The sequence below is a fragment of the Arachis ipaensis genome, chromosome B5 (genome assembly GCF_059453495.1).
Source record: "Arachis ipaensis isolate K30076 ecotype BB chromosome B5, ASM5945349v1, whole genome shotgun sequence".
In the NCBI taxonomy this organism is placed as follows: domain Eukaryota; kingdom Viridiplantae; phylum Streptophyta; class Magnoliopsida; order Fabales; family Fabaceae; genus Arachis; species Arachis ipaensis.
This window is the reverse complement of record NC_142440.1, coordinates 10,015,687-10,148,176: the sequence shown is the minus strand read 5'-3', so window position 1 is coordinate 10,148,176 and position 132,490 is coordinate 10,015,687. Positions and strand designations below refer to the sequence as shown.

At 35.2% G+C, this 132,490-nt stretch overlaps 12 protein-coding genes across 14 annotated transcripts; 4 read left to right on the top strand and 8 right to left on the bottom strand.

Annotated features, from left to right (window-relative positions):
- Positions 1 to 4,079: 4,079 nt before the first annotated feature.
- On the bottom strand, positions 4,080 to 4,682 carry LOC107640100 (uncharacterized). The gene has a single exon (XM_021123590.2). It carries the CDS (start codon positions 4,680 to 4,682, stop codon positions 4,080 to 4,082), a length of 603 nt encoding a protein of 200 aa, XP_020979249.2.
- A 21,502-nt stretch (positions 4,683 to 26,184) lies between these two features.
- LOC107642840 (putative galacturonosyltransferase-like 1) lies at positions 26,185 to 27,740 on the top strand. The gene has a single exon (XM_088488676.1). The coding sequence runs from the start codon at positions 26,532 to 26,534 to the stop codon at positions 27,573 to 27,575; it is 1,044 nt and encodes a 347-aa protein (XP_088344802.1). The 5' UTR covers positions 26,185 to 26,531; the 3' UTR covers positions 27,576 to 27,740.
- Positions 27,741 to 31,191: 3,451 nt separating this feature from the next.
- Positions 31,192 to 33,780, bottom strand: LOC107640099 (vacuolar lysine transporter YPQ1-like). The gene is made up of 10 exons (XM_021103459.2): positions 33,551 to 33,780; positions 33,363 to 33,405; positions 33,214 to 33,240; positions 32,566 to 32,667; positions 32,366 to 32,484; positions 31,839 to 32,148; positions 31,718 to 31,738; positions 31,563 to 31,621; positions 31,391 to 31,481; positions 31,192 to 31,299 (listed from the first exon to the last, which is right to left on the bottom strand). Exons 1-10 carry the CDS (start codon positions 33,778 to 33,780, stop codon positions 31,192 to 31,194), a joined length of 1,110 nt encoding a protein of 369 aa, XP_020959118.1.
- A 32,692-nt stretch (positions 33,781 to 66,472) lies between these two features.
- Positions 66,473 to 67,418, top strand: LOC107641683 (putative calcium-binding protein CML41). The gene has a single exon (XM_016345156.3). It carries the CDS (start codon positions 66,554 to 66,556, stop codon positions 67,124 to 67,126), a length of 573 nt encoding a protein of 190 aa, XP_016200642.1. The 5' UTR covers positions 66,473 to 66,553; the 3' UTR covers positions 67,127 to 67,418.
- Positions 67,419 to 68,576: 1,158 nt separating this feature from the next.
- LOC107641682 (putative pectate lyase 4) lies at positions 68,577 to 70,070 on the top strand. Its single transcript, XM_016345155.3, has 4 exons — positions 68,577 to 69,026; positions 69,111 to 69,466; positions 69,557 to 69,692; positions 69,770 to 70,070. The coding sequence occupies exons 1-4, from the start codon at positions 68,592 to 68,594 to the stop codon at positions 69,995 to 69,997; spliced, it is 1,155 nt and encodes a 384-aa protein (XP_016200641.2). The 5' UTR covers positions 68,577 to 68,591; the 3' UTR covers positions 69,998 to 70,070.
- Positions 70,071 to 75,054: 4,984 nt separating this feature from the next.
- On the top strand, positions 75,055 to 77,463 carry LOC107642839 (lysM domain receptor-like kinase 4). Its single transcript, XM_016346327.3, has 2 exons — positions 75,055 to 76,406; positions 76,510 to 77,463. Exons 1-2 carry the CDS (start codon positions 75,193 to 75,195, stop codon positions 77,207 to 77,209), a joined length of 1,914 nt encoding a protein of 637 aa, XP_016201813.1. The 5' UTR covers positions 75,055 to 75,192; the 3' UTR covers positions 77,210 to 77,463.
- Positions 77,464 to 77,704: 241 nt separating this feature from the next.
- LOC107641681 (serine/threonine receptor-like kinase NFP) lies at positions 77,705 to 79,642 on the bottom strand. The gene has a single exon (XM_016345154.3). It carries the CDS (start codon positions 79,605 to 79,607, stop codon positions 77,823 to 77,825), a length of 1,785 nt encoding a protein of 594 aa, XP_016200640.1. The 5' UTR covers positions 79,608 to 79,642; the 3' UTR covers positions 77,705 to 77,822.
- A 668-nt stretch (positions 79,643 to 80,310) lies between these two features.
- LOC107642838 (Tetratricopeptide repeat (TPR)-like superfamily protein) lies at positions 80,311 to 82,834 on the bottom strand. Its single transcript, XM_016346326.3, has one exon. It carries the CDS (start codon positions 82,703 to 82,705, stop codon positions 80,726 to 80,728), a length of 1,980 nt encoding a protein of 659 aa, XP_016201812.1. The 5' UTR covers positions 82,706 to 82,834; the 3' UTR covers positions 80,311 to 80,725.
- Positions 82,835 to 83,239: 405 nt separating this feature from the next.
- LOC107641680 (cytochrome P450 71D8-like) lies at positions 83,240 to 85,114 on the bottom strand. The gene is made up of 2 exons (XM_088489117.1): positions 84,056 to 85,114; positions 83,240 to 83,913 (listed from the first exon to the last, which is right to left on the bottom strand). The coding sequence occupies exons 1-2, from the start codon at positions 84,968 to 84,970 to the stop codon at positions 83,302 to 83,304; spliced, it is 1,527 nt and encodes a 508-aa protein (XP_088345243.1). The 5' UTR covers positions 84,971 to 85,114; the 3' UTR covers positions 83,240 to 83,301.
- Positions 85,115 to 87,587: 2,473 nt separating this feature from the next.
- Positions 87,588 to 92,959, bottom strand: LOC107642837 (retrovirus-related Pol polyprotein from transposon RE1). 3 transcript variants are annotated; one of them, XM_088486050.1, is made up of 3 exons: positions 91,677 to 92,959; positions 89,999 to 91,329; positions 87,588 to 89,775 (listed from the first exon to the last, which is right to left on the bottom strand). In XM_088486050.1, the coding sequence occupies exon 3, from the start codon at positions 89,610 to 89,612 to the stop codon at positions 88,422 to 88,424; it is 1,191 nt and encodes a 396-aa protein (XP_088342176.1). In that variant the 5' UTR covers positions 89,613 to 89,775; positions 89,999 to 91,329; positions 91,677 to 92,959; the 3' UTR covers positions 87,588 to 88,421. The 3 variants fall into 3 exon arrangements, with proteins under 3 accessions (XP_088342176.1, XP_088342175.1, XP_020979247.1); XM_088486049.1 differs by having other exon boundaries at positions 87,588 to 91,329; positions 91,677 to 92,948; XM_021123588.2 differs by lacking the exon at positions 89,999 to 91,329 and having other exon boundaries at positions 91,677 to 92,948.
- Positions 92,960 to 93,677: 718 nt separating this feature from the next.
- Positions 93,678 to 98,082, bottom strand: LOC107642836 (cytochrome P450 71D8-like). Its single transcript, XM_016346322.3, has 2 exons — positions 96,962 to 98,082; positions 93,678 to 94,491 (listed from the first exon to the last, which is right to left on the bottom strand). The coding sequence occupies exons 1-2, from the start codon at positions 97,850 to 97,852 to the stop codon at positions 93,880 to 93,882; spliced, it is 1,503 nt and encodes a 500-aa protein (XP_016201808.1). The 5' UTR covers positions 97,853 to 98,082; the 3' UTR covers positions 93,678 to 93,879.
- A 3,987-nt stretch (positions 98,083 to 102,069) lies between these two features.
- On the bottom strand, positions 102,070 to 102,771 carry LOC148563346 (uncharacterized). The gene is made up of 2 exons (XM_088486754.1): positions 102,709 to 102,771; positions 102,070 to 102,618 (listed from the first exon to the last, which is right to left on the bottom strand). The coding sequence occupies exons 1-2, from the start codon at positions 102,769 to 102,771 to the stop codon at positions 102,070 to 102,072; spliced, it is 612 nt and encodes a 203-aa protein (XP_088342880.1).
- Between the last annotated feature and the right edge of the window lie 29,719 nt (positions 102,772 to 132,490).

Sequence of the window (132,490 nt, the reverse complement as noted above, 5' to 3'; positions counted from 1 at the left end):
CCAAAGAAAAATTGAAGGAAAGAACCTCACAAAACTTAATGCAGAGGAGAGTGTGTGCAAATGTCACAACTCCATCACCCTTGCATTCAAATTTTGATTGCAAAAAATTATTTATAATATTACATTTTTTAGCTATATATAATAGCTCTTAAATCAAGTTGCACAATTATTTATCTGGTCAATATTCTAACAAATTAATTTACTAATTACTTACTAACAAATTTTATCTACATTAGCACTTTCTAATTAATTAGCTTACTACTATTATACATGATTGATTGGCTTAGATAACACCCCTTTTTAAACTAAAATCGGTGACATTCATTATTCTGATTTTGCTATAACATTTTTGAAACATAGTGGGAGCCAATGCCTTAGTTAGCACATCAGTTGTTTGGTTAATCGTGGTGATTGGTAGTAACTTGATCATTTATTCTTGTCATTTATCCTTCACTACATGACAATTCATATCTATGTGCTTAGTTCTCTCATGAAATATTGGATTGACCACAATGTGTAGTGTCGATTGGCTGCCACAATACACTACAATCGGTTTGTCCAACTTCACTTGCAAATCTTCAAGAATATAGTAATTCATTGTGCTTTCCTAGTAGCCATAGCAAGGGCCTTATATTCTGCTTCACATGATGACACTGTCACTGTATTTTGCTTTTTTACTTTTTCACGATATAATAGATGTTCTTATAAAAAAACAATAGCCCGATATAGATCTTTCAATGTCTGAGCATGTACCCCAGCTGCTATCCAAAAAATCAGTAGGCTCTAAATCTGTTTGAGATGAGAACATCAATCCCAATGCTGGCTCATTCTTGAGATACCTGGATACCTTTATGGCTGTTTCAAAGTGCTTGTCAATAGCACAATATAAAAATTAGCTTAGTCTTCCAACTGTATACCCTATATCTGGTTTCGTTTGGTTAGATACAATCTTTCAACTAGTCTTCTATATTCTAACACTGAGTTTAGAGGAGTTCCAGTACTCTTTGTCAGTTTGATGGTATAATCCATTGGAGTTGACACTGGCACACTGCGTTGGCTTCCATTAACCCGTAGGTTTTGAGGAGGTCGATGCAATACTTCCTTTGACAAAATGCAATTTCCCTCTTGCTTTGAACTACCTCAAACCTCAAAAAGAATTGTAACCATCCAATGTCCTTGATCTTGAAGAGGTTATACAGGTGCTATTTGATGAAGGTAATTTCACTCAAATCATCTTCAGCCAATATTAAATCATCTGTATAGACTAAAATAGTAGTGAATCTGCCATTAGATGACTTAGTGAAAAGACTACAATCATACTTTGATTGAGAATATCTAACACTGAGCAGAGTGGTACACAACTTGGTGTTCCATTGTCTGTTGGCTTGCTTCAAGTCATAAAGAGAACAATCTAATTTACAAACCAAATCTGGTGAGGTCAGAGCGAGTCCTTGTAGTGGGCGCATATACACTTCCTCAGCTAAGTCACCATGCAAAAAAGTTGTGTTGATGTCTAATTGATGGGCGAACCAGCCCCTTACTGCAGCAATAAACATGAGAATTCAAAAGGTGTTCATATTTATTATAGGAATATATGTCTTGAAATAATCCACCCCAGCAGTTTGGGTGAATCCCTGAGCAACCATCCTGGCCTTGTGGCGATCAACCGAACCATCGGACTTCAGTTTTATCCTAAAGACCCATTTGCACCCCCACAACTTTCTTCTAATTAGGCAGTTTGGTAAGAATTCAAGTTCTATTTTCTCTTAGGGCAGTCAGTTCAGAATTGATAACATCCTGCCAACTAGGATCACAGATGGCCTTAACATAGCATTTTGACTCTTTGTGTGTTAGGTTGAAAAGTGTGCGTGGTAGATAAAATTGTAGAAGCATCCATAGGAACAAGGGAGAAAGGTGACTCTGACTCAGAAAACATAATTGTGGATTGATAAAAAAAAATTTCTATTTGCTCATGTAGCATGTTTTCAAAATTGTCAAAAAAAAAAAAACTGATGAGAATCATGTGAATTAATATCTAAATTTGAGAAATAATTGGTGTATGAACCACTGACATAGTGGGCATGCAATGATAATCCTCTAAATATGTAGGACGCTTTCTATCTCTTGTAGATTTCTTAATAACCTGAAGTGACTCAGATGCAGTACTATTGAATGGTGAATTACTTGACCTTACGAATGCAGGTATGCATTCAGATATTACATGCTCATGATGATGCATTGGAACTAATTAATTAAGTGATAGTGATGCATGAGAATTAATGCTATTATGAGATTCAGGGAATGGATCATCAAATGCAAAATTGTATAATGTGGATAGCACAGAACTCATGATAGTGTCATTTGTTTTTAAACTTTCCAATGAAAATGGGAATACATTTTCATAAAAGAATACATCTCTTGAGATTAATATATTTCTACTTATTATGTCGTATAGAACATATCTCTTAACACCTTTTTTAACACCCAAGTGTACACATTTGACAACTCTTTGTTCTAATTTTGATTTATGTGCTAATTTTGTTGAAGCAAATCTTAGACATCTAAACATCTTAAAGTAAGATATGCCAGGTTGTTTTTCTTTTAAAATCTCATAGGGAGAATGATTTTGCAATAAGACGCTAGGAATTCTATTGATAACATGAGCCGAATGTCTTACTGCAAAATTTCAAAATTTTTTTAGCATGTTAGAATGAAACATCAAGGCTCTAACAACTTCTAAAATATGTTGATGTTTCTTTTTTACAATACCATTTTGTTTTGGAGTTTTTACACAAATGATTTGGTGTATGATATCTTTTGATGCATAGAAATTATTTAACTTAAATTCATGTCTATTATCAGTTCAAAATTTTTTAATTGTCATTCTAAATTGAATTTCAACTATTTTGACAAAATTCTTGACTAATTTACTAGCTTCACTTTTCAATTTTATAAAGTATAACCAAGTGAATCGACTCTTGTCATCCACAATAGTAAAAAATTATTTAAAACTCAAAATAGAAATGGTATTGATAGGATCCAAATATCAATGTATACAATATCAAAGATGTTTATGCTCTTAGAGATTCTTGATATAAAAGACAACTGCTTTTGTTTTGCATAATGGCAAGAATCACAAGGCTTATTACAAATTGAAAATTCCAAGTTTTTGTATTCCCTTTTCATAATAGCAATTATATCATTTGGTAGATATCTTAATCAAAAATGCCATAGTGTAGAATACTCTATTTGTGTGTGTTGTGCAGACAATATAGATGCTAAAGGTGTGGATGTAGCTTGTGATGTAGTTTAAATAGGTATTAGGTCCTCAAAAGCATAGGATCCTCTCCTTTGTTCAACTACACCAATTATTGTCTTGGTAGTATTGTCCTAGATTTCACGCTCATTTTTATTAAAGATTAGTTTACATTTTAAATCTGATGTTAGTTTTGATACTGATATCAAATTGAATTTAAAGCTTGGAATATAGAAGACATTCAGCAAATAAAATTGATCAGAGAACATAACCGTGCCTGCAATATTGACCAGTGTGTTTGTGCCATCAAGCATGCTAACTAACACAAGTTGAATCGGATGTAGTTTTTGAAATGAATTCTTAACATATGAAATAGGATTAGTTGCTCCTAAATCAATGACCCAAGATTTGGGATTGAAAATAGAAATTGACATTATGTAAGAGATACCTTGGTTTGATGGAAGAGTTGTGGTAACAATTTAGTTTATGCTATGCATTGGGTGTGTATCTTGTTGGTTCAAGAGAGCTAGCAATGTCTCTCTTTGCTCTAAGGTGAAATATGACTCAGATTTGCCAAATTCTTTCCTTTGAGATTGGTTACTTACTTCATCATTGTTCTCTTCAGCAACCATATTATTGACCATGGCTCCATTGTTCTTGAAATGAGGGGAAAAGCCATGCTTTTATAGCATGTGTCTGCCAAGTGGCTATTCTTGCAACAGTATATACATTGTTTGGATCCTCGTCCAGCTTTTGCATTATTTCATAACCTCCTCTTCTCCCTCTGCCTCTACCTCTTTCCCTTGTGCTTGCATTACCAACATCATTTTTTGGATTCGACTAGCAGCGCCTTTTCCTCCATTCCTTCGTTCATGTTCAGCTGTCTCTCTTGTTGTAAAAGAGACACAAAAGCTACATCCACCTTGGGTAATGGCTTCGATAACATAATCTGAGACCTTACAGTTGAAAAATGATCATTAAGACCTCTTAGGAACCTCACTATTTCTGATTCTTCTTTGTAACCTCTCATTATGCTTAGTTCACAATTGCACTTCTCAAGATACCTTGAGCAGCTCGAAATTGGCCGTAAATTCTCCAATTCCTCCCAAATTGACTTGAGTATAGTGTAGTATGTAGTCACTGACACATCTCCTTGCTTAGTTGCAAACAATTCTTCTTCTAATTCTGCTATCCTATACACATCACCATTATTGTATCTGTACCTTAATTCTTCCCACAATTCCTCAGCTGAGTTTATCCACATTACGCTTTGAGCAATTTCAAGGTTTAAAGAATGATTAATCCAAGAAACAATTTGTGTATTGCAACGGTCCCACGCTTCAAAAAACATATCATCCTTTGGTGGTCTTTGGATTGAGCCGTCAACAAATGTTATCTTGTTCTTGGATTTCAACGCTCTCCACATGTCTCTTTCCCATTTTTAAAAATTATTTCCTACCAAAGTAACTGTAACTATGACTGATCCTAGATTTTTTTCAGGATGTAAAGAATAAGGACTCACTGGGTCTAAAGATGGATTTGTTTGAGCTTTGTTTGCATTTGAATAATTCATCATATTGATTTGATTCACTAATGCAGCTAATGCCTATATATCCACTAAAGAGAATGACGAATTTGTTCGAGGTTCCATCACTTCTTGATCACAAAACCTAATTTGAGATTTGAACCAATAAATCTTGTTGATGTAGATTCAAAAAAATTTCTTCTTTTGATCTTGCTGATCGAAAATGTTTGTCTATGCTGAATCGGTGTAAGACAACACAAATCTCATTAGTCCCTATCGATGGAATTCGAAAGATGAGTTCAAGAATTAGATGAGAAGAATGAAGAAAAACGAATTCACAAGAAGAATGAAAAGAAAGAATCGAAGAATCTTGAAAAGAAAATGAAGCTACAAGAAGAAGAAGAGAATTGAAGAGTTTGTGCTATGAGCTTCTTTCGAAGTTCCTCAACCATTCACTGTAATTCTTCTTTCACGTTCTCCGCACCATGTTAAAATTGATGAGTTCAAGAAAAAATTGAAGGAAAAAACCTCACGAAACTCAATGGAGAAGAGAGTGTGTGCAACTATCACAACTCCATCACTCTTGCATTCACATTCTGATTGCAAAAAATTACCTACAATATTACATTTCTCAACTATATATAATAGCTCCTAAACCCAGTTGCACAATTAATTATCTAGTCAGTATACTAACAAATTAATTTACTAATCATTTACTAATAGAATTTGTCCACATAAGCACTTCCTAACTAATTAGTTTACTACTATTATACATATGACTAATTGGCTCACGTAACAGATGCCTCTTGAAATGTCTAAGCTTTCTTGAATTGGGTGGTGCAAATCGAACTCCTATATAACTATGATCGAAAAATATGTTTAGTTGAAAGAAAAAAAAATACCTAGATGAAATCAAGTCATAAAAGATTATATTAGATAGCTATGAATATGATCATGGTCCTAAATTCTTTGCGGTGGATATTTTCGTTAAGACTTTTTATATAAAGATGATATTATAAATCATTAAAATATTTAATATATATTTTACTAAATTATTTAACAATTTAAAATATGATCTTTGAATGATAACATCTTCAAAAGAGCATCTATCCAGGGGCGAAGCTACACATATGAAAAGGGAGGCAATGGCCCCAAATTTTAATTTTTGTTTAAAAAAAAGAAATAATAGACATAGTTCCTCTTTTTTTATTTCTCAGCCCCTTTCTTTTTTTTTTTGGGTACACTTTTTCAGTCCTTCTTTCATTCATAAAAAAAATCAGTCTATTTTTATATAACATTAACAAAGTATAATAATTTTAGCCTTAGTCTAATAGTTTACTTTATTTAAAAAATAAAATATAAATTTTTTTTCTCTCAATATCTTCATTCACTCAAATTTTTCATTTTTACTTTGCAGCAGGTAATAATTTTAGTAAATTATTAAACACCACCACCCCCTAAATAGTTAGTCTGACTCCGCCTTGCATCTACCATTATTTATATATGTTTTGAGTGATATTTCGTAATAATAGAATAGGAGAACTTTTTTTTTTTGGTATAAGAGATAATCCTTTTTTATAGATCAAGATTCATCATTGGGTGTATTGGGCTGCACCCAAATTATCCACATGATTTATCTTACTTCCTTGGGCCGAGTTACCAGGATAGTCTAGTATAGTAGTTCATTTTTTTTTTTAGCTTTTTGATATTACTCCTCAGTCAAAAATTCTTTTATTTATTATTTTTATCAATAATTACTCAGTAATAAAGGTGTTCAAGATGGCCCAAATATAAAGCATATTTTAACGGATTTAACTTTATTATTTTTGTTCCATGTTATTTTTGGGTCGAAATCATGTTATATTTTAGGGTGGTCTTAGTCAATCCAATTTTTCTAATAATAAAAATATATATTTTAGAATGAAATTAATAATATTATATTATATTTTTATATTTTACTTAATATTTTTTATATTATACGGTATTATTTTTATTTTAAAATAATTTATTTTGATATAAACATGATATAATATTTATTAAATTTAATTTTAAAGGTAAAGTTTTATTATTTTATTCGATAAGATTATAAATTTGTATATATTAATTTTATATTGAGTCAATTTTTTGGTTTAACCCGATCATTTTAGACCGAATTAAAATAGGTCCATTAGACTTTTTAAATCTGGGTTTAATTAAATTCAATCTGGCCCATAAATAGTTTAGACAATAATACTTAAAAGTACGGATTAAAAATATATTATTAAATTATTAAACTAAAAAATTAGATTAATAATTAAAAACACTGATAAAAAATAATAAATTTTTCTCACTGTTAAACTTTTTTTTTTTTTTTTTGGTTAATGCCTTCTCTCTTCTTTTTATTACAAGTAAAAGTTGATCTATTGATACGAACCAAAAACCAAAGTCCATTGATATGTTGACCAGAATGAAAATGAAATCCGTTGTTCTAAATTCTCGTGTGTTAAAATCCCTAATCCAATGAAAAATGCACTGTGAAAATTAAAAAATAATTAAATGGTTAAATTTGTTTTTGAAATATCATTAATTTTTTAAATTTATTTTTAAAAATTTTTTGTAATTAAATTTATTCTTCAAAAATTTTAAGTTAATCGCATTAATCCTTTTATCATTTTTGTTACTAGCGGCATTAAAATTTATTAATGTGACATATTAAATAACACTACACTGATACATACTCAATAGTCCTAATAAGTGATTAATACAATAAATTTATATAATTATATCAAATTAACCTCAATTTGAGAAAGACTTTAAGGTATTAAATTTTTTTAACTTGAAATTGTTTAATATAATTTCATAAACTTATTATATTAACAGCTAATTAAAATTATTAAATGTATACTGTAATATTATTTAATATGTTATATCAACAAATTTAAATATAATGAGTAACAAAAATAATAAAAAGACTTAAGTGATTAACTTAAAATTTTTAAAAACAAATATGATTAACAAAAAAATTCTAAAGATCAATTTAAAAAATAAATAATCTTTAAAAAAATAAATTTGTATTTGTTCAAAAATAATTACCTGAATTTTTTTAACTTAGATGGTAAGCAAAAGTGGTACTGCTTGGCATGGTTGAACTTGACCAATAGTCCAATAATACTAACGTTAACGTTACCCTATCCTCAGCATTTCTCAGTAAATACATGAAGCTAAGTTTTAATGCTTTATTTATTTATTTACTATTCCACTTGTTATTCTTCTTTCTTATGTCTAGTATTCATATATTTATTTTATTAAAATATTATATATACATTAAAAAATAATTATTAAATTAATTATTATGTATTTACGTATAAATATATATTATTTAATTTATTTTAATAATATTTTATATTTTAATATATATGTTATACAAAAAATTAATAATTAATTTAATAGTTAATTTTTGTATTACGCGTATTTTCTATTGTGAACTGAGAAGTGAGAAGGGTACTAAAATATCCAGAGTTAGGATAGAGAGAGAATTTGGTCTTGTAAATTTGTCCAAGATTTTTTAGTGCCAAGTCATTGACCTGATTCAGTTGGAAATCTTATACTCTGTATTATAATGCGGACCCCGTATGACTACTCTACGCGGCTTTTGTTGTAACTTTCATAAGGAAACTTAAAAGGAGAAAGAATCCAAGGTCTGGTAGGGATCAACCTAAATGTTAATGCACAATAAGTCAATTAATTATTTATTCGAACCAACTTGGTCCAATATTTGCTACTACTACTACTACTACGTAATACCAAACAATCGTATATGCATCTTCCCGATAGTCAAATTAATTGTTAATTGTTAATTTCCAGGCTTTTGCAGTGTGAATTCGTTGAATAAACCAAAATAAAATGTGATTAGGCCCGGCCCCTGTTTATTGTTTTACCCCCTAATTAGTCTTTGAATGAAGTCAAATTAGACAGTAGGAGATAGATCTGAATAGCATGCAAATAATTCGGTAAATCGAATAAAGTTAGACGCAATGCAGATAGGGGCGTATTGAAGTGCTTCAATAATTTTTTTTTGTTTGCACCAGGGTATCCATCAGGTCGGAAGCCCAATGATTAATCCCTCGAGTACTGCAGAGGCACACAAAGTGAGCGATTCTCCCAAGCAAGCAAGTTCTATTCTCATCCTCCAGTGAGTATCGAATCCGAAAGAGATGGTTAAGGAACACAGACCCTCATCCATCTGTGCCAACTTGCGTTAGTAAATGCTTCAATAATTTAATTAGCATGAAATGTGATCATTCGTATACCTATATGAATGAAAAATGAAAAATGAAAAATGAAAAAATGAAAGGGTAATACATGGAACAAAAAGGACCACTTTATAATAATAATAATAATAATAATAATAATAATAATAATAATAAGAAGAAGAAGAAGAAGAAGAAGAAGAAGTTATCAAAACACGTTACATTATATTAGAATTTGCTCCAAATGCCATACCCTAATTTGGCGCTTATTAGGGGGATACAGTGAGCTTGGACTCTTTAGAGAAGAGAGATGACTTTTAAGGCCGTCTTGGGCAGGCGGACCCACCGCTATATATGTATGCCATTTGTGTCGGTGACAATTATTTTTTTATTTTTCTATCTTAATGCACATGTAATCATGTATGCAATTATGCATTAAATAGTTTGGGTTTATCATTCTACGAAAAATTCAACATCTCCTTTTGATTTTTGAAAACTTCAAACATTAGTTAAAAAGAAAATGATAAATAGGTCCTTAACTTTTTGATCTGTAGACATTTAAGTCTTCGAAGATTTGAAAATATATTTAAATTCTTAACTTTTTTAAAATTTGGATATATCGATCTTTCATATTCACTTGGTCTGTCAGATTTATTAGAAAAATCGAACGTGACTCATGTTGTACTGACCTAATTGATACGGATGCATACGTGAGAGAGATTTTAAAATTGGACAAAATGTATTTTTAAATCTTCAGAGACTTAAATATCCGCGAACAAAAAAATTAGGGATCGATTTATCTTTTTCTCTTAGTTAAATTATTGATTTAAGTCTTAATATGCGATAGAGTAAATAATTATTTTTAACTATTAAAAATTGGACTACTGGTATGTAAAACTAATCTTAAAGAATTTAAGGTAATATTTGGAAATAGAAATGAAATTAGGAAATTAAGATTTAATATTGTATTTAATAATGAACAAAATTAGAATTAAAATTTTAATTTTGAGACACGAAATTTTAGTCTCTTCGGTCTTTTTAAAAAAATATGAATACATAGAACTAAAATTTTTAAGAATGGAGACTGAAATTTTTATAATATTTTTTTAAATATTTTCATTTAACTTTTCAAATTTTAAATTTATCTCTCAATCTATATATTTATCTTAAACCGCATATGATATTGAGACATAATTCAGTCCAGTATATTTTACACTAAATACAATACAGAGATTTAATTTAATCTCTATCTATATCTCTCAGTTTCTGTCTTTTAGTCTCAACCTCCCTTCCAAACGTAGCCTAAATGCATTTGATCACTATCAAAATTTATCTTGATCCGACAAAACTAACAAAACGTTAACTCCATTAATATAATTTCCTAAATACCTTTCTATTTTTTTCTTTCTTCTTCATATTTGCTCTATAACATTTCTATTTTTATCACCATCATCATATCCAGTCGTGCTATTCAAAAATTCTTAAAATTGAATCAAAATAAGAAATTAAAAAATAAACAAATAAGCTTCAACTTCATCATCTTGATGTAGACTTACGAAACAATATGGTGAGAAAAACCTTGCCATTCTTAATGCCATCAACATCAATCAATGGCGCACTTCACCTTCTTGTAACTCAACTTTCTTCCAAAGAATGGCGCATAAACCTTTTTAAGATCTATCATTTGCTGAAGAATCTGTCAAGCCACAAGTATTGTCTACCTTCCATAATCCTATCCATATCAAACAATAAGAACTCTGTTCTTGCCTGGTTGAGCTGAGGTATTACTTGTTTTCCAGCGGGGGTTAGTCGACCTTCTAGCTGAATCACGATGTACTCCGGCCACCAGGTAAAACGAGAGGAAAAGCACCTGCAAAGAGCACTCCGACGCTCAAGTTAGTCAATGAGAATAGTGAGAGAGGTTCTTATCTTGGAGAGGATAACATACCTTCTTAACTTTCCTTGGCCTTTTTTATACCTGAGTAGAGGTGGTCGACCGTTTCCCTGGATTTGTAACGCCTAGGGAGAGGATTAATTGCTTAACCGACGTTATAGAATAAAGAACAGTTATGACCATCGTTAATACGTCGGTTATAACTAGCAATTTTATGTTTTCGAGCTATAACTCGTAACCGATGTTTACTGGTTATATCACAGTCTCCAAGCTTGGCCTGACCTTATGGAGACAGGTTGAGCTTATTAGCAATTATTTATGAGTTATAGCTCGGCATATGGAGCCCCCAGGTCAACGTGGCTCATTTGAAATGACATTTGGTATCTGAAAAGACTTGTTGATGGAAGGCTGAGATGAGTTAATGCAACTCATGGTTTATTGTGTCCATCATTTATTTCTTTTTAAGTCCGGTGCAAGTTCCAAGGTGGTTTTACAACCGTTGGAAGTGTGTCTCTTTTGACGGTGGAGATTTTTTGTGGAACTCAAAAGTTTATTAAATGAATGGTTAGGGTGAAAACTCTTTGTTTTTGGCTACGCTGGTTGTGTGAACTTGTTAGCATTTTCAGAAGGGTTTAAAGAGAATGAGTAAAAGAGGTTAGTAAAACGTTTCCTTCTTTCTCTTATCCTTCTTATCAGTTTTTCGTGTGCTTTCTGAAAAAATGAGTGAAAAACCTAAGAAAACATTGCCCAATGTCGAAGACGACGAGTCTTATGACTGGGTTGATGGCGACGTCAAGATACGAGCTTCTTTGTTCATTGACAGAGAGAGTGTGAATGGGATTAACTTAACCAGGGTGATGAGGCCTGGTTTTCATGTGGAATTGTTACCATGCAACTGCTCGGATCATGTTTTTCATAGGAAAAAGGATTTTGAAAGCTTTTTTATGTACAGTTGTGTAATGGAAGAGTTGCGTGTGAAACTGCTATTTACGAAGTTTGAATGTGATGTTTTAAAACAAATGAACTGTGCACATTCTCAGGTTCACCCTAATGGCTGGGCGTTTATAAAATGTTTCTAGGTTTTGATGCAATTCTTTGAGATTGAACCGAACCTGAAACTTTTCTTTTCATTATTCCAAGCCAAAGGGGTGTAGAAGGGCCTGTGGGTGAACCTGAATAGTACCCCAGATTTTTCTGTGTTTAAGTTGTATAAATCTTCTTTCAAAAATTTCAAAGAAATATTCTTGAAAGAGAAATCAGTGGATGAGGAGTTTCCCTTTTACTTAAATGAACATTTGGGGGAGAAATTCCCAATGTATTGGTGTTGCCAGCCACAACATATATTTGGTCCTTATAAAAACTCGAAACGAATGTATAATATCATTTCTGATTGAAATGGTTGATAAAGGTGGTTCCATAGGAAGAGGATAAGTTGTCTGTAATAAATTATTTTGGTGAGAAAACCAGGATCTACTTGTATTCGTTTATGTTTGGAATATTTATTTGCTGATGTTTATGCTTTCTTGTTTCAGGTGGGAAATTTCCAGGGGTGTCTGCGTCGAGTTTAAGGGCCCATTTTAAAGTAAAGAATTTTGAGGGCTCTTCCTCAAACCCGGAGAAAATGGACGGTGGAGCCAAGGTTAACCAGCCCCCACCAAAGAAAAAGGGAATTGTGTTTAAAAAGAGAAAGTCGGACATGGTCATCCTCGACGCTGAAGAGGGTAATGATAGAGTTGTGCAGCTCGAAGATTTGTCAATTTTATTATGAAACAGGAAAAACTGCATACTTTTGAAAATGAAGGAGACAGATCATCGGTTTGGGATCGAAAGTTTCTTTTTAATGTCGTTGCGGACGAGATTGTTCCGTCCATGCTGGATATATCAAGGGTGGATGAGGTTGGGGATATAGGGGTTGATCAGTTTCTACAGGTGAGGCTAAAACAAAACTCTTCTTTGGTCTTTTAAAAATTTATATTTTTCTGAATGTTTGCTTGTGATTGTAGGTATTAGGGTTTCATTTGGCCAGTATCAGACGTAGCCAAGAGAAGAAGCATAGGAGGGTTGTGCTTCATACTACAGAGAGTGCTGCTTTAAAGGAACAGTTAGATTTGAAAGAGATAGCTTTGAGTGAGGTTAAAAAGAAATTGTCTGATGTTACTGAAGAGTTGAATGTTGAAAAGAAAGGGCGGGAGAAGGATGCTGAGATGATAGCACAGAAAGAAAATGACCTTGAGAGTATGAACAACTGAGTTATGGAGGTTACTTTAAAAATGAAAGAAATAGAGAGTTGCAAAGAGGGGGATATCCTGGATGCATTTGCGGAAGGATTTGAACGGGTTGTTACTCAGGCCAAATATCTTGTGCCTGATGGGGATTTTTCCTTGATGGATCCGAGCAAGGTAATACGAGATGGTCAGTTTGTGGATGATGAAGAGGCTGCTGAAGAAGCTGATGAGAATATGGCTGAATGATGATAGGTTTCGTGGTTTAGAGTCTAATGTTTCCGCTGGCTTTTTGTACAACATTCTATGCTTTGTTTTGAATTTAGCATATAAACGCTCTGTAGTAATTATGAATATGAAATGTTTTTGAATTTGGCGGTTCTGCCATATCTGATAAGGATTTTGGTTTTTCCTAATTGTTTGTCTGAGACCCCTTAAAAGGGTATGATTACTGTATGTTGCTTAACGTATTTATGCGCATCCGTTTTGAAAATATGCGACTTAGTCTGATTGATATTCCCTTGAAGGGAGAGAACAGATTTAATATGGTAACTAGATAAAGACAAGTTATGTTTGTCAAAGAATGCATCAAAATGATAAGTAAATTTTATTCAAAGCAGTACCTGTACAATTGGTCTCAGGTAAGCTAGCCTCATTAAAACCTCCTTAAGCAAAACCCTTTTGGGAAAAAATCTCAAGGTAGAAAAAAGAGTACTAGTATGCTGCTGTTGCTAACTGTAATATGCTTTTAAAGAATTGACATTCCATGTGTTGGGTAGTTTTGTGCCGTCTAATCTTTCCAGTTGATAAGCTCCTCTACCGAGAACTCTGTATACTCTATAAGGTCCCTCCCATTTTGCGGCGAGCTTTCCATGAGAGGGTGGTTTTCGGGCTTCTTTAGTCTTTCGCAGTACCAGGTCGCCCACATTGAAAGATCTTGGTTGAACTCTCTTGTCATGTCGTCGACTTAGGCATTGTTGTAGTGCTTGGTGACGAACTGCCGCCATGCTTCGCACTTCTTCAATTAGATCAAGCTCGGCCCACCGAGCTTGTTCATGATTGGCAGCCTCTGTTCGAAAGGAACCATGTGAGACTTTAATTGGTATCATTGCCTCTGAGCCATATACCAAACGAAAGGGTATTTCCTTAGTTGTTGAATGCATTGTAGTGTTATATCCCCACAATATTTCAGGGATAAGCTCGGCCCATAAGCCTTTGGCGTCGTCCACTTTTTTCCTTAAGGCTTGCAATAGGACCTTATTTGCCGCTTCCACTAATCCATTCGATTGTGGATGTTCTACTAATGAAAAGTGTTGCTTTATCTGTAAATTCTGCAAAAAAGCTTTGAAATTATGGTCGGTAAACTGGTGACCATTGTCAGTGATGATATGACGGGGTAAACCGAATCGACAAATTATGTTTTTCCAAACGAAGGATATCATTTGGCTTGAAGTAATTTCTGCTAAAGGTTCAGCCTCAATCCATTTAGAAAAATAATCAATTGCAACAACTAAATATTTCACCTGTCTTGGAGTAGTGGGGAACGGTCCAAGGATGTCAATTCTCCACTAATTAAATGGCCAGCTTACCACTGAGTAATGCAGGTTTTCAGCGGGTATGTTGATGATCCGAGCATGTTTCTGACAGCTATCACAAGTTCTGACTTTTTTTTGGCTATCCTCCCATATTGTCCGCTAGTAAAAGCCAGCTCAAAGAATCTTTTGAACTAGGCTTCTGGCCCCGGAGTGTATTCCACAAATGCATTCGTGAGCTTTGTCTATAACTAGATCGGCTTCTGATCTGTCTAAACACTTCAAAAGAGGTCAAGAATAACCTCGCCTGTACAAAGCATTATTCAATAATGTAAAGAAAGATGCTTTTCCTTTAAATTTTTTCTGATCTTTGATTCCATCTGGAATATCCCCATTCCTAAGGAAAGATATATAAGGCTGTTGCCAACTACTTTCATCGACGATATTAAAAACGCCGATCATATGTATACTCGGCTTTTCCAGGGTACACTGCAAAAGTGTGGCAGTGTGTGATTAGGTAGTAGCTACTTTGGATAGGACGTCTGCTCTGTGATTTTGATCCCTAGCTATGTGATTAATTTCAACTTTTGAAAAACTGCTCACAAGGTGATTGACAATATCTAGGTATTTTAACAAAATAGGATCCTTGGTTCGAAAACATTGATTTACTTGTTGAACAACTAACAAGGAGTCACAATAAACTTTTAAATGAGTAACGTGCAATTCAATTGCTAACCTGAGCCTAGCAATTAGGGGTTCGTATTCGGCCTGATTGTTGCTGGCCTTAAAGGAAAACCGAAGAGAATGCTCGACGACAACTCCTTCAGGGTTTTCCAAGAGTATTCTTACTCCTGATCCTTGAGGATTTGATGCTCCGTCAATGAATAGTATCTACTGTGTACTTCCTCCATCAGGGTTTGGTCTGGTGAATTCGGCCACAAAGTCAGCCAAGTACTGGAATTTGACAGATCCTCTGGGTTGATACTGAATATCAAATTCTGAGAGTTCGATGGACCATTTGATTAGCCGTTCTGCTAGCTCGGGCTTGGCGAGTATTTGGCGTAGCGATTATTCAATTCTAACATTGATTGTGTGGCTCTGAAAGTAAGGACGGAGCCGCCTTGTAGAAAAAAATAAGGCATAGGCGAGCTTTTCTAACCTCGGGTAGCGAAGCTCGGCGTTTTACAGCAACTTGCTGACAAAATAAATTGGCTGTTGTATTTTCTCGTTTTCTGCAACAAGGACAGAGCTAATTGCCGTATCAGTACTCGACAAGTACAAATATAATGGTTCGTCGACTTTAGGTTTTTGTAAAATAGGTGGTTTAGAAAGAAACTGTTTTAAACTTGTAAATGCAGCTTCACAGTTTTCATCCCATTGAAAAGTTGTATGTTTTCGTAAACACTGCAAAAAGCTAAAGGATTTAGATGCTAAGCATGATAGAAATCTCGACAATGCCGCTAATCTCCCTATTAATCGCTGAACTTCTTTGATTGTTGTGGGACTATTCATGTCGATGATAGCTTGACATTTTTCTGGGTTTGCCTCAATTCCTCGGCTGGTAAGTATAATACCGATGAATTTTCCTACACGCACGCCAAGGGCGCACTTTTCAGGATTAAGCCTCATGTTATAAGCTCGGATTCGACCGAAGATTTCAGCAAGGTCGTCAATGTGGGAGTGGCCGGCTTTTGTCTTGGCGACCATGTCATCGACCTATACCTCAATATTCCGACCTATTTGTTGGTCGAAGATCTTGTTCATTAGTCGTTAGTATGTCATGCCTGTATTTTTTAAACCAAAAGGCATTACATTATAACAATAATTACCATACTCAGTTATAAAGGCTGCTTTCTCTTGGTCTAATGGATGCATAAGAATCTGGTTATAAGCAGAGTATGCATCCATGAAACTCAAGGTACCATATCTACAGGAGTTATCCACTAAAGTATCAATGCAGGGTAAATGATAGGCGTCCTTAGGGAAAGCTTTGTTTAGATTAGTAAAGTCGATGCACATGCGCCATTTATCATTACTTTTATTTACTATGACAACATTGGCTAACCATGTTGTGAACCTGATTTCTCGGATGAAGTTTGCATCAATGAGCTTTTTGGCTTCGGCCATGGATGCAAGTCTTTTCTCGGTTCTGAGGTTCCGTTTTTTCTAAGATATTGGTCGAGCTGCCGGGCTTATCGCTAGCTTATGTGTGATCACAGATGGGTCTATGTCAGGCATGTCTGTAGAGTTCCAGGCAAATAGATCGGCGTTTTGTCGTAAAAAGTGGACGAGCTTTTCCTTTTCCTCATCTTTGGTGGATGTTCCCACAAAAGTAAACTTCATTGGGTCGTCGGTTAATGTGACCTTTGTTAGTTCTTCATTTGGCAGAGGGCGATCTTGCAAGTCGGCTCTGGGATCTAACTCTGCTAGTGGTGTCTGTTCAGCATGTATAGAATTGATCCGCCGCTCGCTGGTCCTTTTGATAGGCTTTAGGCTTGTGTTATAACAGTGCCGAGCTTCTTGAAGGTCACCGTGAACCGTGGCTACTATATTGTCTTGCACAGAAAACTTGACACAAAGATGAATTGTGGAGACAATTGCAGTAAATCTATTTAAAAGAGGTCTTCCTAAAATGAGATTATAAGGACTAAAATAGTCGACTACAAGATACTGGATATCTTGTGTCTTATATAGTGGCTGCTCACCGAGTGTGGTTTGCAACCACACTGAACCCATCACTGAGACTCGTTCTCCTGAAAATCCGACCAAGTCCCCAACCGATGGCTGCAAAATGTTAGTACTTAGTTTCATCTTTTCAAACGTAGCAAAAAATAACACGTCAGCGCTGCTTCCTGGGTCTAGCAGAACTTTCCGAACTATTAGGTCTCCCAACTGGAGAGAGATGACCACAGGATCATCCAAGTTGGTGTCGTTGCAATTAAAGTTGGTGGGACAGAAAGTCATCTCTGGCATGTCCTAACCTGGTTGAGGATTGTTGATTGTGTCCCCAAGTGCTAACATGGCCCTGTAAGTACGTTTTCTAGCTGAGCTTGTATATTCGCCTCCGGCATAACCCCCGGAGATGCAATTGATTATGCCCCTGGTTGAGCAGGGGCCTTCTCCTTGTCTCTTGATGACGGACCTACCGCAGATGGGTTAGAGGTCGGAACTGTTCGCTTCTGGATATGACCTACAATAAATTTGTCGAGATGTCCTTGTCTTGCTAAGCGTTCCAGGAGATCTTTTGCAATCACACATTCGTATGTTGTATGGCCGTACTTCTGATGAAATGTGCAGTATTTGTATTTGTCAGCATTCTTTAGTTCAGGGTAATTACCGGCCTTATGAGGGGGCTTAATCAGCTTGGAATTCAATATTTCCTTAATAATGACATCCCTCTTTGTATTGAACTAGGTATATGACTCGTAACGAGGCATAGGTCTGAAGTTCTTCTTGTTGTCTCGAGGTTTATCGTCGTCTTTTGTGGTTGCCGACTTTTCAGCCCTTCGTGCCTGGTGGAGCTCTTCAATGTCTATCTGTCCCTTGGCCTTCTCCTAAAACTCGGCTAGAGTCTTTGGTTTGGCCACTGCAATGGCTTCCTGGAATTTTCCTGGGCGAAGGTCACTTTTGATGGCATGCAGGTGGACTTCAGGGTGAAGATCAGGGATTCTCATAGCTATCTTCGTAAAACAGGTAATGTAGTCCTTCAGACTTTCTTGCGGACCTTGATTAATGGTTGTCAAATAATCGGAATCATGCAAATACATCACCGATGCCACAAAGTGATCTTCGAATTGCTTCTCCAGTTCTTGGAAACGTGAGATAGAATCTGCAGGCAAAGAGCAAAACCAGTCAAGTGCAGGACCATCTAAAAAGGACGGAAAACAACGACATAAAATAGGATCAGATGCACCGTTGATGATCATAATAGATTGGAATTTCTTGATGTGCTACTTATGATCTCCTAGTCCATCATACGGAGTGAGAGTGGTCGACAAGGTGAATTGTCTGGGAAGCTGAAAATTCATGATGTCAGCTGTGAACGGCCTTGCAGAATTATCGGGCTCATCGTCCTCACCCTCAGGTGAATTTTCTTCATTATGAGGACCTTCATCATCATTCCGAGGCATCTCCGAGACATGAGTTGGCTCGGATTGATGCTCGTCATTTGTCTGCCGCTCGTGGCGATCATTGTTGTGTTTAAGACGAACATTGGCTAATTGCTGAATTTGCTGCTGCATCCTTTGATTCTCCTCCACCATACGTTGATTTGCCTCAGCCATGCGCTGGTTTGCTTGTTGGAGCTCGGTTACCATCCGAAGGAGCTCGGACGGAGTGGGAGGAGGTGCATCAGCCATTGACGGGTGTTAGAGTGTTTGGGGCCTATAAAGGGAGATGTTCTAGATTTTCGGCCCCACGGTGGGCGCCAAATGTTCTTGCCTGGTTGAGCTGAGGTATTACTCATTTTCTAGCGGGGTTAGCCAACCTTCTGGCTGAATCACGATGTACTCCGGCCACCAGGTGAAACGAGAGGGGAGGCACCTGCAAAGAGCACTCCGACGCTCAAGTTAGTCAATGGGAATAATGAGAGAGGTTCTTATCTTGGAGAGGATAACATACCTTCTTAACTTTCCTCGACCTTTTTTATACCTGAGTAGAGGTGGTCGACCATTTCCCTGGATTTGTAACGCCTAGGGAAAGGATTAATTGCTTAACCGACGTTATAGAATAAAGAACAGTTATGACCATCGTTAATACGTCGGTTATGACTAGCAATTTTACGTTTCCGAGCTATAACTCGTAACCGATGTTTACTGGTCATATCAAACTCCATTATCAAAAGATATGATTAGGTTTAATTTTAATTTTGAATTTAAATAAAATAAATAAATAAATAAAAAAGATATGATTAGGTTTAATTTTAATTTGAGTTTGAATAATTTAGGATTTGATATAAAAGAGGAGAGATTTGCCCTCTGGGCATCATTCTTCTTCCGGCTCTCTTCTCTTCCCTTCCGTCTTTCATTCTTTTTAGTTTTAGGTTTTACACATTAGATTAGGATTTCAATTTCTTTGCACTATGGGCTACTAAACCTAAATTGTTAAAGTTAGAACCTCTATTTATTTTGATGGATTAATATAATTGTTCTTCTATTTTGATTAATATACTGACTGTTATTCAAGAATTGAATTTTGTTCTTCATCTTAAGGATTATAGTGTATTGAAAAATAACTCTTCTCTGAATTGAATTCCTCTGAATCTTGAAAAAGTTAAAATCATTGGAATTAGGTTAGAAACTCTTTCTTATAATTCTTCAATTACCTATATTTAATTTGATACGTGACATATAATCCAATTTTTTTTGGGTTCTTAAGAATTGTGTGGCCTTTGAACCAAAATTTGGATTAACCTCATAACATAATTAATTGATCAAGAAATTAACGGTTGATTAGGTTAGGAGAAATTGAATTGCCAAGCAATTGGAGTTCAATTACTTAGAGTTTGGCACGAACTATATCTTTGCATGATCAAAATAGATAAATATGATTATTAATCTGGAAATTTAAATATCTCTGATACCTTAACTATCTTTATCGTATTATTTTCTTAACCAATTTTAGTTTGTTCTTGTTTAATTTTCTACTTTCATGTTATTTACTATTGAAAATCCTCATTTTTACTTGTCTGATTAGAATAATCAATTGACTATTGCTTGCTTAATCCGTTAATTCTCGTCGGAACGATAACCTACTACTCCTATAGTATTACTTGATACGATTCGGTGCACTTGTCGGTAGTTTGTGGGTTAAAAAATTTGCATCATTACACTCATCGTCGTCGTAACAATCGTCATGTTGCAAAACTTTATCGTCACGGCAAATCATCCCATGCTGTTATCGATGTTTAAGTCCAGCCAAATCACTGGCTTGGCGGACTTCACAATCTAAAAGAGCTATGAGATCAGGAGATCGAGGTCGATCTTGTAGAACGTAAATTTGTATAACGCAGAGAAAGGATTGAATCAGAAGTTAGAGTTTTGGAAATGGAGTAATTAAAGGATTTGTAAGTGCAATAATCTCAAATTACAAAAGAATAAGAGAGTGAATAAGGGAAGGGTCTTTAGCAAGAAGGGATGAGAATTTGTGCAGCGAGGTTAAAAAAAAATAGTGATGGCTAAAAAGAACGACAGCCACAAAAGATAGAGATTCAGGTGAGACGATAAACTTTACAATAGAGATGGGGTTAGTTGCGTGGATGAAATGTTGGAGATAATAGTGATGATAATAATGATAAAAAAAAAATAGAACAAATTAATGGAAGAAAAATAAAGAATAAAAAAAAGAAATATTTACAAAATAATTTTAATAGTTAATATTTTATTAATTTTGTCAAATAAAAAAAATTTGATGGTTATCAAATATATTTAAATTTATTATTGTCAATTTTATCAGTATCTAAATCTTTTATTATAAAAAATAGTTCTTTACTCATATGTAATCCTTAACAAATTTTAATTTTTATTGGTAGCTCACATTTGTATTTTTTTAGGCTCTAAATTAACTTGCAACATAAATTTTTGGAGATTATAAAATTCAAGAAATGTATATCATCCTATCATAACTATTTTGCATTACATAAAAATTCAAGAAATGTATATCATCCCATCATAACTATTTTGCATTACATAAATAATGTACACACACCATTGGAAACAAAAGACTAGGAACAAATCAAAACGAAAATTAAACAAGATTTTAGAAAGAGGAAAATTTATTACGACAGCAACTTAATTTAGTATATATTATATATAAAATTATAAAGTAGGAGACAGCACGTTCATGATTGTTGCGAAGAGGCTTAGGATTATAGGAGCATTAACGGTCCACATGCATAAGGTTTGCCTTCATTTTCAAATTTAAATGTTGTGAAGGAAAAAAGAATTTCCATTATAAAAAAGAGAAAAGAATATTAATAAATGTAGTTAAAATAAAAGATAAATAATATTACATGACTAACAAAATTTATTAATTTTACTAATATTTGAAGTTCTAATTACTAAATTCTAAATCATAAATTTTAAATTCTAATCTTAATAATATAAAAATAAAATATTAACTAAAAAATATTTATCCTCTAACATTTTTTATAAATGATATTTAATTCTTTTATATTTTTTGTATGTGTCCTTTAATCCTTTTCTTAAACAAATGCGCCAAAAAATATATAAAACATTTTTTCATCTCGCATAATTATATGAAAAAAAAAAGTTATAAAGCAAATATATATAATCCTCAAACTCGAATGCAATAATTGAGGAAATTAAAGCTTTGTCATGTGTAGCACATGCTGGGATCATGTCCAAAGATGCAGTCTTCGAAACAAGAAAAGCCCAGATAAATGATAATGGAGCTAGCTGTTGTGTCATCGCGCAATTTTTGTTCTTAGAAGCAAACAATTTGATGAAACATGTGAGGCCATACATGCTACTCAATTTATTTAATCTCACTCACTCAAAATCTCGAAATCCATTGAAGATAACTTACTACTACTATACATATCATCATATAGCAGGTTGGAACTATAAATATATATATATGCATGGAAAGCTATCTTTTATTTCTTAATTTGTGAGAAGATACTCATGATTTTATTGCCTTTAGAGTAATCTTATTATCAGATCAAGTACTATGATAACATAGTAATCAAAAGTGAACATTTCAAAGGTGTAGAGAGTGAGAGTTAGTTATGATCTTATAGGTAGGGTTTGTTTTGAGGTACTGGGATAGAGATTGAGAGATTGAGACTCAATATCATGTTTGTTGGCTCAGAGACTGATATTAAAATTTGTCTCCGTCTCCAAAATTTTAGTATTTTAGTACTTTCAAAAAGTGGGGACACAGGAGACTGAAATTTTTAAAGACAAAGATGGAACTTTAATAACATTTTATACCTAAAATACCCTCATTTCAATTAATTAATTTTAATTTTATCCTTTATACAAATTAAATTAGAGCTTCATTTTTATTTCAATTTCTATCTCCCACTTTGTACCAAACAGAATAGATTTATTTCTGTCTCTGTCTCTTAATCTCTATCTCTCAGAGCTTGTTGGGAAATTTAACATGAGAAAAGAATTCTATTTACTTTAAGAAAAGAATTCATTTCTATTTGAAATTTAATTTCATGATTTGGAATAACTATAATATATTAATGGAATAGAATTCAAGTTTAAAGAGTGTGAGAGCTGATTTGGAAATCAGACCCTTTTTGGTCTGATTTACAAATGAAGGAAAAATAAGAATTAAAATTCTCAAAGGAATTCAAATAATTTATTTTTAGTTGTTCCAAAACAAGAATCAAAATTCAACTCTTAAATGAATTTTAATTCCTAGCATTCCAAACAAATTTTCAATCTTTGTCTTTCGATTTCTGTCTATCCGTCAAACACTACCATAAAGAGGTGGTTATTATTAGGTTCGTTAACTAAGTCGGACACTAAGTCGGACAGCAGAACGGATAATAACATATAAGCCTAGGTTAAAGGACCTCCGATCTACTTGGGCTATATGAAAAAATACGATACTGTTTAAAGTTCTAATCTATTTTACTATTATTTTCTAAATATGAAGTTCTAATCTTAATTATTTCAATCTCAAGCATGTTGTAATGCCGACCACTGAACAACCGGTTGGCTTAAAACCTAATAATATAATTAAATAACACATTCTGTTGTCTCTTCTCTTTCATTCCTTAAACATCGTCATTGGGCGAAGCTTCTTTTAATTTAATTTAATTAACAAGGGTTAATAAGCTATCAATAAGTACTTGACATATTTGGATTTCAAAAATGTTTGATAATAAAAAAAATTAATAAAAAATAGTTAAAGTTTATCTTATTTAATATTATTAATTATGATTAAAATTAAAAAATATTAAATAAAATAAATTTATTTTTTTTTGTCTTTCTAATACTACTGTTTTATTTTAGTAGATAGTATGGTCATAAATCCACCTAAATTTTTGCTTAATTAAAAAGAAGAAGAAGAAGAAATTAGTCATGTTAGGTCAAGTTAGACTTTTGCAATAACTAAGTAGTGTGCCTTGTTTCCTAAATGATGGTCTTTATTGATTAATTTATTTATCAAAGCCTGTCTCTTTTTAATTAAGGTACTTTCCTTGCCCCTGGCTTAAAAGTTCATTTAATTATAGGCTTACTTAGGAATAAAAATTTAAATTAAATAAATAAAAAGATGAATTATTATATATAGGTCCACTAATCACCTTTATTGAATGACGCAAATGACTTGGGTATTTTAATTAAAAAAGCTAAATCATCCGAAAACGTAACATCAGCAAATAGATATAAATTGATAATACAAGTCATTAACTAAATTAAAGAAAATTGAATGAATATTATTATATTAGACTAACTAAAATGATAAAGCTAAGAAAGGCCAACTTAACGATTTGTAGCAATTAATTTGTTAATTGCATAAAATAAATAAAATTGAAGATAAATGCATGAGCAAAAATATCTGAAAAGTGAAAATTACGTGAAGTCACGATAGAGTGGTGATAGGAGCAGAAGAATGAGAAAGGATGAACAGATAACATGTCACTGTAGAGTAGTGAATCCCCTGCCATGTCCATGTCTCTATGTAGCTTCGACGTCCCTTTCGACCAAAGTGCCACAACACCCCATTTTTCATTTTCACCCCTTCTAGCTTTTTTCAGTTTTGCATGATACTTCACCTTTGCCATTACAAGGACCGTCCTTAACGCAACGTGGCTAGTAGTTTCTTGCACCATCAATTAAATATAAAGTTAGTTACGTTGTTTCCGTTTGTCTTCACACATATATTTTCTGCTCAATGAATTACCAAGTGTCCCACCATGCCCTCTCTGTCTCTCTTTCACCAATCAAATGGATTATTTTCTCTATCAATTCCAACATTTATTATTATAATTATATACGTATATTCAGTATATATAGTAGTGCTACAAAAAGTCTTTAGTCCTTTATTTGCGATTTCTTAAAGAGGCACATGCAAGCAGAGAGCAACTCCACCATCTATTGGTTTATTAAATTTTTACAGAATAATATAGTTATGATGAATGGATTTTTTATTTCATTGCTATTATGAGATTTTCGTTTATTTTATTATTTAATTTCACATATACGCTATATAGTATGCATGTAGGTCTATTTAAATGAAACACATCAGTTTATTTCCCCTCTCCTAAATCTTACCAAAACTATTGTTGGTTTGAGATCTAAGATATTATTCGTAAACGCTTTGCTGAAGATTTGCACCGATGTGATTGCTCAACTAATAAGCAGAAAATAGAAAGGGACAAGAGGAAATGAAATGATAATCCTATTAGTAGCGTTATAAACAAAAAGTAATAAATCCTCTTAATAAACTAGTATACTATATGTTTAAAATTTGATTGATATCGTTCCACATTATATTTTATGTATATCGTAAAATTCATAGCTGTGACTATAGGGGAGAGAAAAAACAAGACATTTCTTATTTCGCGCTAATCGTGGATATTATGTATGCACTTTTTTACTTTTCTGTGCATACATGCGAAAGAAAATTATAAGGAGTTAAATAAAATAATATGGTTAAAAATAATGTAATTAAAAATAATAAAAATTATAAGGAGTTAAATAAAATAATATGGTTAAAAATAATATGGTTAACCAGATTTATTATTTATTATATAATGTAATTAAAAATAATAAAATCAGGTTAAATATGGTAATTGCATAAGCAAATATAATAATTTAGATTGCATGTCTCAACTAATGCGTAATATTAATTTGTACAATCACGATACATGTATATTAAAATTAATTATAATTAAAATATAAAATATATATTAAAAATAAATTAAATAATATATACATATATATAATTAATTTAGTAGTTAATTTTAGTATATAAATAATATTACATAATCAGTAAATATTATTTTTTATCAATATTTAGTCAAGTATTTTGTACTTATATTTATAATATTTTACACACAAAAAATATATAATTTATTTTATATTTACTAAAATTTTGTATATATAAATTAATACAGTTTAGAATCATATTTTTTTAAATTTACACACATAAATTAATAAAATTTATTTGTTAAAAATAATTAATTATTTATATTGGATAGAAATTCAAGTACAGTCAACTTCACGTAAAATTAGTAATTAAAAATTATTAAATAAAAATTTAGTCAACTCAATCAAATTATTTAATAATTTTTCACTATCAACTTTATTTTTATATTGATTAAACAATAACAAAAAAAATATTAAAAATGACTGGTAAGAGTTGTTATTTTTTAACTTTTAACGGTACAAGTTGGATAATATGTCTCATCTCATTATATTGTACATAAATCCAAGGTTCCTCGAAAAAGAAGATCTTAATTAATTAGTTTTGAAAATATATATTCTATTGAATAGTAAGTTTATTTTATTCAAAAAGTCAAACAAGTACTGCAGCAGTATAATCAGATCTAGAAGCAAAGCAATTAGTTAACAGCTTATAAGAAGAAGAATAAAGAAACCAAAAAACACAATGTTTTTGTGAGGTAGAGAGAGAAGCATAGTGAGTAAGAGAGTGGGCGTGGATAATATGGTGAATAATATTTGAGATCATTGACTTGGCAGCTATATTTGAAGCAATTTAGGCAGAAGAAAATAAAGAGAAGAGAAGAGGGAGCGGAAGCAGCAGCCGCTGATTCCAAATTCCGATCCCATGACATAGATGGTTTTAGATCATACATACATTGGATCAAGTATTTAAGAACCATTCATTGAACATTGAACTTCACATCACACATATATAGCAGCAGCAGCATGGCCTCCATGGCCGCCATTACTACTACAGTCCTCCTCTTCTTTATTATGATCCTCTACTCATCAACAATAAATGCAACAACCACCACCACTCAACAGCGCTTCAAAGAAGCTCCCAAATTCTACAACTCCCCAAACTGTCCCGCCATTCAGCAATCAGACAAGTGCTCCGATGACGCAGTGCACGTCGCAATGACACTCGACGCCACCTACCTCCGGGGTTCCATGGCCGCCATCCTCTCCGTCCTCCAGCACTCATCCTGCCCTGAGAATATCCTCTTCCACTTCGTCACCGCCGCCTCCTCCTCCACGTCGTTCCTTAACACCACCCTCTCCTCTTCCTTCCCCTACCTCAAGTTCCAAATCTACCCTTTCCATGACGCCGCCGTCGCTGGCCTCATTTCCACCTCCATCCGCTCCGCCCTCGACTGTCCTCTCAACTACGCCCGCAACTACCTCGCCAACCTCCTCCCCTCCTGCGTCCGCCGTATCGTCTACCTTGACTCCGACCTCGTCCTGGTCGACGACATCTCCAAGCTCGCCGCCACGCCACTCCCGAACGACGCCGTCCTCGCCGCACCGGAGTACTGTAACGCAAACTTCAGCGCATACTTCACTCCATCGTTCTGGTCCAACCCTTCCCTGTCGCTCACATTCGCCTCCCGAAGGCCCTGCTACTTCAACACTGGCGTCATGGTCATCGATCTCGAGCGGTGGCGTGCCGGCGACTACACCACCAAGATCGAGGAGTGGATGGAGCTTCAGAAGAGGATGCGGATCTACGAGCTCGGGTCTTTGCCGCCGTTTCTTTTGGTTTTCGCCGGGAACATAGGCCCGGTGGATCATAGGTGGAACCAGCACGGTCTTGGCGGGGACAACTTTCGCGGGCTTTGCAGGGACTTGCATCCGGGCCCGGTAAGCCTACTGCATTGGAGCGGGAAAGGGAAGCCCTGGGCCAGGCTCGACGCCAATCGCCCTTGCCCGTTGGACGCCTTATGGACTCCCTATGACCTCCTCCAGACACCTTTCGCGCTCGAGGCCTAAGCCCAACCCCAAGCCCAAGCCCGCCACATTAATTATGGGTCTTACCTTTATTTTTATTTTAATATTTCCTCTGTTTCCATAAATAAACTGTCTTTTTTCCCCCTTTATTTCTTTCTTCTTTTTTTTTCCCTTAAAAAAATGGTGGAAGTAGTAATTTTTGAATTATCAGTAAGGGTGTAAAATGGCTTGTATTAGGGAGTTGGCGCTGTAGTCGCTCCTGGCTAGCTAGCTATGCTCTTTTACTTTTGTACAGCCAGGTACATATACGTTCCCTACTTGTCTCTTACTATAGTAATTAATTAATTAACATACAGTGCATTCAATCCAATATCAAAGCTTTTATATATTCTATCTTAAATGATTTGCATGGAGGGAGGAAGGGGTTGCTGTGTTCTATTGTCGGTGAGGTAATTGGGTTTGTGTCTGAAAGGGATTTTTTTATTTAGTTACTAGTCGTCGTCTTCGCATAAGTTCTTTATCCATCATGACTCTCTTTGTCTGGCCAAAGCCAAACATGTCACTTTATTAGATTTTGACTCCATTCATCATCATTCATACAGTACCTTCTTAATTTTGAGTTTGAATTCAATCAAAACCCATTCCAATACTTGTACTCCTTTCAAAAGGAGTCTATTTTTAGAAACAAGTCTATCACATGGAAATTAAATGAATCCACTGTACTAGGTTTAGCTTATTTTTAATTAAGAGCACTAAGACTAAAATAAATAAAAAGATTAAACTAATCTACACTTTAATTAACCACCAACAAGCAACAAACACTACAAAAATAAAAAGCTAAAAGAAGGAAAAGAACCACACACTATGCTTATTAAGTTATTATCTTAAATTATATTGTTGTTACATATTTGGTTGAGTGTGTATGTATACCTTAGAGCTTTCTGGTCCCATCTCATTTTTGCATTTTCTTGTCCTTGTAATATCTTCCTTTACAATATATCAACGTATTTTACTTTTATTTTTTTTAAATAGTTAACATGAATAATAAACGTGTATGTGCAATTAATTGGTCCTCTTTTTTTTTTTCCTACCAAACCTTCATGCATTGTTAATCATGCATCTTACTTTCAGTCGTATTAATGTTCATAGGCCTATTGCTAAATCGTACATAGGTGAATAAATGTGAAAAATATGGAAACCACCAGAGTCAAGATATGCTGCTAGTCCAACTACACTATTATATATATATATAAACAACCATGTTAGGTGTATATAAAAAATTAGTTACTAAATTAATTATTAGTATAAAATATATATTAAAATATAAAAATATATTAAAAATAAATTAAATAATATATATAACTATATATAAATACATAATATTTAATTTGATGATTAATTTTTTATATATACGTGTTATATTTTACAATAATACTAGAAAGGCAAAAAAAAAATAATAATAATACTTATATGTAAATGAAAATCAAAATTTACAGGTTGAATTAATGCGGATTTCTGGGAGTTCATTGTCAGATTGTACGTAAATTTTAATTCGTCATTAATAAGATATCCAACACTCCAACGCTCCAAGTCCAACCTATACACTCCTCAAGTATTTATTTTACTGCAAAGCCACTTAAAATGTGGAAGCACATGGAAAAGTAACCTTACAATATGTGTATATTCTCCAATTTAACACATGTGTAGTGCCACGTTGATGAATAACATGACTCAGTTATTTAAAGGCACCTACTTGCTCCTATTAACACTGTCTGGCACCAAAAAGTCTAACTTAAAATTAACCTCCCGGCAGTAATTATTTATATGCATTCCTTTTGTTACTCACGCACTTGCAGAAATGAACTTGCATTCTAAGTTATCTTAAAAACTCGATCTACACAAAAATTTCACATGAGAAGACATAATCCGAAGCAGGAGCGGAGCTAGATGAAAGATTAGAGGGGATAAAAAATATTTATATAATAAAATAAGACTAAAATAAAATTTTAAGAGAAGACTAAATTAAAATTTACATATAATTTACATGTAAAAAATTAAAATTAGGAGGTCATCGCCCCTTTGCTACAATGTAGCTCCGCCTCTGGCCCGAAGCTCCATAATTCATTGGATTATTAGTGTTACTATTCTAACTTACTTTGTTATTAAATATTTAACGACATGTGTTGCCGTGGATTGTTTTAGAGGAGGGCTATTTAATTAATTTGATACTAGTATCAGAAAATATTATAATAACAAACATTTCTCAAGTCAATCAATATATATATATATATATACCGAATTTGAAGGGAATTCCGAGGAACCCATATGGAATAGAATAGAAGTTAGGTATTTTCTTCGGGCGAGATCCTAGATGTGCATGGCCATGAGTAGCATGCCAATTTCAGCAACCCGACATTATAAAATCGTATTAAATTAAAATACCAGATGTCCAAACACTTGAAAGTAGGGACATTAAATCAATTAGCACAAGTATTAGGCGTATCGTAGTCAAATAATGAATTAAAATTATTTCTGCGCGATGATACGCAGGCTTGTAGAACGTGGGGTAACGCGGTTTACAATGGTTTTGTGAAATTAATTATATAAAATAATTGCACTATTTTATCAAATTAAAAAAATGTTACATGGTCATCAAATTAGACATTTGGCTAATTGGCTCCATAAATATGTATTGAATAGAAGAGTAAGAAACTAATTACGAACTAAGAATTTACCATTGTTTCTTTTCAGAAGGTATAGAAAAATAGATAAAACAATAATAATACATGAAGGTGAAGGGGGTAGCAATTAGCATTGAATCAGTACTCAGTAATATATAGCGTAGATAACAAATAACATGGGAGGAGGGAACAAAGAAAACAAAAGCGAAAGCGTTGTATCCATGGAGATGAACAAACTCCCCTAAAATTCCGCTTCGAACTTAATTAATGCACCCTATAACGTTTGGACAAATATTATTCGAAATTCTTTGCATCACATGAAGATTAATTCAAGAGAAAAATAATAAAAGAAAGAAGAATACAATACAAATATTTTTTTTCTTTTTCTATTATTATTATTATCATTTTAAATTCGACTTTGTCTATTGATTTGTGTGATGGGTTGGAAGCTAATAATAGTATTTTCTTGTTTTTTAACCTTTTATTTTGGTTGTAGTTGTTTCTTTGTGCTGGATTTTTTTTTAGTTTTAAACGACTTCAATATGGGAGTTGAAGTTCCACTCAAAGATAGATGAAAAACACATAAACATTACCAAACAGCAAAGGTCTAATATAATTGCGTTGATTATTGCCGGCATCATTTTGGATTGTTGCCTACCTTCCTTTTTCACTGGGGATTGTTCTTTTCTTTTTCCCTTTTTTTTTTACTTGTTTTCGCTCCTGAGAGGAAACATGTTGTCCATGGGCTAGCCCAATATTCATAAAGGGCCTCTATTTTAATAAGAAAATAGAAAGAGCCCAAGCATGATGTCCTTTGGTAGTCCAAAGAAATTTCCACCTTAGCAAATCCCAAAAATAATTCTACTATTTTTATTTCATTTATTTTAGCTAACAGTGCACACTACAAAAAAAAAAAAAACATCCACATCAGAGTGGAGTAGAAGACCTTAATTTTGGTTCAATTTGGGGAAAGGTAATCAAGAGGCTGCGGCAACTTTTCTGGCTTCTTGGTAGAATCCATAATCAGCTTCATGATCAATTGTTGGCCTCCGGAAGTATCTATAGTAGGTGTACTGCAATATTATCTTTGAAACATACTAGTTAAGGGTTATACATAATTAGATATATCGATAGGCATAGGTTAAATTAAAAATGTGCGAGCGTATAGGAGGATACAAATAGGTCCAAGGCCACGCAGACTATGGCGTCCAACAACCATGGCATATTTGCTTTGATGCTTTCCCATTCGCTGCTTCGTACAACAATACTGCATTCACAACAATAGAATCAAGGAACATATTTATTTGGCTCTCTAGTTGAATTCATCCATACAAGATTGGAATGCAACCTTCCCACGTAAGTGGCATTAGCGATGAGTGCAAAGATGAACATGAGAGGATTTAGTCCCTACATATACATACAAACAATAAATTATTGTAAGTGGAAAGACAATTAGCTATATTGAAATTAATTAAAGGCAATATTTTAAATAATTAAGGTTACCTCTACACTGCCTCTTTTAATCTGGCCACGTACACCAAAACTTTATGAGTAACTACTAATACAATAAGCTAAGGGTTATAAAGAATATTAATTAGGATGATTAGAGAAAAGAAAAGCGTACGTTCAAGAAAATCTGAGGGAGACGACCACCCATATATATTGCAGCCATGAGCCAGCCTAGGCATTGACCCACCACTGCACTCTCTCGTATCTGATTCTCATTTTCATGATGAAATCTGAAAGCATTACCCCGGTGGAGGAAGGGCAAGTTAAGCGATGCTGTTACAGGGAGGGACATCGATGTCCATGTAGCAGGGAAGCGTCTTCTGCTGGTTGCTGCTGCCTCATCCTCATCAGAACAACAATCATCGCCGCTCAGGTACCCTCCTCTAAATGGAGGAGTAAAACTTCCAGCCATTGATCGAGCTGACCTAATTATTATTAATATTAACTCATTAACATGCCAATTCTTATATACAATACTACTCATTACTAGTGTAATGCTAGAAGGAAAAAAAAGAAAGTTAGAATTTACCTTATTTAGTATCATTAATTATTGTTAGAACTAATGAAGGTTAAATTTCTGATTTTTTTTTTGTTACCAAATATTTTCGATTACTAAATTTGGCAACAAGTTGATGAACCTACGTATAATACAGTTGTTCTGGTTGCGTTCTTCTCGGTGTTGCCTTCATGGTCATGTCTGTGCCGTTTGGTTTTATTGAAATCCCACAGTCGTGCCCTGCTTTCTTCTCTTCTTCATCCACCTACTTGTTATTGCATATCAATAATCAAATTTGCTTTCAACTATGAGAATACATTTATGTATGTAAATGTAAATCTAGTACCTTGTCGTTGTTCATCTTCTGACGATGACGCATTCGCCATCTATAGATATAGTCATAGTACAAGCTTTGCACAACTAATACGATTGTTGTCACTGTGTAAAGCTGTGTACAAAATTACAAATAAAAAACCAACTTACTTTACTACCTTTTCCTTCTTAAACACTAACATTTGTTTATTTCTAGCTCTATGGTTACTTTCGTTTGATACTGACATTTACTTTATTATCCTTGATTCATAGAGTGACCCTTATTCTAACCTGTAAACTAGTTTGTAGCATATTGGACCAGCTCTCTATTTACATCTCAATAATCGTGAAATATTCAGATTTTATTGAGGATCCAGGTTTCAAAATGTTTCATTCATTCACTTATTACCAAATATTCAGATATCTAAAGTGTTAAATAACAAATCAGAACAGTAATGTGTGTATTGATGGATATAGAAATATTTGGTAACAAAAAAAAAAAAGTTAAAAACAGTTAAAATTTGTCTTATTTAATATTTATTAATTATTTCTAGAATTAATAATTAAATATTAAATATAATAAGTTTAGACTTTTTTTTGTCCTTCTAACATTATCGGAATAATACAATGGACACTAAGAAAAATTAAAATTGATACTTTCATATTAATTATTAATTATTACCAGAGCTGTGTAGTATTGTGTGGGCAACTGTGTTGGTTTCCACGAGCCATTCAAATTACAAGAAGAGAGTGCAACAAAATATCAAAACGAGCTAAATTAGAGCTATAACCACAAGAAATTAAAGCATTATGGTTGGTAGCATAGCATACCGTAGCTGGCTCCAGGAGACAACCCACGAGGTTGAATATATCACTGCAAAGTCATATACGTATATTAATATCTAAATTGTTTAATTAACAGACCAACAATCATGATGGAATCAAATTAAACTAGTAATTACAATTTATAAAGTAGTATAAAAGAAAAAATATAAGAGGAGAGAATGCAAGCAAATTACCCTGCAACCCAAGTGAGGAGAAAGGCTAGGGAGACTCCATGGCTTGACTTAGTGTGAAAATTGGTTATTATCTGAGGAATGTCTGCTACACCCCAACATATTAGACTCATGAAACCAAACCCGAATGATATCTCATCTTTAATATTACAAAGACAATCGTTGAAGTATTTCTCAACCCAACCCACGCATGCGTATGATTTCCCCTCCGTCATGCAGTAAGACTGCGACATTTTCTCTGATATATAATGAGCAAGTCATTTTTATTTGATGGAAAGTAGGTTGATATATATACAAGGAACGAAGCTAAGCGAGACTACTTTGGGAAAATTAAAAAAAGAGAATGCTAATAAAGTGAATCAATTAGTGATGAGCCTGTTGGATTGTATTGTCCTTTTGAACTGTACAAGTGTACATACAAATAATGCAATGAATGAATATTATTGAGCAGAACATGCGACCATGTGTGGGGCATAATATTCTTCTCTTCTGTGACTCACTGACGACTCTATGCATATTATAAAATATTTTTTTGGAAATTAAAGTGCATAATCAAAATTGTGAGCCAGACAAAACCATCAATGTTACTATGTTAAGTAGGTTTGCTGAGAAGGTAATAAAAGCATGTTAATTTGTCAATTAATTCCATTACACTGACCAAGCCTTCTTCAAGTAGTTAAATCTGTTAAGATTTGATTCGTTTCTTTGTAATTGATTCTGTTTTGATCCTTATTAATTCTTTCCTTTATTACTGAACACATTTTACATGCAGTCAACCAATAAAAAGGAAAATGTTTGGAAAAAAAAATTTCAGCCTAAAAGTACCAAAAATTTCTTTATTTGTTGTAAAATAAATAAAAAAGATATAATAAATATTAAATAAAAAAGGAGTAAGTCTAGGGGTAGCAACTTTATTAAATTTTGGTCAGTATTTAACTAACAAAATAAAAGTGAGTAATCTCATACCATTGGATGAAATCTCACACCATTAAAAACATTATTGATGGCTACTTGATGGCTACAAATCACAAAAGTTGCTAGCCCCCTAACACTCCTCGTAAAAAAGTGTAAATAAAAAATTATAGTATTGATATTTACCAATATAATTATTTCACTATAATAATAGAAGTAATTAATATATTTACTAGTATTATATATATATATATATATGTAGTAACGTATACTCAAAAGAGAGAAGAAAGAGAGTTTGTACGAGAGAGAAGAGTATTTTTGTTTCTATTGCTTGTGTCATATGTCTCAGATCTTACTACTATTTATACACGTACAAAGAATTCCTTTTCAAGACTTCATAAAGTTTAGTCTTTCTTGAAGAACTTAACTTTTCTATTGGAAAAGCTAGCCGCCCAACATTGTGAAGAAAGTCATAATGTATTAAATGGGCATCCATTAATGTATATCATAACACTCCCCCTTAGATGACCATTTAGGATTATGCCTCGTTAAAACTTTACTAAAGAAAAATCCAAGGGAAAAAAAAATTAGTGAAGGAAAAAGAGTATAATATCCTTTGTGATAGGGACTGCCTCATTAAAAACCTTGTCAAGAAAAACCCAATGGAAAAAAAACCTAATTAAGGAAAAAAGAGTACAGTCTCCCCCACTTGTCGACATTATTTAATATCTCGGAATCGGCGCATTCCAATCTGATGTACCAATCTTTCAAAGAAGGATTTTGGGAGTGACTTTGTAAACAAATCTGCCAGATTATTGCTTGAGCGGATTTGTTGGACATCAATTGTTCATTGATTTTGAAGATCATGAGTGAAGAAGAACTTGGGAGAAATATACTTTGTTCTATCACCTTTAATGTATCCACCCTTAAGTTGAGCAATACATGCTGTATTATCTTCAAACAGGATAGTTGGAGCTATCTTATGATCAATCAGTCCACATGATGACAGAATATATTGGATCAAACTCCTGAGCCAAAAACACTCGCGACTAGCTTCATGAATCGCTAGTATTTCAGTGTGATTAGAGGATGTTGCTGCAATCGACTGTTTTGTGGGCCTCCATGATATAGCTGTACCACCATATGTGAACAGGTATCCTGTTTGAGATCTCCCTTTATGTGGATCAGACAAGTATCCAGCATCAGCATAGCCAACTAATTGTGACTTAGATCCATATGGGTAAAACAATCCCATATCAACCATTCCATGAAGATATCGAAAGATTTGTTTGATTCCATTCCAATGTCTTCTGGTTGGAGAGGAACTATACCTTGCTAGTAAATTCACAGCAAATGATATATCGGGTCGTGTATTATTAGCAAGATACATTAGCGCTCCAATGGCACTAAGATATGGTACTTCAGGACTAAGGATATCTTCATTTTCTTCTTTAGGACAGAGTTGATCCTTTTCCACATCCAAAGATCTTACGATCACTTAATAGATGTAACTTATCCATATAAAATCTCTTTAAGATCTTTTCTGTGTATGTTGTTTGATGAATAAAGATCCCATTTTTTGTATGCTCGATCTGGAGGTCGAGACAAAATTTAGTCTTTCCAAGATCTTTCATCTCAAACTCTTCTTTTAGAGTTTTCATAATTGTTAGAATCTCTTCAGGAGTTCCAGTGATATTTAAATTGTCAACGTACACAGCAATTATAATGAATCCAAATGCAGATTTCTTTATGAAAACACATGGGTAGATATCATCATTCTTAAATCTGTTTTTGGCCAGATACTCAGTAAAATTATTATACCACATTCGTCTAGATTGCTTTAGACTATATAAAGATCTTTGCAATTTGACTGAGTATAACCCTTGTGAATATTCATTGGATGGTTTAGATATCTTTAGTCCTTCAGAGATTTTCATATAGATATCACGATCTAATGAGCCGTATAAGTAGGCTGTTACCACATCCATTAAATGCATATGTAGTTTATGATATGCGGATAAACTGATCAAATAACGCAATGTTATTGCATCCACTATAGGGGAATATGTTTCTTCATAATCTATACCGAGCCTTTGTGAAAAATCTTGTGCCACAATCCGAGTTTTATAGCGTACAACTTCATTTTTCTCATTTCGTTTTCTCACAAATACCCATCGGTATACAACAGGTCTTACATCTTCTGGTGTACGGACTACAAGTCCAAAGACTTCAAGTTTTGCGAGCGAGTCAAACTCAGCCTTCATGGCTTCTTCCCATTTTGGCCAATCATTTCTTTGTTGACATTCTTCGACTTATCTTGGCTCAAGATCCTTACTTTCATGCATGATATTTAATGCCACATTATAAGCAAATATTTTATCGACAATTGTCTTATTTCGGTCTCATTTTTCTCTTGTAAAGACATAATTTATCGAGATCTCATCATTTTCAGAATTTTCAGGTACCTGAACGTCTTCTGGCATTAAAATTATATTAGAATTTTGGACAATTGTAGGTGTCTCTACTATATCTTTTCCAACAGAAATAATATTTATCTCTTTTCTTTTCCGAGGATTTTTGTCTTTGGAATTGACAGGTCTACCACGCTTCTGACGTGGATTTGTTTCAGTGACCACTTGTCTGACTAGGACATCAATTCGAATTGGAACATTTTCAGCTGGTATATAAGGTTTGGTTATCCTTTTTGTATCAGAAAATGTATCAGGCAATTCATTTTCTATTCTTTATAAATGTATAATCTTTTGAACTTCTAGTTCACATTACCCTGATCGAGAATCCAAACGCATCAAAGATGATGCATTCCAATTAAGTTCCTTTTCAGGAAGCTTATTCTCTTCCCCCTAATGTTGAAAATTTTGATTCATCAAAATGACAATCTGCAAATCTGGCTTTAAATACATCTCCAATTTGTATCTCAAGATACCTCACTATAGAGGAAGAATCATATCCAACATATATCCTCAATTTTCTCTGGGGTCCCATTTTGGTGCGAAAGGTGGTGCAATGAGAACATATATCGCACACCCGAATATTCTTAAATAGGAAACATTTGGCTGCTGGCCAAAAGCTAATTACATAGGAGAGAACTGATGATAACTTGTTGGCCTCAAATGAATAAGTGTTGCGGCATATAAAATAGCATGCCCCCAAGCCGAAGTTGGGAGATTTGTTCTCATAAGTAAGGGTCTAGCAATTAACTAGAGGAGTTTAATAAGTGATTCTGCTAACCTATTTTGTCTAAACATGAGCTACTGGATGTTCAACACTTATTCCATTAGCCATACAATAAGCATCAAAGGTTTGGAAAGTAAATTCACCAGTATTATCAAGACGAATTGCTTTGATTGGATTTTCTGGAAACTGTATTTTTAATCGAATAATTTGAGCAAGTAATCTCGCAAACGCCAGGTTGCGAGAAGACAATAAGCACACATGTGACCATCTCGAAGATGCGTCTATTAGGACCATAAAATATCTAAAAAATCCACATGGTGGATGAATAGGTCCACATATATCGCCTTGAATCCTTTCTAGGAATTCAGGGGACTCAAATCCAATCTTTACTGGTGATGGTCTTAAAATTAGCTTTCCTTGATAACATGCAGCACAACAAAATTCACTATATTTAAGAATCTTTTGGTTCTTTAGTGAATGTCCATGGGAGTTTTTAATAAATATTCGCATCATGGTTATTCCCGGATGACCCAATCTATCATGCCAAGTTATAAATTTATTTGAGCTAGTAAACTTCTGGTTTACAATGGCATGTGATTCAATTGCACTAATCTTGGTATAATATAACCCAGATGAAAGTGAGGGTAACTTTTCCAATATAACCTTTTTATTTGAATCATGGGTTGTGATACATAAGTACTCATGATTTTCCTCATTCATTGTTTCAATATGATATCTATTTCGGCAAATATCTTTGAAACTCAATAAGTTCCTTAGAGACTTAGTAGACAATAGTGCATTATTTATTATGAATTTTGTTCCTCCAAGAAATAAAATTATAGCTCTTCCGGAGCCTTCTATCACATTAATTGAGTCAATAATAGTATTAACATATTCTTCTTTTGGCACAAGATTGGTAAAGTATATATTACTTTTGAGAATGGTGTGCGAACTTGCACTATCCGTTAGGTAGGGGTGTTCAAAATAGATCCAATCCGAACAAAACCGATCAACCGAACCAAAAAAACTGATAACTGAACAAATCGAAAACCGAATAAATTGAAAATTTTGAATTTTTGCAGTTTTTTGTGGTTCGGTTTGATTTTCGGTTTTGATAGAGAAAATCCTGACCGAACCGAACCGAACCGGTTTTATAAAAAAACCTAATATAAAAGCAGCCTCTCTTCACAATTCCCCTAAACAAGCCTCAGCCACCCCTACCAGGAATCCTAACTCCCTCAAGCCCTCTCTGAGCCTCTCTAGCGCCAAATCTCAGCACCGAACCTCCTCCTTCATCTCCGCCATCCACGACGCCGAGCAACACCATCACTGCGGCGCCGCCCTTTCCTCTCCCTCTCCCTTCCTTGTAGGCTCGCAACGCTTCTCTCTCTCCCTTATCCTCAACGGCTCCACACACCATGTCTCCAGCAGCCATCTCCTCCACAAACCAGCAGACGTCGTCGTCCTCGACAAACCGCAACAGCACGCACCAGACGCAGCTGAAGCCCCCGCCGTTCGTCGCCCGTCTCTCGTTCGTCGTTGAAGCCATGTCGTCTGTCCAGTCTCTTCTTCTCCGTCATTGAAGTAGTGTTGTCCTTTCATTTCTGGTTTTTGGTTCATCGCCGCCGTCGTCTCACCATCCTGCACCTCTGTTATCCTTTGTAATGGAGCCTAAGTCTCAGGTTGATTTTTTTTGTTCTGGTTTAATCTTCTAATTGATTCTAATTTATAATGAACAAGGCTTGTTCTTGATTCTATGGTTGAGTTGTTGATTCTGATTTTGTTTTTTAATTCTGAACCTTTTGTTCTGTTTAATTTAAGGTAATTCTGGTTTAGGGTTGATTCTGAACTTTTTGTTTATTCAATGTTAATGCAGGAAAGGAAAAGGTGAAAGAGAAAGAATCTATGAAATTGGTGCACAACATAAAAAATTTTGGAATTAATTTGGTTGTATTACTGATTCTGTATGGTTTTATTTCTTTACTCAGTTTGGAATTGGTGCACCATTTTTGCAAAATTTTTGAAATTAATTTGGTTGTATTTCTTGATTCCTCTTGATTCAGTTCAGGTTGATTATTGTTCTATCTGTTCCTGCTGTTTTTGCTACAAAATTGTTAATAATTTTAATTTGTTGTACTTTTGTTTAATCTATTTTATTTGATTATTGTTCAATATATATGATTATTATTTAATCTGCAATGTTATGACTGTGAAATAGTTATTGGCTTATTGATTATTGAATATATTTGTTGAATGGATTTGTTGAATATTGTAGGATTACCATATGTTCATAACACGCAGCGGAAGAAAAGAAAGCAATCCTAAAGATTTATTTTTATGCTTAAATTTTATTCCAATAATGTAATTTATAGTAGATCAGATCTAAATACTTGAGTACGCTAGTAAAAATATTTTTCTCCTTCGATGGTACGAAGGCGCTATGCGTATCCACACCGAGACCAACCTTTGTTGTCAACTCTTTGACCAATGGATATCTGATCTAAATTGAGAAACCTCTTACAACTCTTTGGACGCCATAAAATTCTTCTCCAAGAATCAGGCTCACATACGTTTATGTGTGTAGAGGTCACGGAATAAAACTCTTGTTATTCTCGTCTGTGATTTCTCTACTCTTGGCAAACATATATATAGTATGAGATTTGTTACTGATTTTAAATTTGATTCTCAATTCAAATTTAAATCATATCTTTGAAATTCTAAATCTGAATCATTTAAATTTTATGAATCATATCACAACAATTTAAAACATAATCGATTTGGATCTCATCCAAATTTATAATTCAAATTCAGAAATAGAATAACTAATTATTCTCAAATCTCATTTAATATTCTCAATTATCATATTATTATTATATTCTTGGTGCTATCAAAGAATATAATAATATTCCATTTGAATTAATATAATTATTTATTTGATCAAATCAAAATAATAATTAAATAATTCTATAGCAAAGATTAGAACACTCGTTAGTGTGTGACCCCATAGGTTCAATACTAAGCGGGTAGTAAATTAGTCATACTAAATTTACTAATTAAGGTTGGTGTCTAGCAACATTCCTCAACAACCCGATAGTATGAAGTAATATATTTTTACTAAAAACCTCAGAAGAACAAAGTATAATTCCTTCCATCTTTCCAGCTCTTGGTTAACCCTTAGAGTATAGTTTAATTGTCAAACTCCAACTTGTTACCATTATTATAATGAACTCTGAATGACTTAAGAAACTCATTTCTTCATTCATTCAATCCACTTGACTAAGGTTTTATTCATCTCAGTCATTATAATCATAGAGCTCAAACTCTTTACCGAGAGTTGACGGATTCCTTATTAACTAATCATTAATTCTACAAGTATTTAAATCATACCCAATATCCATTCAATTAGCACCCTAGGGTATTAGGTGTCCGGAATCAAAGTATAATAAATACATTGTTAATTACTATGATAGTCGCAGGTCAAAGGAAACTCTATTACTATGTTCATCTTGAGAATATCCTATTTGACAAATATACGGTAATTATAACCATTAGAAATTCTCAAAGTGAGTCAGTTCAATGGTCATATCTCTATATGCACCATCTATATATATAATTTAATAAATGAGATCTATTAATCTTCATCCAATGAAGACCATTATATATATATTGATCTTTTCGGATTATTAATGTCCTTTTTAATAATCTTATGACCAAGAACAATTTAGATTAAATTATAAAAGATTTATCTCTCAATATTATGATCACTATCATAATGATAAATCTCTAAATTTAATCAAAGACCTTATTATATTAACATTTTAATATAATAATAATAATAAATTATTTGACACATGATTGATTGGATTGTGGTCATACTCCTTATTCCCAACAAATATATTTGTTGAATGTATTTTCCCTCCTAAAATGTATTTTGCTCTTATAATTTAGATGATGAAAAATACTGTAACTTGAAAGACTATGAGATATATGAATAGTAACTACTCATAAATCATAAGTGCTACATTCAGAAATATTATATTTTTATGTGTTGTGTTCATTGTGAACAGAATTATATTCCAATTCCATTCAATACATGAAGTTAGGAATGTGTTGAACGGAAGTGTACAGAGTCATGACTCTAACTGTTCATGCAATTTTTAGACTCTTTTTTTTTTTCTGAAATTAATTGAAAAATTGAAAAAATCAAATTAAACTAAACCGATATTAATTGATTTGGTTTGGTTTGGATGATTTTAATAAAAAAATCGAATCAAATCAAACCGCATAATTAAGATAACATTGGATCGGATAATTTTTTATCAAAAAATTGAACTACTGTAAACCGAACACCCCTATCGTAAGGCATACATCTTCATTATATATCCTTGTTATTTTCTTCAAAGACAAGTAATAATAATAAAATGAGTAATAGTACATGCACAGTTAAATTGAATTCTTGATTGAAATTATTTTTCTTAAAAACACTGTACATAAAAATAATATCATAGACTAAAATTTTATTGTTATCACTATTTTTATTATTATTTTTTAAAACTTGGCACATTTAATGATTTCTAGAATTCTTAAACATAAACATTAATATTTCATTATTTATATACATAATATTTGAAACTTAAATGTATAGAAAATAAAACTTAACAATAAATTTCTTACATTATTTATTTACATGAAAACTTAACAATTTCACATATTAAACTATTCTATCATTGATCAAATGACCAATATTTCCTTCAGGATCCTCAAAGAAATATGACACATCATAATGAGTGGTGAAATTTTCAGCATCATTTGAAACAAAATTCGTTTCCTTTCCTTTGTCGTCCTTTTTCAAAGATATTTGATAAAGATCGACTAGGTGCCTTGGGGGTACGACAGGTACGTGACCAATGTCCCTTTCTACCACAACGGAAACATTTATCCTCTGTTGATTTATTTTGCCCAATATTTCTTTCTTTATCTCACTTCTGATGAGATCCTTTCTTGTGAAGATAATTCTTTTTTTTTTTCCATAATTTTTCTTGTGACTAAAACCTTTCCATTTACCTCTTCTGGGATAATGATTTGCCGCATTTGCTTCAGGAAATGGGGCAGCGCCAGCTGGGCGCATTTCATGATTTTTTAAGAGCAACTCATTGTTGCGTTCAGCAACAAGAAGGCAAGAAATTAACTCAGAATATTTTTTAAACACTTTTTCTCGATACTGCTGCTGCATGAGCACATTCGAGGCATGGAAGGTCGAGAAAGTTTTCTCTAACATGTCATTATCAGTTATCTTTTTCCCACATAATTTCATTCGTGAGGTGATTCGAAACATTGCTGAATTATATTCATTTATGGATTTAAAATCCTGTAGACGCAAGTGCGTCCATTCATATTGGGCTTGAGGAAGTATCACCGTTTTTTTATGATTATACCTTTCTTCAAGATCTTTCCACAGATCTGCAGCATCTTTTAATGTGAGATATTCATTTTTCAATCCTTCGTCAAGATGACGACGAAGAAAAATCATGGCTTTGGCTTTATCCTTTTGGGATGTATTATTTTCAGCCTTAATGGTATCTTCAAGATCCATTGAATCAAGATGGATTTCAGTATCTAGTATCTATGATAAATAGTTGTTTCCAGATATATCAAGAGCATTAAATTCAAGATGAGAAAGCTTTGACATAATAAAAATTTATTACCTGAGTCTTCCTAAAATTTGATCTGAGTCTCGTACTGATAACGTGTTGTAAAATAAATAAGGAAAATATAATAAATATAAAATAAAAAAGTGTAAATAGAAAACTCTAGTATTGATATTTACCAATATAATTATCTCACTATAATAATATAAGTAATTAATATATTTACTAGTATTATATATGTAGTAACGTATACTCAAAAGAGAGAAGAAAGAGTGTTCGTTTGTACGAGAGAGAAGAGTATTTTTGTTTCTATTGCTTGTGTCATATGTCTCAGATCTTACTATTATTTATACATATACAAAAAATTCCTTTTCAAGATTTCATAAAGTTTAGTCTTTCTTAAAGAACTGATGAACTTCTATATTAAAAAAGCTAGCCGCTCAATATTGTAAAAAAAAAATCACGATACATTAAATGGCATCCATTTGTATATATCACAACATTATTTAGCTTCATTTAAATTACTTCCATACATTTTTTCTTTTAATACTCATGCCCTATCACACATTGGGTTGTCATTAATTATTTGATTTTTAATACACTAATTGTAATAAAAACTAATAAGATAATATTTTTAATTCGCATTAATACTAATTTATTTTTGTTAAGGACTCAATGAAACCTTCATAAACGTACAACAATAAATCTCTTTGCATGCATTGGTATGTAATGATATTATTATGATTTTTTATTCACACATTAATGGTAATATCAGTTATATGTTTAGTGTTATTTTAGGAAAATAATTTGTTTGTTTGAATGAGAAATTTAATTAGTAATAATTATATGTATTGAGTGTTCTTTTTAGAAAAAAAAAATTCAATTTTAATGGCATCTTTGTACTTGGCATTTTTTTATGGAGAAAATTACTCATTTATTTCTTCAATAAAAATTTTTAACAATTCTTGAACTTATATAATGAAAAAATTGTCCATAATTCAATTGAATTATATATAACATTCATAATTTTATGTATATAACATCTATAATATATATATATATATATATATATATATATATATATATATATATAATTGTACATGTATTTAAATATATATAACATTTATAACATTTATAATTTTATATATATAGTATTTATAATTTTATATAATATCTATTTAAATAATCAAATAATATAATATTATATATAAATTAAACAAAAACAAAGCGTTTTTATAATTGAATTTATAAGCGTTATAGGTGGGAAAAGATACAAAAACATGAAACAAAGTGTAATTCAAAATTAAATCCAAATAAAAACAATGAATAATTGTATGTTATTAATTTTATGCACGTAGAAATTTAAATTAATAATGGAAACGGAAAAAAATAAAAATATAATGAAATTGAAAGAACAAATTCTAAAAAAAAAAAAAGAAAAAAATGATAAATTGATTTTTATTTTTTGTTCTGTGGACATTTAAATTTTTGACAATTTAAAAATATATTTAAATATCTGACCTTCTTAAAATTTGGACACACCAAACCCTGTGTTTAATTTGTCCAATTTAAAAAATTCTCCCGTGTGTGCATCCGTATTGAGATTAGTACAACGGGAGCTAAGTTTGACTTTTTTGTTGGGTTTGACAGATCCAAGTGAACAAGAGAAATTAATGTGTCCAGATTTTGGGAAGATCAATGACTTAAATGTATATTTTGAGTAAAGTATCGTTTTTGTCCCTAATGTTTGGGGTAAGTTCTATTTGTATCCCTAACGTTTAAATCGTCCTATTTGTATCCTTAACATTTATAAAAGTGATTCAATGTTATCCTACTATCAATTATACTAACAAATCAGATTATATTTTTCAATTATTCTCACTTGGATGTATTCATTCTCAATTAGGTCTCACTTGGATGTGTTATATTTTAATATTATACCCACTATTTGTGTTTAGATTCAATTATATCCATAGAAAAGTGAATTATGTAAATATTGTAGGAATTAGTTTCAACATTTGATGAGCTATTTTTCGGAATAGATCATTGATTCTATTCCTGTATTCTAACTTCAAGAGAGATTTTTTAAACTCAAACTAAAGCGCTCATGATGTATAATTGACGACAGGATAACATTGAATTACTTTTACAAACGTTAGAGATACAAATAGGACGATTTAAACGTTAGGAACACAAATAGAATTTACCCCAAACGTTGGAGATAAAAACGATACTTTATTGGTATGTTTTTAAATTTTCGAAAACTTAAATGTCTGCTGGCCAAAAGGTTAAGGACCTATTTGTCATTTTCTTAAAAAAAAAATATTCTTTTCTTCTCTTTTGTTCACCATCAACCCCTCATCATCATCATTCATGTCTTCTTATTCTAAATCAATATGCTTTATTTGATCGGTTCTAATGTCTAACCTTAATTGTCTGATCTGTTTTATGTTACATCTAGTTCATTCAGCTTCTTTGTTCCGTGTTACAGTTTTTTCCACCTACATTCATCCATATTGATGATGTCGCATGTCTTAGATACGTGATTAATCTCATTTTTCACTTGACGTAGATGAATTTTTACTATGAGTGAATGCTCTCAAGATTTGTAAAATTTAATTTTGAGATTTTGTTATTTTTTGTGTAGGTTGTGGTTTGAAAATTGTGATATCTATTTGAAAAAATTAAATAGTTATGGACATAATAAAAAAGAATGTAAATGGAAATTTTTTAGATGTAATAGTACAAAATCTGAAATTTGATGTGGTATAATTTAATTGAATCAGTCATTATAATAAAAGAGAAAATGCATCAAGTTATTTTCGAATCATGGAATGTGATAGTACGCTTTTTTATGTGAGTATTTTTTAGGAGTTTAATTTTGATGCAAACAATGTAAAATATTTTATATAGTCATGTAATCATATTTATTTTTTTAAATGATCATTTATACAGTTAATATAAAAAATAATTATTTTTATTGATGTAACGTTATGTAATTAGATACACGTGTAAAATTATTTTAATTTACACTCATAATACATCAAAATTAAATTCATCATTTAAAATATTTTCTTTTATTGTTGATGAGTTATTATTTCCGTAGCACTACTGTAAAAAAAACACACATTGTTACATGCAACATTTTTCAAGTAGTACTCATAACTCACCTAACTTTGTTACTTTTTTCTGATTCCTTTATCTCTCTTGTCAACTAATAAAAGAGTTACATTTAATTATTTTTTAAAACCAATTATTAACTGAGCAAAGAAATTTGCTCCTCAATTAGATTGTTATTACTGCTACTGTCAGATTTTCCATGACCAAGAAGAGATCATAATGATCATGCAAAGGAAAGAGATATGGAAATGAATGATCCCCAATTCTCCATTATCATTGCATGTTGATATTTTACCAAACATCAAAGAATTCAATTGCATCAACTTCATTTTTAAAACACAATTTTGTTTGTCCCTTTCTATCTTTTGAATTTTTTACTTTTTGTTGGGAGATGGGAAAATATGAAAATGGGTACGGGATATGACAAGAAAGTGTCGATATTATAGTATTATTTTTACCGCATTGTTTTCGTCTATGTAATGTACGAGCCTAAACGAAGATTTAGTGGCAATTCAATTTGGCATGATGATTTTTGTTTGAAGTTTGAACAACAAATTATCCGTAGAGGCGCATTTTTCTTTCTTAGACACTGAAATTGATTTGATCATTGATATATAGAAGTAGGGGAGTACCAATTAAATTCATAATATTTTTAAGTATTTAATTTGCAACAATATAAAAAGATTTTATATAAATATTCAATTATTGTATATCAGGTTATATTAACAAAATAATTAATTTTTAAATTTACTAATTAAAGTATATCTAAATATATGAATATAATTAGATGATAGTATAAATATTAATGTATTAACATTTAAGTATTTAACTTCGAGAAAATTCTGCTCTCTTCTTTTAAGAGTTGCTAAAATGACATTCTCCTTCCCTTTATTTGTAAAATGTACATTTCTCTTTTTTATAATTTTTAAAAAACCTCTTCTTTAATCTATTTTAAATTTTTTGTGTTAATTAATGTTAACTTTATATATTTTAAAAAAAATATTTTTTAAAAAAATATCTTTTAACAAAAATTTATTTTTTTGTAATTAATTTTTGTTTATTAAAATATTTTTAATAAATTATTTTTTTATTAATTAAATTATATTTTTACTAAAATATTTTTAAAAAATTAATAATTAAATTATTTTCTTCTAAAATACATGTCAATAATTTTTTAATTATTAAATTATAATTTTACCAAAATTTTTATTAACAATTATTTTTATATTTTACTATTAATTTTTCGATATCAATATATATTATCTTAACACTAAATAAAAAATCTTACCACTATTAATATGTATAACAATTAATATATACTGATATTGAAAAATAATTTTACCAAGATTTTTTTATTTAATATTAAAATAATATATATTGATATTAGAAAATTAATAGTAAAATATAAAATAATTGTTAAAATTTTTTTTAATAAAATCACAATTTAATAATTAAAAATTATTGAATTATCTTAGAAAAAATAATTTAATTATTAGTTTTTTTAAAAAAAATATTTTGGTAAAATACAATTTAATTCATAAAAAATTAATTTATTAAAAAATATTTGAGTAAGCAAAATTTAATGAAAAAAAATAAATTTTTTACTAAAAAGTATTTTTATAAAAAATAATTTATTTTTCTTGAAAAATGAATAAAATTAACATTAGTTAACACAAAAAATTTAAAATAAATTAACAAAAAAATTCTTTAAAAGTTATAAGGAAAGAAAAAATATATTTTACAAATAAAGAATAAAAAAATATCATTTTAACATCTTTAAAAGAAGAATAGTAAAATTTTCTCCTTACCTTATTTAGCACCATTTTGATCAAAACTTAGTTTTTCTATTATTTTATTTCACATTATTGATAAACAGTGTGGCAATTCACATGCAGCAGCAACTCTCAATTTTCAAAAGTTTTTTGAGAATAGAATAAGATAAGACATTGAAAATAAGAGATAAAGAATAGAGACATAAAATTTTATATTTTTGTATCTTGTTTAGTGATAAACTAGAATAAATTATAAAAATTTAATTTATTTTTTTTTTCATTCAAAAAATTTGAGACGAAAAATATAATAATAAAAAATATAATTATAAAAAATTAACAAGAATAATGAAAGAAAATGAAAAATAAGTTGTGTCCCTTGTTAGTGTCTCCATGTTCTTCCTATCAAGATAGATACAAAATACACTAATTCAATATTTCTGAATACATTATCTTTATCCATATCTCTTCTGTCAAATACGATTTTGTGTCTTTATATTTTTGTGCATTGTACTCAATACAAAATTCTGCAAAATTTAAGAGTCTTGTTCGGTAGGTCGGGTACCGAGCGGTTCGGGTTGGGACCCGGGGTCAATGCTGGGTATGGTGGAGAGGCTCGTCTGGTCGTGCTTCCCTGGTTCCGGGCATACGAGGTCCCGAGCACTTCGCGTGTAGAGGAGGGGGACCACCTGCAAAGACACTCCGACGCCCTTGTCAGAATGTGCGCAAGTGGGGGGGAATAGTGTAAGAATGCGACGTACCTTGGGGGGAGAGCCAGTCTCCCCCTTATATACATGTCAGTAGTGGGCCCTTTCGGTGGTCAGGCCCATTCCCTCGAAGACGCTGTCTCATGGCCGCGTGCAAGCCGTACGGGACGCGTGTCCGGGTCAGATGAAGGGCGTACTATTGGGCCGGCAGGAACTCGGGTCGGGTTAACCCGCGTGAGTTTGGGCCAGGCCGTAACAGTGCCCCCGACGCGTCAGCGATGGTCGTGAAGGCCATGGGTGGCGCGTGATCTCTACGCTCGCACGTTGTCGCCGGGTCGGCTGATCGTGGGAGGGACGCGTCTCCTGCGCGCGTGTCTCTTGATCTGCTGTGGCATCTGTTTGCCGTTTCGTTCTCCGTGCTGGGTATTTAATGCTCATAATGATTTGAAAAAACCCGTGCGCAAAGACCATTTTGCCCTTGCTTCCTTTCGCGCTTTTGGGGGTGGTTTTTAAACAGTTTTCTCCCTATCCACCTCCCACTCTTATCATTTCCAACTTCTTCTCTCCCTAACATCCAAAGCTTCCTGCGCGAACTTCTTCTTGCTTCAACTTCCAGCCCAGATTTTCTTCATCGTTCCAGGTAATCTTCTGGTTTCTTTCTTCTGGTATCTGTGTTATGTTTCGCTGTTGTGTGATTACTGTTTGCATTTGTTGCATGGCTGGTTTATTTTTGTTGAGAGGTTTTTTCAGTGCTGGGATAGGTGAGTTAGGGAAGGGGTACCATTCCAGGATAGGCTTTTTTGGGTGGTTTGTGAGGTAGGCGTGGTTTTTAGCCGTATCTGGTCATGATTGAGTTGAAAAGGTGTAGTTTCTGAGTTTTTTTCGGGCTCCCGACCTCATAGACTAACGGAGTGGTACCCCGCTGTAGGTATGCCTCGCGTTGTCTCCCGGTCTTCCGGATCTGCTGCGGCTTACGACCCGTATGCTTGGGTGACTGACGATATAAGGAGTTCACCCAACTAGATGGACTTGGGGGAATTGACAGAGTTCCGGCAAGCCGGCTACTTGTGTGGGGGTACTGACGAGGAGGCCAACTACGAGGCCATTGTCCCTGCTCCTCATGAGCGTATTTACGAGCTCAATTTCCATTCCCCCCGCGTCCCCGATTGGATCTGGTTTTATAAGTCCATGTTCACGCAAGTTGGTGTTCGGATACCGTTCTCCGAGTTCCAAATGGCGCTGCTGAACCGGATATCCGTCCCTCCGTCTCAACTTCATCCGAACAGCTGGGCTTCGATCCGCTGCTTCGAGATGGTCTGCGAGTACTTGGAGCTACCGGCGTCGGTGGACGTTTTTCTCTTTTATTTCAACCTTACCAACCCTTCCAAACAGGGGAAGGCGAGAAAAGGGTTTCTTTCTTTTCGTGCTGCCCAGGGTAGGAAGATTTTTAGCCTTTTTGAGGATTCCTACCATGGTTTTAAGGATAAGTATTTCAAGGTTCGTCCCGTCAAGGGCCGCCACCCCTTCTAGTTGTCGTTAGAGGGGGAGCGCCTTATCCAGACTTACTGGAGCTTTGGCGCGGGGTCGAATCCTTTTGTGAAAGTGTCGTACAAAAGGTTGTCGGCTGTAGATAAGCAGATAGCGAACGTTCTTCTTGCTATCTTTGAAAAGAATCCCGTGAACCCCCACCTTCTTATGGGTGAACGGGAGGCCGCCAGGAGCTATATTCGTGAGTTGTTTTCTTGTTTGTCTATGTTTCTTTGTCGTTGTTCTTCTTACTTCTGGTTTGACGACTAACGTTCTTGTTGTTTGTCGCAGTGGAAATGTCTGCCACCGTGACCGGTCTTGAGAATCTGATGAAGACCTTTTTTGAGATAAGTGATGATGAGAATGCCGAAGAGAAGGATGTCGGCAAGTCGGAGGGTCCTTCAGGAGAGAAAGAGGGTCAGGCTTCTCCTGTCCGGGAAACCGAAACGCCGGGAAAACAGGCTGCAGGGGGTCAGGCTTCTCCTGTCCATGAGGAAGGGGGCGCTGACGGGCGCGTGACTCTCACCCCTCATCCGGATAGCGACGTGGAGCTTATCCACACTCCCAAGAAGCGAAAGATGTCTTCCATCCCGGAAGGGGCCCTTACCATAATGGAGAGGAATTTTGATGCTACCAAGTTCATTGACTCCCAACTGTTACCCGGGACAGAAGAGCATTTTCATGAAACCGAACTGTCCGGGCAGGCGAGGTGGATGTATCGCACCTTGCTTCGTGGGGCCGTGATAGCTCGGAAGGCCGAGTTTGAGTTATCCGGTATGGAGGCGCTTCGGAGGAAGCTTGAGTCTTCTGTTAAGGCGAACAATGACTTTAAGGCTCAAGTTGAACTCCTCCAGGGTCAGCTGTCCGAGATGGGGGGAAAGCTTAATGCTGCTGAGGAGAAGTCGTCATTTGTTGCAGAAAGGTTGAAGGCGTCCGACGAGACTGTGGCCCGGCTTCTTGAGCGTGAGATGACATTGGAGGGTCAACTGAACGCTGCTCAGGGTCGGGTTGTCGCCTTGGAAAAGGAAAGAGAGCAGGCCGTCTCGGAGGCGAAGGCCGCTAAAGCAGAGGCCGCTGAGCTTAAGAAGAAGCTTAAAGTGGCCAAGGAGCAAGGGAAGAATGCCATCTTGATGACCGAAGATGCCCTGAAGGCTCAGCTGAGGATTGCTGCTCCTGATTTCGAGACGTCGTCAATAGGTGTTTTCAAGACTATCCAGGACGGGAAAATTGTTGATATGCCGAGGAAGTGAAGTCTTGTAACTTAGGATATTTTGTAATGCATTTGCTGAACAACCTGTTGATATTTGTCGTTTTGTTTGACCTGAACAATTTTCTTGTCCGTTCCGTATTTTGACGCTTTATAAGTTATCGTCGTTTGATTGCTATGATTTCTGCTTGTTTCGTTATTTTGTCGTGTTGCCGTTATCGTGTTACCGTTTATTCTGGGCGGGCTTATTTCTTGTGCCCATCTCGCCGTTTTCGTATTTGGTAGCAGTTCGGACCGATTTGGTCGCGTAGTCGTCGAATTGGTTGAGGCCTATGAGCCGTCTGGCTCCCGGGGTGATCAATCCCGGGGTGCCGTTTTAGGTTTTTGTCATGAGAAACAGATATGAAGTAAGAAAGTTTTAACAAGTAAAAAATTTGAACAAGTGAAAATTACTCGTCAGTTGGGCAAGTATTTGACAAAGTAAGTAAACAAGATGAATTAATCATGTGGACAGGGCAAGTATTAACTATCTGGCTAGGCTCCCTGGTCGGTGAGCCGGTGGGTCAGGAGTAGAACCTCTTTAGATTACCTGCGTTCCATGTTCTGGGTATTTCCTTGCCGTCAAGTTTTTCGAGTTTGTAAGCACCCTTGCCGAGTACCTCCCTTACCCTGTAGGGACCTTCCCAATTTACCGCCAGCTTGCCTTCCCCTGGGGTCGGGACGCCGATGTCGTTGCGTCGCAGGACGAGGTCCCTTTCTTCGAAGTCTCGTTTGAGGACTTTTGCGTTGTAACGCAGGGCTATTCTTTGTTTCAACGCCGTTTCTGTTAGGTGAGCCATCTCCCTTGTTTCCTCGATCAGGTCTTTCTCGACCGCTTCGCTCATGCCCGCGAGTAGTAGTCGGGGGCTTGGTTCGCCGATTTCGACTGGTATCACCGCGTCGACCCCGTATGTTAGGCGAAAGGGGGTTTCCCCCGTGGCGCTTTGTTCGGTTGTCCGGTAGGACCATAAGACGGAGGGGAGTTCGTCAGCCCAGTTTCCCTTCTTACTGTCTAGGCGCTTCTTTAGACCAAGAAGGATGACTTTGTTTGCGGCCTCTACCTGCCCGTTTGTTTGGGGGTGTTCTATTGAGGAGAACTTTTGCTTTATCCCCAGGCCAGAGAGGAATTCCATGAACTTCTTGTCGGTGAACTGGGTCCCATTGTCCGAGATAACGACCTCCGGGATGCCGAAACGGGCTATCACCTGCCTCCACATGAACTTCCGGCAGTTGGAGGACGATATTGTGGCTAGCGGTTCAGCCTCTATCCATTTGGTATAGTAGTCAATGGCTACAATGAGGTATTTGACTTGTCCTGGGCCGACCGGGAAGGGTCCCAAGAGGTCGACTCCCCATTGTGCAAAAGGACGTGTAGTCGTTGATGAGATATTTTGATGAGAAACGAATTTCTACCAAAACACCCAAAACTAACCGGCAAGTGTACCGGGTCGTATCAAGTAATAAAAACTCACGGAAGTGAGGTCGATCCCACAGGGATTGAAGGATTGAGCAATTTTAGTTTAGTGGTTGATTTAGTCAAGCGAATCAAGTGTTGGTTGGGTGATTTGTGATTTGCAGAATGTAAATTGCATGAAATTAAAGAGAGCGGGAAAGTAAATTGCTGAAACTTAAAGGACAAGAAATTAAATGACAGAAACTTAAAGTGCAAGAAATGTAAATTGCAGAATCTTAAAGTGCAAGAAATGTAAATTGCTTGAAAAGTAAAGGGGATTGGGATGAGGATTTGCAGAATTTAAACAAGGGAAAACTAAATTGCATCAAACAGAAGAGGAAAAGGGAGTTGGGATTGAACCGGATCTTATAACAGCAAAGTAAATGAACAATGAAAGCATTAAACAGAGAATTGAAATGAGAATTTAGATCTCAGGACCCAGAGACTAGAAAACCAAGTCTAGATCTCAATGCCTTCCTAGATCCCACAAGAACAATAGCAAGGAAATTGTAAATTGCAAAGAAAAGAGATGAAGATCAAGTAACAGAAACAGAAATGCTAATTCAATTAACAGTAAAGGAAACAGAGAGATCCAAGATTGAGATTGAAACAGAATTTCTTCAATTCTCCAATCCAAGATCCAAGACAAAAGTCAAATGAAATTGAAAGCAATGAAAGCAAGAAATTAAAGTTCACTCAAGTTCAAAAGCTCTTCAAAAACTATTATGAAAATTCCAAAAGGAAAGCTCTCTTAATAACTTGAATTCTATCCTATTTATACACTTTCCAAAATGATCTTCAAGCCTTGAGTTGGGCCTTTGTTCTTGGTGGAATTGGGTTGAAAGAGGCCTTGGTTGATTGCTCTTGAAGATTGAAGAAGAACCGAAGTGAACCAATTGAACCGGTTTTTGAAGTTGGCCAAAGTTAGTCTCAACGTTAGGGTCAAAGTTAGGGGTCTAATTTTGCCCCTAACTTTTCATAGCAGCAAGCTTGATTTCCTGGTTTGGACGTTGGTGCCAACGTTAGGGGTCTAACTTTGACCCTAACGTTGGCAATGCTTATTGCTAGTGGCGCCAACGTTAGCCTCCAAGTTAGGGGGCTAACGTTGGCGCAAACGTTGGCCTTCCTCCTTTGTGATTCAAGTGCCAACGTTAGTGCCCAGGGGAGAAACTCTCAAGTTCCAACGTTAGCCTCCAAGTTAGGGGGCTAACGTTGGCTCAAACGTTGGCCACCTCTTTGCAATGTCATGTGCCAACGTTAGCCTCCAAGTTAGGGGGCTAACGTTGGCTCAAACGTGGGAGCCCAGGGAGTGATTTTCATGCCCAACGTTAGCCTCCAAGTTAGGGGGCTAACGTTGGGGCTAACTTCATGCAACCCGGTTCAATTTTCACTTATTCCCTTGTCCTCTCTTCACTCCTAGCCATTCCTCTTTACTTCAACCTTTCTCCAAGCCTTCTTCACCTATCATTGATCAACCAAACTAATCAAAGCTTTGCTCAAAATCATGAGGTATTCAATCTTCCACAATATGCAACAAATATAGCACAAAACCTCATGAAATGGCATGAATTCACATATGGTTGGTTCAATCAAGGGAAACATGAAAATCTACTCAATTAGCTTGCTTGTAGCTCAAGAAAGTGCATAATTCTAGTGAAAACTAAAGAAAAAGACTAGCTAAAATGGGCTAAGATGACTTGTCATCACAACACCAAACTTAAAGCTTGCTTGTCCCCAAGCAAGAAATAGATTTATGCTCCAAGGTTCTTTCAATTAAGATGGATTGAGGAACACTTGTAAAGTGCAGTGAGTGAAGTGATCAAGTATCAGTGGGGTGAACTCTAAATCATATGCTCATGCAAGGGTTTCAGTGCTCACTAGTCCTTACATATTGGGAGTCGTAGGTCTTAGGATTTTCATCCAAATGGTACCATGGAGATCTCTTTATGTGTAATCACCTTGAAGCAGCTTATAGTTTCTGTGCCTTGGTCTCGACTCTAAGTATCATGTCTCAAAGCGGCTCTTTAGATAAGCTTTCAATCAATACTCCTAAACCAGTTGGTTTTAAGGTATTAGGTGTTAAAGCACCCCTAAGGATTTACTTGCTCAAGCCTCTTTCCTTGACACACTTCAACCACAAGCATTTTACTAGGCTAACAACTCTTTGAGTCATTGTTTCTTCTTTCTTTTCTGCCTAGTAATTGATGCTCAGAGCCTTGGACCATGTTCTTTTTGTTTTTGTATTTTCTTTTCTTTCTTTTGTTTTGTTTGCTGCTTCTTGGATCAATAGATTTTTGAGAATCTCCACAATACTTCTTTGAACTTCATGTCCCGCCTATGAGCTCCCATGCAAGTTTTCACAAGCATGCAACCTCAGTACAAAATCGTATAACCAGAACCACCACTTCTCCTAATCTTTTGCTTGCCTCAAAATTGTTTAATTCCTCAATCCTTCTTTTCAAAGAACTTTCATGTGATGCATTTCTTGGAAATTGAGTGCAAACAAGTTTTGAAGATAAGAATGTTGTGAATGATCAAACATCTTGCTTATTGAATTATAAAGAAAGAAATTATACTATGTATGCAGGCAGGGGTAAATAGAAAAGAAACTATACTATGCAGACAGGCAGGGTAGATCAGGATACAATCCAACTCTCAATCACAGCAATATTTAATGCAAAACAATGACTTAACAATACAACCTGTTGAAGTTTACTTTCTTTCCTTCTTCTCATCATCATCATTGCTGGCCTTCATGTTCATCTTTTGTTTCTTTGGTTGATGATGCTTAATCCTTCCAACAGTTTGTATGGACCTCTGCAATGATATTGAAAGTTGCTTGTTCCCCAAGCACTTGAAAAATGGTTAGCTTGCATGATTTATTTGTGGCTTTTGTACTTACTTTGGTGTGGGCACACCAAACTTAGTACCTTGCCAATGCATTAGATTAACCATGTGTAAAACTCTTTTTCTTTTTCAAAAATGACAAAACTGAAAACTAGGAAACAGCAGAATAGTTAACTAGTTTATACAACATGCTTGAAGCCAGCATTATGCAGAAATTGAGAATGTGTTTTATGATGGGATTTTGGTGAAACACCAAACTTAGAATCTTTCATTCTCCCTTAGATTGTTTTGGTGTGCAACACCAAACTTAGCTTCTTGCAATATAGATAAAACTAATTAACCTTTTTATTAAAATAGCTATGAAAAGAAAACTACCTCAGGTTGGGTTGCCTCCCAACAAAGCGCTTCTTTATTGTCACTAGCTTGACATCCTTCATTCTTTGATCATGGAGGCTGAAAATCATAGTGCCTCAGCTTTTCTCCTCTCACTATGGACTTCCTTACTGTCTCCTCCATTTCTTGGTGCCCTTCTTCAGAAATTCCAGAGATGGAGAACTCTCTCTTAGTTCATGTCATACAACCAAAACAGCAAAGATGCACAGAGCATTCTGTAGCTTGAGTGCAGTGGGGGTTAGTAGAGACAAAGTCTCAAACAGTTAGTGTGCAAGTCAAAAATTAAAGAAACAGAAAAGAAAAAATGCTTGATCTAGATCACCACCTCACTTAATCATTGTCAATCTATTCAATCCCCGGCAACGGCGCCAAAAACTTGATGAGATATTTTGATGAGAAACGAATTTCTACCAAAACACCCAAAACTAACCGGCAAGTGTACCGGGTCGTATCAAGTAATAAAAACTCACGGAAGTGAGGTCGATCCCACAGGGATTGAAGGATTGAGCAATTTTAGTTTAGTGGTTGATTTAGTCAAGCGAATCAAGTGTTGGTTGGGTGATTTGTGATTTGCAGAATGTAAATTGCATGAAATTAAAGAGAGCGGGAAAGTAAATTGCTGAAACTTAAAGGACAAGAAATTAAATGACAGAAACTTAAAGTGCAAGAAATGTAAATTGCAGAATCTTAAAGTGCAAGAAATGTAAATTGCTTGAAAAGTAAAGGGGATTGGGATGAGGATTTGCAGAATTTAAACAAGGGAAAACTAAATTGCATCAAACAGAAGAGGAAAAGGGAGTTGGGATTGAACCGGATCTTATAACAGCAAAGTAAATGAACAATGAAAGCATTAAACAGAGAATTGAAATGAGAATTTAGATCTCAGGACCCAGAGACTAGAAAACCAAGTCTAGATCTCAATGCCTTCCTAGATCCCACAAGAACAATAGCAAGGAAATTGTAAATTGCAAAGAAAAGAGATGAAGATCAAGTAACAGAAACAGAAATGCTAATTCAATTAACAGTAAAGGAAACAGAGAGATCCAAGATTGAGATTGAAACAGAATTTCTTCAATTCTCCAATCCAAGATCCAAGACAAAAGTCAAATGAAATTGAAAGCAATGAAAGCAAGAAATTAAAGTTCACTCAAGTTCAAAAGCTCTTCGAAAACTATTATGAAAATTCTAAAAAGAAAGCTCTAAAAGAAAACTCTCCCGAAAAAGCTCTCTAAACAAATTGAATTCTATCCTATTTATACACTTTCCAAAATGATCTTCAAGCCTTGAGTTGGGCCTTTGTTCTTGGTGGAATTGGGTTGAAAGAGGCCTTGGTTGATTGCTCTTGAAGATTGAAGAAGAACCGAAGTGAACCAATTGAACCGGAAATGGAGTTAGCCAACGTTGGTCTTCAACGTTAGGGTCAAAGTTAGGGGTCTAACTTTGACCCTAACTTTTCATATCAGCAAACCACATTCTTCTGGTTTAGACGTTGGCGCCAACGTTAGGGGTCTAACTTTGACCCTAACGTTGGCCTTGCTTGGTGTGATTGGTGCCAACGTTAGCCTCCACGTTAGGGGGCTAACGTTGGCGCAAACGTTGCCTACTCCCCCATTGTGATTTAAGTGCCAACGTTAGCCTCCAAGTTAGGGGGCTAACGTTGGCGCAAACGTTGGTAGCCCAGGGAGAAACTCTCAAGTTCCAACGTTAGCCTCCAAGTTAGGGGGCTAACGTTGGAGCTAACGTTGGCTACTTCCAAAGAGTGATTCATATGCCCAACGTTAGCCTCCAAGTTAGGGGGCTAACGTTGGGGCTAACTTCATGCAACCCGGTTCAATTTTCACTTATTCCATTGTCCTCTCTTCACTCCTAGCCATTCCTCTTTGCTTCAACCTTTCTCCAAGCCTTCTTCACCTATCATTGATCAACCAAACTAATCAAAGTTTTGCTCAAAATCATGAGGTATTCAATCTTCCACAATATGCAACAAATATAGTTCAAAACCTCATGAAATGGCATGAATTCACATATGGTTGGTTCAATCAAGGGAAACATGAAAATCTACTCAATTAGCTTGCTTGTAGCTCAAGAAAGTGCATAATTCTAATGAAAACAAAAGAAAAAGACTAGCTAAAATGGGCTAAGATGACTTGTCATCAGTCGTTAGCGAGCTTAGCTCGGAGGCTGGTGCCTTGTGGAAGTTGGCGTTTTGTTGACACTTCGTGCATTTTCTGACAAATTCCTTTGAATCCTTCATCATTGTTGGCCAGTAGTATCCTGCTCGGATGAGCTTCCTTGCTAGGGCTTTGCCCCCGATGTGGTGTCCGCAACACCCTTCGTGGACTTCTCTAAGCACGTAGTCCGTTTGGTCGGGATGCAAACACTTCAACAGGGGCTGGCTGAGTCCCTTTTTGAATAGTTGTCCCTGTATGATTGCGTATCTGGCCGCCTCCCTTCTTAAAGCTTTGGCTGCTTTCTCATCTTCAGGCAACTTGCCGAGTTCCAGGAAGTTGGTAATGGGGTCCAGCCATGAGGGGCTCGACTCCGTCAGGTGGAGGGCGACCGTTGGTTCCTTCACCATACCCTGGATGAGCGACCGGTTACCCGATCCCGGCTTTGTGCTCGCAAGCTTCGACAAAAGGTCTGCTCGTGTGTTCTTTTCTCTTGGAACGTGCTGGATGATGACCTCCTGGAACTGGCTTGTCATTTGCTTAACCTTTTCCAAGTACTTTTGGAGGAGGGGGTCCCGGGCTTGGTAGCTTCCGTTTATCTGCGAGGTGACGACTTGGGAGTCGCTGCATACTTCGACCCTCGTCGCCCCGACTTCCCGAGCCAGCATTAGTCCGCCTAGGAGAGCCTCATATTCTGCTTGGTTGTTCGACACTGGGAACTCGAACTTGGTCGATTGCTCATAGATGACCCCTGCTGGGCTTTCCAAGATGACCCATGCTCCTCCGGACGTTTGGTTGGAGGCTCCGTCCACATGAAGCCTCCACCGTGTGCCCGTTTCCTCGGGAGGGTCGCCCGTTACCTCCACCAAGAAGTCTGCCATCGCCTGGGCTTTGATTGCGTGTCGAGGCTCATACTGTAGGTCATATTGTGAGAGCTCGATGGCCCAGGTCATCATCCTACCAGCCAAATCAGGTTTTTGCAGTATTTGCCGAATCGCCTGATCTGTCCTCACAACTATACGGTGACTCTGGAAGTATTGTCTTAACCTTCGGGAGGACACTAGGAGCGCCAGCGCCAGTCTTTCCAGTTTGCTATACCTCAGCTCTGGTCCCTGGAGTGCCCTGCTCACGAAGTAGACGGGTTGTTGTGTCTTTGCTTCTTCTGTAACGAGGACCGCGGCGAGCGCTTCCTCGGTTACTGATAGGTAGAGGTAGAGCGGTTCTCCGGCTCTGGGTTTCCCGAGGACTGGTGGTGCCGCCAAGATTTGCTTGAAGTGGTTGAATGCCTCTTCGCATGCTGGGGTCCATTCGAATGTCATTCCCTTTCTCATTAAATTGAAGAAAGGTAGGGCCCTTGCCGCCGATGCGCCGAGGAAGCGGGACAAAGCTGTCAATCTCCCGGCAAGTCTCTGGACGTCTTTGAGGCAACCCGGACTCTTCATTTGAAGGACCGCTTGGCATTTTTCCGGATTGGCTTCCACTCCTCTCTGAGTGATCATGAAGCCAAGGAACTTTCCGGCCTCCATGGCGAACGCGCATTTAAGCAGGTTAAGCCTCATGCCGTGTTGTCGTAGGGACGAGAAGACGCCGTTAAGGTCGTCCAGGAGATCGTCCGGTCGTGCGGTCTTTGCTAGTATGTCATCCACATAGACTTCTACTGTTTTGCCCATGAGTTTGCTGAATATCTTGTTCATCAACCTTTGGTATGTGGCTCCGGCATTTTTTAGACCGAACGGCATTACCTTATAACAATAGATGCCCCCTGGCGTTATGAACGCCGTTTTTTCCTCGTCGGGTCGGTGCATCGGTATCTGATTGTACCCTGAGTAGGCATCCATGAAGCTCAGGTATCTGTACCCTGCCGCCGCGTCGACAAGCGCATCAATATTAGGTAGGGGGTAGCAGTCCTTGGGACAAGCCTTGTTGAGGTCAGAGTAGTCCACACACATTCTCCACCTCCCGTTGTGTTTTTTAACCAGAACCACATTCGACAACCAAGTCGAGTAGTCCAGTTCCCGAATGAATCCCGCTTCTAAGAGGCTGGCCGTTTGCTTGGCTACCTCGTCCGCCCTTTCCTGCGACATTTTCCTCCTTCTCTGGGCCACTGGTTTGGCTCCTGCCTTTACGGCCAGGTGATGCGACATGAGCTGGGGGTCTATCCCTGGCATGTCGGCGGGTGTCCAGGCAAAGAGGTCGGCATTAGCCCTGATCATCTCCATCAAAGGCTCCTTTATTTCGTGCGGGAGGTTTCTGTTTATGAATGTGAATTTATTGTCCTCCTCGCCGACTCTGAACTTTTCCAAGTCTCCTTCTGGCTCTGGTCTGGGTTTGTCGTCTACCCTGGCGTCCAGGTCGGCCAGGAAAACCCCAGACGCTTCCTTGGATTTTTTCCTGAGAGAGAGGCTGGCGTGGTCGCAAGCGACCGCCGTTTCCAAGTCGCCCCGGAGGGATCCCACAGATCCATCATCAGTGATGAACTTCATCACCAGTAGTTTCGTACTGATAGCTGCCCCCAGGTCGTTAATGGTCTTTCTCCCCAGGATGATGTTATAAGCCGTCGAATCTCGTAATATTACAAAGTCTGCCATGATTGTCCTCCGTCTCTGCCCTTGTCCCACAGAGGTCGGGAGTGTGATGATTCCGTCCGGCTTGATGAAGTGGTCTCCTAAACCCTACCACGTGGGCGGACTTTCCGGCACCTCGTCAAACCATTGGTCCTCCGGGCCGAAAGAGATAGGTGGGAGACCCTTAAGACTTCTAACAGGTGAGGTGGAGACCGCTAGGACCTTGGCATCTTTCTTCTGCGCCGATTTCGACCTCGGGGCGGTATTCCTGGCCGTCACCACGTTTACCACCGTGAGACCGTGGTCGTCACCCTCTGGTTCTTGCCGTCGTCTTGTTGGTCGGGATCTGTCTTCGTTGTCGTTGTCCCGGTTGCGTCTCCTTGGTTCTCTTATAAGGTGGGAGAAGTCGGCGAGTTTGCCATCCCTGATAGCTTGCTCGAGGGCATCCTTTAGGTCAAAGCAGTCTTGGGTCTTGTGCCCGTAACCCTTGTGATACTCGCAGTAGAGGTTCTTGTTTCCTCCCGTCCTGTCCTTCAGTGGTTGGGGCTTCGACAGTATCCCCTTTCCTGCTATCTGTTGGTAAACTTCAGTGATCGATGCCGTGAGGGGGGTGTAGTTGGTGAACTTCCCAACTCGGGGGAACGGTTTGGGTGGTTTACTCGGACCGCCGTCCCTGGCGTGTTCCTTTGGTCTTTCTTTGGCTTCGAAGTGCCGGGATTGGTTGTAGGCGGGCTGCCGTTTATTGGCAGCCACAACCCGGCTGACTTCCTCGTCGTTAATGTATTCTTTGGCCACGCACTGGATCTCTTGCATTGTCCAGACGGGCTTTGTGGTGAGGTGTTTCCTGAAGTCCTCATTCGAGAGTCCGTTCGTTAAACACAAACTTGCCACCGAGTCCGTCAGACCGTCAATTTCCAAGCACTCGTCATTAAAACGGTCCAGGTACTTCCTGGTCGGCTCTCCGGGTCTCTGTGTTACCCCCAGCAAATTAATTGGGTGTTTGGCTTTGACAATCCTGGTTGTGAACTGAGCCAAGAAGGCGTGGCTGATGTCGGAAAATTGGGTCACCGAGCCTTGCGGGAGGTTGTTAAACCACCGTATTGCTGGGCCCGCTAAGGTGACTGGGAAGGCGCGGCATCTGACCTCATCTCCCACCCCTTCTAGGTTCATCCTGGCCTCAAAGGCCGTCAAGTGTTCCAGGGGGTCTTGCGTTCCGTCATATTTCATGTCTGTCGGTTTGTCGAAGTGTTTTGGTAGTCGGACCTCGAGTACAGAGCGGTGGAAAGGGGTCACTCCTATTATGACGGGTCCTCGGGCAGTTCTTCTCGACTCATTGTTCTCGCGGTGGGCTTCCTCGTCGCCCCTGTTTGACGCGCGCCGCCTTTCGTGTCGGGCGTAGATGATGGGGTCGCGACTTCTCCTTCTGGGGCGTACTCGCCCCCCAGTGCTCTCTGACTCTTACTGGGGGCTCGGCGTGCGCCTCGAGCGGCTCCTCGAACGAAAACGGGTGGGGCTCCGTTCTGGGGAGCGTTGGTCGCGCTCTCTTTCTGCTAGCCGGCGCTCTAAATCCTGCATTCTATGGCGTAGTTCTTGCATTATCCTGGCGTGGTTGTCACCCGTCCCCCCGAAGGGGCGTCTCTCGTGAGTCTGTGTCGCATCCCTCGGGGGTGACCGTTGCTGTTGCCGGGATTCCGTCGCGACGGCGCCTCCCCCGAGTATGGGAGGCGCTACCTCGGAACCTGTCCCAGTCTGGACCAGCACGAAATCCATGAGCGTTCCCCACAGACGGCGCCAATGTTCGGTAGGTCGGGTACCGAGCGGTTCGGGTTGGGACCCGGGGTCAATGCTGGGTATGGTGGAGAGGCTCGTCTGGTCGTGCTTCCCTAGTTCCGGGCATACGAGGTCCCGAGCACTTCGCGTGTAGAGGAGGGGGACCACCTGCAAAGACACTCCGACGCCCTTGTCAGAATGTGCGCAAGTGGGGGGGGGGGAATAGTGTAAGAATGTGACGTACCTTGGGGGGAGAGCCAGTCTCCCCCTTATATACATGTCAGTAGTGGGCCCTTTCGGTGGTCAGGCCCATTCCCTCGAAGACGCTGTCTCATGGCCGCGTGCAAGCCGTACGGGACGCGTGTCCGGGTCGGATGAAGGGCGTACTATTGGGCCGGCAGGAACTCGGGTCGGGTTAACCCGCGTGAGTTTGGGCCAGGCCGTAACAAGTCTAATAAATTTTTATAGTATAAAATAAAGGTTCTCCACATGTTATTAATTAATATATATTCAATATTAGTTTCGGATTACAAACTGAAGATCAATTAAATTGTGACTCCCATAGACTGACTTGTATTTATTTTTGATAATTCATGACATAGATTCTCTTATTTTATTTCTCCAATTCAATTAGATGCCAAATTTAGAAAGAGTGGTTGTGAAAGATATTTTCTTGTTGTTATCCCCCTTTTTTTTTTGAAGAAAGAGTTGAATTGATTAGTTATCCAATAAAATAACGAATAAAAAAAATAAAAATAAAAAAAATAACAGTAATAAATACTTTCTATTTAATAACATAACTATCCTATCTCAATAAACAAACACCGCCAAAATGTCACCGTCCCAGGCCCATTGAGAACTGCTTCGAAACTTCAGCCTGAAATTTTTGGTTCTGACAGAAATAAAAACCGTGGGCCAAATATACAGGAAATATATTCAAACAGATTTTTTAAGGAAAGTTTAACGTTTTCGTGTTAAATTTTTTTATTACATTGAGATTTTTAATTTTTATAAAAATAAAATATATAAATTTTTATCATAAAATTTATATATTTTATTTTTATAAAATTAAAAAATTTTAATATAATAAAAAAAATTTGAGACAAAAACATCTAATATAAAATTTTTTTAAAGATCTATTTGTACGTATACTCTATTTTTAGTATTGGAATTCACAGTAAAATTATTGTTCATCGGAATGACTCTTCCTAAAAAGAGACTATCTTTTTAACCCTTAAATAAAAATCTTGATTCAAAGTAAATTAATTTTTAATTTAATCTTGTCATATTAGATGATACGTGCTACAAATGTTCGTGATATGAAGAGTTCAAGAGTTATTTAGAAGATATTTTAGTTTACATTTTTAGAATATTTTATTTAATGTATTTTGATTTTGTTTATTTAATTACTAGATTGGGCCTTATGTTTATGGGCTTTAGGGTTTTCTTTGTTTTAACCTAATAAGAGGTTATAAATACCTCTTTAGCTATTGTAGTCGTAGAATAGAATTTTTAGAGGTTTGAAAACCCCTTTTTGGTTTCGTGATGAAACCATGGTGTGGACAATTGAGGTTGAGGAGTCCCTCTCTTGTTACATCGGGGAATTGAATAGAAGGTTGAGGAGTCCCTTCGATTCAATTTCCAAACTATGGCGTTGACAAGTTAGGTTGAGGAGTCCCTTTCTTGTTGCGTCAAGAAATTGGATAGAAAGTAGAGTGATTCTCTTTGTACTCAATTTCAACTTATCTTTTTTGTTCTTATTTTAATTTCAATATATCTTTTTATTCCGTTTGAATCCTTATTTTCTTATTTATCTTTTATTTCCGTATCATTTGGTATCAGAGCTCAGGTATTAGATTAATTCTTATTAATCTATATTTGTTCTTCTTTTATCATAAAAAAAAGAGTCCAGTGTATGTTGCGTCTTTCTTTAAGTTCTTGTTTTCGTTTGCATTTCATTATTGTTTAAAAAAAAAAAAGCATAAAGTGAAAAAAAACAAAAAAAAAAAAGAATATCTTCCTTGTAATTATTGTCCTTTTCATATATTATTTTTTTCCACCTACAAGATTCGAGGACGAATCTTTTTTGAAGAGGAGGAGAATGATACGTGCTACAAATGTTCGTGATATGAAGAGTTCAAGAGTTATTTAGAAGATATTTTAGTTTACATTTTTAGAATATTTTATTTAATGTATTTTGATTTTGTTTATTTAATTACTTGATTGGGCCTTATGTTTATGGGCTTTAGGGTTTTCTTTGTTTTAACCTAATAAGAGGTTATAAATACCTCTTTAGCTATTGTAGTCGTAGAATAGAATTTTTAGAGGTTTGAAAACCCCTTTTTGGTTTCGTGATGAAACCATGGTGTGGACAATTGAGGTTGAGGAGTCCCTCTCTTGTTACATCGGGGAATTGAATAGAAGGTTGAGGAGTCCCTTCGATTCAATTTCCAAACTATGGCGTTGACAAGTTAGGTTGAGGAGTCCCTTTCTTGTTGCGTCAAGAAATTGGATAGAAAGTAGAGTGATTCTCTTTGTACTCAATTTCAACTTATCTTTTTTGTTCTTATTTTAATTTCAATATATCTTTTTATTCCGTTTGAATCCTTATTTTCTTATTTATCTTTTATTTCCGTATCATTAGAAGATATTATGGAAAAAAAATTCCATGGGCAAACAATTTGAAATTAAAGAAAAAGTTTTTAACAATGGATGATATCATGAAACTATTTCAGTAAATTAAAATATTATCTTCCTTATTTTTTCGAAATGTGTTCCATCTCAACTCTTGTTTTATCTTGTTCTATTGTGTCTGGTAGAAACAAAAACAAAAATGTTGGCTTAAAAACTATCAGCATGCAGCGGTAATTGGGTTAGACCAAATACGAAGACTAGTGTAGTGTAGTTGACGAAGGGTAATCCTTATCCACATTAAATCTTTTATATATACAGTAAAATTAATTATTAAAATTAATTATTAATATATAATACATATTAAAATATAAAATATATATTAAAAATAAATTTAATTATATATTTTATATATAAATATATAATAATTATTTTTTAAAATACAAATAACATTTTTAATAATAATTTTTAGTATAATTATGATACAATAATTATAATATTTTAAAAATACAACTAAAATTAAAATAATATATTTTTATTATTAAATAGTATTTTTTTAAAATATTACTTAAAAAAATTATTAAATTATAAAAAAATAACTTTAATTTTAGATAATTACCATAACATATAACATAATCATACTAAATTTCAGAAAATATCCATATATATAATATAAGAAAAACAAAAAATAATTAGTTCAAATAATTTAAATTTATTTTATTTAATATTTATTTATTATAAAATACATTAAATAAAATAAAAAATAATAAATTTTGACAATTTTTTATTGATATTTAATTTTGTTACCTAACATTTTTGTATCCATATATATCCACCACTTATTATTAATTATTAGTGGGACCTCCGCAGGAAGGAACCATGCAGTTTCCTTCGATCCCACTATGTAGCAAAGTTGCGTAATCTTTGTCGAGACATCTATTTTATCTATATATCTATATATATAGGGACGATTGCTTTTCTGGTCAGGAATGCAATTTGTAGCTAATAGTCTCCTCAAAGTAAAGCTCTAGTTTAGTTTCTTTAATTCCAAGTTATATGGCAACAGCCGAGAGTAGTAGAAGAATTCTGAAACCATCCAAGTGGTTCTCCAAGAAAAGTAGTAGTAGCCTCCACCGAACATCATTAACGGCGCTAAACCTAAGCACAACTCCAACTACTACTAGAGACACAGAAAATGAAGCCATGAGGGAGGTTTTCCGTCACTTTGATGCTAACGGAGATGGAAAAATCTCTGCCTTTGAGCTCAGGTCCTATTTCGGATCCATTGGAGACTACTTGTCCCCCGACGAAGCTCAAGGGCTCATCCAAGACCTGGACTCCGATGGCGACCATTTGTTGGACTTTGAGGATTTCATGAAGCTCATGAGCATGAACAACGATGATGATCTGAGGAAAGCTTTTGAGATGTTCGCGTGGGAGAAGGAAAACACGGAGGTTTCATCGTCATCGTCAGGTAGTATCACCCCGAAGGGTTTGCAACGGATGCTGCAGCGACTTGGTCTTGAAAGCTCATATGATGATTGCGTCGCCATGATTGCTGCCTTCGACACTGATCATAACGGTGTCCTTGATTTCAACGAGTTTCACCACATGATGATGATATCCTAATTAATTACTTTTTCGTCTTACATCATCACTCTTCTGTTCTCATCGCCCTTTTATCGTTATATGTGTGTAAATACTAAATATGGAGGCCAGTGAATAATAATAGCTCAAAATATATATATACCCCATATGATTTCAATTATATATATATGCGTGTATATATGTCTCTATGTATTTATGTAAAAATTAAATAAACACCTATATATGTCCTTTATTTTGTACAATATAATCATAAATGGAGGCTAGTGGCGTGGCTAATAATAGTTCAATATATATACACCATATGATTCCAATATAGTCAATATTACTGCAATCAAACTATATGTATATGTACAGTAAAAATTAATCACAAAAATTAATTATTAGTATAAAATATATATTAAAATATAAATATATTTTAAAAATAAATTAAATTATATATATTTATATATAAATATATTGATGATTAATTTTAATAAATAATTTTAATTTAATATATAAATAATATTTTTGATATTACTAATAATATATGTAAAAAATTCAACAAATAACTATATATATCTTTTTGTATAATTATGATTTTTTGTTTATATATTGCGAGACCAAATGCAAGTGTGGTAGTTATTTGAATAATTAAACGTCATATTTTTAGTTTAATATTTAAACGGTCAAAATTTGTATATATATAAAATTGATAGTTAAAAATTATAAAATAATTTAATATATTTAACTAAATTATTATTTAATAATTTTTAATTATTAATTTTATATTAAAATAACTGTATGTAAATTTTTATTTATTTAAAAATGTTGTATATATCATAAATATAACTATACTACATTTATAATAAAATTAATCACTAATATAAAATATATATTAAAAATAAGTTAAATAATACGTTTATATATAAATACATTGTGACTGATTTTTACATGCAAATAACATTTTTATCATAAATTTTATACCTTACTTTTACCTACCAAAATAAACTAGGACAAATTAGAAATTAATGATTAAATATTTATTTATTTTTCTGAATTAAAACGAAATGTTTCATAGAGTCTATATTTTCCATTCATATATAACGACAAAAATGTGAAAGTACTATACTACAACTTTCTTCTAGTTAGATAGAAGACCTTGGTCCTTTAATTCCATTAACATAGTTCGTTATTGCTCAAATTTAGCTAACAGTGGTAATTGAAGTTAAGCGTAGCTAATTTACACTATAATACCTAGTTAGGCGAGCCTGACCTTCCCCAATTACTATTCATGGCTCTGTCTCTCACATCCGACATTCCTTTGGCCGTTGCTTCGCACAACAGCTTCAACAAACTTGGAGCAATTCCTCACCACCCTAACTTATATATATAATCAATTCCTTATGCTACTATATGTACTACTCCAAATAAAACTAGCAAACATTTTAAGATATTCCCTACTTCTCCTTCTCCTAAACATATTCATTATATCCAACACACAATCAACATGGCTACTATCCTTTTGGCCATTGTGATTGCCACCCTTTTCACTGCAAACCCTATTTCTTGCGCCAAGCAATCCAAAATAACTGGCATGAAAATGAATGTGATTGATCAATGTTGGAGATTGAATCCCCAATGGAGGAGCCATCGATCGCAACTCGCCAACTGCTCCATTGGCTATGCGGGCAAGATGATGAACAACATTGGCAATGACCTCGTCTATTATGAAGTTACTGACCCTAGTGATGACCCCATAAACCCTAAGCCTGGTACCTTGCGATATGGAGCTTCTATGATTCAACAAAAAGTTTGGATTACATTTAAAAGCGACATGAAAATCACATTGGCCAAACCCCTTCTCATTAGTAGCTTTACCGCCATTGATGGTCGTGGCACCAATGTCCACGTTGCTAATAATGCATGCTTCATGATCTTTAAGGTAATTAACCAACCAAAGCCAGCCATTAATTTAATTGACATGCATTCATCAAGGCTTAATTAATTATTTTGTGTTTTTTCGAAGGCAACGAATGTAATAATCCACAGCATTCGAATCCATCATTGTAAATCACAAGCTCCTGGGTTGGTGGTGGGTCCAAATGGAAAGGTAATTTCATTGGGTCAAGTTGATGGCGATGCAATCAGACTAGTCACTGCCTCAAAGATTTGGATTGATCATAATACACTTCATGATTGCGAAGATGGTCTTCTTGATGTTACACGAGGTTCCACTGATGTCACTATCTCTAACAACTGGTTCCGAAACCAAGATAAGGTTATGCTTCTTGGCCATGACGATGGATATATTAGAGACCGGAACATGAAAGTTACCGTTGTCTACAATCATTTTGGACCGAATTGCAACCAACGCATGCCAAGGTAATTAAGTACATAATTAATAAGATGAATAATATATATATATATAAAATATATAAGATCATATCGATTAATTAATTTGTAATAAAATAGGATCCGTCATGGATATGCACATGTAGCGAACAATCTTTACCAGGGATGGATGCAATATGCTATTGGTGGAAGCAAAGAACCCAGTCTCAAAAGCCAATCTAACCTCTTCATAGCACCCAAATCCGGGAACAAGGAGGTAAATAATTAGTTCTAGTAAGTTCAATTCAATTTACAAGATAAGCAATAATAAATTACTGTGTGTTGTAAGTGCAGGTGACATGGAGAAAAGGCAGTAACGAAAATGGGGACAGATGGGAATTCCATTCAGTAGGGGATGTTTTTGAAAATGGAGCGTCTTTCACGGCAACAGAAGGAGGACGTGTGCCAAAACCCAATTATAGTGAGGAACAACGTTTTAAGGTTCTTGATGCTAAGTCTGTTAGATTTTTGACAAAATCCTCTGGCGTACTACGATGCACCAACAAAAAATCTATTTGCTAAATTACTCTCTGTAATTTACCTCACATTACCAACAACAAATCTATTTGCTGAATTCCTCTCTGAAATGTATTCAATGAGCCTTGTGAGTTATGATGAATTGAGGACTAATTTATAAGTACCTTATAATTTACATATATTACGGAAGAGAAATGTACTCAATTACTTAATGCTATAAAGTGATTAGACCCACTTTTTTAACTGATTATATTAAAGGAAAAGTATAGGTAACAATGAAAATACTAAATAATATGAATAATAGATATATCAAATGTTCATTTCATAAAGTGTACGAATGGTTATTCTAATATTAAGATTTAGATGGATAATTTAAAAGTGTAGTGTGTTTTTATTTAATTAGTAATTATTTATATTAATCAAAAAAATTATTGGTTACCTAGCATAATTTTTATATTAAATATATTAAGGATCAATGACAATGCCTCATTGTTTTGGGATCTGAATTGTGATTTCCTTTTCTTTTAAATAGTTGCCCAACTGCTATAAGGGAGCAAACCATGGACTGCCTGACAGGTAATTTAGCAATGGCAATTTTTTTTTTTGGACTTGGAGCAATGGCAAATTAAAGTGTTCTTGTGGCCTAACCGAAATAGTTTGCCAAGTTGGGCCATATATAATAAGTCTTAGCTAGCTCCGGAAAGGCTTTAGAAATATTTTTCTTGTTTATAATATTGCTTTAGGTATTTCATCCTAATATAGGCGTTGTAATTTGGCCATCACAACCTATAATTCGAAGATGCCAGTGAGTAATAGTTCAAATAGTATAGTCTCTCCATACTCAATTAAAAGGTTGTGGATTCGAGTCTCATATCTTTAGTAAAAAAAAAAAAAAATCTATAATTCGAAGATTAAGTTGAAAAAAAGTATTAGAATTTTTATGATTTATAAATAACTACCACTAATATTATTACGCATAATTTGATCGTTATATTTATAATTCGTCGGTTATATTTTATAATTTATGGAAATAGTCAAAATAAACTTTAAAACTTCTAGCATAATATCACTGATCTTTACACATGTATTTACTAATATCTCAAAGAATCAATCAAAGATCAATTGAAAAAATCAACATTATATTTAGTAGTTGTTATTGAAATTGTTACATATAATTTAAAAACTGAATTACACCACATAATGATTATACCATTAGATGATAGTCTATATATAAGGTAAATAAAATAGAAAATAAAAGATATTTAAAAATCTAATACTCATTTAAGTCACTCTCATTTTTTTTTAAATTATTGTTAACTTAGCATCGAAGCACTTTTTACAAATATTTATCCCGTCTAATATTTATTGGAGTCTGGTGTATACTTTTTTTATGAAATAGACAGGACGACATCTCTCTCCTTAATGTAACGAGATATACTTTAAATGTACTACAAAAACATCCATTTTGTAGAAGATAGGAGTGAAAGTGTGTCGGGCTATTCGACAAAGGTTCGTGACTCGGCTTATTTTATTATATAAGTCAAGTTTGAGTTTTTTGTAAAATTTATTAGTTAAAAAATTAAATTGTAGTTTAAAAAAAATTCTACAAAGTTGGTTGGACCGACTCGTCAAAATATTTTTTTATAAAAATAAATTATTCTTATCTTAAACTTTCAACTATTAACTTAAACACAAAATAAAATTAAAAAAATTAATAGTTAAGACTAATTAAGATTGTAATTTTTTTATTTAAAAAATTTCATAAATTGTAAATATATTTATGATATGTGACTAATAATTGATATATAAATAAATTATATTTTATAAATTATATTATAAATTTTTGAATATATTTAATATTAATTTAAAAATTTTGAATTTATTGTTTTAATTTCTAATTTACAAAACATGTTTTTAAATAGACTCGTCAAATTATTTAACTTTAAACAAGTTGGATTTAAATTCGAAAAGAAAAACACATAAAAAATAATATAGTTAGACTTAAATTACCTATTTATAATATAGATTAAATTTGTTAAAGCTAAAGTTTAGTTCAGCTCAATATATTTTTACTTTTAGGAGAAGGCAATAAAAATAGTATTGCTCGACTCAATTATGAGAACCAAATGCATAGATGTATCTTGTTCTTTGTGTTTTATTTGTAGTGTTTTATTTTGTCTTATTTTAAAAACTAAATGCATCATAAATATGTGCGAATTGCATGCTATGCGAAACAGCGAAAGTGGATGGAACGCGGAAAGCCATACTTGCAAGCTCCCAAGGTATATTATTGCGGTGTATTTATACATACGCGTCTCTTTGACAAATTGGATGGAATGGTTGTCGCATTCTCTTACGTTTTTTAAGTACTGTTATTGATTTTGACTATGAAGCCAAGAACCTAAGTGTAGTATACGTACCGCTGTGAACTTTACTACATATCAATCATTCAAGTGTGAACTGAGGTAGCGTGAGAACGAGAGATTAGAATTTAGACATAATTTGGCAAAGTTTTTGTTTTTTAAAGAAGTGTAGTATTTATATTTGATAAATTAAATTTAAAAAAATTTAATAAATATAAGTAATACAATTATGATTGATAAAATAATTTTTAAAATTTAAAAATATTATAAAAGACATAAATTTAAGCGTTAAATTTAAAAATTAGTTAATATATAAAATTATATTAGACTTTTAAATTTTAAAAATTACAAATTAATTTTGAAAAATTTTACCTTAGATACTTTCAAAAGTATTTCGATCTTTTAAAAGCTATAAATATAAAAATATGGTCCTTTTTATTTACTAAACACAAAATGAAGAGTTTGTATTTTTAAAAGTTAAAGTACAAGTATCTCTTCAAAAAATTTTATCAAACTAAGTCTTAGTATTGTGTTTGATAAAATTTTAATAGATTTTGTTAGGTAGACAATGGTTTTTGTGAACAATGTGAATAATGGATTCTAAAATTGGCCCAATAAAGTAAAAACACACTACACTCTAAATTACTCACCTAAATCTTAATATTAAGATAACCATCCGCATACCTAGTGAATTAAACATCCGATACATCTATTATTCATATTGTTTACTATTTTCATTGTCTACTTATACTTTTCCAATTTTAATACTGGAATATAAAATTTTAATTATTTTAATATTTTAAAAAATAAAAATATAAAAATTAAAATTTTTTAAAATAAAAACTAAAATTTTAATAATATTTTTTTAAATATTTTATTTAAATTTTTAAATTTTAATTTTGCTTCTTAATTTTTATATTTATTTTAAATTAAATATAATATAATATATAAATTAATTCAGTATCTTTTATATTAAATATAATATAAAAATTTAATTTAGTTTGTTTGTAAGTCTTAATTTCAGTTTTTTTTACACGACTTAATTAACGACTTTGCAATGAAGTTGACCAGTTGACCGGTTGACAAATAGATAATGTTGTAGTGTTGCCCTTCCTCACTCACGATTTTTTCACTTAAAAACATATATAAAATCATGCTCACAGGGAATTTGCTTCGAAGTGGCACAAATATTAATAAATAGCTAGGATGATTCATTAACATATTAGATTAGTTTGAATTTTAATATGGAATAAATAGTGTTGGAGAACTATTATATGTTCTTTACAAGATATCTCCAATAAAATAACATATAAACCATATAGTGATGAGAAATTCTTTTCGGTAGTGTTTGTTTTTACAAATCCAAATTCAAACTAAAATATTGAGATTTAGTATTATATTTGATGATTAAAAATTAAAATTAAAATTTTAATTTAAAATATAAAATTTTAATTTTTTTAGTATTTATAAAAAAAATATAATAAATTGAAAATTTTAAAAACAAAAATTAAAATTTTAAATAATATTTTTTAATAATTAAAATATTTTAATAAATATTTTTATTTTATTCTCATATTTAATTTAAATTAAATAAAATATTAAAATATAACCCAATTTTATATATTTTATAATAAATATAATATAAAAATTTAATTTAATCTAAATTTCTTAATATTTATCTCTCAATTCTTGTCTCTTTTTTAAATGGAAGCTACATATTTGTTTCTTTTTTTACATGGATAAACTAAAAACACTCCTCTAAATTCCGATGTAGCGTGTTGACTTGGATTCCTTTTAGTATCGTTTTCTAGAGTAGTTATGAAATGAAGTGATTATATTATTTTATTTGTTGGATGAAAAGTATGTAACTGAAATGTGACCTCCGATTTGGTTAATGAAATAAAATTTCGATATGGACGTCTCAATAACAAAATTCGTTTGAAGTATGATGAGGTACACTCGTTTGAGTTGTGCAGTAATTAATAATTAATGTCCACTACTATAGTTATTTATTGAACTATAGTTACTAATCAAGCTCCAGCACTTAGTTGTTTACTGCACCGCCAATCAATTACACATTTTTTCATATGATATATACAATGTTGCATCATTGTAAATATGATTAAGATTAAATTATTTGAACCTCGACCTATATCACAAAAGACATAAGTTTTCGTGTATAACAGAGTGTTTATTTAGTTTGAATAGAATAATAATCCTTAATCCTACAAAGTGATAAGGCATAGAGTCAAGTAAACGAGAAGACTTGCAATGCAAGCATGCATTGAGAATTTGAGATACATATGTATCCGAATGATGATATCTGGTCATAAACAATGCCTAAATTCAACCAGATGCAGAATATTTTAACCTCTTATTCAACCTCAAGAAGCTATCACTAGACTAAATGTATCTTCTCCGAAGTTGTGTTCCTTTTAAACTATGACCATTATTGAATCAAATAATTAAAATAATAATTTTTTGTTAAAAATATAATTATTTATATTATCTCTTCTTGTTTATTTAAGTTTTTAGAATGAGTAATTTCATAATATAGTATCAGAATTCTATGTCTGAAAGGTCTAGAATTTAATTATTGGTGAATTCTAAAGTAAAAAAATAATATAAGATAAATAAAAAAATTATACAAAAATAAAACAAATTCAAAAAAATCCTTAATTAAAGAAGAATATTAAAAATATAACTATATATTGTCTTTTTTCATCTGCATAAATTTTTGAGACAGAGTGATTTCATTGTATTTGAACAAGAAAAACACTAACCAAACACTACTCAATTAATCCTCTCCTCTCCAGTCTCTGCAACTATCTATCTCCTCAATTTGTGTCCTTCCTTCAATTCAAGTCCTCTGCAATAATGCGTCTCTTTTTTCTCTTCATCATCATCATCACCATCACCAACTTGTCTCTGATAAAGGGACAGCAACCTTACATTGGTTTAGGGACAGTAGCATGTCCTCGAAGGGGTAACGCAAAATCAATCCGAGGCTACACTTGCAACGGTTTAAACCACAGTTGCCAAGCTTACCTCACATTCAGATCCCAACCACTCTACAGTTCTGTCTCTACAATCTCTTCTCTGTTAAACTCTGACCCTTCACAACTCGCTCTCATCAACTCCGTTTCTTTAAACGACACCTTCGAACCAAACACGCTTGTCATTGTTCCCGTTAACTGCTCCTGTGCCTCCGAGTATTACCAATCAAACACATCCTATGTTTACCACAATGCTGAAACCTACTTCTTAATTGCCAACAACACCTTCCAAGGACTCACCACGTGTCAAGCTATGATGCACCAGAATGCTAACCTTTCTAACCTATACCCTGGAAGACAACTTGCTGTTCCTCTTAGATGTGCTTGTCCCACAAAGAATCAAACTCTCAAAGGTGTTAGGTACCTCTTGAGTTACCTTGTTGATTGGGGTGATTCTGTTTCTTTCATTAGTCAAATGTTCAACGTCACTACTCAGATCACTCTTGATGCTAATTCCCTTACTATGAGTTCTGTCATCTATCCCTTTACCACTATGCTAGTCCCTCTTCATGATAAGCCCCTCAAACTTCAAGCTTCTTCGCCATCATCTCAACCACCTTCTTCTTCTGATTCTAGTTCAACAGATAAAAGCTCAAAGAAAACATGGGTTTATGTTGTTGTTGGAGTTGTTGGTGGCTTTGCCTTAATATTTGTTACTTGTGCTGTCATTTTCTTCACACACACTCGCAAAACTAAAAGGAATCAAGAGGTTGTTGCAGTTTCTAAGAGTTTTGAGGCAATTGAGAAACCAGAAGGGAAGATAATGGAGCAAGAATCTGGAAAATTGTCAGAGATCATAGCTAGCATGGCTCAATCTTTCAAAGTGTATGATTTTGAGGAACTGCAGCGTGCAACGGACAACTTTAGCACAAGTTGCTTGATCAAAGGATCGGTTTATCGCGGAGTTATCAATGGTGATCTTGCTGCAATCAAGAAGGTAGAAGGAGATATCTCAAAGGAGATTCAAGTTCTGAATAAAGTCAACCATTCCAATGTTATACGCCTCTCCGGTGTCAGCTTCTACCAAGGCCAATGGTAACTTGTCTCTTAAGTATACTACTTTTTATGGATAAAATTGTTGCAATTATATATCGTATCATAATCTAATGCTCATGCCTGTTCCGGTGCGACAACACAGGTATCTTGTTTATGAGTATGCTGCTAATGGAGCCTTGAGTGATTGGATCTACATGGACAACGTTGATGGCGAGTTTCTAAGTTGGAGGCAGAGGATTCAGATTGCTTTGGATGTGGCTACAGGACTTGACTATCTTCACAGCTTCACTTCTCCTTCATATATTCACAAGGATCTCAAGTGTAGCAACATTCTTTTGGACAGTGAGTTAAGGGCAAAGGTTGCAAACTTTAGCCTTGCAAGGTCTGTGGAAGGAGAAAATGGTCAATTTCCAATGACAAGGCATATTGTAGGGACAAGGGGTTACATGGCTCCTGAGTATTTGGAGAATGGTGTTGTATCCACAAAGATTGATGTGTATGCATTTGGAGTTCTGGTGCTAGAAATCCTCACTGGAAAAGAGGTTGCTGAAATCTTGAATGAAGATGACAATAACAATAAGGGGTTTTCAAATGTTTTGAGTGTTATTCTTAGTGAGGAAAGTGGCAAGGAGAGGGTGAAGGAGTTTATGTATGCTTCTCTTCATGGGAATTATCCATCAGAACTTGCTACGGTTGTGATTGGAATGATTCATAATTGTGTAGAGAAAGAGCCAGAAAATAGACCACAGATGCAGGAGATTGTTGCATCTCTGTCCAGAATATTGAACTCTTCATTGAATTGGGAAACCTCAGTGAGCATCTCAGCATCCCAAAGCTTTTGATGTGTTAATAATGGCCTCTATGTCATTTATCAATGTGCTATATAGACTTTTTAGTTCGTCAGTGCGTGTGTTAAGCAAGGTTTCTTTAGATATAAGCATGTATGTTATATAGATGGATGAAATGCTTGAATAAGAATTTATTTCATATATCTGTCTTCAAGGAAATGTAAGACATGTCTTAAACATGTTCAATGTTGAGCATGTGGCAGTGTATTACCATGACTTGAAATGGATTCTTGAGATTCAGTAACAAATTTACATCGTTGTAACTTTCTAATAGTGTTTAATTATGTGAACCAAACAATGTAATCAAAGCTAAACATTACTAGTTCAAAAAACACAGATAGTTGTTATTAATGTGGCTAGCCGCTAGTTATTGATTACGAGAAAGGAAACTCAAAATATTCTTTTTGTTATATATATCATATATGTCAACTTGAGAGAAATAAGCAGTCATTCCTCGACTACAAACAGATAAAGAATATAAGGGATGAAACAAAGAAACTTTAAAGCGACAATAAACTTGGACACTTATTAACAAAGCTTATAGGCAGTAGTCATGTGAAGAAAACACTCTCTTGAACCTGAGAAACTGAATTACTTTCGTCACCAATTAACGTGCTGCTATGGGAGTAGCCACATGAGTAACCTCTGCTTCCAACGCAGAAGAAGTCAATGATCTCTCTAGTGCAGCTTGAGATGGTTGAGTGAGAAGGGAGAGGCCAAGAACAACTTCTGCCATGGTTGGTCTAGACAATGATACATCGGCCGTGCAATTCGCGGCCAACGTGGCCAAGCTGAGAGCATAATCCACAGGGTAAAGGCACTCTAGCTTAGGATCCATCCATCTTCTCAGACATTCCTCCTTTTCCTTTTCATCTTCCACTTCAAACATCTTCCTAATATCCTTCCACAGCATTACTACCTCACCATCTGCCTTTGTTGTCATGGCTTTCCTGCCTGTAAGCAACTCAATCAGAACAACCCCGAAAGCAAAGACATCGATCTTGGAAATCATGGGATTTGTAGTAGTTCTGACCATGGAGAAGTTCCCTATCTTGGCCTTGAAGTTGGAGTCAAGAAGGATGTTACTTGTTGTGATGTCCCTATGGACTATTCTTGGATAAGTGTGCTCATGCAAGTATTGCAGACCCATGGCAACATCCAATGCTATGTTAATCCTCTGATACCATGTAAGCGAGGCCTTCAAAGACAACTTGGAGAAGAGCCACCCATCAAGGGACCCGTTATCAGCATACTCATAAACCAGGAAATGGTTTCCATCACTGTCTGAAGATACACCCATCAGTTTCACCAGGTTTCCATGATTCACCTTCTGCAGAATATTCAGCTCCTCAGAAACTACTTGATTCACTTTTTTCACTGCCAAGACCTGCCCTTCTATTTTGGCCTTGTAAACTGTGCCCCCAAGCTTGCACTGTTCGCTGAGATTCATGGTGGCTTTGATAACCTCATTGGCTTCATACACGGTTGGCTTACTCACGTAGCCTGAGACTCCAGAGAGTAGCTTATCTGCTGTCCCAGCAGATGAGTCTCTCCTATTCAAAGTCCTCTTTCTCTGATAAAGATAAGCATAAACCATTGATATTACTATAACAGCAACAACAAGGGTGAACCCCAGGCTAATACTGATTATAACAGGGATTTGAATGCTTCTCTTTCTTCCATGTGAAGGCTCGGGTTGAGTAAGAACCGGCAACTTCGTCACAGGAATCAAAACCGGAAGATAGGTTGCAGCTGTGAAGTTTCCACCATAGTTGTTTTCGGACAATATGTCCACTGCCGATGCACCAAACTTGGCTGCTACAGAGGAAACATTGTCATTGTTCTGCCACACATAGGTGATCATATATTCTATCCCTTTTTGTAACTGCTTCTTAGAAGGGCACCTGCAGAATAAAGGGAACAATACTTTCACACCTACTGGCAGCAGAACTGGATTCAAATCTGGGTTTGAATCGTTGACAGCACGCCAATTTGTGAGATTCTCATATGTTGTTTTTGAGACAAAGTCGTACATATCACCCTGCCTTAGCTCATAGGTGATATTGGCGAAAGATTGGTTTTGAGTGCAACCACAAGTGACAGGTATCAGTAAGACTTGGCCTGGAACCAGCTTGTCACCCTCATTCTTTATGTTACTTGCTCTTGCAATGGATAAAGGGCTGGTGTCAAATATGTCAGATATGTTAGAAAGGCTCAAGAAGTTTGGAGATTTAGCGATGTATGTCACATATGTTCCACAGGAAGAAGGTGAATCCACTGGGCATGAAAAGTCTGTTCCATTAACCTGTTGTGATTGAGTTGGGATGCTGGTGATGGAGAACATGAATACAAGAAAAATACTACTTGAGAGAGAGGGTAGAAAGAAAGCCATTTTTCTGAAGTTGAGAAGGAGGGAAAGAACATAAAGGAAACTTTTATTATCAGAAGTCAAAGACACTCAGGATTTTTGGTGATATGGAGGATTCTTTGTCAATAAAATACCCTTTGGTTTAACAGAAGAGTTATTGGTATACTGTTTTACCATATCTATTCCTAATTATTTATGCAGTGATATCAAATTTCCAAGTAAGTCTAAGATTATATGTTAAGGAAAACATTGACTTTACATATATCAATAGTATGCTATTCATGCGCACAGCAGAGTATAATAAAATGCCAATGAAGATTCCAGGATGGTCATTTTTAACTTATATGCAAAGAATCTCCAATTTGAGACATCATAAGAGAAAATTCTGATGCCAATTCCATGTCTATCTATCACTAGACCACGCCTTAAAATGTAGTGTCTCCACAAGATTTATACGTGCTAAAAGTATTCGGGTCTAATGAATTTTATAAGAATTACTACCTACACTGCATACAATTTTTCATAAGCATTATTTTACACTTGCATTTTTTCCCTGGTTTCATATTTTTGAAATAGCCTTCTTGAATATTTGAGTGCGGCTTTCATGCTTCACGGTGTCGGTTCATATACGTGATTCCATCTAATCTAATCGAAAACAATAGAATAAGAGATTCTGTAATCTAGCTACTACTGTTAAGAGAAAGATAAGCAAAAGAAACTTGCAACATGATAATCAACGTCAATAAAAATTGCAACAAATAATGTACTACAAATTTAAAAGTCAGCAACCGTGTTTGAATGTGGTTCTCCACATATCAACTAGTCATTCATTAATTATGATTAAGCAAAGTTAATTTCAGGCACTTGACTAATAAGTAATTACATACAAAGAAACCTACACTAGCCAGTACAACAAGGGCTCACTTTTGAATATTAACTGATGCTCTGGTCAAAACAAGTTTGCAGAACACAAATATTTACTGAAAACTGAAATTTTAAACAATATTTTGCATCCCTTACCACCTCCTCCCTTCAAATCCCAAGTTAAGGGATTCTGTATGTTTCATACCTGTTAGAGTGTGTGCTGAAGTTTGATAAACGAAGAAACCAAAAATCTATCATATCAGACCCCGTCTATAACTCTAGCCACCATTTGAAGCAAAACAATCGGAATAAAGATTATAAACTTTCGAGAGATCAGCAGAGCTGACAGTCCATTCATGACCACGCAATGCATGCGGAAGTACCACATTTACTTCCTCACAACTCTCTTCAATAGCTGCAGCTTCTCTTCGTCTCCCTTCTTTCCAGAGGCTTTTCACTAGCAATTCTTTTGTGGCAGAATCAGGCATCAGACCTGAATTCCTCATATCTTCAAATAGCCTCCATGCTAGTGCAGCTCTTTTTGACTTGCAGTAACCTTGGATAAGCACCTTATAGAGATAAGCATCTGGCTCCACACCACTCTGCCTAACCATTGCAAAGAGTCTCTGCACTGTTTTTATATCCCCAAGGTTCGAAAAATAGTGCATTAGTCCTGAAAAGGTTTGCATATCAGGGCAAATATCATTCAAGATCATCTGATCGAGTATATCCAGGGCATCGGAATTCCTTCCACATTTGGTTAATGTTCTTAAGAGAGAAGAATACAAAAGCATCAGATTAGATTTTGATATGGGCCCACAAAGTATTCGAACATCATTGAAAACCTTTAGAGCAGCATCAGCATTTTTTGAAATCCCATAAAATTCGATGATTAGCCTGATGGTGCTGAATGGCAGTCTCATTTCCTCCATTCTGATTTTGGAGATGAGTCTATCAACCAATTCAGTACGACCATGGCGTGCTAGAAGGGTCATAATTCTTTGTACTGTGTATATATCATGTGTGAAACCCGGTTGACAAGCAACCCAACAGAAGAAATTCCATGCGGTTTCTGGTGACTTGAAACTTCTAAGTATCTTGCAGACCAACCTGGTTGTCCACACAAAGTTTGCACCCTCAAGTGCCGATACCTCATCAGGACTCCAATTCTGTAAGGCACTAGCCAAAGCATGTGGATCCATCCATGGTTTTAACTGAACCTCATCAGTATGATCACATTGACTAGCATGGCTTACATTTTCATCCTCATCCTCTTCCTCATCATCAACACATCTTTCTACAGAATATATCACATTCTTTATTCTTTCATCTTGCAGAGTTTCCCTGAACAATAAGTCACTCTCCTTGAGAAATCCTTCCTCCTGCATCTTCTGAAGTAACAAACACATTGCTCGACTTGGCAGTATTCCATCAATTTGCATTTCATCAAGCAAGGTTTTCACTTCATCAAACCGTTTGCAGGCAATGAAACAGTCAATCAGAACAGTGTACTGTTTCAAAGTGCGTTTGATCCTCATTGAAGGCAGCATTTTAAAAACCTCCAATGCTTCCAATACTTTTCCAGATTTTACAAGGTGCTCAATTACTATACTATAGCTTCTGCAATTAGGAAGCAATCCTTCATCAATCATCCTATAGAATGATCTTACAACTTCATAGTCCTTCCCCATTTGCGCAGAAAGAGCCATGACAATGTTATAAGACTCGGTGCAGACACGGTTGTTGGCAAGCCTATACTCATCCCAAACAGCAAGAACAGAATCAAGGTCCCCAGCAGCAGCATGCCAGTTCATGAGATTCATGAAGCTGATCTTAACATTGCCGAACTGTTTGGCACGAATAGCATCAATGAGGGAGTTGAGCTCAGAGGTTCGACCAGACCTGGCAAGAACAGTAGCAAGAGCATGAAGGGTGTGTTGGGTATGCGAAAAACGGGGACTTTCCTGAAGGGCATTGAGAAAAGAGATAGCAGAGTCGGCGGAAGGAGCAGAACGCAGGGCCTGAGTGATAACGAAGGAATCAAGAAGACGATCGTTCAGGAGAGTGGAGAGTGAGTTGGGGTTGCTCGAGCGCAGAGAGAGTCGAATGGAGTCAATGAGCTTGGCACGGTAGAGGTAGTGAGAGACTCTGTTGGGAAAGGGATTGCGGGCATAGGAACGAACTTGTTGCAATTGCAGGGTTAACCTGTTGGCGAGGTTAACCTTGCAGAAGAACAAGATCCTGAACCGCATGGTCATTAACTGGGTGAGGCAAAGAATCAAACACCTGGTGTGCGCGCATCTGGAACAAGACACTGGGTGTTTTTTTTTTTTTTTTTTTTGAGGACTTGGAACAAGACACTGGGTGTCTCTGTGATAGGATTGGATTAATTCAGAACCATTTTACTCTTTTTTTTTGTTAGGCTTGAGTTTACTACCGGGCCACATCAAAGTCCAATAAATAAAGAAGTTCAATAATAACCAAATTGGGTTAGTCTAATAGTTAGCTCACTAGTTCGTTTGAGACTTCAAATCTCGCCTTATGCATGCAGCAACCCATTAGCTAGCAATAAACTCTTAAATGGAGACATGGAGTTCAATACCGCTGCGAATTAATCCGTAACTTGTCTGGTTGGGAGATACCATTGAAAACAAAAAGAAAGGTTTAATAATAAATATTTGAGTATATATATTCAACAAAAAATATTTTATTGAATATTTTAAAAAATATTGAGTATACTATAAGAATAATTCTAAAAATTTATTGAAAACCAGAACTATCGATTTAGATGGTTTATGACTTTATTCTAAATATTTTATTTCTTGACCGCGGATATAAACTTGGTTCTTATTTATTACATAACAAGAGAAGGAATCAAGCACAAGTCATTTTTCCTTTCCATTGCTAATCCAAAGTGTTCAGTCATGTCCAAATCCTCAGGTTTCATGGCACTAGGGAGTTCCCAGTTGAAGTGATAGAGTAAGAGAGCCAAAGGGAACATAATGGTGGCTAAACCAAATGCTATGCCAGGGCATATTCTCCTTCCAGCACCAAATGGTAAATACTCAAAGCTAGTCCTTCTGAAACCAATAGAACAATTGCCATCAAACCTCTCTGGGATAAACTTCTCTGCATCATGCCAATACTCTGGGTCTCTTCCCATGGCCCACGCGTTCACCATTACTCTTGTCCCCACACCTATTTCATACCCTCCAATCGTGTTTCTCTCTGTGCATTCTCTAGGGATCAACAAAGGTGTAGGTGGGTGTAACCTCAGTGTTTCTTTTATCACTGACTTTAAGTAACTTAGTTTATCCACATCACTTTCATGGATTCTTTGCTTTCCTCTAAATGCTTCTCTTACCTCCGCTTGTGACTTCGCCATCACTCTTGGATTCCTAACCATTTCAGACATAGCCCACTCTAACGTTGATGCTGAAGTATCAGTTCCAGCAGCAAATATGTCCTGAACAATAAACAAACCATTTTGATGACCAATTATATTTTGAAAAGAATATTCTTTAACACAGAATCGAAAGGAAAAAAGTATTAAGATCTAATTGTAAATTTGACGAAATTACAAGGTAATTAAACCTTTACTAACTAACCATAATCACAGCTTTGATGGTGTTGGTTGTTATGTGAAACTGGTGAGTGGTACTGCTATTTTTGTGGAGTCTCAAAAGAACATCAACAAGATCTTCCTCCTCCTTTGCATTATCACCACCAACGTTCACTTGCTTGTGCTGATGCTCCGTAATTATGTTCTCGAAGATCTTCTCAAGCTTCTTCTTCATCCTCTCCACTTTGAACTTCATCCCAGTCACATAATACAGAGGCTTGACGGAAGGAAACAAATCACACAAATAAAACCCACTCCCCATTTCTATCGCCTTCCTTATCAGACTTACAAACTCGTCAATCTCATTCTTGTCTTCGGGTATCTTTCCAAATGCAGATCTGTAAACAGAAGCACTTATCAACGAAAAAATCATGGTTTTGAGATTCACTGCTGAACCTGAGGACTCCCGAATCGATTCGATGAATTTAACTGACTCTTCTTCTCTGACACGAGAGAGAGACCGAACCCTTTCAACACTTAGAAGCTCCAACGTACATATCTTTCTCAGTTGTCTCCACATTTCACCGCACGGAGCGAAAGCAATATCTGAAGAACCAAAGCTGAAACTCTCAGCAGCAAGAATACGTGGGCGCTTCAGAAAACACGAGTCATGGGTTTTGAGTATCTCCATGGCAAGCTCCGGGGAGGATATAACCACCGTAGGGTTTTCACCGAGCTTGAGGTGCATGATGGGTCCATATTTTTTGGCTAGTTCTCTGAAAGAACGGGGTGGAAGTGAACCTGCTGCTGCAAGCTGGTGAAGGTTCCCAATGATGGGTAACTTTCTTGGGCCAGGTGGCAGTTTCTGAGTGAGGTTATAATTAAGAACATGCATGATGAGCATTAACAGTAAGAATATAATGATAATAAGCACTAATAAGAAGTAGGATTCAGATTCCATGTTACTTTAGATAGTTGGATCTCATGTGTTCGTTTCTATATAGATGAAGGGTCTTATTTATGGAATCCTGAACATAACCAGATAATTCAACTGCTGTTATAAGTTAAGATTATTATTAATAAAATTTTTTAATTTTTAAATTTTTTTTAATTGAAAAATTAACATGTGTTGTGAGATGACATGATAGTTGATGCAATATTCAATGAGGCGGCGTTAGGTTTATGTCTTTCTTAAGACAGAGACATAAAAACATAAACACTAAAGATATGAACACGGCGTATATATATTATATTTGGTAAAATATTGAATAAGACATAATAAAATTAGAAAAAAGTCTATATTTTGTAAAAGTTAATAAAAGATAAAAATAAAAAAAATTATAAGAGATAAAAATTTCAAAGATTGATAAAAAAATAAAAGTATAAAAATTAATTGTGTAAAAGTTAATAAAGAATAAAGTATAAAAAATTATGTTTAATTAATTGTCTCAACATATTAAAAATACACTACTTACATAATAAGGGTAATTTACATAAATAAATTGTTTGTCCCTCAAATTTACGTAATTACATTGTTTTAAATATGAAGACGCAAATACATTGTTTCATATAGTAGCAGTAGCAGTTTACCAAAACACATAATTCGCTATAGGGATTACATGTGAATGGAAAACACAGAAATCGCTAGAGGCGGTCGCGGTTTCTATTTATTGATGCTTGGCCATAAACTGCTACTGACAGTAACGGTTTATGTGTATTGGGACATGTGCGTAAACCGCTGGAGGCAGCAACGGTTTATCGTTGAGTATGAAAACAAATAGTAAAACTAATATTTATCTAAAAAAATAATTACAAAACAAATAATTAATGGTATATACTATTTAAATAATATCATAAATAAAAAAATGTAATTTATCATTTCATAGTATAATTTAAAAAATATAAATATGCATGTAATAAATTTTTTATTTGTATTTATTATTAAAAGTGAGACCAAATTACAAATAAAAAAATACAATACTCAAAATATTAAATTATATAAACTAAGACTAATTTTTTTTATTCTCATCTCTTTTAAAATTTATAAACCAAGACCAAAAAATATATATTTTCTGTAATTGTAGAAGCCTTTTGTTAAAATTATATTTTATTTAAATATTTAAAAGATTAAAATAAAATTAATTTTAAATTTTAAATTTTAAATTTTAAATTTTAAAATATAAATTTTTATATATTTATTAAATCTATGTTGATAGAGAGGTATAATTATTCTGATAGATATTAGTAATTTTATTTTTTTAATTTATAAAAATAATTCATAAGAATATAAAATTTTATCAATTAATATGTATTTAAAAAATCATCTTTAAACTTTAGTCATATAACTCAAAAGGTCATTGCATTTATATTTTCTAAGATTTTAAAAAATAAAAACTATTTGTATTTTATAGTTGATTCATTGGATAAATAATAGTGATAGCATCATAATTTTGATGAATAAAATAGAAAATATAAATATGTATATAATAATTTTTTATTTATATTTATTATTAAGATGAGACTAAATAGCAAATCAAAGAGTGAATACTCATAAAGTACTAAAATATATAAACTAAGACTAATTTTTTTTTATCTTCATCCCATCTAAAACTCATGAATGATAAAATAATTTATTTTTAGTAAAAAATTCACTAAAGTATACATTTTTTCTTTAAAAATTACTTCATTTTTTATCCATATAAATCATATGATTGCAAAAAATATATACTCAACTAAACCGCTGCCTGCAGTAACAGTTTATGGCCAAGCATCAACAAACAGAAACCGCGACAGCCTTTAGCCCTCTAGCAGTTTCTGTGTTCTCCCATTCACATGTAATCTGCCTGCTGGTTACAGCGGATTATGTGTTTCGGTAAACCGCTACTGGTAATAGCGGTTTCTATATATATATAAAACAATGTATTTACGTCTTCATATTTAAAACAATGCAATTACGTAAATTTGAGAAATAAATAATTTATTTATGTAAATTATCCTATATTATGTGTATATTTATATACTAATGTGTTCATAAAAAATTTGTGTCTTAACAAACAAATAATAAACATGTATTAATGTGTACGTGTCTCTGAACCTGTATCTTTCAAACCAAACGTTGCCTGACTTCTCGTAAGATTATTGTTTCAATTTTCATTAAGAACCATTAATAAATCTGACTATATCAGACGGTATACTTTTCAAACGGATTTGGCCATAAGGATATATTTGGATTTTGGAGAAGAAAAATAGGTGAGAATTCAAAAGGTTATGTTTACAATAGCTACTAATAGATGGCTATGGGGGCTATAGCTATATATTGACTAGCCAAGAAGAAAGTAACACGTATAGGAATAATGATTTAATTAGAAAGTTTGATTTGTAGTAAATTAAGTTTAAAGCTTAAAGCAATGATAATAATTTTATATTTTTCATCTTAAAGATATATCATGTAGTTTTTCATTTGAATAATATTAAATCAATTTGTAATAAGAGTACAACAAAAATTTGTTCACACCTTCCTTTGGTTCAGGGGAGAGACTATAATTTGTTCTTATGGTTTTGGTGAAGACAAGTGTAGATAAAGAAATTGTTCAAGAATTAATTAGTTGAGCAAGAAAAACAAGATTCATTAACTGTTAGCTTAGAGAGGTTATGTTTCTGTTTTAGGGAAGGGTAGTCAGTTGAGTTCAGCCAATATATATAATGTGCTAAGGGTGTGAACTTAGATTAGTTAGAATTCTGATATGAATACTTTGTGCATCACCTCCTTTGAGTAATGCAAGTTTCTGTTTTTCATTCAATCACAAAACTCCGACTGCTAATTTTCCGATCTTGTTCGAACTCTCTGTGTTTCTTGAAGCTCAAGTCACTGTGACAAAATCTCTTCAATGCCAAACTCTCTTCCCTGCCCGTGGAGGCTTTATAAAACTTCTTCGGGCCCGGAGGTAGTCTAGCTTTGTAATGTACATTTTCATGCAAACATAACCATGAGAAGGGTAACAACTTGCTAGTAACTACAACCTCTCTTATATTCCATTACAAAGAAGCCTAACAAGAAAATAAAAATATGAAAATAAAATATATATATTAAAGTTGTTGTTTACACGATAAAGAGTCATGTTTTTTTTTTTTACTAAAGATAGAAAACTCGAATCCGCAACCTCTTAATTAAGTATGAGGAGACTATGCCATTTGAGCTATTACTCGTTGACAAGAAGCAATAGCTTAAATGGCATAGTCTCCCCATACTCAATTAAGAGGTTGCGGGTTCGAGTCTCTATATCTTCGGTAAAAAAAAAAAAGAGTCATGCTATTTATAAGCATATTTTGAACTAACCTCATAAATATTTAGCTACCAACTACTAACTCTCAACTACTTATTTATTACTCTAACACAACTACTTGTTATTGTTCTAATACGCCCCACAAGCTGGAGGATGAAAAATATCAAGAACTCCTAGTTTTGATAGATTAAGATGAAAGAGATGAGGGGACAATGGCTTAGTAAAGATAGGAAGAAGTTTCATCATTCCAGCTTGAGCCTTTTGACGGACCACATGACAATCAACTTCCAAGTGTTTAATTCGCTCATGAAAAATAGGATTTGCTGCAATGTGTAGAGCACTCTGATTATCACAAAAAAAAATAGGAGTGCGATCAGTTGGAATTTGAAGAAAATGCAGCATATTGATCAACCATTGGAGCTCATAGGTGCTGTTTGCAAGAGCCTTATATTCTGCTTCTGTTGAAGACATGGCAACAGTGGATTGCTTCTTTATTTTCCAAGAGATCAGAGATTTTCCCAAAAAGAAACAATAACCAGTTAAAGAACGACGAGTATCTGGACAACCCGCCCTATCAGAATCGCTGAATCCACATATATTAACAGAAGAGTCACGGGAAAAGAAAAGACCTCTGCCTGGGTTAGACTTCAAGTATCTCAAAACTCGATTTGCTGCACAAAAATGGGATTCAGTAGGAGAAACCATGAATTGGCTAAGCTGCTGTGTAGCATATGTAATGTCAGGCCGGGTAGTAGTAAGGTAGAGGAGGCGGCCAACAAGACGACCATAAATCAGATGTAGCTTTGTAGAACTGTCCATGGAAACAGATGCTGGTTTAGCACCCAACAAGCCAGAATCTTCCAATAAATCAACACAATACTTTCTTTGAGATAAAGAAATTTCTTGAGCAGAATGAGCAACTTCAATACCCAAAAAGTATTTAAGGGTACCCAAATCTTTGATTTTGAAATGCTGATTTAAAATAGATTTAATGGTAGCCATCTCAGAAATAGAATTGCCAGTGAGAACAATATCATTAACATACACCAATAAGACGGAAACTTCAGCACCAATAAATTTGACAAAAAGACTATAATTAGATAGAGTCTGCTGATACCCACAAGAAATTAAAAGTTTGGATAGTTTTTCATACCACATACGACTTGATTGGCGCAAATCGTACAGTGATTTCAGCAGTTTACAACACTGATTTGGATGACTAAAACTGATTCCAGGAGGCAAAGTCATGTATACATCTTCAGAATCTCCATGCAAAAAAGCATTGTTAACATCTAGTTGATAGATAGGCCACCTCTTCATGGAAGCCAGAGCTAATACAAGTCAAATTGTAGCTGGTTTTACTACCGGAGAAAAAGTTTCCAAGAAATCCACCCCTTCTGTTTGTGTGAATCCTTTTGCTACAAGACGAGCCTTATAGCGTTCCACAGAACCATCGGGACAACGCTTGATCGGATACACCCATCTACAGCCAATGGGTTTTACACCAGGAGAACAATCAACAACAGACCAAGTTTGGTTCAAATCCAGAGCAACAAGTTCATCTTTCATAGCATTGCGCCAATGAGAATATTTATTAGCGTCTTGAAAAGACTTTGGTTCAATTTCAGAATGCAAGGATAAAATGAATTTTTGATGAGAAGGGGAAAGAGAGGTCAGAGACAGAACAGAAGAAATAGGATACCTACAAGTTGAAGATGATGGAGTTGGAGTAGTGAGAGAAGAGCCGCAAATGTAGTCAGCGAGATGATTGGGGGGGATGTCTTTGACAGAGACTGTGACGGATGGTAGGATGAATGGTTGAGAACGATGTAGGAGAGTTTATGTCTGATTAGGAAGCAGGAGACGAGGTTAAGGATTGTGAAGGAGGGGAAGAGATGAACTGAGGTGTATTATGTTGAGGATGAAGTATGGGTGGGTTAATGGGTAATGGTTCAGGCCCAAATGGGAAGGAAAATGGGTTGTTCGGTTGGTGTTTCTGTTTCGGACATGTGTGGGTTTGGTATGTTTAAAATAGATTTAGTACTAGTGGCAAAAGGTATTACCATTTCATAGAAAACAATGTTTCTGTACATTTCAAACTTTTTATTTTCCAAAGTGTAAACGACGTCCCCTTTAATTCCATTCTTAAAACCAAGAAAAACAGCTTTCTTTGCCCTTGGATCAAATTTAGAACGATTAGCCATGAGAGTTGATACATAGCATAAGCAACCAAAAACCTTTATATCATTATAATTAGGAGACTTATTAAATAAAATTTCAAAAGGAGTTTTAAAATTATTTACAGAAGAAGGGACTCGGTTAATTAGATAAACTGCATGATTGATAGCATAGGACCAAAATGATAGAGGTAAATTAAATTGAAATATGAGAGCACGAGCCACATTTAAAATATGTTGGTGCTTACGTTCCACTCTCCCATTTTGTTCAGGTGTTTCAACACAACTACGTTGATGAATTATGCCCTTTGAAGAAAAGAAATCATGTAAGAGAAATTCCGATTCATTGTCGGAACGTATATACTTAACTTTGGAGTTAAATTGCGTTTCGACCAATGCAATAAAATTCTTGACATGGTTTTGTACTTCGCTTTTTGATTGCAATAAAACTACCCAAGTGAAACGACTGAAATCATCAACAATAGTTAAAAAATATTTATGATTATGGATTGAATTTTGTCGAAACGATCCCATATATCAAAATGCAATAATTCAAAAATTATATTAGTTTTATTAAAACTTGGAGAGAATGAAAGTTTCTTTTGCTTGGAAAAATGACAAACATCACAAGGCTCATCATGAGGCATAGAAATAAAGGGAAATTGTTTATGTAAAAATTTTAATTTTTGTCCAGAAAGATGTCCTAAACGAAAATGCCATAAATTGAAAGGTGTAATGGGTGTTGAATGAGTGGTGTTTATTGTATGAGTAGGAAATGGATTATTTGTTGTGATGGAGGTTTCAAGGACATACAACCCTTCTCTCATACTACCCAAACCAATCATCTTCAAATTGTTGTCCTGTAAGAAACAAGAAGAGTGTGAAAAAGTAAGTTGACAATTAATCATTGAAGTTATTTTTGAAATAGAAATAATATTAAAATTTAAGTGAGGTAGGTAAAGAACATCATGAAGAGTTAATGAAGTTGAAAATTTAACAACACCTTTATAAAAAGAAGTAACTTTATAACCATTAGGCATATGAACAGTAACTGGATCAATTTTAGAAAAAGATATGAACCAAGATAAATTGGAAGTAATATGATCCGTAGCACCAGAATCAATGATCCAAGTGCCTGTAAATTTATTTTGTACAGTAAAATTATTTAAAATAAAATAAGTGTGAAATAAACACAAATAATGGGTACCCAAAGTTGGGTCAGGAAGAAACCCAATTTGGTTGGAGGATGAGAGGCTTTTATCCTTGCTGTCTGAAAATTGAGATTCAGCCTTTTTCAGAAATGCTAAAAGGATGTTGTGTTGGGCTGGAGTGAGGCCCAAAGCATGCTCTGTGTGTTCTCTGAGGAGTTATTTCTTCATGAACTAGGGCATGAGAGGAAACTGGCAGCGTGGCAGGGTCAGAAGGCGGTGTCCGCACAACGCTGGCATTAACAGAGGCAGAGGAACGATCAAAAAATCGTGGTTTCCTTGGATGACGCGGGTGGCCGGGACGGTAGCCATGTTTGTTATAACAAACATCCACGGTGTGCCCCCTTTTCCACAGTAAGAGCAAACATTCGAGGAACCGCTGCTGCCGCGTCCTGGGTTTGAAGAAGCATACCCACGACCACGGCCAAGAGGAGGACAACGAGCTTCTACAGTAGCAGCAATGATTCGTTGATCGTCCAAAATTTCAGATGCATTTTGAAGTTGATGTTCTTGTTGAACGACAAGAGCGAACACCCTGGTGACAGGTGGAAGAGGATCAAGAAGAAGAACTTGTGATCGAACTACAGAAAAACGCTCATCAAGACCTTTAAGAAATTGAATGATAAAATCTTATGTGCGATGTGCTTTGGCTGGGCAATTACAGACGGTAAGAAGACGTGAGTTATCAAGCTCTTCCCACAAGGTCTTTAAAGAGGTATAAAATTCTGTTACTGACTGATTTTTTTGTCTAAGAACATAAATTTTTTCTTGTAATTCTGCAATACGAAGAAGATCACTTTGGGAAAAACGCTCTTTAAGGTCAGTCCATACAGAAGAGGCAGGAGAAAAATAAACAACACTTTGAGTAATAGAAGGAGAAAGAGAATGAAATAGCCAAGACAACACCAGATTATTGCAACGCTCCCATATTGGAAACAAAGGATCATCAGTTGGAGGAGAAGGAATAGAACCAGTGAGAAAGCCATATTTATTTTTGGAGATGATGCCCATAGAAAATGATCGACACCAAGAGTGATAGTTATTGCCAGTAAAGACATGAGTAACAAGGACAGATGTTGGATTTTCACTAGGATGAATATAGAAAGGGCTGGTGGGATCTTGTGCTACGCTAGAAGATGATTCTACCATTAGAGGAGAAGAAGACAATGGAGACTGATTATTTGAATTTGAAGTTTTCACCATGGGTACCAACAGAGCTCTTTTTGAGCTTTGATACCATAACAAGAAAATAAAAATATGAAAATAAAAAATATATATTAAAGTTGTTGTTTACATGATAAAGAATCATGCTATTTATAAGCATATTTTGAACTAACCTCATCAATATTTAGCTACCAACTACTAACTCTCAACTACTTATTTATTACTCTAACCCAACTACTTGTTATTATTCTAATAAAGCCAAAAGACAAATAACAAAATTTAATTATTTGACATACAGTCCATAAAACATAAATATTAATCATTATTATTATTAATAAATCTTTATTCTCTTTCGTATATAAATTTTTTTACTTAATTACCTTAACAAGTTTTGTTAAACACTAAGTCCTTATTATTATTATTGGACTAAATATCATGATGTAATGAGACTAAATTTTTAAAGTAGTTTTTTAAATTTATAATTTGTACCGATTTAGTCTTTTAAATTTAAAATTTATTATACTAGTCTTTAAGATCTAACTCTAGGTACTATATTGATCATATTTTTATCTTGATTAAGTACCAAAATAAAACATCATCATTTATTCTTATATCTAGTGTGACAAGATAGAGCTGACTTAGTATTCTATTCATTGACTCAACTCTAAAAAGAAAAGACCAATATAATCAATTTTAAATTTAAAAGACTAAAATAGTAAAAGCTGTAAATTTTATAGACCATTATTATGGAGATTTAGTCTCTAAATGGTGGTACTGGAGAAAAAAAAACTAGTTGAGAATATGATGATGAAATTATGGATCATAAAGAGTGGGAATGACGCATAATTTCTTAGTGTAGTTTACATTTTCTCTGCATAATTTCTATTGGAGAGTATTGTTCATACAAGACTCTTCAAGATACATATTAGCTGAGTTCTTATTATTATAATTACATATTTAACTAGAACACCATGGTATTAAATTATGAATGTGGGCAACTGGAACAAAAAACAAGACGAGAATATGACGATGAAGAAGTTATGGTTGATAAGGAGTGGCAATGACGCACAAGGGATGTTTTCTTGCAATTGCCAAGCCAGGGACTTCAGTCATGTCGAGATCCTCAGGCTTCATCCCATCGGGGAGTTCCCAATTGAAATGGTAAAGTAAGAGAGCCAGAGGAAGTGTAATGCTGGCCACACCAAAATTCATACCAGGACAGATTCTCCTTCCTCCCCCAAATGGTAAATACTCAAAGTTATTCCCTTTGTAATCCAATGAACTATCTTCAAACCTCTCAGGTATGAAACTCTCAGCATCATGCCAGTATTGGGGATCTCTTCCAATTGCCCACACGTTCACCATCACTCTCGTCTTCACTGGTATATCATACCCATGGATGTTGGTTGCTTCGGTGCATTCTCTAGGGATCAACAATGGAGTTGGACAGTGTAACCTTAGTGTCTCCTTCACCACTAGCTTCAAGTAACTTAGTTCTTCAATATCACTTTCTTGAATTGTTTTCTTTCCTTTAAGTGCTTCTCTTAATTCAGCTTGTAACTTTGCCATCACTCTTGGGTTTTTCATCATTTCTGACATGCCCCATTCTAAGGTTGCTGCCGAGGTATCCATTCCAGCAGCAAATATGTCCTGTAAACAGTTGATTTTCTTTTCTTTAGTTTTTTAGTTTTGAAAAATAAAAATACCAAAAAATACTAAAAAATGAAAGAAAGAAAGAAGCAAATAGTAAAATACTACAGATGAAAAAGATGGGAGTAGATCTTCTCAATTTTTTTTTTCAATTGTTTAGTAATAGAGAGAAAAAAATTGAGAGGATTTATTTTCTAAAAAATTTATTGTATTATATACATGAAAGACGGCGTATTATTCGCAACAAGCCAAAAAATAATAGATGATATTTTTTTTTTATTTTATATAAATTTTTGTTATATATTTGAATTACTATTAATTAATTTTTTATTTTTATATTAAAAAAGTAGACATTCTAACAATTTTTTTATAAATTTTCCGTACTTCAATTTCTTTCTATAAATTGTATACAGATTTCAGTTTAGCATCTTTTAAAAATTTTATTTAGTTTTTTTTTACAAAATTAATTCTTATCCGTGTTCTAATTCTGCCGTTAGTTATATATCTCATCGGTGTTGTGTATGTCTTTCTATATATATATATATATATTAGTATTAAAACTAATTAATAAAAAATAAATAGATAAAAGTTTTTCTTTTATATTATAAAATATAAAATACTACAAATATTGTTTTTCTAATGAAATACGTAACCAAAATTAAAAAACATGTTGTCTTAACAATAGTTTTCTGATAATTAAATCGGGATATTAAAAGGAGAATCTAAACTCTCAAAGTATAAGAGAAGCCGAATCTTTTCTTTTTCTGTCAAGACTCAAGACTGATGAATCTCTCTTGTTATAGAACATATTAGATAACCCATATTTTTTATTATTTTTATTTATTTTTATTTTTTATTTAAGTTAGTAATCATTAATTTTTTATTTCACTAAAAATGTTGACTCTAAAAAAATTTCAATTGTTATACTTATACCATACATACACGAAACAAAACAAGTCAACAACTGCTTATAGCAGGTGGCGTCATGCATTAGAGAGGCTTGGCCCCAAGTCAAGTTATCCAAAATTTATGGTATGTTTGACTTTCCGGTTGGTAACTCCAAAATCATTATTATAATATTATTCTTTGGACTTTTTCTTTTTCTTGTTTTAACACGGTTTAGTTATCTTTAAACATTATTAGAAATACGTATAGTCTGATTTAGTGTCAGATTTAATTACCTTTAAAAATATATATCAAAGTTATTAATTAAAATAATATAATAAAAATATAAAATTTATTTTTTAATATTTTTATTATTCATTTATTAAAATAAAAATTTAAAAACTTTTAATAATTTTAATATATATTTTTAAAGCACATATTAACTAAACCATTTTAAATAACTCTTGGCATAAATTAATAGAGATTCTATATATTTGTTATGAAGTACAATTTTTTATTGGGTAAAGTATATTTTTTATCTTTAAAATTTGGTAAAAGTTTTAAAAAATCTTAAATTTTATTTTATTTTAATTTTGTCTCAAAAGTTTTTGATTTGCATCAAATATATCTTCAACAGCTAAATTTTCAAAAAATTTAAGACCAATCTAACAATAATGCATAAAAATTATGCTTGATGTACTTGTGTTAAGGGTTATTCTTATGAAATTGTTGTTGAATTGATCTTAAATTTTTTGAAAATTTAGCCATCAATGATATATTTAATACAAATAAAAAATTTTAGGACAAAATTAAAACAAAATAAAACTTAGAAATATTTTTAAAACTTTTATCAAATTTTAAAGATAAAAAGTATATTTTATTTTTTTTATTCTATATTTTTGAAATAATATATTTATCTATTTTTTATTATTATATATTCCCTCTTTTATAATTATTTTACAAATTAACATGAAAAAAATAATTGTTTCTCCGTGATGTTTATAAAAATGATCACTAAAGCAATTAGACAACTTTTCCTAAAAAATAATAAACAAATAGTTTGTTTCTAGTAGCAGGAGCTGAAGTATTCATTAATCTAGAATCAGCTCATCCAAATAGTATAGATAATTTTGAATAGTCATTTCTATGTATAAATACTTACTCGAGATCATTATATTCAGCATGTGATAATATATATATTAATTTCTTACTTTTATACTGATAAAATAAAAATAATGAAAAAAAAATATAGAATGAACACCACCTTTTGTTTTTGATATTAGAATAGCAACGATATTTTTTAAAATATAAACAAATAAAATGTTATTCTCAAATATAAAACCGTTTAATTAGAAAAACAGAAACTGAACCGTTTGATTTATGAGAAGTACAAAAATCGAACTGTCCAATATATAAAAAGTATAAAAATCGAATCGTGCTATTTATAAAAAATACAAAAATCAAACCAAAAGATTTCTGTTAAAAAAATAAAAAATTTAAAGTATACAAAAAATTATAATATTAAAATATACCACTACTCTTATTTCCATTGAAAAAAAAAAAGGCCAGGCATTAATATACTAACCCCAATGACCGCTTTGACGTTTGTGATTGTTAGGTTGGTTTGGAGGTTCCCGCTTTGCTGGACTCTCAATAGAACGTCAACAAGGTCTTCCTCCTCAACATCGCTCTTACCTTCTCTTTGCTTCTTTTGATGTTCCTTTATGATGTCCTCCATGAACTTATCATGTCTCTTGTGCAGATTCTCCACCTTTGACTTCAATCCACTCAAATAAAACAGAGGTTTGATTGAAGGAAACAAATCCCCCAAATGAAACCCTCCCAAGATTTGCATTGCTTCCTTGGTCAGACGGATAAACCCAGCGTGGTCCGTGTTGGAGTTACCAAAAGCAGCCCTGTAGACAGTAACACTAATCAAGTGGAAAATCATGTCAGACAGATTGATCCGTGAACCCGCAGATTCACGGATCTTCTGGATGGTTCTTTCCATCTCGGCTTCTCTTATAAAAGCCAGAGACTGAACCTTTTTCTTACTCAAAAGTTCCAGAGTACATATCTTGCGCATGTCTCTCCAGTAATCGCTGGACGGAGAGAATACAATATCTGCAGGGCCATATACTAGAGTTTTAACAGCAGCAAGAAGAGGCCTCTTTTGAAAAGAGCCATCATAGGTTTTGAGTACCTCCTTGGCTAGCTTAGCGGAAGATATAACTACTGTGGAGTTTTCACCCAGTTTGAGGTGCATGAAAGGTCCATATTTTTTTGCTAGTTCTCTAAGGGAACGGTGTGGTAATGGTCCTGCTAATGCAACCTGATGGAGGTTACCAATGATGGGTAGTTTCCATGGACCGGGGGGAAGGTTAATGGATCTTGTTTTGAAGAAATATTTTGCAAGAAAATGCAAGACTGTGAAGACAAAAATTGCAATAACCAATAAGTAGGCTTGAGGTTCCATGTTATATTAATTAACTAATGGATCTATGAAGGTGTGTGCTTGTAATGATTTTTGCTTAGATTCAGTTCCTATTTATACAACTTTATGAAATGGAAAAACTTAATTATTTACGAAGATAAACTACAAACTATCATGTATATGCTTTCAACTTTCAACATTCAACATTCAACATAAAAGGTAAAATTTGTCTCCGAGGTGACGCAGTTTATAAAATTCGTGCGAATGGAGCGATGTCATAATTGGACTTGTATGTAAATCCCGGATGCTTGATATTAATATCGTACACTCAAATTCTTGAAATTTTAATTACATTAATTGTATCTTTAAAATTGATAAAAGCAATTTTTGTTGACCCATTTTTTATTAGAGTTAACGTAACTTAATGACATAAATCTTGAGTAACATTTATTATGACAATTATACATCATTTAGTCAAATATTGCATGCTAATTAGGACAATTATCCCACTTATTAGAATTATATAATTTTTTATTAAAATAATATACTTATATATTATAAAATTTATTTATATTAAATTATTATAAAAAAATTGTATAATTAAAATTAAAATTTTAAAAATATTTTATAAAAATATTTATATTTAAATAATATATAAAAAATATAATTAAATTAATATATTTAAAGATATTAAAAATATTAAATTTATCAAAAGAAACAAAATAATGAAAGAATTAATTTAGTACAAGATATCCAATTTTAAAAACTAAAACGAGAGTTATGAAAATTAGAAATTATGCACCAAATTAAATGAGAGTTGTATTTGACTAATGAATACTATAGAAACTATATCATTTGTAAAGATAAGACTTGTTACAAAATACAAGACATATGTGAATGAGCTATAATTTAAATGGCATAATTTTTTTATCCACACTTAAAGATTTCGCGTTCAAATTTCACTCCTAACTTTAAAAATAAATAAATAAATAAAATACAAGACATATCATTTATCAATTATCATATACTTTTATTACTGACTATCACACTAATAATGGTGTTGTTTCTTTCGAAAGTAGAATTGAAGTTGTGATGCATTTTTTTTTTGTGACTGAAAAAAAAATAAATAATAACAAAAAAAAATAAAAATAAACAAAAATTGTTTAAGAAAGACAATTTCGCAGAATACTATTCTAAAATTCGTTCTAAGGCAACGAAAGCTTCACTTGAGGAGAAAGGGTCCTCATTGTAGTCTTTGCCATGATGTCTGCTACTGCATCTCTCAAGATCAACCAGAGATTAGCACGCTATTTCCAAGACATAATATCTCGAATTTTTAATACCAAAAGATCAATAAAACAAGAGCAATCCTATAAATTATTGACAATAGTAAAGGCTTCCACACAGTTTGTCTCACATATAATGTCTCTTTGCTCCGAGTCCCATACTAAAAGAACGCCTCTCCAAATAGCAAACAACTCTCCTTGCAAAATGCTACAACTCTCAATTATTCCCAGACAGCCTCGTTGCCACCTTCCCTTCCAATCTCTACTAACACAAGCAAACCCCGAGCAACATTGCCAGGATAGCTAGCATCATAATTAATCTTAAAGGTACCCACTGAGGGGAGAATCCAAGAGCCACTAATGGTGGAGGGGATAGACAGTCGTTGCAACTCAAAAATATTTCGGAGCTCCTTTTTCAAGGACAAAGCCACACCAGTCACCCTATCTGTGGTCCAATAATGCTCGTGAGGATGAAAGATCTCGTTATTTCTCGAACGCCAAATCCACCAGAGACCAGAAAAGAATCGAAAGGGGAGTTGTTTGCTATTATGTACAAACTAACTCATAAAATCCACTGGTTGACCGGAGATCCCCAAAACTTGCCAAACTAGTTGGGCTTTTGGACAATCACGAATGCAATGTAAAACCGATTCTTGACCTGAGAAACAACATGGATAGCTATCCGTGTGTGAAATGCCCCTCCTAAAACGAAATCCAATAGTAGGAAGAGCCTCTCGAAGACATAGCCAGGCCAAAAATTTATACTTTTCTGGAACATGTTGACGCCAAAGCCAAAGCCAATTACCCCTATCCTCCCAACTAAACATCTTCTTACTGAGCCACAAATAACCACTACGAGTATCATAAACCTTTGAAGCCGTACTAGTCCAACACCAACCGACCTCTGAACCAACTTGAACATCCAGGTTGTAAGAGTTAATGTTACTATGCAAAGACTGATTCAGAGGAGAATAGATATTCTCAAGGTTCCACTGTCCATATGACCAAAGGTCCAAAATCCTGAGATCCGAATCAGAAATGTAAACATAATCCATCTCATGACACAGTCGCCTCTCTCTTCTCCATTTAGAAAACCAAAAGTTCTGTTTCAAATCCCTAATGTACCAAATAAAACCTTCCTTCAGGATTTCCCAAACTCGACATATACTCATCCAAACATAAGATCCCCTTCCTTGAGACCGACTGAAACAATCATTCTTAGAAGAATGGCATTTTTCCATCAATAATTGAACCATAGCTTATCAAGATGGTGAAAAAGTTGCCAAACTAGCTTCCTAAGAAGAGCAATATTAGCACAAAAAGGATCTCTAATTCCCAGACCCCCAAACTTCTTAGGGTGACCAACACCTTCCAGTTAACTAGATTCAGGCCTCTACCATCAGCTTGACCCTTCCATAGAAAATTTCGCATCATAGATTATATCTTATTAGTTACCCCTTTAGGGAAGAGAGATACTTGCATGTGGTAAATAGGAATCGCAGTCACTATCGAATTGAGCAAATAGAGTCTGCCCGCCTTATTAGGCAATCTCCCTTTCCAGCTGGCTAGCTTTTCCTGAATCTTGTCCAGAACATCGTTGAAAGTTGCGCGTGTCCCGAGAGTGATTAAGGTTCACCCCTAAATACTTGCCCAAGTTCTGGACGAATCTGATGGAGCACACTCCAGTGAAATCTCTTTTCTTGTTGCCGAAATATTCCTGGAGCATAGCGCTTTAGATTTCTCCACATTAACCATCATTCCAGAGGCTCTGCAGAAATTTTTGAAAGCTACCATCACAGTTTGAACTTGCTATTTTTTGTCTTTACAGAAAAGAAGTAAATCATTAGCAAACATCAAATGAGAAATTCTTGGACTCCCTCTAGAAATCGCAACCGACTTCCACAAGCCCCTATCAACTTGTTGATTAATAGAACAGGACAATCTCTCCATACACAACACAAACAGATAGGGTGATATAATCTTCTTGCCTAAGACCCCTGCTCGGAGTGAAGCTATTTAATCTATCTCCATTCCAGAGGATAGACAGTGCGGAAGCAGTGGCACAAAGCATAATCAGATTGACTGTCGGAGGAGGAAAGCCAAAACTCATAAGGGTTTGTTTCAGAAATAACCCCCAATCCACTCTATCGTATGTTTTCTCCAGATCAATCTTAAAGGCCAGGGTGCCTTTCTTTGACTTTGTCTTCTTCATGAAATGGAGAACCTCTTGTGCTACAATGATGTTGTCAGGGGTTCCTCTCCCCGGGATAAACCCTCTTTGAAAGGGCCCAACAATCTCTTTGAGATGGGGATGAAGTATATTGACCAGGACCTTCATTATAACTTTGTAAACCACATTACAAAGACTAATAGGTCGAAAATCCTTCATGGAAACCGGGTTTTCTACTTTCGGAATAAGAACCACAAGAGTTTCCATCATCCTTGGATCCATATCCAAACCAGAGAGCGCATAGTCCAAACATCAAAACCAACAATCTCCTAGTATTCTTTAAAGAAGAAAGCTTGAAACCCATCAGGGCCCGACGCCTTAAAAGAATGCATACTGAAAACAGACAACTTAACTTCTTCCAGAGTAACTGGCGCTGTGAGGCTACAACAAGCTTCATCATTCAGGGAAGGTAGCGACACATCACCAAGACAACCTAAATCTACATCCTTCGACTGGAAGAATAGGCGTTTATAAAAGGATTCAGCTTCCCTTCTTAGGACCTCCAGATCCGTTTTTCACACCCTATCTTGAAGAAAGAGACCATGAATCTTATTATGCTTTCTCCGCACAAGACTCTGGACATGAAAGGACTTGGTATTTCTATTTTCGAATTTTATCCACTACTCTCTAGATTTCTAAAACCATAGAAGTTCCTCCTACACAAGTGTGTTATTAAATTCCTCAATCAGCTGTTGTTTTTTTTTTTTTTTTGCCATAGACAAATCTTCCATTACTTCTAGTCGCTACTGAAGGAAATTAATCTGTCTCTCTAATTTGCATTTTCTAACGAAAATATTGCCAAACATTTTAGAATTAAACTCCAAAGAGTTCTTCTGCACTTCTAAAAGCTTGCCATACATCTCTTTGTAGCCAGTCTGCCATGATTGGTTCACAATATCTCTATATCCCGGATGAGTTGCCCAAGCTGCAATAAACCGAAAAGGTCTATTCTTTTTCGATTGTGGATGACATGTACAGCGCATTAGGATAGGACAATGATCAGACTGAAACCTATTTAAAATTTTTGCGTAAGCCTCTGGGAAGAGAGATAACCATCCATTGTTGATACGAATCCAATCAAATTTTTTCGCCACCTCAACACCATTTTTAACCATTTTGTACCAAGAAAATCGTCTTCCAATAGTCTTCAAGTCAAACAGATCATTATCCCCTAGAGAGGCAGCAAGCCGATCTGCATGGCGACTCGAGAAGAAGCAACCCTTAGATTCGTGAGAGAATAGTACTTCATTAAAATCACTAAGAACAATCCATGACCCACAAAAAGACGAAGACTGAGAAACAAGATAATTCCATAGCAAAACTTTGGTATTAAACTGAGGACTACCATAGATACAACTGCACCTCTAAATCACATTATTTACCTGAACCTCAACTGTAACACATTTATCGAAAGCATCAACCCATTTGCAGTGAGCACCCTGCATTGTAGAAAGGAATCAGATATCCCCTTATGTCCTGACGCCTCCACTATACCAATAGAGTAATAACCAAGTCTTTTCCAGAACAATTTCAAGTATTGAAAAGGAGAGTGAGTTTCATTTATTATAACTTGTAACATTACTTTTATTGGTTTTTGTCTTAAAAATTTGCCTAAATTTCAAATGTATTGGGAATTTGGAATAAAGAATTCAAAGCCATAATATATATGCTAATAAATTTGTAGAGTTAATAGTCAAAATCGTCCCTGAAAGATATCCCGATCTCTATTTTGGTTCTCGAAAGACAAAATTAATCGAAATCATCCCTGAAAGATACAGGACTTGGTCACGTTAGTCCTTCCCTCAGTTGGATGATGACATGTCACGTTAAGTGCCACATGGTATGATGACGTGGTGGGTTAATGCCACGTGTCACAAGATGATTGGTTGACGTGTTAGATTAGTGACACCTAGCACACCACGTGTCACTTGACATGTAAAAAAGTTATTTATGATCAAAATAGTCCTTGAAAGTTCAGACGTAACACATTTTCATATCTAAAATTTTAAAAATTAATCAAATTAGTCCTTATATATTTTTTTATTTTTTCTTGATAATATTAAATTTGAAATATTTTTTGATACTACTAATTTTAATAGAAATGTAATTGACAAATAAAAATTAGTAATTATATCTTTTTTTCTTAAAAATTTTTTCAATAAAATTATCTCTCCTTTAATTCTTCTCAAAATCTCTCTTATTCTTTTCCATTCTAAAACCTTTTTTCTTATATTATTACATTTTGCTGGAATATATATATATATATATATATATATATATATATATACTCAAAATTGAAATATATGTATTTGTTAACCTAAACAAAGTTATATGCTCAAAATCAAAATTTATGTATGTTAACTTAAACAAAGTTATATCACTATTTTTTTTTTACTACATCTTTTTTTTTTTCATTACGGTATTACTTACATATAGGATGTAATAGTAGTGATATTAAAAGAAAAATTATATAATCTATCTCAAATATATGAAACACAAAAAAAAGTTATGATCTTTGCATATAGTACGCTTAAGAAGCAATTCGTTTAGCATAATAATAATAATAATAATAATAATAATAATAATAATAATAATAATAATAATAATAATAATAATAATAATAATAATAATAAAAGCAACAAATTTTTAATATTTTGTAAAGTTTGAAATTGAAACAAAATTTGTGGATCTTTTTAAATTTTGACTTTTAATATCACTACCATTACATCCTATATGTAAGTAATACTGTAATGAAAAAAAAAAGATGTAGTAAAAAAAATAGTGATATAACTTTATTTAGGTTAACATACATAAATTTTGATTTTGAGCATATAACTTTGTTTAGGTTAATAAATACATACATTTTAATTTTGAGTGTATATATATAAATATATTCTAGTAAAATGTAATAATGTAAGGAAATGATTTTAGAAATAAAAAGAATAAGAGAGATTTTGAGAAGAATTAAAGAAGAGAGATAATTTTATTGAAAAAAATTTTAAGAAGAAAAGATACAATTACTAATTTTTTATTTGTCAATTACATTTCTATTAAAATTAGTAGTATCAAAAAATATTTCAAATTTAATATTATCAAAAAAAATAAAAAAAATTATATAAGGACTAATTTGATTAATTTTTAAAATTTTAGGGATGAAAATGACTTACGTCTGAATTTTTAAAGACTATTTTGATTATAAATAACTTTTTTACATGTCAAGTGACACGTCAGCCAATCATCTTGTGACACATGGCATTAACCCACCACGTCATCATGCCACGTGGCACTTAATGTGACACATCATCATCCAACTGACGGAAAGACTAACGTGACCAAGTCTTGTATCTTTCGGGGAGGATTTCGATTAATTTTGTCTTTCGAGAACCAAAATAGAGATCAGAGTATCTTTTAGGGACGATTTTGACTATTAACTCTAAATTTGTATTTACTAGAATTTATCAGTTTCACTAGAAGGAAAAAATAATTAATTAATTAGACAAGGAAAAATTTATGCATTTAAAAATTAGAAAATTACTCAAATTTAAATAAATTATCATTTAAATTTATATTGATTAATTAGTAATTTATTTTTATTATTTTCTCAAATGTATCCATATATTATTTTATGAATTTAGCTAAATAAAGAATATCCTAAGTTATTATTTAAAAGAGATAAAATAAAAATTTTGACTCTTTAAACAGTTGTATGAGACCAATTAATGTGTGACTTTTTTTTGTCAAAGATATTTTTTACTTTCACAAACTAAAAATTAATTCGTGACGGATATAAATTTTATTTAAAAATGTATTATTAACTAATGAATTATTGCATATATAAGATAAAATTTGAATTCGTAATATTTATTTAAACAAATGAGTGAACAAATTAATTAATCAATCTATTTTTTTTTTGTTTTTTATGATATTCCCAATCATGAACTGAAATTCTATTTAAAGATTTATTACTAAAAAATAAATTATTTCTTGTGGAAAACCTGATTCAAACCTGACCTTTGATAATGCGTCGTATTTTGATTCAAATGAATCGCACGTTTGTCTCAGGAAGTAACGCCAGCAATTAGATTATTCTCAAGATTATTCGCTTAGTTCTTTGACATCTATCTCATTGCTGTGGTCATGAGGTTCTAGGCTTCTAGCAAATAAGCTGGGGTTCTTGCCATCTAATTGTGGATCAAAGCTAGTACCAGATTTTTCGAACTCGTGGCAAATTCAAACAGTTGCAACTTGCAACACAAAAGGCCAATTTTCCAGCTAAATACAAAAGAGAAATTAAAGTATAGTTTAAACTTTAAACTTTAAATTCTTGTTTATGTCATATATATGGAATGGACTTAATCAACATTTATTAATCAATTATTATGAAATGTTGAATATCTCAACATACACATGAAAATAGTTTCACTCTATGCGGGCTTAATCTAACCCATGGCGGACTCTAGCTAGGTGACTTTTCAATAGAATGAAGAAACTTCTATAATACTTATTTTTGTTTTTCTTGTATATTATTCTTGACTTGTCTGATTAGCCAAAAAAGAAACAAAAATGCATGTGTCTAGGAATGATGAGTTTATGTTGCTATCGCTAATACATGGAGTAAAACACAAATTTTTAATACAACTTTTTTCTAAAAATTTAAGTTGTTATAAAGAACCATAAAATATTATATTTTTAATATTTTTTTTCATACAAGAGTTTTTTATTGAGATTTGTGTAAATTTTTATATAATTTTTTTAATTTGTCTTATGTTAAATTTTTTTTGAAATCTAAGAATTAAACTCTAGACTTTTAAATTAGAGTAAAGTACTAAATTGTTCCCCTACATTTGGACGTAATTCTGTTTTGGTCTTTAAGGTTTAAAGTGTCCTATTTGAATTTAAAACAGTTTTATTTAGTTTCAATGTAATTCCACTGTGCGATTAAAGTTAAATAATTAACAGAATGTACTATATGATAGCAGTACAAGAATAATATCAATAATTTAAAGAACAAATACAAATTCTAGAGGCACAAAATCAAACGTAGATGTATCAATACATTTATTTATCATTTCTCTTACAATTTAAATGAAATATTTTCTATAGAACTAAGGAGAATGATAAATAAATGTATTGATGCATTTACGGTTGATTTTATGCCTGTGGAGCTTGTATTTGTTCTCTAGATTATCGACATTGTTTTTGTACTGCTGCCATGTAGGACATTTCATTAATTATTTAACTTGGGATTACATTGAAACTAAATGAAACTTTTTTGGATTTAAATAGTACACTTTAAACTTTAAATACTAAAACAAGATTACACCCAAATATAAAGAACCAATTTAATACTTTACCCTTTAAATTATAAGTACTATGATGTTATATCATAAAATATTTTCTTCAAATTAAAAATTTAAACTGATATAAAAAGACAAATAAATAATTATATAGGATTAATAATTAAATAAGTCCCTAAAAGATGAAATATTCTTTAAATTTGTTCTTAAAAACTTTTTTTAATCAAATTAGTCATTTAAAATTATAAATTAATCTTATTTGTCTTTCAATTATATTTCCTAATTTTGATTTGAATTAGGGACTAACTTGTTTAATTCTAATTTTAAAATTTTAAATTTTAAAGTTTACATCCTAAATTTTCTAAAAGTAAAGGTAAAATATATAATTCTATAATAAAAATAGCTAATATTACCTATTTAAAAATTGCATATATATATATATATGAAAAAGTTTAAAATAAAAAACCATATTCTTTTTTCTAATTTTTAATCCACTGTAACAGTAATCCGAGCGAAGTTTGAAGTGCAACTTAAAAAAACATTAACGCAATGGATATAGTCATATATATTGGTTGCAGGATGTCGATAGCTCGTTGATGTTGCATGTGTGGCCAAAGAAGCACAATAAAGGATAATGTTTGCAATCATGGTGGCAGAAGGTAACAGGCGCTAAATATCCGAAGAAAAAGGAGATATATACTAGAGAAGCTTATTAGAGAGTCGAGTAAGGCGGCTAAATAATCGATTTTTTTATTTTCCTCGATCAAAATTTTTTTAAAAATTATTTTATTTATCTTTAATTTTAAATTTTAAATTATATATTATTAATTTTAAATAATAAATTTAAATTTTAAAATTAATTAATAATATTAACTAATTAAAAATTAATTATTTATATTTTTTCATTATATTATTACTATCACTATATGCATCTCCTCTTTAGCTCAGCTGCAGCAGTAAATTCAATTAATTCTTCTATCGGTCGTTATTATTTTATTAATAATATTGAAATGAAGTATAAATTATTTTTTTGTTTTATTAATTTTTAGCAAATCGACAGTGGTTCGATATCTAATAATCTAGGAGTGAAATTTACTCCTCTTCTACAGGTATCAATTTTTTATAAGTGCATTAAAGTGCCTTAAATTAGACGAGCATCGAAATAAAAAGTAAATTAAAATTTATTAAAAAATAAAGAAGTGAAAAACAAAGTATTCGAAAAGTAAGTTGACTGAAATCAAAAAAAGTTGCATTGAAATTTAAAGAAAGCAGTAAAGGTGCCTTCGACTGGGTCAAAGGACTTTAAGCATGGAAATTAAAGATATTGGAATGTAAAGTGGATTCGAAAAATAAACATTGCTCGAAACATAAATTTGCTTGAAAGATAAAGTTTACAGGAAATGTAAATGGAAAGTAAAGGCATATGGAAGGAACTCTACAGAAAATTGACTCGAAGCAGACTCAGAAAGTCGCTGGGATGTGAGTGTGCGTGAGTAATTTCTGAAGCAAAGTTCCAACCCTTATTCCTTAAAACTTCCTAATATTTATAACCCATATCTATAACCGACCCCTAATCACACGATACTGCCTTATATGCAAATTTTTGGGTAACCGTTTCCGCTCTTCTGCTTATAGACGTTGCCCATAAATTCCTCATTTGGAGAAAGCCTTCAACTTCTCAACTTAACATAATCGCTCGATTCTCTATTCGAGCAACTATTCGATTTCTTATTCAAATGTCAGCTCGACTACGCTAGGTCAATTTGATAATAAATTTGAATCGAGTCCGTGTCGAGTAACTCTCGATTAATGGTTGCACGTGCGCCCCTTTTGACTTTTGTTTTCACCCTAACATCTCCTCAATATCTCGAATAAACATATCCTAGTCAAAAATATTTTCCGACTAACAAATTGACCCCTAGGATTAATGTGTTTTCTTTCGAAATCACTTCTTGGAAAGTGAAACACTTAATCCTAATTCAAACATTAATCTCCTGAATCAGTAATAATTATCATTTAACTTCCCCATTAATACTGACCCGTTCAACACGTTTCCATGACTTGCGCTTTCTCTCTCCACCACTTCGCCTTCTTCGCAAAGTTACCTCTTTTCTCTTTGAACTCCATCTGCGATAACAGCTACAATAAAACTTCCTTTAAATTTGACACTTCCGCCTTTGTTAGACTTTCTCGAACCTTTATTCTCTCGACTTCTCTTGCATCCATTTTTCTTACACAATCTCTATTCTCCAATATGCATTCCTCTTTGCTCTGCCATGGCTGCTTCTTTATCTCATGCTGCTGCCCAAGACAAGGGTAAAGGCCCCATGGTGGAACCACCAGCTCCCCCAGCTCTTCATGTGTTAAATCAAGTCAATGATGAAGTCATTGACGACCCACAGTTTCAAATTAATGACTCCAGAATCCTAATTCCTTCCACGGTAGGTGAAGATGTCCATTGTTTCATTGGACCTATTGAAAACCTGGAAAAAGCAAACAAAAAACTACCTTTCTTCTCTAGTGCTCAAGGAAAAGATTTGTTGATCAACCAAGCCCTCGATATCTCCTTCTTCATCAACCAAAAATCATTCAGGAATAACCCAAAGATTAATCCTCGAGGGATTGATTTCACAGCCTGGTATGAGCGCCTTGCTCCAACAAAAAGTGCCGCTTGGGGAGCTCTTGGGATCCAGGAACTTCTGAGACTCTACCACTTCTCTCCTTCAACGCTCCCTTGGATGATTGGAGCCGTAACCTTCTTTTGGAATAGGATTACCACCAATTTTCACCTTCTTTGTGGAATGATTGGTATGTCGCTTTTGGACATAGCTGCTATTACAGGACTTCCGATCAGCCCTCCATATTTCACATCCGACATGCAACCCCGGCAACAATACAACATTGCCCCCATGTCCTCCTATAGTGACTTCATTGCTCACCACATGGGCAAAGAAGGTTCTGTCATTACAGATAACGAACATGTAGCCTTTCTGTTTACTGGCTAAATGCAATTGTCTTCTGCTCCCAAAGTGTCCAAATGTCAAAGTTTTTTCTTCCTCTAGCTGCCTGCTTCATGAAGGAAATAATCTCAATTTGACCAAGCTCCTTCTAGGGCATATTTTTTAAGAGCTTGGCCAGTTTGTAAATTGTCTTCGAAACAATTATTTAATCAGCACAGGCGGGCTTCTCCAACTATGGCTCAATGCCATTTTTGAAAAATATATGATAAAGCCTAAGGGTGGTGCTACCGATAAACAGCACATCGAAAGCTTCCGATTGGCTGATTTCAAGCCAAATTTTATAGACACACAATCAGATGAAGATCAATTTTGGGCTGTTCTCTCCCTCTTCCATTCTTGTAAAGACTTTTACAATGAAAAGTGAAAACCTCAATTTCGCCCCTTTTTTACGTTGAAATTGTGGTTCTGCGTGGCTTGAGCACTTACTGTTTTCGAATAATGCTGAAGAAAATGAACTTGCAAATCGAAATTGGGCAAACTTGCTGGCTGTTTAAGTAATTCCTACAGGGCTACTCCAGCACAAAAAAGAAAGGTTTAAAGACACTTTGTACGTTCCTTATTTCACAGCCAGACAACTGGGCTTCTTACAAGCCATCTCAATTCCACTCTCTCGAAACAATAAGCCATTTTGCCATATCACTCTGACTTCACAAAAAGAACTTGATGTCTGCCTCTTGAAATATCAACAACAGAGAGAGTATTTTAACTACCTTGTTTAAGATCGAAGTTCATATATCACCAAATTCTGCTTCGAATAGTGGACTGCTTACTACTCTAGGTACAATTGTTCCCTAGAAGAAATCAATCGTTCTGCTGTTCGAACAGCCCCTGCTGCTGAGGGTTCTCCTAAAAGAACTCAAAAAAGAAAAGCTGACACCACAGCCTCCTCACGACAACCACAACGAAAGAGTCGAAGGACTCCCACAAGAACTTCCAGAAGGGTAACTATTCTCTACCTATACACATGCACTTCGAACTGAAATATTTCGAAAGTCACATTTACTTAACAACTCTTAATTTCGATCTTTCATCAGTTACAGTTGCAACTGTCAAGTGAGAGCTCTGATGAAAGTGAGCAATCTATTCGGAACATCCTTACTGCTTCCTCACAATCAGAGGTTACAGCTGATTCAGATCCGGGTCTTCAATTAATTCGAAGGACAAGACCCATTCCAGTAACATTATATCATTTCTACAAATATTTCAATTAAGTTAGAATAAATCTTAACTTATAACTATGTACCTTGCATGTCAGCCCACTACTGCTGCTCAATCAATCACCTTACCACTGACACTTGATCAGCCACCTCAACAACAATAACAAGACACAAGACAATCCACATCTCACTCATCAATCCAGGTTACAGGATCTGTTCAACCTCTCCAAACTGCGTTTCCACCTCCCACTGGGATACAGGTGGTTGATTTAACAACAGAGCATACCCAACACTCACCAACGTGAATTTTGAGTGCTGAATATACCTCTCCAATCATTCAGTCTGCACCTTCGTCTGAATTTCAAGTGGCCCCGATTCTGACTCCCCATCCCGAGTTGCTGAGACTATTGGGCCTGATTCGGATTCTCCATCGAGAGTCCAGGAAACCTTTCCTTTTCCTCAAAGAACCTACAGTCCTCCTCAACAAGTGGAATTTTAAACTCCCCCTGGCCAAGGATCTAGAAATTTGGGTGTTTCTACTGAACCTACGAGCGCCACCTTGGCCAACCTGGTTTCCATCCTAAATTAGGCTATCCAAGAAGACGAAGTGCCTATTCCTGTCCCTGTACTCCCTGGTCCTTCTACATCTGGTCCTGTATTCGAGCTGAATGTCAATGCTCGAGAACAACTTCTATCACTCCTCAAACTCTAGGACCATTCACCTACCAACTGGATTAATGATGCAGCCCTCAACAAGCTTTTGTCCGATCTTTTGAACTCTGCTTTTGAACTTCCAGATCCCACTCCACATTCGACCATAGTTCATCAATTCAAACAAATTGCCAACAACAGCGTAGCTACCCAGAACAAGCTTGAAGAAATCGAAAATGAAGAAGCTAAGATCAAAACTGAAACAGAAGACTATACTACAGCCCTTCAACCAATCAAAGCTTCCCGTGAAGAATTCGATTTGAGAATCTCTCAAGCTATTTCTGTTCAAGCTTATTATGATAAGGAAGAGATAAGACTTGAAGCAAAATTGGCCCAGATTAATGAAAAACTTGCCAAAATTCATAAGAGAAAAGTTGATATAGCCACACCTCTGGCCACTGTCCAGCAAGAACAATAACAACTCATTCAAGAAATTGTTTCTATTGAGACCAAACAAGAAAAATGTGGGAGACAACTTGAGAAGGTCCAATACGAAAAATTTAGGCATGCTGAGGCACTTTCAGTTCTGAACAATGAAAGGGTAAAGCTACGCTCGGACTTGGCAAAACTCATGGCGCCTCGTATTTCTTCTCCTTAGATTTCAGTATTTGTGATGGTTTCCTTTTCTTTCGAACTTATGAATTTTGATTTTGATTCAACAAACAATGATATTGCTTTAAGTACTTACCATTAATCGAGTTGACTATATTTCCCGATTCAATATCCTTGATTCGATATGTATTCCCCGAATACAATCCTATCACTTGGAAAGGGCCTTCCCAAGTATGGGACCATTTGCCAAGAATTCTCGATTTCTTTTCCATTGGCAAAATAACTTTCAAAACCAACTCACCTATACTGAAACACTTCTCCTTTATTCGACGATTATAATTTCGAGCAATATTTTTTTTTTGTCGAATCATATTTTCAAGTGCCAATATTCACTCTGAATCTAATTCATTTAACTCATCAAACATAGAATTCCAATAATCATCGACTGGCAAGTCGTTCTATTTTGATACCCTCAAAGTATTCAAATTGATATCCAATGGAAGCACAGCATCATGGCCATAAACTAATTTATAAGGCGACGTACCTGTTGATCCTCTTGGTGAATTTCGATAAGCCCATAGTACTTGACTTAACGTTTCATTCCAAGTTCGAGGTCTATTTTCGATTTTTTTTATCAAACCTATCAGAATTTTATTTGCTGCCTCAACTTGCCCATTAGCCTGTGCATAATAAGGGGTTGAGGTAACCATATTGATATTCCTCAAGGCTGCAAAATTTGTAATTCGCTGACCAGTAAACATAGTCCCTTGATCAGTGCTCAAAGTTTGAGGAATCCCAAATCGATGGATTATATGTTCTTCAATAAAGTTTATAATTTTATTTTGACCAACTTCTATTAGAGGAACTGCTTCAACCCACTTTGTGAAATAATCAATTGCAACCAAGATAAATTTATGATGTTTTGATGAAGGAGGGTGAATCAAACCAATTAGATCCAAATCCCAACCTCTAAATGGCCATGACTTTATGATCGAATGCAACTCAGATGCTGGAATATGTTGTATCGAACTATGCTTTTAACACTCCTGACACGCCTTTGTATATTCGATACAGTCTTTGATCATAGTTGGCCAATATACATGATTACGATATAACACCCATTTCATCTTCTTCCCAGCTTGATGGGCACCACATATCCCTTTATGGACTTCGCCCAAAGCAATATTTTATCATCTTGGCCTAAACATCTCGACAAACTTCCATCAATTCTTTTTTTATACAACTCGTCAGCCATCAAGAGAAAATTTATTGCTCGTAATTTTACCTTTTTATCGACTAGAATACTGGGATTCTTTAAATACTCAGCTATAGGCTTTCTCCAATTATCATCTTCCCATTCATTTATACACAAAACCTCTCTTTCATCCATGGGCACCAAAATTTGATGGATACTAGCTAATTTTCTGGGCCGACTTTATATCTCGAAGCAATTTGGGCTAACTCATTAGCAATCTCATTATGAATCCTTGGAATGTGAACCAAAGAAACTTTTCGAAAGGAAGTTAACAATTCCAAAGCCGTTGTTAAATATTTTTGTAACTTCTCATTATTGCATTTAAACTCCTTCGATAACTGCTTTAAAACTAACTGAGAATCGCCTAGGATTTGGACTTCCAAAGCCCCTTTTTCAATCAATATTTCAAGACACAAAATTAAAGCTTCATACTATGCCATATTATTCAAGCAAGGATACTTCAGCTCGAACAGAAACTCTAATGGAACCCCTTCTGGTGAGATAATAAGAATTCCAACGCCTGCACCATCTTTATGCTTTGATCTATCAAAATATAACTTTTAATAATCGACTTCAATGTCGATTACATTTGCCCCCTGGTCATTCAGATGATTCGAATTATCAACGAGAAAATCTGCAATGACCTGACCTTTTACAGCTTTGACTGGGACATACTATAAATCGAATTCTGTCAAAGCTATCATCCATTTCCCTAAACGACCTCGTAACATTGGAAAACTTAACATATATTTGATGAGATCGATTTGTGCTACAACTTTTACCGATTTGGCAACCATATAACACTTTAATTTCATACAAGCATAGTACAAGGATAAACACAACTTCTCTATTGGAGAATACCTCGTTTCAATATCAGTCAACACTTGACTAAGGTAATAAACCACCCGTTCATTTCCTTCCTCATCATCCTGGGCTAGCATACACCCAATGGTGTTTACAGATGCTGCAATATACAATTTTAAAAGCTCATGTGGACGAACATTCGCCATAATCAGAGCCTTGGAAAAATAAGCTTTTATGGAATCACATGCCTGTTGATGCTCGTTTGTCCATTCGAACTGTGAATCGTTCTTTAGTTTTACTAAAGGTGCAAACACCCGAGTTCGATCGAAAATATTCGAAATGAACCTTCGAAGATAATTCACTTTTTCCAGAAAGGATTGTACTTCTTTTTTCGACTTAGGCGCAGACAATGCTAATATTGCATCGGCCTTGCTTTTGTCGATTGTAATACCCTTTTTATGAACAACAAAACCTAGGAAATTCCCAACTGATACACCAAAGGCACATTTTAAAGGATTCATCTTTAATCCCTTCTTCCTCATGGTGACAAATGCCATTCTTAAGTGATCAATGTGTTGATTCACCAAAATCGATTTGACCATAACATCAATGATATATACCTCCATAAATCTCCCAATAAACTCATGGAATATAGCATTCATTGCTCACTGATAAGTTGCACCACTATTTTTCAAACCAAAAGGCATAACCACCCATTCATATGTGCCTAATGCCTCTGGACAACGGAAGGCAATTTTGGACAAGTCATCTTTTGCAATGAAGATTTGGTTATATCCTGAATAACCGTCCATAAAACTTAAAATTTTGTTTCCCGCTGCAAAATCGATTAACATATCTGCAATGGGCATAAAGTACTCATCCTTCGAAGTAGCATTATTCAAATCTCAAAAATCGATGCATACCCTTAACTTCTCATTTTTCTTTATTGCAGAAACAATATTCGAAACCCATTCAACATATCGTGCGGTCCGAATAAACCTCGCTTTAATCAACCGTTCTATTTCTTCCTTAATCTTTTGATTGATTTCTAGAGCAAAACAACGAGGAGTTTGTTTCACAGGTCGAGCATTTAGTCTTAATGCTAATCGATGCTCTACAAGCGAACGATCGAGACCAGGCATCTCATGATAATCCCAAGAAAAACAATCTTTGAACTCAAGTAAAAGATGGAAGAGCTCAGTCCGAAAAGGATTAACAAGATCTTTACAAATATAAGTGATTCGAACGTCATCAATAGTCCTCAAATTAACTTCTTCTAAGGGATCTTGAGACTCGAACCCTTTGAAATGATCCTCATCTTTTACTGAATGTTTTTCGAAACCTAAAGGTTCTAAATCATAGATGCAATCAAAAGAAAGATCAATAGATTCATTATAAACAAAACAAATTCGATCTTTTGCTGGATTAACAACAGCTTTATTTTCAACACAATGAACTTCTGCTATCAAATCAGTGTGTTGGACCAATAACATTATTTACATTAAATGAAGAAAAACCTAAACCATGACTAAACTCGATCAAAGACATCGAGTTGTTACAACTAATAGAAAAGCTTGCATCCCTAAATGATTCCACTTCATCAGAGGAACCACTTTTATTTTCTACAAAAGAAAAATTACTTAAAAAATTACTTAAAGTTACCAGGTAATCTGAGACCTCTTGAGTATGCTCCATCGTATAATGCCTCAGATTCCTTATGATGAACAATCCCAGCCAGTCGGGGTCACATTCAACTGAGAATGTCGCAGCTTCACTGTTAAACCTTCTGAAAATAAGTAACAACCTTCACAATTATAAGAATTTAATGCCCTGTCAACTTTCAAAGGCTTCAGTTTCGGGCTATTCACTCTGAAATCGACATGTAGCTGTTCGACATAAAGATTCAAATCTGCCTTAACAATTTTAGGCTTGCCATTCTCAGTCCAAAGAAGGACACTTTGATGCACAGTGGATGGTACAACTCCAACCCTATGAATCCAATCTCGCCCTAACAAATCATTATAACTCGCCTTTGATGGCACCACCACGAACATAGTGTTCCATTCAGATGATCCTACCTTTACCCCCAAAGTAACAAGACCTTTGGCTAGAGTTGAAGAGCCACTAAAGTCTGTTACGGCAATATTAGTGGGAATCAAGTCATCAGGATGCTTCCCTACCTTTATCAGCATCCTCTCTGGTAAGAGGCTTATTGCTGCTCCACCATCAATCAAGACCTTATTTACTTTAATCCCACTCAAAGTAGTGGTGATATGGAGTGAGCGAAGATGAGACTTTTGCTTCTCAGTAGGCCTCAAGAAATATCCTGGTTCATCTTCATACCGGATGAAGGAAAAAGCCTCTTCAGCATCTATATCAAAGTCCTCTTCTGAATCACCTTCATACTCTCCCAAGTACTCAGTTAGAATGATCGAAATAGTTCCAATCATCTCATCATCTCCTTCCTTGAAGTACTCTTCATCTAAATCAACCTCCTTGCCTTTATCAACTCCAGAAGAATGGGCTATTGCCTTACCTTTCTCCATCTTTGCAGGAGATGGAATTCCCTTTGGGCATGTCTCTCCATCAGAAGGAAAGACAATTCAGGAATGCACCAAAGGCGTTGCCCCCTTGTTTCTATCTGTTTGAGGCTTCTTATTTTAATTAAGATTCCTTCTACCTCTACTCCTTGGGTATCCTCTGGCTTTACCATGGAATTTCCAAAAATTCCGAATCCATTGGACACATATAGCTTGAGACTGGCTTAAAGGTGTAACAACATTTTGTTGAGGGGCTTTAGAACTTTGTCCCTCCATACGCCGAATTGGCTGTCTCAGACGAGCTTGCTCCTCTCTATGAGCTAACTCCTTCTTCATCCTCTCTTTCTCAAAAATTGCTGCAGCTTCAGCATCGAATACAGCATCACATTGTGGACATAAAGACACATCCCGATCTTTGATCTTTTGCTGTACTAAAAAATCTAGTAGGCCATCTCTTACTCGAGGATATACTGATCAAACTTGTAGCTCGAAATCATCCAGAGCCACATCAAAGTCATAAGACATACCAACCATGTTTACTCTGAAATATGGTTCAACAAAACTAGCATCAGCATCAAAAGGATCAATATCAACTTTCATTTCCTTCTTTCCATCGCCGAACTTTAATCGTCCCTCCATTATAGCCTCCTGAATTATATCCCTGAAACGAACACAACAATTAGTCGAATAACTGGTTGCCTGGTGAAACTTGCAATAAGGTTTTCCTTTAAAATCTTTCACTGCAAGTAAAGTTCTACCCTCGGGCAGAATTAATTGTTTATCTTTAAGCAACACATTGAAAATCTGATTAGATTTCGAAATATCAAAACTATACTTTTTCCCACTCTTCAGTTTTGAATCATTTGATTTTTCATTATTAGAGAGCTTTTTAAGTAAAGAGCAAACATATGGAGGACCCTTCTTAAATTTAGCCAAATCAACCTCTGGCTCAAGGTCGAATTCCTCCTCTGAGGACTCCATGGTCACATAAGCAACCTTCTCCTTTTGAGTAAAAGGTCTACTCTTTGACTTTTGTTCATTCCTATATTTCTCCTTTTCTTTCTTCATTAATTCGACCTGACGAACCCTTTCAGCCAAATGGGCCAAGTAAGGGATATGGACATTTAGCAATTTTCGACGCATATAAAATCCTAGCCCCATAACTGCTATTTTCACCACTTCACTCTCAGGCAATGACACATAGCATCTACTTCTAGCATTCTTGAAACGTATCATGTAATCATCAATGGTTTCACCATCCTCACGTTTCAAAGCAACTATATCGGTAACTGCCACATTCAATTCCCCTCGATAAAACTGAGCGTGAAAAGCAGTTTCCAACTGATTCTATGTCGTTATCGAATTTGGTCTGAGATTCGAAAACCAAGTAAACGCATTCTTCGTTAACGAAGAAGGAAAAAACTTCATTTTCAAATTCTCATCATTGGCTAAATTTCCAATCTCAATCAAATATCAAGCAACATGTTCAATGGTTGATTCTCCAACTTTTCCTGCAAATTTTGTTATTATCTTTGGACTTTTCACCCCTCTTGGCACTTCAGTCATTTGAACAACTTGAGAAAAAGTAGACATAAAATGGGATTGATTCATAAAACCAACATTCAAGCCAACTCGATTAAGCACTTCCTCCATAATTCTTGTGACTTGATAGCGTTCACCACCATGATTAGCACGTAACCTGGCTAGAACCTCATCTGCATCTTGACCACGGGAAACTATATGAGGATTTTCTCTATTTAAAACATTATTTTCATTTTGAAACACATTTTCGAATCCTTCATTATTCCCCCTGGCATCATGCCTTTCACCTTTCTCATAATCTACGATTCGAGCAATTCGTTCGACTTGTCTAGCAAGGCATTCGAATTTCGATTCGTGATCAGCCATCATAGGATTTAGAATTGTGGTCATTTGTTGAGCCAACAAGTTAACTAAGTCATGATGACTTTCCTCTACATGTTGTCAATATACTACCATAGAATTAGCAGCATTTGAAGTAGAGCCTACATTATAATCACGAGAGTACTCGAAATGTTGTTGTGGATTTTGAGAATTTTTTCCTCCATTTACACTCCCAAATCGAACAGGAGGAACAAAACTACTCATCGGTGGAGTATAACCGGGAGAAAGGCCATAAGGGAGCCAACCAATAGTTCCAAATTATCGACATTATTCTTGTACAGCTGTCATGTAGGACATTTCATTAATTATTTAACTTTAACATCACGGTGGGACTACATTGAAGCTAAATGAAACTTTTTTTTATTCAAATAAGACACTTTAAAGCTTAAGGACCAAAACAGGATTACGCCCAAACGTAGGAGACCAATTTAGTACTTTACCCTTTAAATTATAAGTGCTATGATGTTATATCATAAAATATTTTCTTCAAATTAAAAATTTAAACTAATAAAAAAATAAATAAATAATTATATAGAATTAATAATCAAATCAGTCCTTGAAAGATGGAGTATTCTTTAAATTTGTTCCTAAATTTTTTTCAATCAAATTAATCATTTAAAAATTATAAATTAGTCGTATTTGTCTTTCAATTATATTTTCTAATTTTGAATTGAATTAGGAACTAACTTGTTTAATTCTAATTTTAAAATTTTAAATTTTAAAGTTTACATCCTAAATTTTCTAAAAGTAAAGGTAAAATATATAATTCTATAATAAAAATAGCCAATATTACCTATTTAAAAATTGCATATATATATATATATATATGAAAAAGTTTAAAATAAAAAACCATATTCTTTTTTCTAATTTTTATTCCACTGTAACAGTAATCCGAGCGAGGTTTGAAGTGCAACTTAAAAAGACATTAATGCTATGAATATAGTCATATATATTAGATTGCAGGTTGTCGATAGTTGATGTTGCATGTGTGGCCAAAGAAGCACAATAAAGGATAATGTTTGCAATCATGGTGGCAGAAGGTAACAGGCGCTAAGTATCCGAAGAAAAAGAAAATATATACTAGAGAAGCTTATTAGAGAGTCCAGTAAGGCGGCTAAATAATCGATTTTTTTTTTCCTCGATCAAAATTTTTTTAAAAATTATTTTATTTATCTTTAATTTTAAATCTTAAATTATACATTATTAATTTTAAATTTTAAATAATAAATTTAAATTTTAAAATTAATTAATAATATTAACTAATTAAAAATTAATTATTTATATTTTCTCATTATATTATTACTATCACTATATGCATCTCCTCTTTAGCTTAGCTCAGCTGCAGCAGTAAATTCAATTAATTCTTCTATTGGTCGTTATTATTTTATTAATAATAATATTGAAATGAAGTATAAATTATTTTTCTTTCAGAAATAGATCCTCACATCCTTTTTCAATTATTTTCATTACTCAACATAGACATACACCTTTACGTGCATTTCATGACTCAAGAAATTTGCTTTTTCATTTTATCATATAGATTAATTTAGACGAGGAGGAATTTGTTAACCACATAAAATAGAATGGCAAAAATATTTACACCTGTGAGTATTATTTGAGACGGAGAGTTAACAGAAACTCACTAAATTCTTATCAGAGAGATGAAAATTTACCCCCCAAATCAACAGGAACGAAAGCAAAGATAAAGATATCCGCTTTACCAAAATTTCTACCAAGGATGAAATTACATGTCCCCATATATATTATTTTTAATGTATATTGTTGGAATAGTGAGAAGAGTAGTGCTGGTTGCAGAGCTATGATAAAGGGAGAGAGAATTGCATAATGTGAGAAGAGATTAGAGAATTATGATTATAATTATCTACTTAATATACTAAAATTGGATTTTCCCCTAACTAATGAAGGTGAGGTATCGATTTTTCGTGACTCCATTTTCCCTCCAAAATGAACTTTCTTATTCTCTATTCTAAATTATTTTATAAAAAATATCTTATTATAATTATATTATAATTAATATTTATTAAATAATACATAATTATACTAATTTAGAAATATATCTTTATTATAATTATATCAAATCAATATTTAATGCATTATTAAATTAATTATCAATTATCAATTAAAAATACTTTTAGTCATTTTAATAATAATAATAATAATAATAATAATAATAATAATAATAATGATAATGATAATTACCGTGATATCATTTATTGAAAAAAATATAACATAAAAACATTATTTATTTAAAATATCATTTATTGTATATAATTTATAAAAAAATATATTTCACTTTTATTATTGATTAGAAAATAACCTATTTATATTTTGATTAATTTTATTTATTATTATTATTATATTTAATTTACAGAAAGATAAATTAATAATCATATTATTATTTATCAATATATTAATATTGATAATGATTACATACAAAATATTTAATATTTAATATTTTTATATTTTTTATTTTTTATATATTTTGATATATTTATAAATATTTTTTATTATTTTTATATGCTATATGTTTATTTTCACTATTTGAAATTTCTAGATCCGTCACTACTTTTGAGCGTGTTTTTTAATTTATTTTTTATAATTCATTGAATACAATTTATTACAGTAAATTAATTATATCAACTAATTGATTTGATTAGATATTTAAATATCACACGATTTATTATAATTCATATCAATCAAATAATTGTAATTTATTATATCAATTATTTTAATTCATTAATTTATAAGGTACATAATAGCATAGATGATTTGTTACTTATAATGATTAAATACAATAAATACAGATTAATTTAGTTAAAAAATCATTGTCTCATATGTTTTTCTATTATTTTTTTAATTTATTAAATCCAATCAATTATAATAAATTAATTATATCAACTAATTAATTCAATCAATTATACTAATTATTTGTATCAACTAACTGATTTGATTAATTCTTAAAAATATTTTTATTTTATTACGATAAATATCAAATTCTATTTTGAATATAAAAATATAAAATTTTATTCCTTCCATTTTTATTTTACCACTATAAAAGACCATATATGCTAGAAGAAAATATTATTCATTTACCAATTACTCTTTCATTAGGTAGGTGTTACGGCCTTGGATTACCGCGGGTCAACCCGACCCGAGCTCCACCCGGCCCGACTACGCGCCTCTCAACCGACCCGGACACGCGTCCCGTACGGCTCTCCCGCGGCTATGAGACAGCGTCCTTGAGAATATGGGTCTGCCCTCCAGAGGGGCCCACTACTGACATGTATATAAGGGGAAGACTGGCTCTTCCCCCAAGGTACGTCACATCCCTACACCACCCTCATTCCGCCTGCACATATTCTGACAAGAGCGTCGGAGTGTCTTTGCAGGTGGCACCCCCCCTTTTCTCACACGAAGTGCTCGGGACCTCGCACCCCCGGACTGGGAGACCCTGACCAGACGAGCCCCTTCCTTCACCCCAGATCCTGACCCGAACCGTCCGGTAGCCGACCTACCGAACATTGGCGCCGTCTGTGGGGAACGTCCATGGACTTCGTGCTAGTCCAAACTGGGACAGGCTGCGAGGCCGCGCCCCCTGTGCCTGGAGGAGGCGCCGTCCCGACGGAAACTCGACAACAACAGAGGTCGCCTCCAAGGGACACGACGCAAACTCACGAAAGACGCCCCTTTGGAGGGACTGGCGACAACCACGCCAAGATAATGCAAGAGCTACACCATAGGATGCAAGACTTGGAACGCAGGCTAGCGGAAAGAGAACACGACCAGCGCACCCCGGAGCAGAGCCCCACCTGCTCCCGTTCAAGGAGCCACTCGAGGCGCACACCCAGCCCCCAATACGAGTCGGAGAGCACGGGAGGGCGGAGGCGGGCCAGAAGAAAAAGTCGGGACCCCATCATCTACACCCGACACGAGCGCCGTCGTGCGTCGAACAGAGGCGAAGAGGACGCCCGTCGAGAGAGCGACAAACTGACAAGAACTACCCGGGTACCCGTCATAATAGGAGCAACCCCCTTCCACCGTTCCGTACTCGAGGTCCGGCTGCCGAAACACTTTGACAAGCCAACGGACATGAAGTACGATGGAACACAAGATCCCATGGAACACTTAACGGCTTTCGAGGCCAGGATGAACCTAGAAGGGGTGGGAGACGCGGTCAGATGTCGAGCCTTCCCGGTCACCTTGGCGGGCCCAGCGATACGGTGGTTCAACAACCTCCCGCAGGGCTCGGTGACCCAATTCTCCGACATCAGCCACGCCTTCTTGGCTCAATTCACGACCAGGATTGTCAAAGCCAAACATCCAATCAATTTGCTAGGAGTGACACAAAGACCCGGGGAGCCAACCAGGAAGTACCTGGACCGTTTCAATGACGAGTGCTTGGAAATCGACGGTCTGACGGACTCGGTGGCAAGTCTGTGCTTGACGAACGGGCTCTCGAATGAGGACTTCAAGAAGCACCTCACCACAAAGCCCGTTTGGACAATGCAAGAGATCCAGTGCGTGGCCAAAGAGTACATCAATGACGAAGAAGTCAGCCGGGTCGTGGCTGCCAATAAACGGCAGCCCGCTTACAACCAAGGCCGGCACTATGAAGGCAGAGAAAGACCAAAGGAACACGCCAGGGACGGCGGTCCGAGTAAAGCACCCAAACCATTCCCCCGAGTTGGGAAGTTCACCAACTATACCCCCCTCACGGCATCAATCACCGAAGTTTACCAACAGATAGCGAAAAAGGGGATACTGTCAAAGCCCCGACCTCTGAAGGACAGGACGGGAGGAAACAAGAACCTCTACTGCGAGTATCACAAGGGTTACGGGTACAAGACCCAAGACTGATTCGACCTAAAAGACGCCCTGGAACAAGCTATCAGGGATGGGAAACTTGCCGACTTCTCCCACCTTATAAGGGAGCCAAGGAGACGCAACCGGGACCACGATAGCGAAGACAGACCCCGGTCAACAAGGCGACGATAGGAACCAGAGGGTGACGACCACGGCCTCACGGTGGTAAACGTGGTAACGGCCAGGAACACCGCCCCAAGGTCAAGGTCGGCATGGAAAAAAGACGCCAAGGTCCTAGCGGTCTCCACTTCGTCTGTTAGGGGTTCCCGGGGCCTCCCACCCATCTCCTTCGGACCAGAGGACCAATGGTTTGACGAGGCGCCAGAAAGTCCGCCCATGGTCATCACGGCCAGGGTCGGAACGGGCCTCGTCAAGCGAATCCTGGTAGATACGGGGGCAGACTCAAACATCATGTTTCGAAATGTTTTCGATGCCCTGGGACTAAGAGACGCCAACCTGACGACCCACCAGCACGGTGTGGTAGGGTTGGGGGACCATTTCATCAAGCCGGATGGAATCATCTCACTCCCGACCTCCGTGGGACAGGGGCAGAAGCGACGAACAGTCATGGCGGACTTTGTAACATTACGAGATTCCACGGCTTATAACATCATCCTGGGAAGAAAGACCATCAACGACCTGGGGGCGGCTATTAGTACAAAGCTACTGGTGATGAAGTTTATCACCGATGATGGATCCGTAGGATCCATCAAAGGCGACTTGGAAATGGCGGTCGCTTGCGACCACGCCAGCCTTTCGCTCAGGAAAAAGTCCAAAGAAGCATCTGGGGTCTTCCTTGCCGACCTGGACGCCAGGATAGACGATAAACCCAGACCAGAGCCAGAAGGAGACTTGGAGAAGTTCAGGGTCGGCGAGGAGGACGATAAATTCACATTCATAAACAGAAACCTCCCCCATGAGATGAAGGAACCTTTGATGGAAATGATCAGGGCTAATGCCGACCTCTTTGCCTGGACGCCTGCCGATATGCCCGGGATAGATCCCCAGCTCGTATCGCATCATCTGGCCGTCAAGGCGGGAACCAAGCCAGTGGCCCAGAGGAGGAGAAAGATGTCGCAGGAAAGGGCAGAAGAGGTAGCCAAGCAGACGGCCAGCCTCCTCGAAGCAGGGTTCATCCGGGAACTGGACTACTCGACTTGGTTGTCAAACGTGGTCCTAGTTAAAAAACATAATGGGAGATGGAGAATGTGCGTAGACTACTCTGACCTCAACAAGGCGTGCCCCAAGGACTGCTACCCCCTGCCTAACATTGACGCACTCGTCGACGCAGCGGCGGGGTACCGGTATCTGAGCTTCATGGATGCCTACTCAGGATACAATCAGATACCGATGCACCGACCCGACGAGGAGAAAACGGCGTTTATAACGCCAGGGGGAATCTATTGTTACAGGGTAATGCCTTTTGGTTTGAAAAACGCGGGGGCCACGTACCAAAGGCTGATGAATAAGATATTCAGTGAACTCATAGGCAAAACAGTAGAAGTCTACGTGGATGACATACTCGCGAAGACCGCGCGACCCGACGACCTCCTGAGCGACCTTGATGGTGTTTTTTCGTCACTAAGGCAGCACGGCATGAGGCTTAATCTGCTCAAGTGCGTGTTTGCCATGGAGGCCGGAAAGTTCCTAGGATTCATGATCACTCAAAGAGGAGTGGAAGCCAACCCCGAGAAGTGCCAAGCAGTTATCCAGATGAAGAGCCCGGGTTGTATTAAGGACGTCCAACGACTCGCCGGGAGGCTAACGGCTTTATCCCGATTCCTCGGAGCGTCGGCAGCAAGAGCCCTACCTTTCTTCAATCTAATGAGAAAGGGAATGACGTTCGAATGGACCCCAACGTGCGAAGAGGCATTCAACCACTTCAAGGAGATTTTAGCGGCACCACCAGTTCTTGGGAAACCCCGGGCCGGAGAACCGCTCTATCTCTACCTATCAGTAACCGAGGAAGCCCTTGCCGCAGTGCTCGTTAGAGAAGAGGGGAAGACCCAACAACCCGTTTACTTCGTGAGCAGGGTCCTCCAAGGACCAGAGCTGAGGTACAACAAGCTGGAAAAGCTGGCGCTGGCACTCCTAATCTCCTCTCGAAGGTTAAGACAATACTTCCAGAGCCATCGTATAGTCGTGAGGACGGATCATGCGGTTCGCCAAGTACTACAAAAACCTGACTTGGCTGGTAGGATGATGACCTGGGCCATCGAGCTCTCCCAATATGACCTACAGTATGAACCCCGACACGCAATCAAAGCCTAGGCAATGGCAGACTTTCTGGTTGAGGTGACGGGAGACCCCCCAGAGGAAACGGGCACACGATGGAGGCTCCACGTCGATGGGGCCTCCAACCAAACGTATGGGGGAGCAGGGGTAATCTTAGAAAGCCCAACAGGGGTCGTCTATGAGCAATCGACTAAGCTTGAGTTCCCAGTTTCGAACAACCAAGCAGAATATGAGGCTCTCTTGGGCGGACTAATACTAGCTCGGGAAATCGGGACGACAAAGGTCGAAGTATGCAGCGACTCACAAGTTGTCACCGCGCAGGTAAACGGAAGCTACCAGGCCCGGGACCCCCTCCTACAAAAATACTTGGAAAAGGTTAAAGAAATAACAAGTCAGTTCCAGGAAGTCATCGTCCAACACGTCCCAAGAGAAAGGTACACACGTGCGGACCTCCTGTCCAAGCTGGCGAGCACAAAACCAGGAGCAGGTAACCGGTCCCTCATCCAAGGCATGGTGAAGGAACCAACGGTCGCCCTCCATTTGACGAAGTCAAGCCCCTCATGGCTAGACCCCATCACCAACTTCCTGGAACTCGGCAAGTTGCCTGAAGACGAGAAAGCGGCCAAAGCTCTAAGAAGGGAGGCGGCCAGATACGCAATCATACAGGGACACCTATTCAAAAAGGGACTCAACCAGCCCCTATTGAAGTGCTTGCACCCCGACCAAACGGACTACGTGATTAGAGAAGTCCATGAGGGGTGTTGCGGGCACCACATCGGGGGCAAAGCCCTAGCAAGGAAGCTCATCCGAGCCGGGTACTATTGGCCAACAATGATGAAAGACTCAAGGGAATTTGTCAAAAAGTGCATAAAGTGTCAACAAAACGCCAACTTCCACAAGGCACCAGCCTCCGAGCTAAGCTCTCTGACGACTACTCGACCTTTCGCACAATGGGGAGTTGACCTCCTGGGGCCTTTCCCGATCGGCCCAAGACAAGTCAAATACCTCATTGTCGCCATTGACTACTACACCAAAAGGGTGGAGGCTGAACCGCTGGCTACGATATCATCCTCCAACTGCCGGAAGTTCATGTGGAGGCAGGTGATAACCCGTTACGGTATCCCGGAGGTCGTTATCTCAGATAATGGGACCCAATTCACAGACAAGAAGTTCATGGAGTTCCTCTCAGGCCTAGGGATAAAACAGAGGTTCTCCTCGGTAGAACATCCCCAAACAAACGGGCAGGTAGAAGCTGCAAACAAAGTCATCCTTCTTGGTCTAAAGAAGCGCCTAGACAATAAGAAAGGAACATGGGCTGACGAACTCGCCTCCGTCCTATGGTCCTACCGGACAACCGAGCAAAGCGCTACGGGGAAAACTCCTTTTCGCCTGACATACGGGGTCGATGCAGTGATACCCGTCAAAATCGGCGAACCGAGCCCCCGGCTACTACTCGCGGGCATGAGCGAAGCGGTCGAAAAGGACCTGGTCGAGGAAACAAGGGAGATGGCTCACTTATCAGAAACGGCGTTGAAACAAAGAATAGCCCTGCGTTACAACGCTAAAGTACTCAAACGGGATTTCGAGGAAAGGGACCTCATCCTGCGACGCAACGACGTCGGCGTACCGACCCCAGGGGAAGGCAAGCTGGCGGTGAACTGGGAAGGTCCCTACAGGGTAAGGGAGGTACTCGGCAAAGGTGCTTACAAGCTCGAAAGACTCAACGGCAAGGAAATACCCAGAACATGGAATGCGGGTAGCCTAAGAAGGTTCTACTCATGACCAGACGACTCGCCGACCTGAGAACCCAAACAGATAGTAACTACTTGCTTTGTTCGCATGACAATCTACCTTTTTATTTTATCAAATACTTGCCATATTGATTAATTTGCTTAGCTAACGATTAACTCATACTTGTCAAAAATTTTCGTACTTGTCTACCACTTTTCTACGTGCGCCGCGCACGAGCGCGCCTTAAAACGGCAGACCGGGACTGATCACCCCGGGGGCCATCTTCCTTACGGCCAAAGCCAACTACGACGACAACACGACCGCGGCGATCCAAGCCATAACAAACATAAAACGGGAAAACGGGCGCGAGCCCACCCCCGAGAGAAATAATGATAACAAATATAATAAACGGCAACCCGGCCAAACGACTGAATAAGTATAACTTATAAAGAGTCAAAACAAAAAACGAGCAATAAGTTGTTCAGCAAATGCGTTACAAAATATCCCAAGTTACAAGATCTCACTTCCTCGGCATGTCAACAATCTTTCCATCCTGGATAGTCTTGAAAATGCCAATTGACGACGTGTCGAAATCAGGAGCTGCGATCTTTAGCTGAGCCTTCAAGGCATCTTCGGTCATCGAGATGGCGTTCTTCCCTTGCTCTTTGGTCACTTTGAGCTTCTTCTTAAGCTCTGCGGCTTCGGCTTTAGCAGTTTTTGCCTCTGAGACGGCCTGCTCCCGCTCTTTCTCCAAGACGGCAACCCGACCCTGAGCGGCATTCAGCTGACCCTCCAAGGTCATCTCACGCTCGAGCAGCCGGGCAACGGTCTCATCGGACGCCTTCAACCTCTCCGCAACGAATGACGCTTTCTCCTCAGAAGCACTAAGCTTTCCCCCCATCTCGGACAGCTGACCCTGGAGGAGTTCAACTTGGGCCTTGAAGTCATTGTTCGCTTTAACAGAGGACTCAAGCTTCCTCCGGAGCGCCTCCATCCCCGATAACTCGAATTCAGCCTTCCGAGCTATCACGGCTCCACGAAGCAAGGTCCGGTACATTCACCTCGCCTGCCTAGACAGATCGGTCCCATGAAAATGCTCCTCCGTCCCGGGTATCAGCTGTGAGTCAATAAATTTGGTAGCATCAAAGTTCCTTTCCATTATAGTAAGGGCCCCTTCCGGGCTGGAAGACATCCTCTGCCTCTTGGGAGTATGGATGAGCTCCACGTCACTATCCGGCTGGGGGGTGAAGGACGCGTGCCCTTCAGCGGGCCCCTCCTCACGAACAGGGGAAGCCTGGACCCCTGCAGTCTGTTTCTCCGACACGCCGGTATCCTGGGGAGAAGGCACAGCCTGATTCTCCTTCTCCCCAGAAGGACCCCCCGACTTACCGGCATCCTTTTCTTCGGCATTCTCGTCGTCACTCGCTTCAAAAAAGGTCTTCATCAGATTCTCAAGACCAGTCACGGTGGCAGACATTTCCACTACAGCAAACAACAGGCGCATTAGTTGTTAGATCGAGAAAAGAAAACAACAATAAACAAACATAAGCAAATAAAGAAGACAACTCACGGATATAGCTCCTGGCGGCCTCCCGTTCACCCATAAGAAGATGAGGGTTCACGGGGTTCTTTTCAAAAATGGCAAAAAGTACGTCAGCTATTTGCTTATCTACAGGCGACAACCTCTTGTACGTCACCTTGATGAAGGGATTCGACCCCGCCCCAAAACTCCAATAAGTCTGGATAAGGCGCTCCCCCTCTAACGACAACCAGAAGGGGTGACGACCTTTGACGGGACGAACTTTGAAATACTTGTCTTTAAAACCATGGTAGGAGTCCTCAAAAAGGCCAAATATTCTCCTACCCTGGGCAGAACGGAAAGAGAGAAACCCTTTCCTCGCCTTCCCCTGTTTGGAAGGGTTGGTAAGGCTGAAGTAGAAGAGGAAGACGTCCACTGACACCGGCAGCTCTAGGTGCTCGCAAACCATTTCGAAGCAGCGGATCGAGGCCCAGCTGTTCGGATGAAGCTGAGAGGGGGAGACGGATATCCGGTTCAGCAGCGCCATTTGAAAATCAGAGAACGGTATCCGAACCCCAACTTGTGTGAACATGGACTTGTAAAACCAAATCCAATCGGGGACACGAGAAGAGTGGAAGTTGAGCTCATAAAAACGCTCGTGGGGGGCGGGAACAACGGTCTCATAGTTGGCCTCCTCGTCCGTCCCCCCACATAAGTAGCCGGCTCGCCGGAACTCGGTCAACTCTTCCAAATCCATTTGGTTGGGCGAGCTCCTTATATCGTCAGTCACCCAGGCGTACGGGTCGTAGGCCGCGCCAGATCCAGAAGACCGGGAAACGATGCGAGGCATACCTACAGCGGGGTACCACTCCGTTAGACTATGAGGTCGGGAGTCCATAGAAACCCAGAAACTACACCTTTTCAAACTCAAATCATGGCCAAATACGGTTAAAAGCTACGCCTATCACGCAAATCACCTAAAACCTACCCAGGAATGGTACCCCTCCCTTAATCCATCTACCCCACCATTGGAAAGTCATTCAGCAAAAGTAAACCAAGCATGCGACAATCACAAACAACAACTACGCAGCAGTAAAACATAGCGTAAACACAAGGAAATGGGAAGCAAAAATTACCTGAATTGGTTGCAGGAACTTGAGAGAAAAAAGGAGGCACGAGAGGGCTCGAACAAGAAATTTTGGATATCAGGGAGAGAGGAAGGTGAAAATAGCAAGGGTAGGAGGAAAAGAGAAAGAAACTGCTTAAAAACCACCACAAGGAGCGCGGAAAGAGACAGGGGCAAAATGGTCTTTGCGCACGTGGTTTTTTAAACTCATTATGAGCATTTAATGCTCAGTGCGAAAAATGAAGCGACGAGCGAACGCCTCAGCAGACCAAGAGACACGCGCACAAGAGACGCGCCTCTCCCACGGTCAGCCGACTCGGCGACAACCCACGAACAAGGACATCACGCGCCACTAATCGCCTCACGACCATCACTGGCGCGTCGGGAGCACTGTTACGGCCCTGGATTCCCGCGGGTCAACCCGACCCGAGCTCCACCCGGCCCGACTACGCGCCTCTCAACCGACCCGGACACGCGTCCCGTACGGCTCTCCCGCGGCTATGAGACAGCGTCCTTGAGAATATGGGCCTGCCCTCCAGAGGGGCCCACTACTGACATGTATATAAGGGGAAGACTGGCTCTTCCCCCAAGGTACGTCACATCCCTACACCACCCTCATTCCGCCTGCACATATTCTGACAAGAGCGTCGGAGTGTCTTTGCAGGTGGCATCCCCCCTTTTCTCACACGAAGTGCTCGGGACCTCGCACCCCCGGACTGGGAGACCGTGACCAGACGAGCCCCTTCCTTCACCCCAGATCCTGACCCGAACCGTCCGGTAGCCGACCTACCGAACAATAGGTTTTACAATAATTCTTTTTCTTCCTATGAGGCGTCGTCGCAAGAAGTCAACTATTGTGAACACAAACCACCACACACTCTTCAACTCCCATGCTCATCATTCAGAGCAATATATGATATGTTATTCATGAAGCATTTATAGACCATGGTGTTATCATGTATGCATAAATAAAAAAAATTCTGTAATTAAACTTAAGTCATTTACCTGTTTGTGTGGTATATTATAGTGTGAAATTACTTTCAATTTGTGTTGTGCAATGATATTATGGTTTAATTTAAGCTTTTGTTTTAGAACTGTGTTATGATTTTATCTCATCATTTTCTCTTAGATATCAAGTTGATGTATTTTTATTTATTATTATTGAAACGGAATTGAAATAAAATTTGTAAAAAAAAAAATAAAACTCTCACACTTAATTTATTTTATTGTAGTCTTTTATCTCTTCTATTTCTTTTTATTTTCTTCTTATTCATTTTATTTTTTTTAAATATCATATAATTTATTATAATTTATACCAATTAATTAATTATAATTCATTATATCAGTTAGTTTAATTCATTAATTTATAATATGCATGATAAAATAGATTATTTGTTACTTATACGTTATTCTTCTAAAATCTAAATCTGAATAATTACATTTTTAGTTTTAGTTATGAACAAAATATTATTAATAAATAATAATTAACCACTCATTTTTTAATTAAAGTGTTTGGATGATTTTTATATTTATTAATATTAATTATTGAAGCTATGTTATTCTAAATTTTATATTTTACAAATATTTTATTTAAATGTATTTTAAACATAAAAATGTATTATTTTTAATAATATCATACTTTTACTTTTTTTAATTATTCTAAATGAATATTTTATCAAATACTAATTAAAGTCATCCTTCCATTTGCTTTTACTAATTTATTATCTAACTATTATATAAAATTAAAATCGTATTAATGAATTTAATATTAAAGTTAATTTAGCTTTTTATTTAGAGTGTTTTTCGATTTTTTTAGTCTAATCAACCAAAACTATCTACTTAATATACTAAAATTAGGTTTTTCCCCAACTAATGGAAGTGAGGTGTCGATTCCTCATGAATCCATTTTCCCGCCAAAATGAATGCACTATTTTCTCTTCTAAGTTTATTTTATAAAAATATCTTTATTATAATTATACTATAATTATCATTTAAGTAATAATGCATAATTATACTAATTTAGGAAAATATCATTATTATAGTTATATAAAATTAATATTTAATGCATTATTAAACTACTTATCAATTATCAATCGGACATATTTTTAATTATTTTAATTATATTGATAATAATAATAATAATAATAATAATAATAATAATAATAATAATAATAATAATAATAATAATAATAATAATAATAATAATAATAATAATAATAATAATATAATATAATATAATATAACATGATAATTATATGATAATGGCACCGGTTATTAATAACTAATTTATATTTTTCTAAATAAATTTATTTTAGAAAAATATTTTTATTATACTTATATTACAATATTACAATTAATATTTAATGAATAATGCATAATTATACTAATTTAAGAAAATATTTTTATTATG

Coding starts and splice junctions, on each gene's coding strand:
- LOC107641680 (XM_088489117.1), bottom strand. CDS start 84,970: ATGGAATCTGAATCCTACTTCTTATTAGTGCTTATTATCATTATATTC. Junction 83,914..84,055: donor CCATCAAAGCTGTGATTATG/GTTAGTTAGTAA, acceptor TTTATTGTTCAG/GACATATTTGCTGCTGGAAC.
- LOC107642837 (XM_088486050.1), bottom strand. CDS start 89,612: ATGAAGAGGTGGCCTATCTATCAACTAGATGTTAACAATGCTTTTTTG.
- LOC148563346 (XM_088486754.1), bottom strand. CDS start 102,771: ATGCAGGGTGCTCACTGCAAATGGGTTGATGCTTTCGATAAATGTGTT. Junction 102,619..102,708: donor GTGTTACAGTTGAGGTTCAG/GTAAATAATGTG, acceptor CTTGTTTCTCAG/TCTTCGTCTTTTTGTGGGTC.
- LOC107642838 (XM_016346326.3), bottom strand. CDS start 82,705: ATGACCATGCGGTTCAGGATCTTGTTCTTCTGCAAGGTTAACCTCGCC.
- LOC107641683 (XM_016345156.3), top strand. CDS start 66,554: ATGGCAACAGCCGAGAGTAGTAGAAGAATTCTGAAACCATCCAAGTGG.
- LOC107642839 (XM_016346327.3), top strand. CDS start 75,193: ATGCGTCTCTTTTTTCTCTTCATCATCATCATCACCATCACCAACTTG. Junction 76,407..76,509: donor AGCTTCTACCAAGGCCAATG/GTAACTTGTCTC, acceptor GCGACAACACAG/GTATCTTGTTTATGAGTATG.
- LOC107640099 (XM_021103459.2), bottom strand. CDS start 33,780: ATGTCGCAGTCTTACTGCATGACGGAGGGGAAATCATACGCATGCGTG. Junction 32,485..32,565: donor AGAAGATGAACAACGACAAG/GTACTAGATTTA, acceptor AATAACAAGTAG/GTGGATGAAGAAGAGAAGAA. Junction 31,622..31,717: donor TTAAAAGAGGCAGTGTAGAG/GTAACCTTAATT, acceptor ATGTATATGTAG/GGACTAAATCCTCTCATGTT.
- LOC107642840 (XM_088488676.1), top strand. CDS start 26,532: ATGGCCTCCATGGCCGCCATTACTACTACAGTCCTCCTCTTCTTTATT.
- LOC107640100 (XM_021123590.2), bottom strand. CDS start 4,682: ATGTGGAGAGCGTTGAAATCCAAGAACAAGATAACATTTGTTGACGGC.
- LOC107641681 (XM_016345154.3), bottom strand. CDS start 79,607: ATGGCTTTCTTTCTACCCTCTCTCTCAAGTAGTATTTTTCTTGTATTC.
- LOC107642836 (XM_016346322.3), bottom strand. CDS start 97,852: ATGGAACCTCAAGCCTACTTATTGGTTATTGCAATTTTTGTCTTCACA. Junction 94,492..96,961: donor ACGTCAAAGCGGTCATTGGG/GTTAGTATATTA, acceptor AACTGTTTACAG/GACATATTTGCTGCTGGAAT.
- LOC107641682 (XM_016345155.3), top strand. CDS start 68,592: ATGGCTACTATCCTTTTGGCCATTGTGATTGCCACCCTTTTCACTGCA. Junction 69,027..69,110: donor CATGCTTCATGATCTTTAAG/GTAATTAACCAA, acceptor GTTTTTTCGAAG/GCAACGAATGTAATAATCCA. Junction 69,467..69,556: donor TGCAACCAACGCATGCCAAG/GTAATTAAGTAC, acceptor GTAATAAAATAG/GATCCGTCATGGATATGCAC.